Below are 143,725 nucleotides of genomic sequence, written 5' to 3'. Positions count from 1 at the left end.
AGTCAGTTTTTTGAGTTGAAGAAACGCTGTTTTGTTATCGCTTTTTAACTTAAATTTATTGATAGCAAAACAATGTTTCTTTAACTCAAGAAACTCAAGTTTGTCGACAAGAAATGACGCTAATCATAGTATTATCTAACGTTAACATATAAAATTAATGCAGTTTGTTAAGTTTTAGTTTTAAGCCACGTAGATAGATACAAGAAACACTTGTAGTAGTTACGATATATTTAAATAAAATTTCTTTTTAAAAAAAAAAAAAAAAAAAAAATGACGCTTTAAATTAAAACAATATTTCGAGAATTTTTTTTTCTTTCAGTGAGTGCTTTAAAGGGACATGTATATATATTTATATGTTGAAGGCAAATAGTCAAATCATGCATTTTGTCAAATGCCTGCGCAAATAGTCAAATATTCTTACTCAGATTGGAATTTTTATTTTGTACCCTAATTTTAGACAAAATAATTCGTTTTTTCCTGTAAAAAAGAATTCTCTGTAAATATATGCAGCATACAATACTATTTTAAACGATTTTAAGATCATGAATGCACATTCCTCATAAAATTTTTAGCACGTCATAAATATAATGTTTGAAATTTCAACATTTAAATGTATTAAAGGCATGTAGAATGGAAGGAAGAAGGAGAGTTCGCGGATTTGAAGAGTTATCCTTCCCAAAATATTGAAATCCCATGAACTCCTCGCCATAAATTTACAGAATCCCGTAAACTGTCAAAATTCGCCCACCGACCTTAGCATTTAACAAAATGCCTGATTTGACAAAATGCCTGATTTGACTAATGGCCTTCGACATGTGAAAAGACTACAAAAAACTTTAAAAGGATCGGTTTTCTTTGACACGGTACATAACATTTTTCTCGATGTGAAAGAGGGGTTCTCTTTTTTTCTTCCTTTTTTTTCACACAGAGGCTTCAAAGGCCCCTTTTTAAAAGTCCAAACTCGACAACGCGGTAGGAATGAATAACAGGGCCTCACCCTTGTCGACACCATTCTGTGTGCCAGGTACCGTATTTCAGGGATAAACATTGAGTGCAGAGGCAGATTAGCTCTGGTCCAGATTTTGCGTCCACCTGTCTACCCCTCCCCTTTCCCGATCATCGCGGCAAACCCTCCTCGCTCGCTAGAACGCAAAAATAATAGGGATAACGGGGTAAGGTAGAAAATTCTGTGACGATTCTTGTATGGAGCTCAGTCGAACAATCTCAAGATGTAATTTGCAACTCTAATGCTTCACCTCAACGCTCAAAATCAGACCTCAATTTGGGTTGATTTATCTGAATTCTCACAAAGTGATTGGCCAGATTTGCACCGCGTTTAGCGGAAACAAACCAAGCCACATGAGCTAGGGCTAAAAACTTTGCAATTTAATATTTTACAGGAGAACTCTTGTGAGGATTTCTTTGAAAATTTCAGGGAATTTGCTTTGTGCTGTCCAGAAAATTCTGTGAAATTTGCACAAAAATCCGCACAACTGATTCCATGTAAAACATTAATTTTCCTAATTAAAGTTTGCAATAGCTGATGTGGCTTGGTTCCTTTCTGCTCAATGCGGTCCATTTGGTTTGCTCTTAGATTTGATCACAAAAGCGAGGACCTTTTGTTACACTCTAGCACTAAAATTAATATCCAACAACGAGCTGAGGCTGGATGCATTGCATGGCGTGAATTGCGATGTATCGATTGTTATGCCATTTAAACCTATGGAAAAATATCGATTATCAGGGTGTTCGCAGCGAACACCTTAGCAATCGATTCTTTACCATAGCTTCAAATGGCGAGATATCGATAATCGATTATTCACGCCACGCTACTGCAGCAGATTCAAAACCTTTACGGACTTTAATGCGGCCGTTGTGACTATAAACCCGAGTGTACACATATGTAAGTACGCTCGTTTTGCGAGACAAAATTAGGTCCAATAATTAAAAAGCCTTCCAATATTTTAACAGCACTAAACATTTAAGAAGCTTGAACAGAATTGGATACTTTATTATTTAAAAGAAAATTAAGGTGCTAGTAGATGTTATCGATGGATGGAGACTTTCAGGTGGCACAAATCACCAAATGTATACTGCAATAAAGGAGTATTTTTCTTAGCCATTAAATTTCAATATTTTCAAATAATTGGTCATTAAATGCCGATTTAAAAAAAAAAAAAAAAAAAAAATGAATCCCGCATATCAGAAAAATTGGCAATCTCCAAATCCGACACGAATTTTGGCCCATTTCAATGTTACTGAAATAAATTGCAACAACAAAAGCGCCTTCAATTAGTAGACATGCAACATACACATCATTCCGATGGAGTAGGAATTTTACATGGACGATTCAATCAAAAGGAACTGTATCCATTCTGAGTTGAACTCCCATGGATCATCTCTCAAGGCTTATGTCAAAATGGGTATAGTTCCTTTTGATTTGGATACGTCCACTTTGTATCGTAATCGCAAGTAGATGCAACCTGTGATAATTGGGCTGAGGTCTCTGTTCTAGGGACGGTCACTTTTCGTCGCCTCTTGGCATAAAGGCGTATCTCAATTTTCACGTGAGCCCTGTTTTGCTATGCTTCCTGGGGCTCATTTTGAAATCATTGGCCGATCTAGCAAATTGGCAACGTTGATTTTCTCCATTTAAACATATGAAAATGTATCGAATCTTAAAGGGGTCAGGTGCTCCGACAAGAAATGACAACAAGGTTAAACAAAGGTTTAAATGGAGGGAATCCGTTGTTGCCAAATTGCAAAATCCACCTCTGTTTGAAATCGAGTTACGCCCGTCCGCCAGTGGAGCGACGTTATAAGGAAGGTCAAAGAAGTTGAAAATTCTGGAGCTTTCGTGCGATATTTCAGGCTATGAGCCTGCTTAAGTGTACAAGAGGGATAGAATACAGCCAGTGAGCCCACTTATATGAGCGAGGAAAACAGAAAACAGCCAGGAAGCCTGCTTGAGTCGGCGAGAGAGATAGAAAACCGCCTGGCGGGACGCCTATGAGTGTGCGAGAGAGCTAGAAAAAAGCCTGTGAGCCCGCTTATGTGTGCGAGAGAGACAGAAAATCGCCTGGCGGGACGCCTAAGAGTGTGCAAGAGAGATACAAAACAGAAGGGGACCCCGCTAATGTGTGCGAGAGAGATAGAAAACAGCCAGGAAGCCCGCTATGTGTGAGAGAGAGACAGAAAATCGCCTGGCGGGACGCCTATGATTGCGAGTAAGTGTGTGTCCCTTTGACGAGCCGCGGGTTGCCGCATCTGATCAATGAGTGGGAGAGAGATAGACGATAAAGCAGCGGCTTGTCAAAGCCGATGGTGCTCCTTTGACGTGTCGCATCTGAGGAATGAGTGCGAGAGAGAGAACGGACAAAACAGCGTATGGACCAATCCAAGTTGAGCCTTAGTCCCCGTTTACGGCCGTTCTTTCCAGGGCTCATGGTCGGAAAGCACTCCGGTGTTTTTTCGGGGCAACCGGATTCGGGATCGGCACTACCACCGCGGACCAAATTACGAGGCCCAGCCTGTATTCTTGCGAGTGTGTGTGTGTCCCTTCGACGAGCCGCGGGTTGCCGCATCTGATCAATGAGTGGGAGAGAGGTAGACGATAAAGCAGCGGCTTGTCAAAGCCAAGGGTGCTCCTTTGACGTGCCGCATCTGAGGAATGAGTGCGAGAAAGAGAACGGACAAAACAGCGTATGGACCAATCCAAGTTGAGCCTTGATCCCCGTATACGGCCGTTCTTTCCAGGGCTCATGGTCGGAAAGCACTCCGGTGTTTTTTCGGGGCAACCGGATTCGGGATCGGCACCACCACCGCGGACCAAATTACGAGGCCCAGCCTGAATTTTTTCGAGTGTGTGTGTGTGTGTCCCTTTGAGGAGCCGCGGGTTGCCACATCTGATCAATGAGTGGGAGAGAGATAGACGACAATCGGGGCGGCTTGTCAAAGCCGAGGGTGCTCCTTTGACGTGCCGCATCTGAGCAATGAGTGCGAGAGAGAGAACGGACAAAACAGCGTATGGACCAATCCAAATTGAGCCTTAGTCCCCGTTTACGTCCGTTCATTCCAGGGCTCATGGTCGGAAAGCACTCCGGTGTTTTTTTGGGGCAACCGGATTCGGGATCGGCACTACCACCGCGGACCAAATTACGAGGCCCAGCCTGTATTCTTGCGAGTGTGTGTGTGTGTGTCCCTTTGACGAGCCGCGGGTTGCCGCATCTGATCTATGAGTGGGAGAGAGATAGACGACAATCGGGGCGGCTTGTCAAAGCGAAGGGTGCTCCTTTGACGTGCCGCATCTGAGCAATGAGTGCGAGAGAGAGAACGGACAAAACAGCGTATGGACCAATCCAATTTGAGCCTTAGTCCCCGTTTACGGCCGTTCTTTCCAGGGCTCATGGTCGGAAAGCACTCCGGTGTTTTTGCGGGGCAACCGGATTCGGGATCTGCACTACCACCACGGACCAAATTACGAGGCCGAGCCTGTATTTTTGTGCGAGAGGGATAAAAAACAGCCTTGGACCCCGCTAATGTGTGCGAGAGAGATAGAAGCACCCAGGGAGCCCGCTTATGTGCGCGAGAGAGAGAAAATCGCCTGGCGGGACTTATAAGAGTGTGCGAGACTGATTGAAAACAGCCAGGGACCCCGAAAAAGTATGCGATAGAGACGGAAAATCGCCTGGCGGGACGCAAATGAGTGTGCGGGAGCGACAAAAAATCGCCCAGGAACCAAGCGTATGAGTGCGAGAGAGATAGAAAATCGCTTTGCACGACGCGATTGTGTGCGAGAGAGACAGAAAATAGCCAGGCGGCTCGCATGGTACCTGGGCGATTTTCTGTCTCTCTCGCACTGGAAACGGGGCAACCGAGGGTGCAACCACTCTCGGAGGGTCGCGGGGGAACGCGATGCTGCTTTGACGGAAAAACCACCCAAGTCCCGCCTGGCTATTTGCTGTCTCTCTCGCACTCATACGCTTCCTACCCGGGCGATTTTCTGTCTCTCTCGCACTGGAAACGGGGCAACCGAGGGTGCAACCACTCTCGGAGGGTCGCGGGGGAACGCGATGCTGCTTTGACGGAAAAACCACCCAAGTCCCGCCTGGCTATTTGCTGTCTCTCTCGCACTCATACGCTTCCTACCCGGGCGATTTTCTGTCTCTCTCGCACACTTTAGCGAGCCGCCTGGCTATTTTCTGTCTCTCTCGCACACAATCGCGTCGTGCAAGGCGATTTTCTATCTCTCTCGCACTCATACGCTTGGTACCTGGGCGATTTTCTGTCTCTCTCGCACTGGAAACGGGGCAACCGAGGGTGCAACCACTCTCGGAGGGTCGCGGGGGAACGCGATGCTGCTTTGACGGAAAAACCACCCAAGTCCCGCCTGGCTATTTGCTGTCTCTCTCGCACTCATACGCTTCCTACCCGGGCGATTTTCTGTCTCTCTCGCACACTTTAGCGAGCCGCCTGGCTATTTTCTGTCTCTCTCGCACACAATCGCGTCGTGCAAGGCGATTTTCTATCTCTCTCGCACTCATACGCTTGGTACCTGGGCGATTTTCTGTCTCTCTCGCACTGGAAACGGGGCAACCGAGGGTGCAACCACTCTCGGAGGGTCGCGGGGGAACGCGATGCTGCTTTGACGGAAAAACCACCCAAGTCCCGCCTGGCTATTTGCTGTCTCTCTCGCACTCATACGCTTCCTACCCGGGCGATTTTCTGTCTCTCTCGCACACTTTTAGCGAGCCGCCTGGCTATTTTCTGTCTCTCTCGCACACAATCGCGTCGTGCAAGGCGATTTTCTATCTCTCTCGCACTCATACGCTTGGTACCTGGGCGATTTTCTGTCTCTCTCGCACTGGAAACGGGGCAACCGAGGGTGCAACCACTCTCGGAGGGTCGCGGGGGAACGCGATGCTGCTTTGACGGAAAAACCACCCAAGTCCCGCCTGGCTATTTGCTGTCTCTCTCGCACTCATACGCTTCCTACCCGGGCGATTTTCTGTCTCTCTCGCACACTTTAGCGAGCCGCCTGGCTATTTTCTGTCTCTCTCGCACACAATCGCGTCGTGCAAGGCGATTTTCTATCTCTCTCGCACTCATACGCTTGGTACCTGGGCGATTTTCTGTCTCTCTCGCACTGGAAACGGGGCAACCGAGGGTGCAACCACTCTCGGAGGGTCGCGGGGGAACGCGATGCTGCTTTGACGGAAAAACCACCCAAGTCCCGCCTGGCTATTTGCTGTCTCTCTCGCACTCATACGCTTCCTACCCGGGCGATTTTCTGTCTCTCTCGCACACTTTAGCGAGCCGCCTGGCTATTTTCTGTCTCTCTCGCACACAATCGCGTCGTGCAAGGCGATTTTCTATCTCTCTCGCACTCATACGCTTGGTACCTGGGCGATTTTCTGTCTCTCTCGCACTGGAAACGGGGCAACCGAGGGTGCAACCACTCTCGGAGGGTCGCGGGGGAACGCGATGCTGCTTTGACGGAAAAACCACCCAAGTCCCGCCTGGCTATTTGCTGTCTCTCTCGCACTCATACGCTTCCTACCCGGGCGATTTTCTGTCTCTCTCGCACCTTTAGCGAGCCGCCTGGCTATTTTCTGTCTCTCTCGCACACAATCGCGTCGTGCAAGGCGATTTTCTATCTCTCTCGCACTCATACGCTTGGTACCTGGGCGATTTTCTGTCTCTCTCGCACTGGAAACGGGGCAACCGAGGGTGCAACCACTCTCGGAGGGTCGCGGGGGAACGCGATGCTGCTTTGACGGAAAAACCACCCAAGTCCCGCCTGGCTATTTGCTGTCTCTCTCGCACTCATACGCTTCCTACCCGGGCGATTTTCTGTCTCTCTCGCACACTTTAGCGAGCCGCCTGGCTATTTTCTGTCTCTCTCGCACACAATCGCGTCGTGCAAGGCGATTTTCTATCTCTCTCGCACTCATACGCTTGGTACCTGGGCGATTTTCTGTCTCTCTCGCACTGGAAACGGGGCAACCGAGGGTGCAACCACTCTCGGAGGGTCGCGGGGGAACGCGATGCTGCTTTGACGGAAAAACCACCCAAGTCCCGCCTGGCTATTTGCTGTCTCTCTCGCACTCATACGCTTCCTACCCGGGCGATTTTCTGTCTCTCTCGCACACTTTAGCGAGCCGCCTGGCTATTTTCTGTCTCTCTCGCACACAATCGCGTCGTGCAAGGCGATTTTCTATCTCTCTCGCACTCATACGCTTGGTACCTGGGCGATTTTCTGTCTCTCTCGCACTGGAAACGGGGCAACCGAGGGTGCAACCACTCTCGGAGGGTCGCGGGGGAACGCGATGCTGCTTTGACGGAAAAACCACCCAAGTCCCGCCTGGCTATTTGCTGTCTCTCTCGCACTCATACGCTTCCTACCCGGGCGATTTTCTGTCTCTCTCGCACACTTTAGCGAGCCGCCTGGCTATTTTCTGTCTCTCTCGCACACAATCGCGTCGTGCAAGGCGATTTTCTATCTCTCTCGCACTCATACGCTTGGTACCTGGGCGATTTTCTGTCTCTCTCGCACTGGAAACGGGGCAACCGAGGGTGCAACCACTCTCGGAGGGTCGCGGGGGAACGCGATGCTGCTTTGACGGAAAAACCACCCAAGTCCCGCCTGGCTATTTGCTGTCTCTCTCGCACTCATACGCTTCCTACCCGGGCGATTTTCTGTCTCTCTCGCACACTTTAGCGAGCCGCCTGGCTATTTTCTGTCTCTCTCGCACACAATCGCGTCGTGCAAGGCGATTTTCTATCTCTCTCGCACTCATACGCTTGGTACCTGGGCGATTTTCTGTCTCTCTCGCACTGGAAACGGGGCAACCGAGGGTGCAACCACTCTCGGAGGGTCGCGGGGGAACGCGATGCTGCTTTGACGGAAAAACCACCCAAGTCCCGCCTGGCTATTTGCTGTCTCTCTCGCACTCATACGCTTCCTACCCGGGCGATTTTCTGTCTCTCTCGCACACTTTAGCGAGCCGCCTGGCTATTTTCTGTCTCTCTCGCACACAATCGCGTCGTGCAAGGCGATTTTCTATCTCTCTCGCACTCATACGCTTGGTACCTGGGCGATTTTCTGTCTCTCTCGCACTGGAAACGGGGCAACCGAGGGTGCAACCACTCTCGGAGGGTCGCGGGGGAACGCGATGCTGCTTTGACGGAAAAACCACCCAAGTCCCGCCTGGCTATTTGCTGTCTCTCTCGCACTCATACGCTTCCTACCCGGGCGATTTTCTGTCTCTCTCGCACACTTTAGCGAGCCGCCTGGCTATTTTCTGTCTCTCTCGCACACAATCGCGTCGTGCAAGGCGATTTTCTATCTCTCTCGCACTCATACGCTTGGTACCTGGGCGATTTTCTGTCTCTCTCGCACTGGAAACGGGGCAACCGAGGGTGCAACCACTCTCGGAGGGTCGCGGGGGAACGCGATGCTCCTTTGACGGAAAAACCACCCAAGTCCCGCCTGGCTATTTGCTGTCTCTCTCGCACTCATACGCTTCCTACCCGGGCGATTTTCTGTCTCTCTCGCACACTTTAGCGAGCCGCCTGGCTATTTTCTGTCTCTCTCGCACACAATCGCGTCGTGCAAGGCGATTTTCTATCTCTCTCGCACTCATACGCTTGGTACCTGGGCGATTTTCTGTCTCTCTCGCACTGGAAACGGGGCAACCGAGGGTGCAACCACTCTCGGAGGGTCGCGGGGGAACGCGATGCTCCTTTGACGGAAAAACCACCCAAGTCCCGCCTGGCTATTTGCTGTCTCTCTCGCACTCATACGCTTCCTACCCGGGCGATTTTCTGTCTCTCTCGCACACTTTAGCGAGCCGCCTGGCTATTTTCTGTCTCTCTCGCACACAATCGCGTCGTGCAAGGCGATTTTCTATCTCTCTCGCACTCATACGCTTGGTACCTGGGCGATTTTCTGTCTCTCTCGCACTGGAAACGGGGCAACCGAGGGTGCAACCACTCTCGGAGGGTCGCGGGGGAACGCGATGCTCCTTTGACGGAAAAACCACCCAAGTCCCGCCTGGCTATTTGCTGTCTCTCTCGCACTCATACGCTTCCTACCCGGGCGATTTTCTGTCTCTCTCGCACACTTTAGCGAGCCGCCTGGCTATTTTCTGTCTCTCTCGCACACAATCGCGTCGTGCAAGGCGATTTTCTATCTCTCTCGCACTCATACGCTTGGTACCTGGGCGATTTTCTGTCTCTCTCGCACTGGAAACGGGGCAACCGAGGGTGCAACCACTCTCGGAGGGTCGCGGGGGAACGCGATGCTGCTTTGACGGAAAAACCACCCAAGTCCCGCCTGGCTATTTGCTGTCTCTCTCGCACTCATACGCTTCCTACCCGGGCGATTTTCTGTCTCTCTCGCACACTTTAGCGAGCCGCCTGGCTATTTTCTGTCTCTCTCGCACACAATCGCGTCGTGCAAGGCGATTTTCTATCTCTCTCGCACTCATACGCTTGGTACCTGGGCGATTTTCTGTCTCTCTCGCACTGGAAACGGGGCAACCGAGGGTGCAACCACTCTCGGAGGGTCGCGGGGGAACGCGATGCTGCTTTGACGGAAAAACCACCCAAGTCCCGCCTGGCTATTTGCTGTCTCTCTCGCACTCATACGCTTCCTACCCGGGCGATTTTCTGTCTCTCTCGCACACTTTAGCGAGCCGCCTGGCTATTTTCTGTCTCTCTCGCACACAATCGCGTCGTGCAAGGCGATTTTCTATCTCTCTCGCACTCATACGCTTGGTACCTGGGCGATTTTCTGTCTCTCTCGCACTGGAAACGGGGCAACCGAGGGTGCAACCACTCTCGGAGGGTCGCGGGGGAACGCGATGCTGCTTTGACGGAAAAACCACCCAAGTCCCGCCTGGCTATTTGCTGTCTCTCTCGCACTCATACGCTTCCTACCCGGGCGATTTTCTGTCTCTCTCGCACACTTTAGCGAGCCGCCTGGCTATTTTCTGTCTCTCTCGCACACAATCGCGTCGTGCAAGGCGATTTTCTATCTCTCTCGCACTCATACGCTTGGTACCTGGGCGATTTTCTGTCTCTCTCGCACTGGAAACGGGGCAACCGAGGGTGCAACCACTCTCGGAGGGTCGCGGGGGAACGCGATGCTGCCTTTGACGGAAAAACCACCCAAGTCCCGCCTGGCTATTTGCTGTCTCTCTCGCACTCATACGCTTCCTACCCGGGCGATTTTCTGTCTCTCTCGCACACTTTAGCGAGCCGCCTGGCTATTTTCTGTCTCTCTCGCACACAATCGCGTCGTGCAAGGCGATTTTCTATCTCTCTCGCACTCATACGCTTGGTACCTGGGCGATTTTCTGTCTCTCTCGCACTGGAAACGGGGCAACCGAGGGTGCAACCACTCTCGGAGGGTCGCGGGGGAACGCGATGCTGCTTTGACGGAAAAACCACCCAAGTCCCGCCTGGCTATTTGCTGTCTCTCTCGCACTCATACGCTTCCTACCCGGGCGATTTTCTGTCTCTCTCGCACACTTTAGCGAGCCGCCTGGCTATTTTCTGTCTCTCTCGCACACAATCGCGTCGTGCAAGGCGATTTTCTATCTCTCTCGCACTCATACGCTTGGTACCTGGGCGATTTTCTGTCTCTCTCGCACTGGAAACGGGGCAACCGAGGGTGCAACCACTCTCGGAGGGTCGCGGGGGAACGCGATGCTGCTTTGACGGAAAAACCACCCAAGTCCCGCCTGGCTATTTGCTGTCTCTCTCGCACTCATACGCTTCCTACCCGGGCGATTTTCTGTCTCTCTCGCACACTTTAGCGAGCCGCCTGGCTATTTTCTGTCTCTCTCGCACACAATCGCGTCGTGCAAGGCGATTTTCTATCTCTCTCGCACTCATACGCTTGGTACCTGGGCGATTTTCTGTCTCTCTCGCACTGGAAACGGGGCAACCGAGGGTGCAACCACTCTCGGAGGGTCGCGGGGGAACGCGATGCTGCTTTGACGGAAAAACCACCCAAGTCCCGCCTGGCTATTTGCTGTCTCTCTCGCACTCATACGCTTCCTACCCGGGCGATTTTCTGTCTCTCTCGCACACTTTAGCGAGCCGCCTGGCTATTTTCTGTCTCTCTCGCACACAATCGCGTCGTGCAAGGCGATTTTCTATCTCTCTCGCACTCATACGCTTGGTACCTGGGCGATTTTCTGTCTCTCTCGCACTGGAAACGGGGCAACCGAGGGTGCAACCACTCTCGGAGGGTCGCGGGGGAACGCGATGCTCCTTTGACGGAAAAACCACCCAAGTCCCGCCTGGCTATTTGCTGTCTCTCTCGCACTCATACGCTTCCTACCCGGGCGATTTTCTGTCTCTCTCGCACACTTTAGCGAGCCGCCTGGCTATTTTCTGTCTCTCTCGCACACAATCGCGTCGTGCAAGGCGATTTTCTATCTCTCTCGCACTCATACGCTTGGTACCTGGGCGATTTTCTGTCTCTCTCGCACTGGAAACGGGGCAACCGAGGGTGCAACCACTCTCGGAGGGTCGCGGGGGAACGCGATGCTGCTTTGACGGAAAAACCACCCAAGTCCCGCCTGGCTATTTGCTGTCTCTCTCGCACTCATACGCTTCCTACCCGGGCGATTTTCTGTCTCTCTCGCACACTTTAGCGAGCCGCCTGGCTATTTTCTGTCTCTCTCGCACACAATCGCGTCGTGCAAGGCGATTTTCTATCTCTCTCGCACTCATACGCTTGGTACCTGGGCGATTTTCTGTCTCTCTCGCACTGGAAACGGGGCAACCGAGGGTGCAACCACTCTCGGAGGGTCGCGGGGGAACGCGATGCTGCTTTGACGGAAAAACCACCCAAGTCCCGCCTGGCTATTTGCTGTCTCTCTCGCACTCATACGCTTCCTACCCGGGCGATTTTCTGTCTCTCTCGCACACTTTAGCGAGCCGCCTGGCTATTTTCTGTCTCTCTCGCACACAATCGCGTCGTGCAAGGCGATTTTCTATCTCTCTCGCACTCATACGCTTGGTACCTGGGCGATTTTCTGTCTCTCTCGCACTGGAAACGGGGCAACCGAGGGTGCAACCACTCTCGGAGGGTCGCGGGGGAACGCGATGCTCCTTTGACGGAAAAACCACCCAAGTCCCGCCTGGCTATTTGCTGTCTCTCTCGCACTCATACGCTTCCTACCCGGGCGATTTTCTGTCTCTCTCGCACACTTTAGCGAGCCGCCTGGCTATTTTCTGTCTCTCTCGCACACAATCGCGTCGTGCAAGGCGATTTTCTATCTCTCTCGCACTCATACGCTTGGTACCTGGGCGATTTTCTGTCTCTCTCGCACTGGAAACGGGGCAACCGAGGGTGCAACCACTCTCGGAGGGTCGCGGGGGAACGCGATGCTGCTTTGACGGAAAAACCACCCAAGTCCCGCCTGGCTATTTGCTGTCTCTCTCGCACTCATACGCTTCCTACCCGGGCGATTTTCTGTCTCTCTCGCACACTTTAGCGAGCCGCCTGGCTATTTTCTGTCTCTCTCGCACACAATCGCGTCGTGCAAGGCGATTTTCTATCTCTCTCGCACTCATACGCTTGGTACCTGGGCGATTTTCTGTCTCTCTCGCACTGGAAACGGGGCAACCGAGGGTGCAACCACTCTCGGAGGGTCGCGGGGGAACGCGATGCTGCTTTGACGGAAAAACCACCCAAGTCCCGCCTGGCTATTTGCTGTCTCTCTCGCACTCATACGCTTCCTACCCGGGCGATTTTCTGTCTCTCTCGCACACTTTAGCGAGCCGCCTGGCTATTTTCTGTCTCTCTCGCACACAATCGCGTCGTGCAAGGCGATTTTCTATCTCTCTCGCACTCATACGCTTGGTACCTGGGCGATTTTCTGTCTCTCTCGCACTGGAAACGGGGCAACCGAGGGTGCAACCACTCTCGGAGGGTCGCGGGGGAACGCGATGCTCCTTTGACGGAAAAACCACCCAAGTCCCGCCTGGCTATTTGCTGTCTCTCTCGCACTCATACGCTTCCTACCCGGGCGATTTTCTGTCTCTCTCGCACACTTTAGCGAGCCGCCTGGCTATTTTCTGTCTCTCTCGCACACAATCGCGTCGTGCAAGGCGATTTTCTATCTCTCTCGCACTCATACGCTTGGTACCTGGGCGATTTTCTGTCTCTCTCGCACTGGAAACGGGGCAACCGAGGGTGCAACCACTCTCGGAGGGTCGCGGGGGAACGCGATGCTCCTTTGACGGAAAAACCACCCAAGTCCCGCCTGGCTATTTGCTGTCTCTCTCGCACTCATACGCTTCCTACCCGGGCGATTTTCTGTCTCTCTCGCACACTTTAGCGAGCCGCCTGGCTATTTTCTGTCTCTCTCGCACACAATCGCGTCGTGCAAGGCGATTTTCTATCTCTCTCGCACTCATACGCTTGGTACCTGGGCGATTTTCTGTCTCTCTCGCACTGGAAACGGGGCAACCGAGGGTGCAACCACTCTCGGAGGGTCGCGGGGGAACGCGATGCTGCTTTGACGGAAAAACCACCCAAGTCCCGCCTGGCTATTTGCTGTCTCTCTCGCACTCATACGCTTCCTACCCGGGCGATTTTCTGTCTCTCTCGCACACTTTAGCGAGCCGCCTGGCTATTTTCTGTCTCTCTCGCACACAATCGCGTCGTGAAAGGCGATTTTCTATCTCTCTCGCACTCATACGCTTGGTACCTGGGCGATTTTCTTTCTCTCTCCTACTGGAAACGGGGCAACCGAGGGTGCAACCACTCTCGGAGGGTCGCGGGGGAACGCGATGCTGCCTTGACGGAAAAACCACCCAAGTCCCGCCTGGCTATTTGCTGTCTCCTCTCACGCACTACACATCCGCCTGCTTCGCCCTCGCACACACTCGGGCGATTTTCTATCTCTCTCGCACTCATACGCTTGGTACCTGGGCGATTTTCTGTCTCTCTCGCACTGGAAACGGGGCAACCGAGGGTGCAACCACTCTCGGAGGGTCGCGGGGGAACGCGATGCTGCCTTGACGGAAAAACCACCCAAGTCCCGCCTGGCTATTTGCTGTCTCTCTCGCACTCATACGCTTCCTACCCGGGCGATTTTCTGTCTCTCTCGCACACTTTAGCGAGCCGCCTGGCGATTTTCTGTCTCTCTCGCACACTTTAGCAGCGCCTGGCTATTTTCTGTCTCTCTCGCACACAATCGCGTCGTGCAAGGCGATTTTCTATCTCTCTCGCACTCATACGCTTGGTACCTGGGCGATTTTCTGTCTCTCTCGCACTGGAAACGGGGCAACCGAGGGTGCAACCACTCTCGGAGGGTCGCGGGGGAACGCGATGCTCCTTTGACGGAAAAACCACCCAAGTCCCGCCTGGCTATTTGCTGTCTCTCTCGCACTCATACGCTTCCTACCCGGGCGATTTTCTGTCTCTCTCGCACACTTTAGCGAGCCGCCTGGCTATTTTCTGTCTCTCTCGCACACAATCGCGTCGTGCAAGGCGATTTTCTATCTCTCTCGCACTCATACGCTTGGTACCTGGGCGATTTTCTGTCTCTCTCGCACTGGAAACGGGGCAACCGAGGGTGCAACCACTCTCGGAGGGTCGCGGGGGAACGCGATGCTGCTTTGACGGAAAAACCACCCAAGTCCCGCCTGGCTATTTGCTGTCTCTCTCGCACTCATACGCTTCCTACCCGGGCGATTTTCTGTCTCTCTCGCACACTTTAGCGAGCCGCCTGGCTATTTTCTGTCTCTCTCGCACACAATCGCGTCGTGCAAGGCGATTTTCTATCTCTCTCGCACTCATACGCTTGGTACCTGGGCGATTTTCTGTCTCTCTCGCACTGGAAACGGGGCAACCGAGGGTGCAACCACTCTCGGAGGGTCGCGGGGGAACGCGATGCTGCTTTGACGGAAAAACCACCCAAGTCCCGCCTGGCTATTTGCTGTCTCTCTCGCACTCATACGCTTCCTACCCGGGCGATTTTCTGTCTCTCTCGCACACTTTAGCGAGCCGCCTGGCTATTTTCTGTCTCTCTCGCACACAATCGCGTCGTGCAAGGCGATTTTCTATCTCTCTCGCACTCATACGCTTGGTACCTGGGCGATTTTCTGTCTCTCTCGCACTGGAAACGGGGCAACCGAGGGTGCAACCACTCTCGGAGGGTCGCGGGGGAACGCGATGCTGCTTTGACGGAAAAACCACCCAAGTCCCGCCTGGCTATTTGCTGTCTCTCTCGCACTCATACGCTTCCTACCCGGGCGATTTTCTGTCTCTCTCGCACACTTTAGCGAGCCGCCTGGCTATTTTCTGTCTCTCTCGCACACAATCGCGTCGTGCAAGGCGATTTTCTATCTCTCTCGCACTCATACGCTTGGTACCTGGGCGATTTTCTGTCTCTCTCGCACTGGAAACGGGGCAACCGAGGGTGCAACCACTCTCGGAGGGTCGCGGGGGAACGCGATGCTGCTTTGACGGAAAAACCACCCAAGTCCCGCCTGGCTATTTGCTGTCTCTCTCGCACTCATACGCTTCCTACCCGGGCGATTTTCTGTCTCTCTCGCACACTTTAGCGAGCCGCCTGGCTATTTTCTGTCTCTCTCGCACACAATCGCGTCGTGCAAGGCGATTTTCTATCTCTCTCGCACTCATACGCTTGGTACCTGGGCGATTTTCTGTCTCTCTCGCACTGGAAACGGGGCAACCGAGGGTGCAACCACTCTCGGAGGGTCGCGGGGGAACGCGATGCTGCTTTGACGGAAAAACCACCCAAGTCCCGCCTGGCTATTTGCTGTCTCTCTCGCACTCATACGCTTCCTACCCGGGCGATTTTCTGTCTCTCTCGCACACTTTAGCGAGCCGCCTGGCTATTTTCTGTCTCTCTCGCACACAATCGCGTCGTGCAAGGCGATTTTCTATCTCTCTCGCACTCATACGCTTGGTACCTGGGCGATTTTCTGTCTCTCTCGCACTGGAAACGGGGCAACCGAGGGTGCAACCACTCTCGGAGGGTCGCGGGGGAACGCGATGCTCCTTTGACGGAAAAACCAACCAGCCGCACAGCGTCCCTCGCCCTGCGGCTGATTTTCTGTCTCTCTCGCACACAATCGCGTCGTGCAAGGCGATTTTCTATCTCTCTCGCACTCATACGCTTGGTACCTGGGCGATTTTCTGTCTCTCTCGCACTGGAAACGGGGCAACCGAGGGTGCAACCACTCTCGGAGGGTCGCGGGGGAACGCGATGCTCCTTTGACGGAAAAACCACCCAAGTCCCGCCTGGCTATTTGCTGTCTCTCTCGCACTCATACGCTTCCTACCCGGGCGATTTTCTGTCTCTCTCGCACACTTTAGCGAGCCGCCTGGCTATTTTCTGTCTCTCTCGCACACAATCGCGTCGTGCAAGGCGATTTTCTATCTCTCTCGCACTCATACGCTTGGTACCTGGGCGATTTTCTGTCTCTCTCGCACTGGAAACGGGGCAACCGAGGGTGCAACCACTCTCGGAGGGTCGCGGGGGAACGCGATGCTGCTTTGACGGAAAAACCACCCAAGTCCCGCCTGGCTATTTGCTGTCTCTCTCGCACTCATACGCTTCCTACCCGGGCGATTTTCTGTCTCTCTCGCACACTTTAGCGAGCCGCCTGGCTATTTTCTGTCTCTCTCGCACACAATCGCGTCGTGCAAGGCGATTTTCTATCTCTCTCGCACTCATACGCTTGGTACCTGGGCGATTTTCTGTCTCTCTCGCACTGGAAACGGGGCAACCGAGGGTGCAACCACTCTCGGAGGGTCGCGGGGGAACGCGATGCTGCTTTGACGGAAAAACCACCCAAGTCCCGCCTGGCTATTTGCTGTCTCTCTCGCACTCATACGCTTCCTACCCGGGCGATTTTCTGTCTCTCTCGCACACTTTAGCGAGCCGCCTGGCTATTTTCTGTCTCTCTCGCACACAATCGCGTCGTGCAAGGCGATTTTCTATCTCTCTCGCACTCATACGCTTGGTACCTGGGCGATTTTCTGTCTCTCTCGCACTGGAAACGGGGCAACCGAGGGTGCAACCACTCTCGGAGGGTCGCGGGGAACGCGATGCTGCTTTGACGGAAAAACCACCCAAGTCCCGCCTGGCTATTTGCTGTCTCTCTCGCACTCATACGCTTCCTACCCGGGCGATTTTCTGTCTCTCTCGCACACTTTAGCGAGCCGCCTGGCTATTTTCTGTCTCTCTCGCACACAATCGCGTCGTGCAAGGCGATTTTCTATCTCTCTCGCACTCATACGCTTGGTACCTGGGCGATTTTCTGTCTCCCTCGCACTGGAAACGGGGCAACCGAGGGTGCAACCACTCTCGGAGGGTCGCGGGGGAACGCGATGCTCCTTTGACGGAAAAACCACCCAAGTCCCGCCTGGCTATTTTCTGTCTCTCTCGCACACAATCGCGTCGTGCAAGGCGATTTTCTATCTCTCTCGCACTCATACGCTTGGTACCTGGGCGATTTTCTGTCTCTCTCGCACTGGAAACGGGGCAACCGAGGGTGCAACCACTCTCGGAGGGTCGCGGGGGAACGCGATGCTCCTTTGACGGAAAAACCACCCAAGTCCCGCCTGGCTATTTGCTGTCTCTCTCGCACTCATACGCTTCCTACCCGGGCGATTTTCTGTCTCTCTCGCACACTTTAGCGAGCCGCCTGGCTATTTTCTGTCTCTCTCGCACACAATCGCGTCGTGCAAGGCGATTTTCTATCTCTCTCGCACTCATACGCTTGGTACCTGGGCGATTTTCTGTCTCTCTCGCACTGGAAACGGGGCAACCGAGGGTGCAACCACTCTCGGAGGGTCGCGGGGGAACGCGATGCTGCTTTGACGGAAAAACCACCCAAGTCCCGCCTGGCTATTTGCTGTCTCTCTCGCACTCATACGCTTCCTACCCGGGCGATTTTCTGTCTCTCTCGCACACTTTAGCGAGCCGCCTGGCTATTTTCTGTCTCTCTCGCACACAATCGCGTCGTGCAAGGCGATTTTCTATCTCTCTCGCACTCATACGCTTGGTACCTGGGCGATTTTCTGTCTCTCTCGCACTGGAAACGGGGCAACCGAGGGTGCAACCACTCTCGGAGGGTCGCGGGGGAACGCGATGCTGCTTTGACGGAAAAACCACCCAAGTCCCGCCTGGCTATTTGCTGTCTCTCTCGCACTCATACGCTTCCTACCCGGGCGATTTTCTGTCTCTCTCGCACACTTTAGCGAGCCGCCTGGCTATTTTCTGTCTCTCTCGCACACAATCGCGTCGTGCAAGGCGATTTTCTATCTCTCTCGCACTCATACGCTTGGTACCTGGGCGATTTTCTGTCTCTCTCGCACTGGAAACGGGGCAACCGAGGGTGCAACCACTCTCGGAGGGTCGCGGGGGAACGCTATGCTGCTTTGACGGAAAAACCACCCAAGTCCCGCCTGGCTATTTGCTGTCTCTCTCGCACTCATACGCTTCCTACCCGGGCAATTTTCAGAGTGGTTGCACCCTCGGTTGCCCCGTTTCCAGTGCTAGAGAGACAGAGAATTGCCCAGGTACCAAGCGTATGAGTGCGAGAGAGATAGAAAATCGCCTTGCACGACGCGATTGTGTGCGAGAGAGACAGAAAATAGCCAGGCGGCTCGCTAAAGTGTGCGAGAGAGACAGAAAATCGCCCGGGTAGGAAGCGTATGAGTGCGAGAGAGACAGCAAATAGCCAGGCGGGACTTGGGTGGTTTTTCCGTCAAAGCAGCATCGCGTTCCCCCGCGACCCTCCGAGAGTGGTTGCACCCTCGGTTGCCCCGTTTCCAGTGCGAGAGAGACAGAAAATCGCCCAGGTACCAAGCGTATGAGTGCGAGAGAGATAGAAAATCGCCTTGCACGACGCGATTGTGTGCGAGAGAGACAGAAAATAGCCAGGCGGCTCGCTAAAGTGTGCGAGAGAGACAGAAAATCGCCCGGGTAGGAAGCGTATGAGTGCGAGAGAGACAGCAAATAGCCAGGCGGGACTTGGGTGGTTTTTCCGTCAAAGCAGCATCGCGTTCCCCCGCGACCCTCCGAGAGTGGTTGCACCCTCGGTTGCCCCGTTTCCAGTGCGAGAGAGACAGAAAATCGCCCAGGTACCAAGCGTATGAGTGCGAGAGAGATAGAAAATCGCCTTGCACGACGCGATTGTGTGCGAGAGAGACAGAAAATAGCCAGGCGGCTCGCTAAAGTGTGCGAGAGAGACAGAAAATCGCCCGGGTAGGAAGCGTATGAGTGCGAGAGAGACAGCAAATAGCCAGGCGGGACTTGGGTGGTTTTTCCGTCAAAGCAGCATCGCGTTCCCCCGCGACCCTCCGAGAGTGGTTGCACCCTCGGTTGCCCCGTTTCCAGTGCGAGAGAGACAGAAAATCGCCCAGGTACCAAGCGTATGAGTGCGAGAGAGATAGAAAATCGCCTTGCACGACGCGATTGTGTGCGAGAGAGACAGAAAATAGCCAGGCGGCTCGCTAAAGTGTGCGAGAGAGACAGAAAATCGCCCGGGTAGGAAGCGTATGAGTGCGAGAGAGACAGCAAATAGCCAGGCGGGACTTGGGTGGTTTTTCCGTCAAAGCAGCATCGCGTTCCCCCGCGACCCTCCGAGAGTGGTTGCACCCTCGGTTGCCCCGTTTCCAGTGCGAGAGAGACAGAAAATCGCCCAGGTACCAAGCGTATGAGTGCGAGAGAGATAGAAAATCGCCTTGCACGACGCGATTGTGTGCGAGAGAGACAGAAAATAGCCAGGCGGCTCGCTAAAGTGTGCGAGAGAGACAGAAAATCGCCCGGGTAGGAAGCGTATGAGTGCGAGAGAGACAGCAAATAGCCAGGCGGGACTTGGGTGGTTTTTCCGTCAAAGCAGCATCGCGTTCCCCCGCGACCCTCCGAGAGTGGTTGCACCCTCGGTTGCCCCGTTTCCAGTGCGAGAGAGACAGAAAATCGCCCAGGTACCAAGCGTATGAGTGCGAGAGAGATAGAAAATCGCCTTGCACGACGCGATTGTGTGCGAGAGAGACAGAAAATAGCCAGGCGGCTCGCTAAAGTGTGCGAGAGAGACAGAAAATCGCCCGGGTAGGAAGCGTATGAGTGCGAGAGAGACAGCAAATAGCCAGGCGGGACTTGGGTGGTTTTTCCGTCAAAGCAGCATCGCGTTCCCCCGCGACCCTCCGAGAGTGGTTGCACCCTCGGTTGCCCCGTTTCCAGTGCGAGAGAGACAGAAAATCGCCCAGGTACCAAGCGTATGAGTGCGAGAGAGATAGAAAATCGCCTTGCACGACGCGATTGTGTGCGAGAGAGACAGAAAATAGCCAGGCGGCTCGCTAAAGTGTGCGAGAGAGACAGAAAATCGCCCGGGTAGGAAGCGTATGAGTGCGAGAGAGACAGCAAATAGCCAGGCGGGACTTGGGTGGTTTTTCCGTCAAAGCAGCATCGCGTTCCCCCGCGACCCTCCGAGAGTGGTTGCACCCTCGGTTGCCCCGTTTCCAGTGCGAGAGAGACAGAAAATCGCCCAGGTACCAAGCGTATGAGTGCGAGAGAGATAGAAAATCGCCTTGCACGACGCGATTGTGTGCGAGAGAGACAGAAAATAGCCAGGCGGCTCGCTAAAGTGTGCGAGAGAGACAGAAAATCGCCCGGGTAGGAAGCGTATGAGTGCGAGAGAGACAGCAAATAGCCAGGCGGGACTTGGGTGGTTTTTCCGTCAAAGCAGCATCGCGTTCCCCCGCGACCCTCCGAGAGTGGTTGCACCCTCGGTTGCCCCGTTTCCAGTGCGAGAGAGACAGAAAATCGCCCAGGTACCAAGCGTATGAGTGCGAGAGAGATAGAAAATCGCCTTGCACGACGCGATTGTGTGCGAGAGAGACAGAAAATAGCCAGGCGGCTCGCTAAAGTGTGCGAGAGAGACAGAAAATCGCCCGGGTAGGAAGCGTATGAGTGCGAGAGAGACAGCAAATAGCCAGGCGGGACTTGGGTGGTTTTTCCGTCAAAGCAGCATCGCGTTCCCCCGCGACCCTCCGAGAGTGGTTGCACCCTCGGTTGCCCCGTTTCCAGTGCGAGAGAGACAGAAAATCGCCCAGGTACCAAGCGTATGAGTGCGAGAGAGATAGAAAATCGCCTTGCACGACGCGATTGTGTGCGAGAGAGACAGAAAATAGCCAGGCGGCTCGCTAAAGTGTGCGAGAGAGACAGAAAATCGCCCGGGTAGGAAGCGTATGAGTGCGAGAGAGACAGCAAATAGCCAGGCGGGACTTGGGTGGTTTTTCCGTCAAAGCAGCATCGCGTTCCCCCGCGACCCTCCGAGAGTGGTTGCACCCTCGGTTGCCCCGTTTCCAGTGCGAGAGAGACAGAAAATCGCCCAGGTACCAAGCGTATGAGTGCGAGAGAGATAGAAAATCGCCTTGCACGACGCGATTGTGTGCGAGAGAGACAGAAAATAGCCAGGCGGCTCGCTAAAGTGTGCGAGAGAGACAGAAAATCGCCCGGGTAGGAAGCGTATGAGTGCGAGAGAGACAGCAAATAGCCAGGCGGGACTTGGGTGGTTTTTCCGTCAAAGGAGCATCGCGTTCCCCCGCGACCCTCCGAGAGTGGTTGCACCCTCGGTTGCCCCGTTTCCAGTGCGAGAGAGACAGAAAATCGCCCAGGTACCAAGCGTATGAGTGCGAGAGAGATAGAAAATCGCCTTGCACGACGCGATTGTGTGCGAGAGAGACAGAAAATAGCCAGGCGGCTCGCTAAAGTGTGCGAGAGGGACAGAAAATCGCCTGGCGGGACGCCTATTAGTGTGCGAGAGAGACAAGAAACAGCCAGGGACCCCTCTAATGTGTGCGAGAGAGATAGAAACCAACCAGGGAGCCCGCTTTTGTGTTCGAGAGAGACAGAAAATAGTGTGGCGGGACGCTTATGAATGTGCGAGAGAGACAGAAAACAGGCAGGGACCCCGCTAATGTGTGCGAGAGAGATAGAATATAGCCAGGGAGCCCGTTTATATGTGCGAGAGAGACAGAAAATCGCCTAGCGGGACGACTATGAGTGTGCGAGAGAGACAGAAAACCGGTAGGGAGCCCGCTAATGTTTGCGAGAGAGATAGGAAATGCCTGGCGTTCTTGACATCGGCCCCTTCGTCGCCCCTTGACATAAAGTAGAATCTTAATTTCCATGTGACCTTTTTTTTCCCCTAGAACTCCATGCTTTCTGAGGCTCAAGTGGAAATAGAGATACGCCCTGAAACTAGAGTTGCGACTTTATAAGAAAGGTCAAAGGAGGTGAACTTTCTGGATCTTTCATACAATATTTACACTGAAAAAAGAAAAATTCAAGATGATAATTCCCAGAAAAAGATTCTTACCGAGTTAAAAATTTTTTTAAGTGACAGAGGGTATCTTTGAATAATTAAAGTCGTTTCTTTTAATAAATCTTTATTAAAGAAAATTCAGCAACTCTGGAATGTTCATACGGCGTTTTTCCTCAGCAAGGCAGCATCATTTTCTTAAGGTGATTTGATGGACGCCATATTTAGTGTCAGAAAGGCATGCGATATATGGCATCCATTGGTACCATTTTTTCAGCTACTCGTCATTTTTCTCCAATTTTGAGATCGCAGTTCTGTTGTCAGGAGACTAAAGCACTCACTTACCAATTTTAAGGAAGAAATTCAACGTAATAAAGGCGTGGTTTTTTTAGAGAGAAAATATCGCATTCGATACTAATATCGAAACTGCACTCGAATGCGATATTTTCTCTCTAAAAAAACCACGCCTTTATTACGTTGAATTTCATTGTTAAAATTGGTAAGTGAGTGCTTTAGTCTCCTGACAACAGAATTGCGATCTCAAAATTGGAGAAAAATGACGAGTAGCTGAAAAAATGAACCAATTGATGCGATATATCGCATGCCGTTCTGACACAAAATATGGCGTCCATCGAATTACCTTAAATAATAGAGGAAATCTGTAACGTCACAAACCAAGATACGTGCTCCCATGGTTTCAAACTCGATTCGGAGAAGAATCTTCGTAAATCTGCAACGCTACCGGTTGCTCACAGTGGCCTGCCCCAATGGACTTGTGCCATGGGGGGGGGGGGGTGTTAGTTTGGCACGTGTTCGTCAAAAGAGCGAAAGGGCTAAAAGGGTCGAGGGGTAGTCAAGTGGTTGGAGGCTGCGGTTTAGCTCCCATCCCGTTTCACTCGCCGCTCCCTCGGGATGATGCTCCCCTCTCCTCCCCTCCCCCCAACCTCCCCAGTCGACCCTTTTTGTGCATCCTGCGATTTGACGGTGCGTCCATGGACCCAAAAATGTAAGAAGAATTAGATTTGTTTACTCGTTCTCCCGCTATTTCGTCCTTGAATTCGTCCCCAGGATGCTGATTTTTCGTGAATTTGACAAGAAGGCTACTTGGCAAAAGGCTCTCCCTTTTTTAAGAGAATTGCATTAATGTGTGGCTGAAATGCAATCTCATGGAAAAACAAATTCTGGTAAAAGTTGTAGCTTCAAGTCAAATATGATTTTAATGATACAACATTGCAAATTGGTGACATAAGTCCAAAATTGGAAGTCCTATTGCAACATTGCTAATGTCCACAAAAGTTTTTCTTAGAAGAGGAGGACGAGAATAAATATTTTGCAACGTTTAATGGAGATACGCATTTTTCGACTATAGTTGTCAAACTTATGTTTACGTCGTTTAGCGTCACAGTGTGCCGGTGCCGGTCGGTATGCTAAAATTGGGTTGCATCGCTACATTGCTAAATTAGGTTTTGAACTCAAGCTATAAAAATTATGATGGAAGCTTTTCTCATGAAGAACGCAAAGACTTCTTTTTTTTCAAACTAAATGAAAATAAAACAAAAATTGAACAAAATATGACAAATATTTTTTTTTTATTTATTTTTTTTTTTATTAAGGGGCAAATACAATGTAACAAAAAAGGAGTAAGCAATGGTTGTAAAAATAAGTTGACAAATGCTGCAAAGTCAGCATTCCGGAGAAGTTTGCATTAGGTAGCAGTAAAATAAAATGAAAAGTTTACAATATGTCCTCGTAATGAAAAAATTTAGATTAGTATAGGACTTTAAAGAGAAAATTGCTAGAAATGCGGCTGAGGGTGGCATATTATGCCTTTGCATGATTTGTGATGACTCGTGCTTCTGAGCAAAAACTTGTAAAAATAGGTAACACGCGATACGCTAATTTTTTCCAATTCTAATTTAACTGTGTGGATTGTGATCGATAAATGATTTTTGATTAATCCTTTGATTAATCAAAACTCATTTATCGATCACAATCCACACAGTAAAATTAGAATTGGAAAAAATTCTTAAGTTTTGAGATATTACCATTGAGAAACTCACAGTTCAATATCGACGGTAAAACTATCAAATCTGATCAGCAGTGTTTAAAAATCTCTGCTCCCATTTTATTTTTTTTGAAAGAGAAAAAATCAATATAAATTCTTGAAATTTTCTCAGATTTTTCTTCGCACAGAGAAGAAAAAAACTTGAGAAAAAAATTTACATAGAGTAGTTTTCATTTGAGACATGAAGTATGACCGGAATTCTGTAACATCTCAAACCGAGATACGTGGTCTGGTAGTATGGTTATTACTTTCAAGATGTTGTTGAAATAAAATGGTTCCTGATGCCACGTTTGCTACGTTATGCCAACTCTATATTTCTCCTGAAAAACCCACTAAAACGATCCTACCGTTCTGCCGTGGTAAGGAAGAACGCCGTAGGAACATTCGAGAGTTGCCAAATTTCCTTCGATAAAATGATCATTTTTCAGGAAAGTTTTGAATATTTTTCCTTGAAAAATTCAAGAACTTTAGGTGCAGTTGAGAGCAATAGGATCTAAAAAATTGAGAGAAAAAACATTCATAAGTTTACCAGCAAATTCGGTTTTTTATCAAGGAGAAATTTGGCAACGCCTGAAAATGCATACGGCGTTTTTCTTTAGCACGGCAGCGTTGTGGGTGTATCCTGGATTATGCAATGCTGAAATAAAAATTCGGTCTTACGAACACATACGGTTACGTTGACCGATAAGCGAAAAATATATTTTTAAACTGCCCTGAAATGCGGAAGGAGTCTGGTGGCATGGATCGAATTTTGAAAGAAGTTCGGCTCCATATACTGAGCTGGTAAAGAAGTTAGATTATATGAACCGAAGGACCGATTTTATGAACCAAATAGTGACATACACTGGTGCAGTATTGTGCACTTAGTGCGAAATAGTGCCACCAAACTACAGTTCATGTGACCGAAATTTTTTTCTCAGTGTGGTGATAATATCAGAAAAATAAGTTTAATGTTCAATTCTCTGATTTAAGTGGGTTTGATGATATGCTTATGACTTTTTAGGCGCTTTTTCCATCTTATCCATATCGATTTTGAATTGTGTTGCGAGTGGAGCCAGTTCCTGTTCACTTCGGCTAATGATGTCGATCACTGGCCTCAGTTTCTTCAACTCCTCATTGGACAGGAGGCGCATCTGTTCCTCCAAAAGTGAATACATTGCGGCTAGCCTTTGCATTTGATTATTGAAATAATTCTCTTCTCGTAAGAGTTTTGTTTTCTGGAACTAAATTTTAATTAAAGTATTAAGAATAATGTACGAATAATGTAGAATTAATGTTAGGATTAATGTAATATCTGCGCATTGGTCAAACTTTAGTTGATGATTTCGCTCTATTGATTTTTAACCATACGAAAGAAAATAAGGGAAAAAAGGAGGGGTATACATAAGGGAGAAACCTAAAGGAAAAAATGAGAAGAGGAATTTGGAGGATGAATGAGACATTTAAAAAGAAGAAAAATATACGGAAGGAAAGTAAAAAAATAATGAATAAATAAAAAGGAGGATCGTGAAAGATAGAAATTATAAGAAAAAAGAAAAAATTAAAAAAAATGAAAAATAAAAAAGTAAATATTAAAAAATTAATTTAAAATGAAAAAAAAAGTTAGAGAAAGAAGAGAAAATATTAAAAAAGGAAGAAATATAAAGCGAGAAATATGATACAGGGAGGACATGGAAAAGAGGAAATACGAAAGAAGGAAGAAATAAAACAAGGGGTTGGTTCCAACGTATGCACGTTGGAGAGCGTTCACTGTACGAACGTTTTCGTTTTTACTATGAATTAATTGAATTACATTCAACGTTCATAAATATATATTTCCTCCCAACTTTAGCAAAAAGTACCGATTGAAGCGTGAAAGAGTGATCTCAGATAATGAGCTGAAAATATCTAGTTACTCAGAAAAATTTATAAATTTGTAAATAAAATTTTAAACATTACAGCAAAGACTCGTTCTCTTTGGTTAAGATTAAATTAATTCATGTAAAAAAAATTGGACCTCCGCCGGGACTCGAACCCACACCCTTGGATTCTGACTCGCGCTTGGCGGTTCGTCGTCGCTCCGCAACAATAAAACGGATCTGAATGAAATGGGATGAACTTTCAGCATTGAACAGCGCGTGTGACGCACGAGTGTGGAGACGTTCTACCTTTAACCCACTAAAATATGGACTGCATTTTGCAATTTGGAACTATAAATTCTGGCCCTGTTTAAAAACAACGTATGTGCCATTAGTTTCCCTATGCACATAAGTGTTTTTCCAGAAGAGCCAGAATTTATAGGTCCAAATTGCAAAATGCAGTCCATATGATAAACATCAACATATTGAGAAACGAGAAAACACACAGAATTAAAGAAATATAATTAAGGAGCCAAAATATGAGGAAAATTAAACATGAAAAATCCACAAAAAATTAAAATTGACATTAACCACAGCAGAATCAAAACCCTAGTTCCACTTTCACAAATGAAAATAAATTTTAAGCTCGGTAAGGTTTTTTTTTGTTTTGTTTTTTTTTTTTTTAAAACGTTGTTACAATTTTATTTTTATTGTTATTTTGTTGTTTTTTTTTCAAAAATTAAACTTGGTTTTAAAATGATACGAACGAAACAAACATTTTTACACCGAGAATATTCAGAAGGTCATGACTAATTTTCATTTTTTTTTTTTTTTTTTTTTTTTTTTTGTTTTTTTTTTTTAAATGAATAATCAAAGCTGCTTCTAGACCGAGACAGGGTGAACAAAGATTTTGATACCAAATTTGAGCAAAAGGTAACTGTCCGATTCTATTGGCTGGGCTGACTGACAGACCCTACTCCCAAGCGCCATCCCACTACTGCTCACCACGGGGACTTTTGGCTGCTGGGTTTCCCCCCTGGCCCGATTCGCCCCTCCTTAGCCAACCTGGTTACCCCGGACTCCTCCAGGGTTACCATATTGATGACAAGCTTAGTGCGGACGCTCGGTCGACGCAGAGAACTGCCAACCAGGACTCCCAGCCTCAAACCATCCATATTACCCGACCTCCAGGTAGCTGGATTACAGGAGCACGCCACAACTCCCAGTCGAGAAAGTGCTGAAATACAGCGGTATATAAGCAAGCGGCTGGGGCTATTGACAGATCGACGTAGACCGCCGCCGCACCGATGCGTTGAATGGTGTCGTGTCGGGAGAGGTTAGGTTAGGTTGACACAGCCGTGTTGCCGATTTATGCCCAAAAATTCGGATTACACTTACCGTTGGATTCCGTCGTGAATAACTCGCGAGAGATGGTTCTGATTGTCCCCGTTTTTTCTGCTTTTTTAAAAGGATTTTTTTATTTTCATACATTAATTTTTTCCTTATTCCATTTTTTCTGATTCTTCCCTCCTTTTTTACTCTTTATTGTTTCCATAATTTATTTTCTCATTTTTTTTACATTTTTAAATCCTTTTTTATTTCATACCAAAAATATTTTTTTTCTTTTCGTACTCTTTTCCCTTTCTCATATTTCTCTTTTCCATAATTTTTTACTCTCTTCCTTCGTCTATTCCCTTTTTTATTTTAGCTTTTATATTTCATCCCCATTCCCATTTTTTCTCTTTTCCCTTTTCCAATATTATTACTTCTCTTTTCATTTTTATCTTCTTCATTTTCCTTCGAGCGTTCACCACGCCAGTGGTGTGCGCGTCGGAATTTCTATTTTTGCGTCAATTTGTTCAGCACAAAAAAAAAAAAAAAAAAAAAAAAAAAAAAAAAAAAAAAATAGCACTAATTGTAAGTAGAATCAGAAACGCATTATTCTTACCGCTTCTTCATCTTGTTCCCCAGACGTCAATCGGCGTTTGTAGGCGTCGAACATGACCTTTCCAGCATCGAAGAAGCGCCGCAAGTTCACCAATATTTCATCTGTCTCCCCGACAATCCCTAGGAATTTTTCCGTGTCGTAGTTTTTATGATTTGAGACTGCCTCCTTTGCCTCCTTCATGGTGGTTTTGCGGTTGGTCTCCACGCTCTTGAATATATTCAGTAATTTGTCGAACCTTTTGTTTTGCTGATTGGAAGTTGGAGTTGGAGCTGGAGCTGAAGCTGGCTATAATAAACCAAAGAAACAATTAAAACGCATGCTCAAAGTTCGTTCAAAATTATCTGGAGACTGTTCGTTAAATTTACAATTTCTTCCTCCCTCTTTATTGTTTTGTTCAAATGTGTAAAAGGAAGCAAACACGTTAATTTTCAATCTCTTTTATAAAATAACAGTTTTTTATCACAGCGTTAGCTGGTTAATGTCTCGTTAATCCTATGAAAATTTTAGTAGCTCTCCTTTGGAGAAAATATGTATGAAGCCAATAATAGTTATAAAAAAACTAGATGTAGCTCACATTCTCGGAGGAGGAGAGCAGAACAGCGGAACAGAATATAATTTTCACCAATTTATTTACCAAACTTCACGTCGTTACACCTTAGAAATTGTATACGTACATTTCCAAAAAATTCACGTTTTTAAAATTGCAGCTTCGGACAGGACCACTGAGCGGCCGGTCGGCGCTCAGTGGGCCTCTAAAATAGCGCTGCGGAGCTATAATTTTAAAAACGTGAATTTTTTGGAAGTATCGGTAATTTCTGAACTCAGCGACCCTCGAGAGTCCCTAATAAAGCATTTTACTCAGTTTGAACATTCAATCTGATCTAATAACAGTCAAATCCGACTTTTTTGCGAGCGAAAATCGGTCGGCGCGCGTTGAGCGGAAACTTCAATCGATCATAACTCCGGAACCGTTTGGCTCCCCAGCTTAATGGACCACTCGTTGGATGCGGAATAAGACGAACAATTTAAAAAACTGGTTTTGGTTCAAATAAAAAATTGAGATCTTTGTAAATTATTCGTTTAAAATAAATTTTCTAGACCTAAAAACTGGAAAAAAGCACATATGTTGACTTAAAAATGTGATATCGGGATTTCGACCTTTAGAATCTTAAAGTATGCAATTTTAGACGATTCTTCGTCTAAACCGGACCTCGATACCTTTCGTCGTTCAAGAGATATCGAGGTTCACAGGTTTTGACTTCCACTCCCCCTAGCTCCCCCCCAAAATTTTTTGGGGGTCTGAAAATTTGGGAAAAGAAGCGCTCAAGTATGAGTAATCAATAGACAAAGTCTGAAGAACTTCCAGAGGGGGGCGAAAAAAGCCGTTTTTGCATCAAGCTCTTTCTTTCAAGGAGCATCCCTTACAATTTATAATGCGAAGAAATTAACACGCAAATTTGCAATTTTATTCGCAAATTTCACGTTCTGCCCCTTGAAAAGTCTCGTTCCACTGTACGGCGGGCTGTATTGTGAGGATCCGAAATGACAGAGCACCCTCAAATCTTCATTTGTCCTTCGAGGACATCTCTGAGACACGAATACTTGCTCTAAAAATCATGTTCAGCAGCAACACATCATGATATAAAACGGAAGCACGAAAAATATATTCATATCCTCCGCCTGTATGCAACTTTTCGTGCCTAGGTGATATATACTTACTTGTTGCATACGCGAAGTCGAAGAATTGAATGGTATCTATGCCATTTTGGATCCTCGCAGTAAAGCCGCCATTGGAATCGCAAACCACGGGTGAAGTGGTGAGTACCTGGATAGTCAAAACGCCTTCAATCCGTGCGTATGCAACACGGACATCCATGGAGCTCAAATAGTTGCATCCAGGCATTCCAGGCGTTATGATGAAATTCGTTTTACAGTTTTAGTTAAAAATGTGAGTCAGAATTTAACTTCTTGCACTTACGGTTATTTCCTGTTGCAGCTCTTCCACAACCGCATTGAATGTTTTCATTAACGGATGCAATTCCTGTTCACTTTGTTCAAGAGAATTGATTACAGATGCTACTACAATCAACTCAGCCTGAGATACCTCCCGCATTTGACTATCCATAGTTTTATGGATCGCAGCCAGTCTATCCAACTGATCATTCAAATAATTATGCCTATGCAGAAGCTGGGTTTTCTGGAACAAAAATGAATTTTAAAATTATGCGGTAGCCAGTGGCGCTTTTGCAAGTTGGCAACACGGCTCCATTTAAATCAATTCAAAAAACATTGATTTTCGGCGAGATTAGCTGTCTCACAAGGAATCGATTCTTTTACACACATTTTAATGGAGAAGAAACGGTATTCCCAACTTTCGAGACTCGCCATACTGGCGATACGTAGCGATTCTCGCAACTCAGGAAAGCTGTTTTCCTTCCATTGGAATCTATATGACAAACAATCGATTTTAGGCGAAACAGGCAACTTCCATGTATTGATGCTAAAGTCGTAAAATTTGTATCTCCGCCATTGCGGAGATACAAAATGCGAGACGGTTACATTTTCCCCTTAAGTTTTATTATTATTTATTTTTATTTTTTTTTTTTTTCAAGGAAAACTGACCGAAAATTTTCCTATGTTTTATCGAAAGTGTCAACGAGTGCGGTCTCAAACGACTTTTGGCTGAATCGACGAGGATAACTTTAGTATAGTCATCGAAAATTATTTCCAATAACTACCGGTAACCAGTACATTTTTGAAACGTGTTGTTTTACGTCGAAATAAATCGGTTCAACCGTGGTTGATCCAAATTTTACTTATTTCAAAGACGTGAATCAATATTTTTCTTACCGCAGTTATCTCTGATTCCGGAATCGTTGCTGTGCCCCTTTTATAATTTAACAGAACCCTACCGGCATCAAAAAACTCCCGGATTTTCACCAGTATCTCATTCGCTTCTCCGACGATCCCCAAAAATTTCACCGTCATATTTTGGTTGCGGTCCTCGGCTAGCTTTATCGCTCTCTGTATGCCGGCTGCGCGGTTGGTTTCTGTCACCTTGAAAGCATCTAGTAATTCATCGAAACTTTTGCCCCCCGGAGTGGGCTGCAACAAAAAAGTAAGACGTAAATGATAATTAAACTCTACCATTAAGCGCAATTCACCTTTTGAGTATCCGATAATTATCTACTTGGATCGCATTTAGCAAAAAGGAACCAGCGCGCGATTGCAATGTTGTAAAAATTTTGCGTCTTCACACTTATCTAAAAAATCTCCCAGAATAGCAAATAGTTTTTGCTTCCCACAAAAAAAATTGTTAATTTTAAAGGCAAAAATTGGGTAAATTTTAATACTGTTCATATATTAAGTATTTTTAAAAGTAGGTAAAGAAAAAGTTGCGCAATTTTGAAAACACTGTTATTACGCTGGTTCTTTCTTGCTAAATGCGATCCACATCATGGATCTGCAGTTTTCTGACCGATAATTTTGAGAAAGCGTTGACTCGAGCAGGTATGAAGTTTCGGCGCTTTCTTATTTTGCCTTCAATTTTTGAGGTAGGCAAGACAACGACCTCCGTGCAGTAACAAAGCCAATGTGACAAGAGGTTGTTCCATCTACCATTGAAACTGGGCCCCGAATGAAATCTCCTCATCTTTTCAGGTATCAAAGGGCATGGTCAGGGACACCCAAAAATGGTTGAATTTTTTCCAAATTCCCCCCTGGGGAGGGGGGGGCGGGGGGTTATATGAAAAACGGTTTTTTGGCTATAACTTTTGAACGGTTTGAGATATCGATTTGAACTTTTTTTTAAATGAAAGGTCGTTTAAAGAGCTTTCTTTTGGTATATTATGTTTAATAGTTAGGTCAAGTTTTGACCAATTTATGGCCTGTCAAAAATTTTCCATGAGTCCAAAAATCAGATTTCTGTAGTTTAGAGCAGCGACGATCGCATGCAGATGAACAAAAAACTGTTCAACTTATAGCCCTCTCTCTGACGGTTAAAATGAGCCCAAGATCATCTTGGGGAAACGATTTGTCTCCGAGTTATGCTTCTTCAAAGTTGGCGCGGCGGGGTCCGCTTCCGCGGGGCAGCGCTCCGGAGTACGATAGTTCACTCCCACCCCCCTCCCGTCATGCCACGCGACGCAAACCGAGGAAGACTACCTTTAATTATCATTTGAACAGATAAATGCACACAATATACGCTATTATGGTGTACAAGTATTATTAAAATTATATTAATATACTAAATAGAAGAGTGGAATCTCACCGAATTTATCATCACCGCAATCCATAGGATCATCGGCAGTGTGATCCGCATTTTCATCCTCATCTTCGTCGTCTGAAAAGCCAAAATCGACTTTTCTGAGAGGGAAGCACTCGTTCAAAAAGGCTGAAGGCGCTGGTTTTTTGTGATAGCGCCCGTAAAACAAATACGAGCACAAGGATTGATGGTACGCGCACCGTTCTTACATGTGCAGTAACTTGCTTTAATGGCCTCGCTGGATTTTTGACTGGTGTCGATTAATATAAATATATGATATTCTTTTTTTGATTTATGCCTCGATAGGATCCGCGATCGAAGAAAAAGAGGCGAATTTACGGAAATATCATATTTTTGAAAATCTGGCAAAAAGTTATCCTTCGTCACTTGAAAGCAATATTTTCCATCAGCAAAATGGTCTGCAATATGACTTGCTGCAAGTCCAATTTGATAACTTCCCGAGTAGTGGGGCCGATAAGTGGAAAATATCATAAGAATCGTGCACTTCTGGAAGAAAGCATGAAAATTTCAGGGATTCATCTCTACCCTATAGACATTCGATTCAGACATAGACCCCAAAAATCTGAGCCCCCTGGGGGGGCAGGGGGGCCCCCAAATTTTGAATTTTGAATAACTACTGAACGGCTAGTGTTAGCGTAATTTTTTTTAAGCAGGACGATAGGAAATTTTATCAGGAACAAAAATGGTTCTTATAAATTTTTCTGTGGGATCGATATTAAAGGCGTGAAACGGGAAAAAACCATCGGGGGACGGGGAGCCGGCCGTTCTGAGGCAGATCCGCGCGCTGCGCTATTTGCCCGGGACGCGCGCGGCGGCGCAGTACGGTGTTACCGACGAAACAGCCGCTTGTCTTGGTTTAATCTCAACGATGCGCAGTTTTAAAAATAATAATGAATTTACCGTACTGCCTAAATACTTTTCCTCAGTAATATAAGCTCTTCTTTTTATTAGTAATAAATAAAAACAAGCAAAAGCGAAATACTCCAATGTGAGAGCGCCTAGTCAATAGGAGGGATCGGTCATCGCGCATCACGCATCTTGTTTTCTCTGAATGCAGAGCTTTTCTGACCTCATTACAGAGTAAATTACCCTTTCCTCACGTAAGTTTTGTATAGGATTACATTTTTTTAAGATATTAGAGCGAAATAACAAGTTTTAATGCGATTTTGACCCACTTTTTCATGACTATTGGAAATGGCGGATCCTTCGTAACTTATTTTTAGCTTATTTTTCATGTTACTTTCGGCGAATGAGACAATTAGCTGCTTACAGAACCATGAATTTTGCAAAACTTGGTAGAGACATTAATTGAGGAGTGAGGAGTGAGGAGGGAGGGGAGGGGGGCTCCACAGTCCCTTCGCCACTATAAGGTTACCAGATTTCCTTCAAAATGAAGGAAATATCGTTTTTCGTTCATGTTCATTGGTTTCTCGCAATTGCATAGGTACTGATTCATACGGAACATTCCGACAATGGTCTTTTCTCCTCTTTTTCCCTCCAGCCAGTCAATAAAAGTTTTCATTTTCATGAACTCCCCATTTTTTCAGTTATTCAACAAATATGCATATTTCAAAAAAAATAGAACAATACTTTAAATAAATGATAAAAAAGAAGATATCTGAATACTATCGCTTTTTTTTATCGAGTCATCCTTGAAGATATTATTGGTACTTACCACGACACATAGAAAATGGAATGAGCAGTAAAAAAAATCCATGTATATTATCTTACATTTTGTTGTATGGAATTTAGAGTGGAGTTGGTAACATTTGTATTGAAAAAAATATTAATATAGGAGGAAAGAGGGTTATTCAAAATCGGCGATTTTACCCTACGCTTGGATTTTGCCCGGAGTTGGATATGTTGTTCCCTATCACAAGACACGCCTTTTTCCGGCATTGGCAAGTTCACCCGAAATTTTTCCCGCGCGCTACAGCGTTGCCAAGTTGAAAACAGGCAAATTCCGTAAGTGGCATCAAAATTGAGCTATGAAGTTGCGGTTTTAACGAAAATTCTCTAAAAATTACGCACTTTTAGGAAATGACCATGTTTTTAATGTCGCATTAATTTTAACATGCATTATTGCCAAATTTCCGATTTTTAAATTCGACAAATGTTACATATCCGCAAATACCCAAAAAGGCCATCTTCAAATTTGAATAAAAAGTTGTCTAATCGATAGTTCGTTCGATTTCACATCCATCGATATATTATAGCTCGCTAGGAAACTTTTGGTTCGCGAGATATCATCATTTTTGTGAACAGCTTTATGGAGCGACGACGCTTTTTGAGTCCGGGCGGATAGAAATTTTAGCCTCCAAAAACACCGGGTAGCATTAATTCCATGGTTTCCTATGTAATTTTTGGCGCTGAATCCGAATTTGACCATTTCATAAAAAAATTGTCACCAAGATGTTGCCAAATTTGGCAAAAATTGCTTAAAATCGGCCTTTTTGGCGGATTATAGCCTGTGACTTGCCAGGAGTTGATCCCACGACAAAATTGGTTATTTCCACAGTTAAAACTCGTTAAACTATCTACAAGCTGAGTCAAATTCTTTCTGCTCACGGTAAAATTAAACGCGCGACAAGCAGCAAACTGAAAAAAGACACCAAAATTGGCGCTTTTTGCGGTTTTTGTCGTAAGTTTCTTGTTTTCTGATTAAGAGAATGTTTCTTAGGAAAATCTGAATTCCACCGAGTGTAACGACAAACTATTGTATTGTTACATAATATATAGATAAAGAGCCGCTTTAACAGCGGTCTCTCGGGCCCCGCGACGCCTAACCGCCATAGTCCCTTGTCCACCCACAGGTCCTCAGTAATTTGGAGCGCACTTTATAAGCCCCTTATTGTCCTTTCCTTGGCGTCTTCTTCAGTTTGGTGTCGTTACTTTTTTCTATTAAACTCCATTATCTCAGAATTATAAAATAAAATTGTATACTAAATATAGGCTAATGAATAATAACGGTCAAATACCGACAAAATTCAACGATTTGTACGTAATTTTGGCAATATTGCAATGCGTCTTGTCTTGTTTTAATGAAGTCAGTCTGAGGAGTACATTTTATTCATTAATTTTTAGCAGAAAATTTTCCATTATTGTTTCAAAATGTGGTTTATTGACACGATTCGATAAAACTCACTATTTTATGAATTTTTCCTCTCTGAACTAAATACCCTAATTATTAGTATATATCTAAGTTGAAAATTAAATTATTCTACAGAGGTGTATTATTTTGCAAGAGAGATACATTTATAAAATTTAAAAATAAGAGGTGAACAAAGAATATAGGACAATTATCGAAAAAACCAGCGAAAATTAAAGTATTTTGTTTAAGCTTGGCAACATTAGAATATGTTCGATCTTATTTTATTGTTCAATTTTATTAAATTCTGCTCATGTTGTTCATTAGTATAGTCAAGAAACATTCTCTTAATCGGAAAACAAGAAACTTACGACAAAAACCGCAAAAAGCGCCAATTTTGGTGTCTTTTTTTCAGTTTGCTGCTTGTCGCGCGTTTAATTTTACCGTGAGCAGAAAGAATTTGACTCAGCTCGTAGATAGTTTAACGAGTTTTAACTGTGGAAATAACCAATTTTGTCGTGGGATCAACTCCTGGCAAGTCACAGGCTATAATCCGCCAAAAAGGCTGATTTTAAGCAATTTTTGCCAAATTTGGCAACATCTTGGTGACAATTTTTTTATGAAATGGTCAAACTCGGATTCAGCGCCAAAAATTACATAAGAAACCATGGAATTAATGCTACCCGGTGTTTTTGGAGGCTAAAATTTCTATCCGCCCGGACTCAAAAAGCGTCGTCGCTCCATAAAGCTGTTCACAAAAATGATGATATCTCGCGAACCAAAAGTTTCCCAGCGAGCTATAATATATCGATGGATGTGAAATCGAACGAACTATCGATTAGACAACTTTTTATTCAAATTTGAAGATGGCCTTTTTGGGTATTTGCGGATATGTAACATTTGTCGAATTTAAAAATCGGAAATTTGGCAATAATGCATGTTAAAATTAATGCGACATTAAAAACATGGTCATTTCCTAAAAGTGCGTAATTTTTAGAGAATTTTCGTTAAAACCGCAACTTCATAGCTCAATTTTGATGCCACTTACGGAATTTGCCTGTTTTCAACTTGGCAACGCTGTAGCGCGCGGGAAAAATTTCGGGTGAACTTGCCAATGCCGGAAAAAGGCGTGTCTTGTGATAGGGAACAACATATCCAACTCCGGGCAAAATCCAAGCGTAGGGTAAAATCGCCGATTTTGAATAACCCTCTTTATTTATCATGCAGGTTCTGATTCTTTAAAGAACCTCTGAGAAGGACCAGGCCTCAGGAAGAAATGCATTGCATTTCTTCTTTTTCAACCCGCAAATCTCGTACCGATTTTTGATTTGTATGGAGCTCATGGAAGAGTTCTAGGTAAGTATGTCGGAGAAAATTTTCAAGAAACGGGACTTGCAAAATATGCAATGCACAAAACGTACACCTTAAACTTTATCGTACATTATAACACTGATCGAATTAGCTTTAGAGATTATCAAAAGGTTAATTTATCGTCAAAATATCAAATAATCAGTCAAAATCAGGAATCAGTAATCAGTTGCAAAATTACCGAGATTGCGGAATATCGTACCTATGATACGCTGACATAAGAGCAGGATAGGTTCCCAGTACTTAGGCGCGACTTCCTATCACTCAAATGGACCGTTTTGACAGATTAGCGGATACGGCGGCTAGTTATGACTTAATAATATTCTTTGTACTGTACAAGAAGCAGTCCAACAAAGGTTTTTTTGGGGGTCATTAATCCCTATCAAGCTTTCTCAAGATTCTTTTGCCGTTTTTTTTGGAGCAAGTTTTGAAGGTGGTTTTGGTCCTCTTAAAAAAATGCCTCTACGTAGCAATGATGTACCAAAATGTTCCTGAAAGAGAGGAGAATAAGCATGTTTTTATGCATGCTCATTGTTTACAAAATTAGGCTCCCTGTCTTAAGTAAGCATATTTAGATACCATCCATTTTTCAGGTCATCGTGGTACACAAATAAGATTTGTGACTTTTAGCCCCCCCCCCCCCCTTCCCGAGACAACTGTGCCTCAGATTTTATTCCGTTCAACTGATGTCTGATGCAGTTATCTCGGATGCTGTAATAAAACTTGACAAACCCATACAACAAAACAATTCGGAACTCCAGCACCTAACCCCTTCTCTTTCTGTTGCCGTGCGCTCGCTTGTATACATATATTACATGCATAAGTTAAGCCCTATTTTAAGGCTTTATAGGTAGTACGTACGATATATTCACAATACTTTTAAAACTGCGCATCGTTGAGATTAAACCAAGACAAGCGGCTGTTTCGTCGGTAACACCGTACTGCGCCGCCGCGCGCGTCCCGGGCAAATAGCGCAGCGCGCGGATCTGCCTCAGAACGGCCGGCTCCCCGTCCCCCGATGGTTTTTCCCGTTTCACGCCTTTAATATCGATCCCACAGAAAAATTTATAAGAACCATTTTTGTTCCTGATAAAATTTCCTATCGTCCTGCTTAAAAAAAATTACGCTAACACTAGCCGTTCAGTAGTTATTCAAAATTCAAAATTTGGGGGCCCCCCTGCCCCCCCAGGGGGCTCAGATTTTTGGGGTCTATGTCTGAATCGAATGTCTATAGGGTAGAGATGAATCCCTGAAATTTTCATGCTTTCTTCCAGAAGTGCACGATTGTTATGCTTATCGGCCCCACTAGAGAGGGTGTCAAGATCTTCGCGCCTCCACTGTTCTAATTGTTCAAAATGATCTGTCGTCAGGTTTTCAAAAACTACTTTTTTTCGGAGCCATTTCTCGTCCTCAGCAATTTGTTGCACAATATTCGGCTCATTTAATTTTTGGAGCATTTGAATGGCAATTTTTGCGTCGTCACCATCACTTTGCAGGCGTTGAAAATATAAATTATGTATCGCGGACACTATGCGATAGTCGTCAAACAAATTGCCGGATCCAGGTATATTGCTTCTCATTTTATAGAGCGTTTTCAATATAATTTTAATAATACTTGTACACCATAATAGCGTATATTGTGTGCATTTATCTGTTCAAATGATAATTAAAGGTAGTCTTCCTCGGTTTGCGTCGCGTGGCATGACGGGAGGGGGGTGGGAGTGAACTATCGTACTCCGGAGCGCTGCCCCGCGGAAGCGGACCCCGCCGCGCCAACTTTGAAGAAGCATAACTCGGAGACAAATCGTTTCCCCAAGATGATCTTGGGCTCATTTTAACCGTCAGAGAGAGGGCTATAAGTTGAACAGTTTTTTGTTCATCTGCATGCGATCGTCGCTGCTCTAAACTACAGAAATCTGATTTTTGGACTCATGGAAAATTTTTGACAGGCCATAAATTGGTCAAAACTTGACCTAACTATTAAACATAATATACCAAAAGAAAGCTCTTTAAACGACCTTTCATTTAAAAAAAAGTTCAAATCGATATCTCAAACCGTTCAAAAGTTATAGCCAAAAAACCGTTTTTCATATAACCCCCCGCCCCCCCTCCCCAGGGGGGAATTTGGAAAAAATTCAACCATTTTTGGGTGTCCCTGACCATGCCCTTTGATACCTGAAAAGATGAGGAGATTTCATTCGGGGCCCAGTTTCAATGGTAGATGGAACAACCTCTTTGTTCCTCGTGTTGTCTGAAAATCTTACCTCGTCGTAAACTATGTGGAATTCTGTGAGACAATTTTGACGCCTCTGTTTTAATATTCATATCTCAATGATTAATATTAAATATTGTATGAAGTAACAATAATTAATGAAACCGTTGTTCCACTGAGTGCATATCACAGATTTGGGTTTTATTGCACTGGTGCTAGTTTTATTTTGAGTGAAAACTAGATGGACATTTTGCGTATTTACAACACTTTTACCCGTTCATACATTCATCGAATGATTAAGCTATAAAAGTTGAGGGACATTTTTATACTGACTTCATTTTCTAGTTTTTAATTTTTTTTTTTTTTTTTTTTTTTTTTTTTTTTTTTTTTTTTAATATGAGTCACTGCGTCTAGGTAAGATACGCGATACGCTCAAACAATGTGAAATCAGTATAAAGAAGTATTTAAAAAGGTTGTATGATTGAAACTCTCATATAAGGATTTTTCTGAATGTATAATGGTCTCTATACTTTAAATTTTAAGAAACTTTAAGACTTGTAAATTTCTGCGTGCCGCAGTAAATTTTTACGATTTGCAAACCAGTCACATACAGTCACGTTATCGTATCAAATTTAGGTACACTCACAGTGGCTTTAATAAAAGTTAGGACTAACGGAAAGGACCACAACAAGGCCAGAATCATATTTAGGTTAACAATCATTTGAGAATGCACAACATCGAAATATGAGTGTGGCCCAATCTTATCAAACACAGTCTGATACGAGACTGTACAGTTATAAACAGGACACAGAGGAACCACATTATTTAATTTTTCATTAAGGCTGGAGAAAAATAAAACAATTCGTTGTCCCTCAGACGTAAGATCTTATCTCAATTTTCATGTATGAGCCATTTTTATCACGTAAATTCTTGCTTTCTGGAACCCATGCGGGAATCCACATACGCCCTCAAGGCGCACAGTGGATCGAGTCAATCAGAGAAGTTGGACATGAAAGTTTCGACTAAGACTGCAAATTTTGATGTTTAATTCGACACATTTTAAATTTTAAGGGGTGCCTCTAAAAGAAAATTTCACGAGAAAACAAATGAAACCTTTTTGGGACTTCAAAGTGTGTATAAAAGGAGTTATAAGTGATTAAAGTTTCCAAATTTTGTCCGACTTCTCCTATTGACTCGATCCTTTGTGCGGCGTGGAAACGGCGAATTGACGACTCATTTGTTTGGAGTATATAGGTACCGATGAATTCCCATAGTATTTGAAAATGTTCTATTCACTATTAGTAAACATGTTTCTGGACCTGTTTAGGGTTTTTACTAAACATGCGGTATGCATGATCGGAAAGAATAATCACATTAGAACATGTTTATTGTTTATGCAAGTTTATCAGCAGTGAAATGTCGTGAACATGTGAAGGAAAACATTTTCCGCTTCTCATTTTTTAAAAAAAGTCACCAACAAGTTTTAAAAGCTATGAAAAAGAGAGGAATTTGCATTTCAATTTTTTTTCTTTTTTTTTTTTACTTTGTCTGGATGTGTTTGTAAACTCCAACTATTTTTTAATTTCTCAAGAAACATCTCGAGGATTATGACTGCACCAGACAATTCTCACTAGATTGTTTACATTTAAAAAAAATTATGGAGCAACGAAATCAGTTCTGTCAAATAAACTTTTCGTTCGACCTTACAATTAAATTAGCTACTGATGTTGGAAAAACCTTATTTTTTCTTCGACCCCACGTCTTTTTTTGAATTTTGGATCGATGTTGACCATAAGTGATTAACGCCCCTGCAGCTTTTCAATGCATCGCGCTCACTCTCTCGAAAGGTAACGTCGTGTGCGTTTTTAACGTCACAGATGCGCCTCGCACGGATGTTCCTCATGAAAAATGATATATGTTATCATCTCATTCGGCAAGTAGAAGCCCTGGTGCGGTGCTGCGACACGAAACATTCACTGGTTGAGTGAAATCCCAGAAGGCCAATCCCATCAATGTCCCAAAACCCAACCTGGGAAGTCCCACCATTCCCGTCCGCCTGACCAATGCAGGGTTGCAAAATTGACTCAAAATTGCATTTCCCTACGTGACGTGATTTCTTGCTCTTCGAACATTAAACCTGTGGTGGATCCTCAGTTTTGGCGCAGTGCAACTCTGAGGACACCCTGAAAAAAAATTCTCGGTGTTTTTACCAAGGTCCGTTGGTACCTTTACCATCTTTCTTTTTTACCATTTATTGGTAATTTTACCAAGACAGACTGGTAAGCTTACCTAAAAACCGGTATTTTTACTGTTTTTTCCAGGTAAGAATACCACTTTTATTGGTAACCAATTCCCGGTAACTTTGCCATTTTATCTCGGTAATTCTACCACAGTCGATAAAAAATATTGGCGTTTTTACCAAGGTCCAGTAAAATCACCGAGAAAGTTCGATAATTTTACCGAGATTTCTCGGTAAAATTACCAATTCCATAAATGGTAATTTTACCAAGAAAAAGCTGGGATCAAATTGAACCCTGAATTCTTGGTAATTTTACCCTTTTCTTAGTAAATACTCCGAGATTTTTTTTTCAGTGCAATGAAATATTTCGACGGTGTTATTCGCAATCACATATCGCGGTGTATCGCGGTGTGTATCGCGGTATCACATTTGCGGTGTCTGGAAATCTCCGCCTCTACGTCATTTTTTTAAAGGAGAACAAATCGACATGATTCCTTGAAGTTTCTCCAGAATTTTCTTCGCGCAGAGAAGAAAAATCAAGGCAGTTCTAAAGAATTGCCGTTGAGTAGTTTGTCATTTAGAAAATAAAGTATGGCAGGAAGTCTGCGACGTCGCAAACCGAGTTATGTCATTGCCGACTTACTCCGTTGATTTCAAATTTTAACCGATGGATTGATTAATTTGGAAAAATAGAGAGGTTTTGGTCTTCGAGTTATTCATTAAAGAATGCTCTTCTCAAAAATCACCTTCGAAAATCTTGAGATAAAATCAAAATTGCTGTTTCCAATCATCAAGTAACTATCGGTAGGATACATTGAAATCGATTGCAATTCGGAAACAGTGATTTTGACTTCGTTTTATGATTTTTAAGGCTGATTTTCTGCACGAATATTCATTGATAATTGATTTAAACACTGAATTTTCGAAGTGTTCAAAATAGTCTACTAAATGGTTAAAATTTGAAGTTTATAAATCGTACCCAGAAATCAGAATGCATTGCGCCGAAGCTACGGATCCACCATAAGGATGTCTGAAAGAGCTATTCCGAGAGAAAGGTCAGCCGAAATAAACGGTGTAAAGTTTGGAGGAAGCAACTCTTAAAAAGTAATAACGATAAAGTGAGGATTGAAAAACTAAGGATGCAATCGATGAGGTGTCTTCTTTAAGAAAGGATTTTAACTCGTGTTAGACCCAAGACCGCTCGGTCAGTTTGTTTTTCGACTCTTATTTTACAGTACAGTTACAAAAATTCATAGCATCTAAAACGCCTTCATTTTGATTGCTATGCAATCAACGTCACGTAGGAGTTGATATTATTGTATCAAGTCTTTCGTCGCTGATGCGCTAGTTCTTCGCTACTGAAGATTATACTTGGGTCTCATTCAGAGAAATAATTCATAAATTGATCTCTTATGTTCAAATCGTGGTAATCAAGCGCGGCTAGTATTAAAGGAAATTTCCTAATACAAAGTTTAACAAATGAATGAATTTAGATCCTTTTACATTGAATAACTCCACGCGCAATCTTAGCAACAACGTATGATGCTAACCAGGTTTTCAATTTTCGGTCTACAACTCGTCGTTTTCTCACAAAGAAACATAACTACATTTCAATGCTGCCAAATTTCCCAGCGCAAATGTCATTTTTACCTGGAGAATTTTCGGAATTTGCAGCTGAAAATTTCACCAAATTTTTTCTGGTCTCATGAAAATCAGGGGAACTTTCAACAGAAATTGCGGAGATATACTTTCATGTAAAATATCAAATTTTCTGATTCAATTTTGCAACCCTGAAACGGAGTTAAGTTCCTTCGTCCGAGAAACGATGCACTATGTACATTCAGGATTTCTCGAGATCGCCCACCTCGATAACCAGCTAATGACAAATGGTCTCCGGTTCCCTCTCCCAAGCGGAATTTGTAGCTGAGAATTTCACCAAATTTTCTGGTGATCTCGTACAAGAATCAGAAAAAGTATTAAATAAAATTGCGGAGGTGCATCCATGTAAAGATGGAATTATCTGAATCAATGTTGCAAACTTTGAATAGATTTAAGTTCTTTCGCCCGAGAAACGACGAACTGGACTGCATTTAGCAATTTGGACCTATAAATTCTGGCTCATCTGAAAAAACACTTACGTGCATAGGGAAACTAATGGCACATACGGTGTTTTTAAACCGGGCCGGAATGTATAGGTCCAAATTGCAAAATGCAGTCCAACTATGCTGCCGTGCCAAGGAAGAAGGTCGTACGAACATTCGAGAATTGCCAAATTTCCCTCGATAAAACGTGTATTTTTGACGCAATTTAAGCATATTTTTTCTTGAGATTTCCAGATAATTTAAATTAATTTGCGTACAAATTTGTCTGAAAATTTTGTAGGGAAATATTTACGATTTTCTCAGTATTTTCGAGTTTTATCGAAGGAAATTAGGCAGCGTTGGAGGGCGCATACGGCGTTCCTCCTCCCTCAGCACGGTAGTATCCAGGATTTCCCGAGATCGTCCATCTCGACGGCCAGCTAATGATCTCCGGGTTCCTCCCTCAAGCTGGCAACGGCGCAACCACCCTCTCAAGTACTGTTATTCCACACGTTTCCCGTTCTTCCCCCATTGTCCCGCTCAGTGTGTCACCATCCCCCGTCAAACATAGTGGTTTCTGCCAGCCTTCCGCAGATTTCGGGGTCCATTTCCGTGTCAGTGTGCTCTCCCCTAGATGGACCGTTCCAGTCCTGACCAGCCCCAGAAAATCGATATTTTCGGCAAGCGTTGTGGACCACTCTCAGCCCGCAATCATCAGTGAGGTTTCAGTGCTAAAAACCACCAATAGTCGCGCAATAAAGAAATAAAATCTACATCTAATGTGCAAAACTGGTGTTTTATCGATTCTTGTTTCCCCTATTTTCTGTGCTGATATTATGTCGGTGTAAATTAATCGAACTCAAGTGCCGAATTGCCCTCAATTCCTTGACCGTGGTCAATTTTTTCTGCGTCTTTTCCCCCCGAATATTGTTTATTATTGGAATAAAGTTCGTAAATACAACCGTAAACTCCACGTTTCAGACTTTGTTTCTATCGCTGGCTTTTTGAAACTCTGAATATTTACAAACTTTGTTTTCACTGTGTATTATCTGTGATGTATCTACTCGGTATGTCACTCGGGATCAAGAAGCTGTATTATCGCGAAGATTTCCTGATATGATAAGGGCTGATTATAACCGATCCTTGATTACTTATTCGCGTGTGTGATATAACTAAAACTCATCTTGTCTCCTAATGAATGTGCCATTCGCCAATGATACAAACGTTTCCGCATTGTAACTCTATTCCATAAATTCCAGCGGTTTTTTCAGAACTTTGTGGCGGTGAATTTCCATCCAAATCTGCTCATTTTTTTTTTAGTCGGCGGCAGAAATTTCGTGTGCTGCAAAATGTGTGTAGTTTGTGATTGTAATAATCTTGTGTGATTTTGCATACTTTTCATTCATTCGCCAAAAAAAGCAACTTACTTCAACCGTGGTTTATTGTGCATCGCTTTCTAACATTGCAGTGTTGTCGATTGTAATGTTTTCTCTGTAGACAAACCTCACCGTGAAGGATCATCCCACGCAAATGAACTTTTCGCAATCGTTCGACAACGTAAACACAAGGAACGTAATTCCGTAACGTAGCGTAACGTTTCCGGAACGTAATGTGGTGACATTGACGAGGCTTCGCATAAGACTCGAGTATTGATCTATGATGCTCCATCATAACTGTGCTACGAAGACTGTCTATCTACCGACCCAGTTGTTCCTGAGAAATAATCATCGTTAGGTATGAAATAATAATGTAGTTTATTTGATTTTTGTATACATATAAGGGGCTTGGAGGACAAGGCGCATAAGTACAGTTTTCGCTATTTCGAGAAATGCGTGTTTGAAATATCAAAATTACATGGATCCTTATGGCGGAATAAAGAAAGTTCAAACTGACCTTTTGATGCTTCAAATTTAAAATAGGGAGCGAATTTCTCACAGAATATGCATTAATACTAGTCTACTTGAAATCATATAATATAATATCTAATATAATAATCATATAATATCTCAATTTTTTCAGAAACTGTAATAATGCGCCAGGTTGTCTTTCAAGCCCCTCATCTATTATTTATTGATTTTTATTGTAGGTACAGAGTATCCCAAAAGTCCGTACCCCCGTAACTTTTGAACGGATAGAGATAGAAAAACGAAACTTTGGGAATGTTTCTATCTCAAAGGGAACCATCTTCTAGGGAGGTCAACATTTTGGCCCTCCCTCTGGGGGGGGGGGCGGGGGGCTCTCAACTTTTTTTCAAATGGTAACCCCTATCCTGTGATACATTGTTGGAAAGAGCATTAAAAACTAAGAATTTTGGCCGAAACTGCACAACAATATCTCAATTTTTGACCGAGTTACGATGGGTCAAAGGTCAAATATGACCTATTTTCAAAAAATCATGACTCTGGTAAATTATCGTAGTGAAAGAATAAAACGGGAAAATTTAGCAAATTGTAAGCACTTTTAAGTAAAAATCACAGAAATCTCCTCAAACTAATTTTAAGGGGGAGTTCGGACCCCCAAATACACCAGTTCAAAGGTCATACGATTTTCCCGCTAAATGAGCCAATTTTCCCTAACTTTGCCTCAACTTATCTCGAAAAGTTTTAAATTTGTTCAACATTGTGTTTTCAAGTCTCCAAATTTTGAGCAGAAATTAAAAAGACGATAATTGAGGTGATTAAATTTGACCGTCTAATTTTCCTTTTTTTAGCGAATTAGAAGCGGATCCAGAAATTAGGCAACACCTGGTTTCGTCCATTTAAACCTATGTTAAGTAATCGATTCTTGCCGGAGCCTGCCTCCTGCAGGAATCGATACATTTCCATAGGTTTGAAAGAAGAAAAATAATGTTGCCAATTTTCTGGATCCGCCAATGTGAAAAATTCCGGCATGACTTTCAGATGATCGTTTATCTGTGAATGATGTAACGAGAGGAGAATTGAGAAGTTTACAGTACATGGTGCATACAATTTTTCTTGTTCTCCCTCTTAACTGATGAAGAGTTCAGTAATTGCTAATTAGTGCACTACAAAGTCTCAAAATGTTTGTTCCGGCAACGAGTAGAATCATAATTCTGTAGAGTAACCTCGGAGACTTAAACGACAGGTCAGAAAAGTTGCGTCGTGAAAAAAGATTGCCGTATGTAGAAAGAGCAGGAAACCAATACAAATGTTGCCGTTTTGCTAGGAGAGTGTGAAAATTTTCCATAAAAAAAAAACAGCGTATATAGCTTCTCTTAAAACTGGCAATCCTGCACACAGCACCAATTAGTGGCGCTCTTATATTCCGCAAAAAAATGCGCTCTTGTGGGTAGGAACAACCTGCTCTTCCTCCTTTTTTTGCATGTCCTTTATCTTTATTTGTCCCTTTCATTGGAAAGATGACAAAAGGTACCGCAAGGGATCAACCTTTTTTAGGTGCACGGCCATTGCCCTGAGTTTTTTTTCCGTCGCACGGGCTCGAATTGCGTGGTTGCCTGATTGCGCAAGTTTCCCATATAAAAAAATAAAAAAATAACACGAGTCCTCTCTACTGCCGTGCCAGGGAAGAACGCCGTATAAACCTTCTGACGTTGCCATATTTCCTTCAATGGAAAATGAATAACCTGGGAAATCGTCAACATTTTACTCTAAATTTTTCAGACAATTTTGTTCGCAATCTATACTACAAGCTCCAAGAACTTCTAATTTTGCGTTTAACTGGTAACGCTTAGTTCCAGCGTTCTACCGGGCCGACTTTCATGATTTTTGCGGCCATCGACGGGCAATTGTCTCTAGATGATCTCGCTTTATTTAGATTTTGAAAATATGACCCAAGTTTTTTTATATTACGTGGTAAAGTTGCGAATTCTCCCATTTAAACCATTCCGCCACTCTCCGTCGTTTTTTTTACTAAGACTTGGCATACTACCGAACTAGGCTGAAAATTTCTCAAAAACAGTCATTGGATTCTGAAACTTTACAATAAATCGAATTAGAAAAGTCTGCTAAGCTTCCTTTCGGTTGCGAACACCAGAAAACGAGTAATTTCTGCGTAAGTTTGGCAGGGTTGGGAATCCCATTCCGCGGAAGTGAGCCGTCCCGTTACTGAGTGCGAAAAACGGAGAGGGATGCAAAAATAGTTCCCGTAAACACAAAACCGTTAGTTTGTTTTCGCTAACTCCACGCGCGCCATACAATAATTGGCAACTAATTGACTTAGAGTGACCGTGAAGATGGTATTGTCGAGGGTTCGATTGTTCGTCTTGTTGGAAAAGCCGCTCGGGGTTTTTTCGTCCAGTTTTTTGACGGAGAACCTTTTTTTATCGGCTGAACTGCCGTGCACTACCACTACCACCTCATTCTGCCGCACTACCGTGCTAAGGAAGTACGCCGTATGAGCCTTCAGGCGTTGCCCAATTTCTTTCGACAAACCACGCGTTTTCAGGAAAATTTGTGAATAATTTTTCTCCAATTTTTAAGAGGATTTTGTTGGAGATTTTTTCGAAAAAGTCTGAAAATGTCTAGGAGAAATATGCATAACTTTCTTCAAAAATACATGCTTTATCCGGGGAAATTTGGCAACTCTCGAATGTTCATACGGCGTTCTTCCTTAGCACGGCAGCGCACGAAGGAAGAATGCCGTATGAGCCTCCAAACGTTGCCAAGTTTCTATAAAAATCGAAGTTACTTCGAAAATTGCGAATATTGTTCTCCAAAATTTTCAGACAATTTTGTACGCAATTTAATCTAAAATATCTGAAAATTTCGAGGAAAAATATGCATGAATGTTGTCGTAAATACATGTTTTATCAAGGGAGATTTGGCAACCCTCGCATGTGCATACGGCGTTCTTCCTTAGCACGGCAGCATTGTTTTAACACTTTCGCATTGAATTATTAGGCGGCATTTCGTCAAAGAGTACCTATTCTTACTCATGATTTTCAGAACGGGGGATGGGTGGCTATTCTCACCTATTCACTGAAAAAAAATTCTCGGCGTTCTTACTACGGTCCGTTGGTACCTATACCATCTCACTTTTTTTTACCAATTATTGGTAATTTTACCAAGACAGACTGGTAAGCTTACCTAAAAACCGGTATTTTTACTGTTTTTTTTTCAGGTAAGAATACCACTTTTATTGGTAATCAATTCCCGGTAACTTTGCCATTTTATCTCGGTAATTCTACCACAGTCGATAAAAAATATTGGCGTTTTTACCAAGGTCCAGTAAAATTACCGAGTAAGTTCAATAATTTTACCGAGATTTCTCGGTAAAATTACCAATTCCATAAACGGTAATTTTACCAAGAAAAAACTGGGATCAAATAGAACCCTGAATTCTTAATAGTTTTACCCTTTTCTTAGTAAATACACTGAGATTTTTTTTTCAGTGAGCTAATGAAATAAAACAGAAGCAGAGATTTTGAAACATCGCGCGTGAGATACGCATGTTTGCAGTTTTACCGTCGAAATGCAGCTAAATGCACGCATTCCGCATTTCACCTTGCATTTATCCTTACAAATTGGAGCTTAATTTTTGTTTTCCACACTCATCAAGGAGTCGAATAGGTAACTAACCAGGTTTGGGAGTGATGTGTGTTGCATACAATAATAATTGCAGGCGTTTCATAATCATGCGTCATGCGGTAATAGAGCGTCTCCCAATCGCGCTCTTCAAGGCGCAGAACAGATAACTTATCGAGCATATAGGTAGCGCTCGATGCATACCCAAGTTAATGCAGGCGTTTTATATCTCGTGAATGATGTGGTTCGTGTCACTTGTGTTCAGTGGTATAAGTGTTGAGAGATTTCCGTCATAATGAGTGTAGTTGTAGCGAGAGAATACTGTATTTCCTTTTTTGTACTTCTTGAAATTGTATCACATGCAGTTTTTAATTTAATTTATTAAATTGATTTTGTTTCAGCTGATTGCGACGGCGTCCAAAGGATCATCTCACTGTGACTTTTGCCCTTCGAAATGACTGAATACGGCCTTAGCATGACAAGCCTGACGTCACCACTGGATTTTTCGCGTCACCGGCGTCAGCCCCAGAGGGAATCGAACCCAGAACCTCGAGAAGCACACCTTCCGTCCGCCTCAGTGCTTGATCTGCGGGTCAGGAAAGTTGGAGAGGCAACCGACCAAGATTGCAGGTAAATTTGAGCTCCATAATCATGTTAAATGCGGTAGAAAAAATGCAAAAATAACTGGATTACATTTTGCAATAAGGGACCACCATTTTCTAGCTCATTTTAGAAACAACACACATGCCATTTGTTTCTCTATGCAGATACGTGATTTTATGGAAGAGCCAGAGATAGTGGTTCCTTGCAAAATGTAATCCAACTGATCGCCTTCGCTTTCCTTCATCAAGTATCATCTGAAGCTGAAAGTAAAAACTACACACTGGAAAAAAAAAAACACATTGGATCTAGAGTCCAGACTCTTGAAAACATTGACAAGAAAAAATACTCTTGATTCAATCAGATTTAAGCTTAAATCAAAAGGAAATCCGCTCATATTAAGAGGCTTGGTTCTTGATTAAAGTTTAAATCTGATTGAATCGAGAGTACTTTTTTCTTGTCGATATTTTTAAGAGTATGGACTCTAGATCCAATGTGGTTTTTTTTCCAGTGCAACAAATTATTCGTTCAATAATCCATTGATAATTTAAAAACCAGGATAAATTATTGCATTGCAACAATGCAAAGTCTCGTTTAACAATTTAAACATTTGACTATTCTGCTGTCTGCAGCAAAAAGGCCGTAACTCCACTCAAAATGTTTCCCTTTCTTCCAGCACGTACTGCTCTCTCACAAGAAAATTCAATTGCCACAAGGCTTCATTCATTCATTTTTAGTTCTTGATGCTGTGACGGAGTTTTATTGAAAAAATGAAGGAGGGATATTCGGTTGGGGTTTTTTGTAAAACAGCATTTTTTCAGAAAAAAATTGGAAAAGTGTTGGGTGGAGCTACGGTGTTTTTACTTTGGACGGCGGCAGTGGCGTGGCGTAATTTGCGATATATCGATTGTTATGCCATTTAAACCTATGGGGAAGGATCGATAAACACGTTGTTTGCAGCGAACACCGTAATAATCGATTCTTTACCATAGGTTTAAATGGCACAACAATCGATACATCGCAATTCACGCCACGCCACTGGACGGCGGTATTCATACACGGTTGCAGCTTTTCTTTCGGATTTTCGTCATGATTTGATGAAAGTTTCTGAAAGTTATCCATGTAACGGCCCTTCTTCACGCAAGAACTAAACTGGCGCTCTCAAACTTGCGCGAATTTCTTAATTTTTTGGCCGGGCTTGCACAAAATTATTTGGAAAATCTCGAGAATTGATCCGGGTATGTAGTGTCCCGGTTACATTTTTAACCGATCGCCGCTTTGTTTGTTGCATATGCAGCAAAATTGAAGGCGCACCTTAAGTTGAGGATAACGGACAATCAGTTTACGCATTATCTATTGGCAATTGGCACTATAGAATTTCACCGAGCGATTTATAAGTGTTTTTCGAACAGATAACTATTCTTTTTTCGTCCCGAACGCCCTGCACTTTGACGTAACGCGACGGTAAAACTACCAGACGTATCTCGGTTTGCGACGTCGCGTCGCAGACGTCCTGTGTCCTGCCACCCTTTATTTCTTAAATGGGAAACTACTCAACGTCAACTATTGAAAACCTCCATGATTTTTCTTCTCTCTGCGAAGAAAACTCTGAGGAAACTTCAAGGAATGATATTGATTTTTCTCTCCCTCAAAAAAATTAAATAACAGCCCAAGTAGCATTACTGGACAGAAAAATCGCTTTACATATATTGCGATTTTATCAGATGAAATCGCCAAGACCATCAACATCTGAGCGCTTATCCTTGCTCTTATCACGGTAAAATATCGCGCTATTATCACCCGACAATTTATCTTGATATTTTCGAAATAAAAATCGCGATAAATGGCGATTTAATCTCGGTGTTATCGCCGAAAATTGATCGCGATCTAATCGAACCAAAAATTACGATGTGTGCCGATTTAATAATCGCGCATCGCAATTTTTAATGCGATAGTATCTCGATATATTTCGATCGATTTAATCGCGATAACGAACCGATAAGATCGCTATTTATCGCGATTACTGCTACTTGGGTTTAAACTCCGCAAACGAGATACATGGTCCGGTAGTTTCAACGTCGTCGACCTGCTATTATCACACGTTTCAAGCATTTATGTGCCCAGGCTCAAGATCAAGACATCTTAATGGACCACTGGGCAAGGTACGAATTTAAGCATTCTAATACATGTTTCTTTACCAGAACTTCACGTAGAACACGATTTGCGCAACGAAAATAACTGGAACCAACTCCTAACCGAGATATTAACATTTTTATTTCACATTGGTTACAAGGACTTTGAACTGCCCGCCCACAAGAAACTCAAAGCTCTACTTGAGTCAACGCGTTTACGCGCACTATACATCGCGTTTCAGCAAGCTTCTCGATCGAGCAATGTTCATTTCCCACCATGTGTTTTTCAAACTATAAGCAATGTGCTATAGCTGATCCAAAGCGTCAAGATTGAGGTTGCCAGATTTATTTACCGCAGACGTTCATGATAACGTTTAGCGCGCGATGTGAATCACTTAGAGCATTGAGTTTTAATGAGCGGGTGGTTTCAATTCACGCACCAAGAATCATTAAATATCTTCGGAAGGAGTTGAAGTCGGTAATTGTCGTTGTGCGCATCGTGTTTTAACGTGCAATTTTGGTGGAGAATAAACATGTAGGTATCAGAATGCTGAAATTCGTACCTTGTCTAGTGGTCCATTTTGAATCTAATCCGGTCTCGCTTATTTGCACCGTATACACTTTGGACTACATTTTGCAATTTGGAACTATGAATTCTAGCCCGGTTTAAAAACAACGTATGTGCGATTAGTTTCCCTATGTACATAACGACGGTAAAACTACCAAACCACGTATCTCGGTTTGCACCGTCGCAGACCTCCTATCATACTTTATTTTTTAAATGAAAAACTACTTAACATACAGTCTTGAAAATTTCTGTGATTTTTCCTCTTTGTGCGGAGAAAATTCTGTGAAAATTTCAAGGAATGATATTGATTTGGTCTTCTTCACAAAAATAAAATGCGAGCGTAGATTTTTAGACACCGCAAATGAGATACGTGGTTTGGTAGTTTCACCGTCGATAAGTGTTTTTCCAGAAGAGCCAGAATTTATAGTTCCAAATTGCAAAAGGTAGTCCACTTGATCCATCCTCATTCTTAGTGCCTAATCCCGTGTGTGAGTTTGCAGGAGTATGTTCGAGGCCTACGTGGCGAACGCAGGGACCCCCCCTTCACCGGCCACCCCTACGAGGGCTTCGCGCTCGACGAGCGAGTCCACAGACGACTCGGGTCCCCGCTCACCATCGCCCCCGCATTTTCAAAATTCCCGCCAAAACCCGGCACCCGCGAACACCCCGAGGCATGGGCTCGGACTAAACGCCCCTCTCTACGTGAACACAGCCACTGATGGTCCCCAAAGGCCCTCTGTTCCAGATCCAAGGGCTCCTTTGTCGCCTGCCGCCCAACATTCGCCCACGCTACAGGTAAATATGTTTTAAAAATTAAATCAGTAAAGTTCGAAAACACACCAACTCGGGGGAAAAATGGACGTATTTCTACCAAACAGACCTATGTGGAGGTGAGAAATATGGGGTGTGCTCTAGGAAGCTGCATAAGAAGCAATGTAAAAGTGGGCGTGATTCCTTTTGAAGAATTGGATAAGCGGGATTTTACATTCTATCAAAGAGACCTATGTGCCAACTGAGTGCGGGATTCATGAGCCGCGAGGATGGGACGAGAGCGTTGTGAACAGGGCTCATGAGTTAAAGACGAAGCGGAGGCGGGACGACGGCGAACGGCGGCTCTTCCATCTCCGTTGACGTCACTGGCGCTTTATTATTCTCACTCACTCTTACGGCCAGAGAACTAACGAGCACAACCTATATTTCTCACTTGCACATAGGTCTGTTTGATAGAAATAAGTCCAAATATTGTTCAGGAAACACCAAAAACTGCGCAGCGGGCGAAGAAGTTAGTTTAAGAAAAACCTTTTCGGTGCCAAAGGACAAGTACTTAGAGACTTTGTAAAGCATCAAGTTGAAATCGATACACCATGTTTGATGACAGAGAATTAAGCGTTTAAAAATTTCCGAGTTGGTGTGTTTTCGCTCTCACCGACTTTCAGATACTGATTTTTCATGGTCTGCCCAGAAAAATTTATATTCTTCGACCTGAATAACGCTTGAATATTTATATAACTTGTTGGTAAGGTATACTGAACCGAAAAAAGAAAACCGCAAAATCGGATGGTCACCCGTTTCCCTTGAAATGGCCAAAAATTGGTATTTCCAATGAAATACTTCGATTTTTCCTTTTTCCCGACGCTGTTTCAAGCACTTTTGATAGCAATTTCGAAAGTTCCTTTTGCGTGCAGATGTGTCTATCCATAAGTGTTACTAAACCGTACAAAAGTGAAAATCGAAAAAAACCCGAGACGATGTGTTTTCGAATTCACTGATTCAATTCAGCCTTTAAAAATTCCACGACGAAGGGACGCCCAGTGAAAAGGTGGCGACAAGGGGTTTTTAATCATTGCAAAATATTCAGAGAAATATTTTTGAAGATATTTAAATTTGTTTTACTTGATGAAAATTCTACATAGATTATCAAACATATTTTAATGCTACGATAAAAAATGCGCATTTTTCAATTTTGGAAATACCTATTGAAAACCTTTGCAAAATATTTTGAGTGTATTTTATTAAGTATACTTTAAAAGCTGTTCATAATTCATATTATTTCTCGAATGTATGCAGTATCGATCAGAACTAGTGATTTTGTACTTTACGCTGCGCACGTAGCGCACTTACGGGTTAAAAAGACGCTGATGCGCCTGCATTATTTTGCTTATGCAACACAAACAGCCAAGGCCGGATTTACATTTTTAGCGCCCTAGGCTAAACTTAGGGTGACGCCCTTAAAAGTAGGCGCTCTCGTGGGGGTGGGGGGTCCTCCAGGAACCCATCCCTTCCAGATCAGAAGGAGGATGTTAATTGTCAGGAAAATGCTCAAATTCACCTTTAAAAAAACATGATTTTAAACAGTTTTGAGGTACGTTCACGTTTGCAAGTTGGTTTTGGAAAATGAAAAGTAATAAAAGAATCGTTCGATTAAAAAAAAAAAAAAAAAAAAAAAAAAAAAATTCTCAAAGATTTTGCGCCCTTCAGAATATTGCAAACCGCGTTACGATATGTTAAATGTTACAATATCGCGACGAAATTTCCCGTGATTTCAATTAAAATCGTTCGTAAAAGTATTGTAAATTTTTCCGTGAATCCGTGCGTGTCTTTTAATAAATATTGATAGAAATTCAAACATTAACTGTGGGTTGCAACGTTGCAATTAAGCGAGGTCAATAAGCTCTTTTTCGCTTGGGACCATCGATATTCGAGTTCGTTTACGGCAGGCGTGACATACAACTATTTGACCACGGGTGTAAGCATGTTGCAGCTCCGCCGGATTGAAGGCGCGTCAAACTGCGAAGATGTCTTGACCGCCCTGCCGACCCTCGCAGTGGCGGGACGAATGCTAAAATCGCTGCGACACTTAGACGATGCGTCATTATTTATGACTCCCCTCATATCTTCAGCATAAAAAACAACAATAAATATCCTAACCGCTACGATTTAGAATCAGGGACCACGTTTTTTTTCGATAAAAACAAAAAAAGAAAAAACGGACTAAATATAATGTCGTGACGAAATTTCCCGTGATTTCAATTAAAATCGTTCGTAAAAGTATTGTAAATTTTTTCAGAGAATCTGTGCGTGTTTTTGAATAAATATTGATAGAAATTCCAACATTAACTATGGTTTGCAACGTTACAATCGAGTTCATTAAGCTCCTTTTCGCGTAGAACCATCAACATTCAAGTTCGTTTACGGCAGGCGTGACATAAAACTACTAGGGGGCTACGCCCCCTGGCCGCTACGCGGCCCAACCCCCAGAAGGCGCTCCGCGCCATCAATGGGCCGCTTCGCGGCCCTATTTTTACCCTCCTATCAGTGTTAGTTTTATTTTTCCCCTAAAAAATTACGACATGAGGTATACTTTAATTTTAAACTTTACTCAAAATTACTTTAAAATTAAAAGGACGAGTTTTGGAATGACTGCTTGATGAAATATTGTAGTAAAACAATGAACAATGATAGGCAGGTAATATTTAAAATTACATGTGTCGGGGATCGAACCCATACTGAGTTCATGGTAGACGCACTCGACGGCTTAGACGACTCGGCCACCGCTCGACATGAGGGCGTCGGCGCGCATCTTGTGTAGATAAGTGTAGAGCTGATGCGCAGGCTACACAGCTACTGCGCATACCTCCTCGACCACTGCGCATCCTCCCGCGCATAGCGGTAGCAGTACCGGAGCATTCTGTAAACTCACTCACTTTTATAACGTGATTTTAAAAAAACCTGGGTCCTTTTTCCAAAATCTGATTACAGCGGGCTCATCTAAGGCCTATTACCTGTCGATTTGCGCAAAAATCATGGAAATCGGCCCAGTAGAATGCTCAAACGAACTATGACAAAAAGTATAAATTTACATTGTTTAAATGGGAGAATTCGCAACTTTACCACGTAATATAAAAAAACCTGGGCCATATTTTGAAAATCTGAAAGGAGTTGGCTTATCTAGAGACAATTGCCCGTCGATAGCCGCAAAAATCATGAAAATCGGCCCGATAGAACGCTGGAACTAAGCGTTACCAGTTTCGCAAAATTAGGAGGTCTCGGAGCTTATAGTATAGATTTGACCACGGGTGTAAGCATGTTGCAGCTCCGCTGGATTGAAGGCGCGTCAAACTGCGAAGATGTCTTGACCGCCCTGCCGACCCTCGCTGGCGGGACGAACGCTAAAATCGCTGCGACACTTAGACGATGTGTCATTATTTACGACTCCCCTCATATGTTCAGCATAAAAAACAAAAATAACTACCCGAATACCTACGATTAAGAATCAGGGACCATGGAAAGTTATCGGTAAAAACAAAAACAAAAAATGGAAAATAGGACTAAATATAATAGGACCGCGATGGTCCATGATTCTAAATCGTAGCTGTAAGATAGTTATTTTGATGATTTTATGCTGAAAATATGAGGGGAGTCATAAATAATGACGCATCGTCTAAGTGTCGCAGCGATTGTAGCGTTCGTCCCGCCAGGGAGGGTCGGCAGGGCGGTCAAGACATCTTCGCAGTTTGTCGCGCCTTCAATCCGGCGGAGCTGCAACATGCTTACACTCGTGGTCAAATAGTTGTATGTCACGCCTGCCGTAAACGAACTCGAATATCGATGGTCCCACGCGAAAAAGAGCTTATTGACCTCGCTTGCAACGTTGCAACCCACAGTTAATGTTTGAATTTCTATTAATATTCATTAAAAGACACGCACAGATTCTCTGAAAAAATTTACAATACAAAATATACAATCGGCCCTGCGTTTCAATGTGAGGCACCTCTCTAAATTCTCAATAAATCTTATTTTTTTCAGAGGATGTCAGACTCCACAGAGTCCATTTCCGGTTCAGCATTCACCGCAACCGGAAACAGATCCTTCGACGCGTCTCAGTACTACGCAGCTCTCCGATCCCTCTCGAGCGGAAACCCACAAAACTGGATCCAACAAGCGCGAGCTTCCGGTTACCACCGGCTCCCGCCTTTTTCGGAGATCTCACTCGACCAATCGTCCCGCCAACCCGAGCTTCCGGGCCAGACCGGAAACTACAAAGAACAGCGGAAATCGGCGGACTTCCTCCCGATCTCAGTGCTCGCCCACGACCGGATATCCGGGCCGCGTCCGCAGACCGGAAGTGCGGAGGAGTTGGACGGGAGCGGAAGCGGAAGTGACTGCGAGCAGGGGCAACTTCCGGTCTCGACCGGATGTGAGAACGGGAAGGACGAGGCGTACTGGGAGCGGCGGCGCAAGAACAACGAGGCGGCCAAGAAATCGCGGGACGCAAGGCGCGCCAAGGAGGACGAGATCGCTGTCAAAGCCGCCGTTTTGGAGAAGGAGAACATCTGCCTCAAGTTGAATCTCGCCGCCTTGAAAAAAGAACACCAAAGGCTCATGCATATTTTGAAATAGTTTCCTTAATTGGCTTTCATATGTACATTGAAAAAAAAAAAAAAAATGAAGATGTTGCATGTGTGAGGAATTTGCGATTTGACTGTTGATTCTTATGCAAAAGTTCGCGAGGAACACGATGGTGCCACTGGTTTTCTCTAAAATCAACTCCCAAGCTCAAAAAAAGCTCTCGAGTTGGGGCAAAAATGGAGGGATATCCCACGCTATCCTGAGAGTCCGCCTCTACACCAAGACAAACTCTCCATGCAAAGATAAAGAGCAAATACATTGACAGGGCTGCCACTTTATTTGGGGACTCCAAAACTGAAAACACGGCAACCCTGCTAATGTATTTGCTCCCTATCTTTGCATGGAGAGTTTGTCTTGGTGTAGAGGCGGACTTTTAGGATAGCGTAGGATATCTCCTTCATTTTGGCCTCAACTTGAGAGCTTTTTTTGAGCTTGGGAGATGATTTCAGAGAAAACCAGTGGCACCATCGTGTTTCTCGCGAACTTTTACATACCTAGGAATCAGCAGTCAAATCGCAAATTCCTCACACATGCAACATCTCCATTGGCTTTCATGTGTACATAGAAAAAAAAAATCTTGGAATATCGTCACCTTCCAGTCAAAGTATCATGAGCGCCATGCGACGTTTCAAAATTTTTGCCGCCGTTTCATTTTTCTACAGAGAAATTTTTGGTCGAATCTGTTTGAAAATTTCGCTACATTTTATCGCAGCACAAAGAAAATTCAATGAAATTTTGAAACAAATTCAACCGACAGTTTCTCTGTGAACAGATAAAATGGCGGCGGAAATTTTTAAACGTCGCATGGCGCTTGTAATACATTGGCCGGAAAGTAATATGTACGCTGAAAAAAAAATTTCTTGAGACATCGCCACATTTTGGCCAAAATATCACAAGCGCCATACGACGTTTCAAAACTTCCGCCGCCATTTTATTTTTTGACATGGAAATTGTTCAACGAAGCTGTACGAAAATGTTACCGAATTTTCTCTGTGCTGCCGATAACATTCGGTGAAATTTTCGAACAGATTATTCAACCAACCATTTCTCTGTGAAAAATAAAATGGCAGAGGAAATTTTGGAATGTCGCATGGCGCTTGGGATACTTTCGCCGGAAGGTGACTATTTATTAATTTCACTTAAAGCATCGGTTTTTGTCGACAAAAGTTGGTATTTTTGAGTTAAAGGAAAGTTGTTTTGCTAACATTTTTTAAACTGGAACTTAACCATGACAAAACGACGCTTTTTTAACTAAAAAAAAAAACCAAATTTTGTCAATACGAAATGACAAATCGATAAAGTTGACAAGTCGATAACTCAAGAAAAATTTTTTTTCAGTGTGTTTCAAAGTTGACGTGAGGGATACTGTCCATCAAACGATGAAGACATCCATTAAGCTGGATCTCACTGATCATGATTGATGAAAGTTCGCAAAACGAGGCTTTGTAATATACGCAACAGGATTGGCTAAATTCTAAGAGATTTTGAGCTTAAATTTTATTTTTTTTTTGTGCTCAGTGACTCCTTAAGATTGGATCACTGCTCAGTTTTTCGTATATAGGAAAATTGGAAGCATATTTGTAATTAATTAGTCTTTTCTTTTACACTTGTGTATTAAATTTGTGAGAATAGTGTGTGTTTTTCATGCAAATGTAAATTTTTTACGGCAAAATTTTATTTTTTTTGCAAAATTATACTTTATATATTGAAAACAAATTGAATTCTGTCTTTTAAATTGCATACTTGATCTGGGTACTTTAATATAAAAAAGCCTCCTCCTGATTTTAAATCACTTAAGCAAATGTGTACCTACAGCCTTACATACAAAAACGCATGTAATAATTGGCTAGGTCATTTTGGTGTGGGTTGTGCTTTACCTTCGAGCTGATAACAATAACGTTTTTTCCTTCGATGAATTTACATTTACTTATAAAAGAAAGTAATAATTTTAATATTTGATTGTAAATTTAAGAAGCTCTGTGACAAACAATTTGCTTTTCAAAGAGTTTTCATTTTAAGGAAAATTAGCACCATCTTTGAAGATTTTCAATCAATAAGTTATGAATATAAATACTGGAAATACTGACTGTGTGATAATAATTAATAGCTACTACATTGCAATACTTAAAGCCTACAATTATTTTGTATTAAGCGCTTATTAATTTATTTGACGCTTGGATGAGATAAAAAGTAACTTATTTGGTTTCATGGAAAACTTAAATGAGAGAGCTAAAAGAAAAAAGAAAAACTTAAAAAAGTAACCACCCTATTATTTTATAAGTAACACTTTGGGATGAACAGTATGAGAACAATTCAGAGAGCGAAACTTCTGTAATCAAAATTAAAAAAATTACTATAAAATACAGAGCTACGGACCCCATAATAACCAAAACATTCAGTTCAAAATATGAGAACTGGAAATATATTTGATATATAACAGAAACAAAAAGGCACATCGAATTTTAAACAAAATGAAAAATGCCGCAAATTATTGTTTTATACAATATAAAAAGGAAATAAACGTTGAAGACAGCCCTTCCTCATTTGTTAGCTTTTATTTAGGCTGCACCTAATGGGAGAAGTTTCTTATACCGGGAAAATATGATGCCTGGAAAAATTACATGTTTACTCGTGTTAGGTCTCCAAGGGGCCTGCACAATTTTTTGAAAACTCACTTTTCTTCATAATTGAAAAAAATAAATAGATAAAAATATTAGGTGCTTCATTTGGGATCAGTAGAAAATGTTAGGTAACAGAGTTGTTATAAAACGGTGTAATGGATAATTAGTAATAGCTTGTGCCTATTTCCTCCATTGCTTGAACAATGAACCAATCCTCCTTACTGACTCGGCATTTCACTTGTCTTTTTCCAGATTGCTTATATAATATTAAATCCATGAGATCATGCTCTCATGGGCTAAACCAATACCTGAAGCAATTGATTCTTTGATCACAATACTTTTCCTTGACTTATATCCATGTAGTCTAATTAAAAAAAAAAAAAAAACTATGATCACATTGGCAAATTTTGACCATTTATTTAAATTCTGGCTTAATAACTTCTGATTTTCTGAGAGGAAACAAAATGGACTGCGTCTCTGAAGAAGAAGATACTAGCACAGGGTTCTAATTATCCATTATCCCGCATAAATTTATTAATATTGCTGAATACTGGTAAGCATATCATCATGAGATCACCTTAAAAAAAAGAAAAAGAAAAAGAAAACAGTACTTAACAGAGAGAATGTACTTTAAAAACAAAAAGTGACCTTGCCCTGCCTTGGAAACTTTTCATTTCTTGTCTGTGGGAAGACTATTCTGAGAAAATTCCAAGCAATAGACTTTCTCCTTGAACGAAATAAAATGGTAGCAGAGATTTTGAAACACTGCAAACAAACAAGATGCACTCTTCTGCAATTCCACTATCAATATACACTTGGCTAGCCTCCAGAGTATTTTAAATCCTTGCAATAATAATTCTAATCACAAAGAAAAGAGAAGGTCACTTTTTGAATGAGTGAATGCGTAAGTAGTACCTACAAAAGTATCAGTAGATGATAAAAATGATTTAAAAATAAAAAAGGAAATTATGTCTTAAAAGAACGATGATTCTTGCAAAAAATTGACTTGCTCAAAATGATTAATGGTCCTATCACCCGAATTGACAAGTTTTTAGGAAGACTTTTAGACCCGATCAAAAGTTGATAGAAGGAAGAGTCTATCAAGTTTCTGTAGTTGGTGAGTCAGCCAGCATTTCATCCAAACCATCATTTGGGGAATCTAGCTCTATTTCTTCAAGTGAAAGTTCCGATTTAGAGCCCGGAGCTGGAAACAAAAAGACGATACTTGAGATGAATAGTGCATATAAAAAAAAAACTTGTGAAACAACAAATGGTTGAAATAAGGGGAAAATTTAATTACCAAAATAAGATTGGTAAGCAAAAATTTTACAAATCAACGGTTTACGTCGGCAATCACATATCTCGTTTGCGGTGTCTGAAAATCTCCGCCTCTATGTTGTTTTTTTTTAAAGGAGAGCAAATTGACATCATTCCTTGAAATTTTAGCAGAATTTTCTTCGCACTGGGAAGAAAAATCACGACAGTTTTAAAGAATTGCTGTTGAGTAGTTTTCCGTTTAAAAAATAAAAGATGACAGGAAGTCTGCGATGTCGCACACCGAGTTATGTGATTCCCGACAGTGTCGAAATGCTCCAAGGTTTGTATGCTTCATACATTTTATTTTATTTTGCACCAATATAATTATACAATTTCCCAAATTAAGACAAAATTTCGACTTCAGGAAATGTTACTTTTAAAAACAAAATTGCGTAAAATTTAAGTTTTGATACGATGGATCCTAAAGAAGGGGCTCCTAATTTGTAATTTTTGACGAGCGGTTTTCATTCTCTCTGTCTTTAATTTTTATTTTTTCCTCTATGAAACAGTTAATGTTATCTATACTGGAGAGGATTGCAAGAAAGTAAAGGTTTTTTTTCTTTTCTTTTCTTTTTGTAAAAATAAAAGGAAAACAACTTGAAACAGGAGCCATATATGGTTACAAGCTGAGGAAACCCCAAGTACTTACAGGGTGCTGGTAAGGTTCCAGACTGCTTGTACTCCTGGATATCTTTTTGGAATGCTTCTTGACATACTTCCTGCCTTTCCTTCAACTTACTGCTTTGGGTCTGTTCATAGTGAGTCAGTTTCAAACTATAGTCTTGAGCCAGTTTTACTAGAAACAAAATTTAAAACTACATTAGGTATTTTTTACAATTAGGTGAGCACGTATATGAATAAAGACTTACAATAAGAATTGAATATTTTATCAATCGAGCTACTTCAGGCGTACAATCTTACATTGACAGTGAGACTGCAGAAACATGTGCTTATCCCGATTTGAGAAGTTGCAGACCTCCTGTCGTCCTTAATTTATTTTTTTTCGGGGAGAATATTTTCTAAAAATTCCAAGCAATAGTGCTGGTTTGTCCTCCTTGGATAAAATAAATTGGTAGCGCAGATACCGCTTGTAAGATACGCATTTTACCATCACTGCCGACATTTCGAAATAGCCCGCGGTTGATGGATATGCAAGTTTGCCAACTTTACACAGCTACTGGTGAGTAAATGTCAAATCAATTTATCGTTTAATTACTTTAATACATAAAACTTTTGAACAATTATCCTCAAATTTTCTCCCCAAACTCAAAACATGGATCAGAATTTTTTTGAGCCCACCTTGAACCTAGGATCCGTAAAGTGAAAGGGATCCTAATTGGACTCTCTCGCGTTGTACAGTTGGCACAACAACATCTTGAAAAGTTCCCGCCTTTTTGAAATTCTAACCTCTGTGTGTAAACAATCCAAAATCCAAACCAGAACAATTGCTTTCACATTCCGTACCCTCATTCCTTCAAATTCTTCGTTAATTTAAGCATACATTCGTCAGTATCAATAGCAGTATTTCTCGATAAAACAAAATTTTTCTTCTCGTGTTACCAAATTGATCAAAACCAAGAAGTGTCATGAAAGGTGTTGTGATTCCTGGGACCAAAATAATTATAGATTCTGATGAACCAGACCCTGAAGATGTAAGATTCCTCCTCTTTTTACTTTCCTTTTCGCTCAAACTTTTTGTATCATTCCTTAGTTACCTCTTTCTCATCCTGCTGTCATGACTATGACATCACATTGAGTTGTAACTTTCAACCAAACAAGCTCTGCAGATTTTTATCCGAGCGTTGAAGAAAAAATGTATTGTATAATCTACAACGTAATGGCGGAAGCAGCACCTTTAAATGCTCGAGAATTCTCTCGAGAGACTTCTTTATGTGTCAAAGAAAGATTGTCTGTATGGTCTTTTACCTATCATACTATGCTGAACAAATCTTCTCCCAAAATTGAGGCACTGGATAAGGGCACTTCTCGGTTGCAGTGTTTCTGAGTTTCCTATAATATTTCATTCAATGTGAGGAATGTGAATGCATCCATTTCACTAAAATTTTTACTGAATATTCCTTATGATTCTACAATTTTCTATGGAAAGAATTCTGGAAAAATCACCCATTAAAGTCTTCTCCGAGGGATTAATTAGCAACAGAGATTCTAAAACACCGCAATCGAGAAGTTCCCTTTTCGCATCCAGTGCCTTAGTTCTGGATGCACCTCTCATCTCAAAACAAATTTTGGTGACCAGTTTTTGTTTCCTCCTGCTTGTGATACTAAGTAACGAAGACATTTGACATATTTCCTTACTGAGATAGCGCAAAATAGAGATTCTTAAAGTAATTGTCATGTGTTGCAACAAAAACAAAGTGGTTAAGTACTGGTGTGTTAATTTTGACTGATGTTTATTCCTCTGATGTTAATTATTTTTCTTTTTCCCAGGAATATCTTCATTTTTTGTCTTGCGTTAACCTTGAATCCCCGTATGATTTTGCAGTCATGAAAGATTTTAAAAGGATCTACACATCTGCGTTCAACAAGTGGTTTCTCATCAAATTTCACAAAGTAAGTACCCAGGTAGTAGATGAGACCTGATTAAAAATAAGTCAAATCTCCTCAGACTCAGCTGCAGGACTACCGTAACAAAATATACTAAGGTACTTAAAAAGGTACCTTATTTCTTAGCCAATATTCCAGTTTGATGGCTAAAGTGCAAAACCACACATCTCCATAGCGGTGTTTCAACATTTTTAGGTACTCTCATTTTATTTTTCAAAAAAAAACAAGCCAAACTTTCAGTTTGAACTTTAAACAGAATATTGATGGTGAAACTACTAGTTTATGTATCTCGGTTTGCGACGTTGCAGACTTTCTGCCAGACTTTACTTTTTCAATGGAAAACTACTCAATATCAATTCTTGAAAACTTCTGCGAGTTTCCTTCTCGGTGCTAAGAAAGTTCTATGATAACCTCAAGGAAGAATGTTGATTTGTTCTCCCTCTAAAAAATAAAATGGGAGAAGAGATTTTTGGACACTGCAAACAAGTTACGATACCAGGTCTGGTAGTTTCACTGTCAATATTCTGCTCATAGAGAAGAAAAATCAAGGAAGCTTAAAAAATTATGTTGACAAGTTTAACGAAAAGAAAATTAAGTATGAAACGAAGTCTGCAGCGATACGAACAGAGATATGTGGTTTTGCTCTTTGGCCATAGAGTTGAATGTCTGTAACTCTTTAGTTTCCTTTTTAACCGCTGAGGAAGACTGTGAAATCTCTGCAATGAGAGGGAAGAAAGTCTGTTTTTGACAGAACTAGATTTATGAATTTTCTGCATGGGTTAATCACAATTTGCAGCCTTAAAAGAGATAAGTTGTTTTTCCTCCCCATCAGCCATGTGTGATTTTGGAAAAACGGAGCCGTGAGGACTCCAGCCCTGGCTCTTTTTAAGAGCATTGATTTAAGTCACAGCATTCTTCGTTAGTATTTGTTTTTTCTGGGTTTATCAAGATAGTTGTAACAATAGAAACATGTTTGTGATTTCTGGGAAGGTCAGAGGTGCTGAACAAAGTATCTGCTTTACCAATCCCAGACCTACAAAGACAGCCCTCCTAACTTATAACTCTCTCTTGGAAGAGCACAGCATGGCTAAAATACATATTTCCTGGGGATCAGCACCTAAATAAAGCTGTGCTTCAACATTCTTTAAAGATATCAAGTATACATCTGTGCAGAAGTTGCAAACTGAGCTTGGAAATGCAATCAAAGTTCTCTACTCGTCAAAATAGATTATCCAATAGATAGCACTATATAGAATTATCCATCAAGTAAATTATCCAAAACCATTCAGGAAGTTGATAGTGTTAAGGAAATGTTGGTTAACCATGGAGGAAAACAATATTATGCTTTCTCCCGGAAATTTTAGGAGCTACCTTGGCCAAAAAGCCCAATTTTCAGGACTAAAATCAACTTTTTGCTTTCACATCATGGTGCATGTAATTGCGAGTTCAGAAACACCGGCAGGGTGTGTCAACTTTTTTAGGCACAACGATGGCGGTGCCCTCCAATTTTCAGCTGTCAAAGTTCGATTTATAGGAGCGAGGCGCAATGAATAAAAGTTCTTTCTAATCCATCTATCTAACTTTTTTCAAATTGTTAAATCTTTTTGTTGCAATCTCTGCCATCATCAAGCAATCTACGATAGTAATTTTTTTAAAGAGAAAAGTTTCAGTGTCACCCGGTCTTCTTCCACACTTATGCCAATGCTTTTCATTCAATTTTTTTTCAGTTCAAACCCGAGAGAATACATTGTTGGGATGAAGAGACACCTAAGGATATTCCAGAAAATGCTACTGATGTCTTTATGAAAGTGCAGGTTATTGACTCGAACTATTGTGTTGGTTCAGTAATGTTCCTATTTGAAGGTAATTCATTCCTGTCTCATTGTTTTATTTTTCTTTTAGGGTAAAAATCGTTGTTACTAACTCTTAAGTCCAACAGAGAATGGTACGCTTTACTAGAATTGAATGGATGGACATAATTGAATCAGCCAAACTCTCTGATAAAAATGACTAGCAGAATAGTGTCAAAATCTTTTTATGGATTGCCTGTAGACCCAATGGGGAGAAAATTTTCAGACCAAAATAATCAAAATTACCTGAATTTTCACATTGGCAATTTTACATGCGTAGAATTGAGAATGAAAATTTTTTGGAAATGATTTTGCTACGTATGATGGACACATGTGAACCTTTTTTCTTCAAGCGTTAATCATTTAATCAACAGAGTCTGCAATACCATATGGAAAAATATTCTTCTCCAAAGCATTGAGCACTGAACCAGATGGGAACTCAGTTTGATTGTGTGGACAGCGCTGATGTTCTTCCTTGTAATAAAGTTCCTATATTTTTCAACTTTACAATCTTTTTTGTCAAATTCCCTGACTTCTCTCTGATTTTGTGCCAATTCCTGGTTTTCCAAACTTGTAGACATACTGGAACATGGCAGTTGAATTTTCTACTGATAGATGACCTTTTTACGTATGATCAAACCATGAATAATTTCAAGCCATCCCTTGTAACAAATCAAACTTAAAGGCAGTAGAAAAAAGTTGTAAGAGCTATTTTTGCATCTAGTGCGATCATTTGACATTTTTTTCCTTTCTCATTCATTGCTTTTATTAAATTTATTCCGAAACAGGAACAGCTGGTAATTACTTGTACGCAGGCAATTTTCGGTATTATGAGAAACTTTTAGATGAGCCATGCCTACAAAAGTATCGCTATAAAGCTAGTGTAAGTAAAAATCTCAGATAAATTATTTTTGACTAAAAAGATATGTTCTTTAAGTTTTCCCAAAGTCTTGTTAAAATTATTTTATTCGGCTTTTTACTAAAATTAAAGATTAAAGGAAAAATGTAATTAATCAAATTAGATTCTTTTTGTGAAAGATATGTTTTTGAGTTCTTATTGTTAGTTCAAAAGTTTAGTTACTTTGTCCAGTTTTTTGCTTTTCCACCAACGACCATCCGTTCAAACTACCGCTCCTAGGTAACCATGCAAGTGTTCTACATAAAAAAATGTTAACATTTTATGGGCGATAAATTACTGGGTATTCCGTATGTAGCCCTTTGAAGATGTTCATTCAATTGTAACAAAGATAACTGGAATGCACAGTATACTTAATTGCTGCTAGCCCTCGAAAACTTTTCCCTTGTTTATATACATCTCACACTCAAGTAAAGAGTTAAAATCTGATTAGTTCATTAGAATGATGGACTTTGATTTTTACCATAATGTTGTTTTTTTTGTCTTTCCAGGATTTGTTCGTCCTGTACCTTCATTCCCCATATCCTGTCGACAGATGTCCGTCATTTGAATCAAAAAACACTGTGATGTTTAAGATCATAGAATTTGCCTTGTAAGTGTTACTAATTAACTTTACAAATAGTACTGAGTAAGTTTGCATGAGGTCTCAAGATTCAATTACATTTAAGAAACTATCCAATTTGACTTTCTGATCAAGTGAGACAGCACGAGTAATTCAATCTGTTCTACATGATGCAGCCCAGGGCCGAATTTTGGTGGTCCTCCCTCCGTACTTAGTACTTAAATATACTTAGGGTGAGTCTCGACTCTCAACTGCACTTAAATCTGGCTTAGCACTTCTGATTGGCCGGTGGTGCGGTTTGGACTCATCAATGGATGTTGCGTCTCCATGTGAAAGAGGTGACTAAATGTGGCCCCAGCTTGTGCATATGAATGAGCGATTTCGTCGTGATTTCCATTTTTCATCCTATGCAAGGAATCGGAGTGCTTACATAATAGGTAGGAGGATTATTTTTTCCTCCTACGTATTAACATTGATAAAATAAATTAATTATTTTACCTTGTATTTATTCAATGCCAATTCGTATCTATTCAATAAGGAATTTTTGCAGGTTTTTAGCATAATTTTTTTGTAAAATTTAATAAAAAACCAAAAAGTTATGTAAAAAGTTTACAAAATCATTTCTAAGAGGAGAAAAAGCTAATCCAAATCCGATCAATCAAAAGCCAAAAGTTGATTTGACGTAGTAAGGCAATGCCGGAGGCTGAGTTAAGCCAATCAGCAAGTGCTATTTCCCCGGCCTGGCTACGTCATCAGAGCCCACCGAAAATATCGTCTCAAGCAGGTCCCATTTTTCAAAATGCGGTTTTTTTTGGCATTTATGTTTTAAAATCTGAAAAAATTTCTTGAAACTTACTTAGCTCACTCGGAACTCTCAGAAAATGAAGTTTAAAAAATGAATGCCATTGACCCATGCAGATGTTTACGGAAGAATTGGACCGTGTTTAGCAGAGAGGGACCAAGCCTCATAAGCTTTCGCTAAATTTAATTGGGCAATTTAATTTTTTACAAGAGAACGTTTGTGCGGATTCTTTTAAAAATTTGAGGAATTTGCTTCGTACTATGCAAAAATGTACAAGAAAACGGTTGTGCAGATTTTTGGGAATAACTGAAATATTCCCAAAAATCTGCACAACCGTTTTCTTGTAAAGTCTTCAATTCCCCAATTAAAATTGGCAATGGCTAATGTGGTTCCTTTCTGCATAACGCAGTTAAATTACAGTTAGACAGAGTCAGCTTTTAACTATCCTCAATGCATGTGGCAACAGTTAAACAACACGGAGTCCAGTATTTTACCAAGCTTTCGACTTTACTTTTACTGTCTTTTTGTATTTTTAAACAGGTGCTATCCACTTGATCATTTCATTTTTGTTTCTCCGCATATTGGAAATGAAGAATTGTATGTGGCTCTCTCGCAGGAGTTAGGGGTAAGTAAATAATGAGAATGAAAATCTACCCAGTGCAATTAATTATTGATCATCTGTTCTCATCTTTTACTTCTAGTATATTCCTTTTTTCAAACAAACTACCTACAAATGCATTTCACACATTTCTCGTGTCTGGTTCCCAAGTCCCAGTTGGGTTGTGCTTTGAGAAAAGAGGGCTGGTGAAAATTAGAAGAAAAAAGTATTGCGTAGCTTATAGATGGCCTTAAAAGTTTGCATGTCTACCAAAGATCTATTTCTGAGAAGCATTTCGTATTTTAAGAGCAAAGTAAAAAAACCCCAGGAGTTTGCACTGATTTTGTTGAATCTCTGAGATTAAGCATACACCTCCTTCAACCTGTCATTTCTTCTACTGTCTCTGGAGAATGGTAATTTTCGCTGCTCTATCACTCTCATAATGTTGATAATTTCAGGTGAGAATTTATGTGAATTCTAAACAATTGAAAATATTGAAGCATCTGAAGTTGGATCAATACTTTACAGATGATGATGAAGAAGCACGAATCTGGGTCGTAAATGTGTCTGAACTCAAAGAGATTCAAAAGTAAGTATCCCTTAGCATTTAGAGAGTGCAGTTCAGAATCCAACATGGGAATTGTGTTTTTAATCAACCTTCAGTATGTTGATGATTTTCAATGAAGCGGTGACTCGAAAAAATGTCCTTGCCATTTGGTCTTGGGGATTTTTTATCTTTAGATGACTTAATGACTTGATGACTTAAAAAATTTGGCATACCTTTGACACTTGGTTAATCAAACATGGTTACATCAATTTTATAGGTATCTTTATCCATGCCAATCGACTTATCTGTACTTAGAAATTTTTTGCCTTTTGAGCTTATAGTTTGCAAAATTTTCCTCATCATCACTCGATTTTCTAAATTATGTTAAATGATATGGTTTTCGTGAAAAATTGTGAATTATGTTCTTTTACCATGAAAATGTGTGCAAGGGGCAGAAAATCAAAACTTGCTGCAAAAATGAAAGAAATGGCACAACCTATGTGCAAAAAACTCAAGTTACTTTTTGAGTTTTTGCAAAAAGGGCGTACAAGACAATTACAAGAGGTAAACATTTGTTTGGTAACTAGGCACAATGTATCCGATTCAATTGCAAAATGGGCATAATTAAAAACTGCACCTAAAATAAATGCTTACTAGTCCCATTTAAATTGACATCAAAATACAATTACAGAAGACTCAAGATGCAAAAAATTACCACGGCGGAAATGAAGCTAAGGAATCAAATGAATAAATGCATCATTTAGGCCATGCGTCAAAACTTTATGTTTGAATGATCATTAATATGGTTTTATAATTTATTTATTTTTCAAGATTTGGAAACAAATCAATCCTAACTCGCAAGTTGGGATAGGGCCAATAGCGGTAAAAATGTGCATCATTCATATAGAGTAGTATTTTAAACGGTTTTCAGCTCCTATACGGATATTTATCTTAAAATTTGCAGCAGGTCATAAAACACATTTTTAACATTTAAATATATAAAGAGCATTTAAGGTAGAAGGAACAAGGAGAGCCTGTAGATTTAATTATTACATAATTCCTTTCAAAATCTTTAGAACTCAAGAGCTCTCAGTCTTTTTCAAAAATATTGTAAACCATAAAAATTTGACCATTTGCCCAGGCATTTGATAAAATGCTCGATTTGGCTATTTGCCCGCAAACATATAAACATTTTAGCCTCAACTTCCAGACATATTGACAGCTTTTACCGCCTCACTAAAAAAGTAATTTTTTCTTTTCTTTTTTTCAGCCGCAGCTTGACATTTAATGGTTCATATCAAATTGTGTCTCTATTTATGGAGCAAGACCTCAGTTTTCTCCAAGAAGAGATAATGCACTTCCCGTATCAGCCATATTCATCAAGGGAGGAACTAGCCCACATGATCAGTGCTTTCCATCCATTTTCTGTCCAGAGGATAGAATCATTACATCAGGAAACCACATCATCCAAACTTACGGAAGGATCTCTCCGTTCTGGCCCCATTCAGCCAGTCCAAAAATCAGAAACCAAATCATCTCACCAAATCAAAAGTAGCAAGGATGCTGTGAAGACAAGGACCCTTGACAATCCAGGCTCACAGAAAGCTTTGAAGAGAATGAGCAGTAAAGAGTGCATTGATCGATTACCACACCATAGAAAACATGCAAAAGTTCATGAAAATTCAGACCGAAGACTTCAACGAACGTTTACGAAAGTATACGCGGCTGATCGGACCGCGTTGAGCCCCATTGTGCCGCCTGACAATAAGAGGTTGAAGCAATGTGACGAGAGTGGAAAAAAAGCAAGTAAAAAAACTGTTCAGGAATATTCGCACAAGTCCATTGTCGACTGGATTAATACGAGCCCTGTGGCGCCTGAAGATATGAAGTTGGGCAAAGATCCGGAGGATGATATTTTTGCCAGTTTAGAAACTTTTGACGGAAGAAAAGAGACCGTTTGTAAGGACACACCTGAGTCACAAGACAAAACCTGTGCAGAATCAAAGTCGGCAAAATATTCAACCAATGTCTCGAAAAATCAAGAGGCCATAAGAAAGCCTGAGTATTTCTGGGAGTCATTGAGAGGTTTGGACTTGTATGAAGACAGGAGCCCTGTGGCGCCTGAAGATGTGGAGTTGGGCAAGGATTCGGAGGATGATATTTTTGCCAGTTTAGAAACTTCTGATGGAAGAAGAGAAACCGTGTGTAAGGACACACCGGAGTCACAAGACAAAACTTGTGCAGAATCAAAGTCGGCAGAGTATTCAACTAATGTCTCGAAAAAGCAAGAGGCCATAAGAAAGGTTCAGTCGTTCTGGGAGCCAATGAGAAGTTCGGACTTGGGCTTTTATGACCTGGTGTAAGGATACGTTAAGTTTCCAAGAATCATTGTTTGGTGCAATATATTCTCACACCACCTGCAATCACCTGAACCTGCACTATTCTACATCACACATCAAGCTCTTTCTTCAGAATAGTGTGAATATTATTTACTTCTTTAGTCATAGTTTCTAACGATCGATCAATTTGTTTTGTTATGCTGTGGTTTATTTTTTGTTGAATTTCTGTCCCAGCTCCTCTGTTATTTTTATTTTCAATTAACTTATTGTCTCCAGGTTTTTTTTTTTCAATACTAATTTAACTTATATCCAGGTTTCTATTATTTTTATTTTCATTTTACTTGGTGTCATGCAGCTTAAGAATTAACAAGCCTTTACCAATACAAATATGGTAATGACATACGGTTAATGACATATGGTAATGACATACGGTAATGACATATGGTTTCATACAGTAAGCATCCCACCTCTTATGGAGAAACTAAGCAGGAGGCAAACATTAAGCTATCGAAAAAAAGTTGCTAAAATCTGGTTTCACTTCAAATATTTGTCAAAGAACAGATCGATTACACATACAGGTACAATTTAGCTATTTCCTCCAAAATAATCCTTTTTGTAAACCCTACAATGAAGATGAAAGTATGCGAACTTGAAAATTAACTATTCAAACGAATCAAATCTGGCACTAGTCAGATCAGAGATTTCTCTGATGACTAATTTTATCGAATAATCTTGTTGTTCCAATGACCAATCGAATACAATATTTCGCGCTTGCATACTTTCAGCTTCATTTTAGGGTTTTTAAAATATGTAGACCCATTGAAAAAAAAAACGGTTTTAAATGTGCCTTTACGCATAATCCATCCGTTTTTTTTTTTTTTTTTTTTTTTTTGCTAATAGTTTAAAATGGAACTATTTATCAAGTAAGATTAGCTCAATGTCTCAATGTTTTTTTTTTTTATTTTGGAATAGGTCCAATGCGAATTTCATTATGTTTCATCTAACATGTACCATAGAAAATGAATGCATTTACAGTTTTTATTTTGTTCCTATTTTTAGCTCTCTTTAAAAAAATAAATAAATACAAATACATACCTTTTTTTCTTTTATAGGCTATCATTCTATTTATTTTGCATTCAGGGTGAAAATTGAAATTCCTAGGATTTAGAAGAGGAATGCCTATGCCCACTCAGTACTCTCAAAATATCAAAATTTTAAATCTTTTCGCTGATTGCGAGCCGAGAATATGACCTGTAGCATTTTTGTACATTTTTTAACAATTTAAGTGCACATGAGGGGCTTGGAAGACACGACACACAAGTGCAGTTTTTGAAAAATTGAGATATTAATGATTCTAAGTAAAACTAGTCTTAACGTATTCTCTGTGAAAAAGCTCACAAATTTCAATTTTTAAGCATCAAAAAGTCAATTTGAGCTTTCTTTCCGCCGTAAGGATCTATGTGATTTCGAAACTTCAAATACGTATTCCTTGAAATAGCAAAAACTGCACTTGTGGGCCCTGTCCTCCAAGCCCCTCACATGTTGTAATTTACAGTAATGATGGTATGATTGATTTTTATTATTTTCCTCTTAAAAAATCTTATAGATCTTGGAGATGATCGTGAATTTTGATGCGAAGAAAATTTGAGGCTTTCTTACAGTTCATAGAACTCGATTAAATCCTCATTGCAGATAGTAGATGGAAATATTTCATGTTAATAATTTTTAATGCATTTGCAAATCATAAAAAAAGAAACTGGGAAATCTGTTGAAGCATAGCGTTTATTCACAGCAAGAAAAAATTTTAAAGGAATAAAAAGTGAGGAACTTTACAGTGTACATTGTCTGCCACAGTATTACAACTCCCCCCCCCCCCTCCTTCGGAAAAAAAAGGTTCAGGGGTGTAATTTCCGGCTGGGGTCATGCCGGTTGTGAGCTATAACCACATTTATGGCTCCCACAACCTTTGTTTTCACAGAGGCATTCATCACAAGCGACCGCACCCTATCCAAAAAGACTGGCATGGCAGGCAAGGTCTAAAGCAGATTATGAGAGGCAAAAAAACTGTAAATAAGTAAATTAAACAAATTAACGAACCTCTAAGAGTTTCAAGCTCGGCTAATTTCTTTCCTTCGTAGTTGGCCAATTCAATTTTTTCATTAAGCATTTTTCCATGCATTGAAAGTGCGTTCTTAGCATCGTCTAATTTGATCAGATCGTTCTCCACATCTTCCACCAATCGGTTTAGATTCTCTGGAAAATTATGAAATGGATGATTCTCGCGCTAGGTTTCAGACTGTTCAGTCGAAAACAAGCATCAGGGTGAATTAAATGGTGTTTGATTCAACCAGCTATCAGTTGTCCTCTTTTTGAATCTTGTTCCAAAGCAAAGCTCGGGTTCCATGCTCCGTCAACAGCTTCAACTTGACACACAAGTATCAACTCAAAACAACCTAAATTAATGTTCACTTGCACGTAAATTATTATATTTAAATATGCAGAAGTGAGAACGAATTTATGTTGTTTTGAACTTAATCTTATGAGTAGTTTTTTATTGGAGTATCGACTGATTAAATTCATTTTTAAACTTAGACATGTGCCTTCACGAATGAAGTATAGCAAAGGATCTGAAATTAAATTTAACAATACCTTCACTGCTAATGGAGAATTTGCATGTAAATTTTTTATTGCTTCATCTGAAAGTGCTGAAAGAGCTCATTTCACAGTATTTTTCATAATTTTTTTCTGATATGGTAAATAGTATAAAAATAGATTTAAAAGTGAGAAGATGCACTACCTAATGACATCATCTGGCTACAGTTCCCATTTAAACACACATATTTTAGCAGATTAGATCATTTTGTCATATCTTCTCCAACAATTGTTCAATTCATGAACCAGAGGTATCCTCGTGTTCAGTTCACTCGTTAGTTTCCACTTAAGCACGAAATTCATGAAATTTCAGACACCTGCAAATTCTCTATTGTTTGAAACAACTAGAAAAAAGTATTTTTGCACAGTTTTTTGGTCTTAATATAACTCTCTGACTCTTACCAAGTGTTTGATGCATTGTGTGGATATCCTCAATCAAAACAGGAAGGGTGGCTAGACAGGTGTTCAGCCTTTCTAAATCGTTGTGTTGCTTCTTTACAGTTAAACACATTTTAGCGATGCTTCGTGCTACAATCTGGAAATATTCAATATTTTAATTTTAGCAAAGCTGGACTAATCAATAGGCTAGGTGACAAAATGTAGAAATCAGAAAAACCAAATGTAGATAGAAAGTTGAAAACAAACTTCGTCAAGACACAGCTGACTTTTAGTAATGCCAGAGAAATTAGCAGGTTTCATTCAGTAAATACATTTTCTATGATTATTTTATGTTTAGCAATAATGCACAAATTATACCACCCAAAAGTATGAACACAATAGAATGAAAAATGATAAAAAGGGGGTAAAACTAAGATTAGATATTATGACACGAAAAAGGCAGATGTTACAGTTACAAGCTCTCACAGGCTCATTCTCAGCAGCAAGAAAAATTAAAATTAATAAAAATTGATTTGATATAATATGGTTGTACGATAACAACTGGGATCAGGTTGCCTCTCAATTTTATATTATTTTAATTACTTTTGCTGCTGGAGACGAGCCTGTGATGGCTCAAAACGTCCTGCCTTTCATACATGTTAATACTTTAGCTTTGTTTTACCAATTTTTCAATTTTTACTCTGTCGTTTTTTGTTCTTCAGTGCTTCAAACCTTTTCCGAAGAAAATATGACAGGAACTTTGGAGTATTGTAGGAACGTATCTCGAGGAATTTTTAACATTTCTAGGATTTCGAGGAAAAAATTTTGAAATGCAAATGGATGAAATGCCTTACAAAGTACTTCTGTCAATTTTGAGAGTTCCAATTTTCGGAGCTGACCATAAAACATGAGATGAGTTGGTTTTTTTTTGCATAAAAAAAACTATATTTCCTCCTCTTGTTAGAAAGTTAAGGGACTTCCGAAGCTCCTAATGAGTCAAACAGAACAAGCCTTTCAAACAACAGACTGGCAAGAACAAATTTAATGAAAATCCTATGAAAACTTTGTAAGAATTAATGAAAAAAAGGACAAAATTTTTAAACGAATGAATTTCGTTCAGTATCCACTTAGATAGTTGCACAGTTTTTAGGAAATGTTCATTTCTTTCAAGGCCAGATTTCAGAGAGGGTCACAAGAGCATGACTGCTTTATAGGCGCGGAAAACTTCTAAATTGCAATGGCAGATTACATAAGCCATTGTATTTTTTTCTATTTTTCGCCTCGTCATAACTTTTATGTAATCTTAGAATTTTGTAATAACACTGCAGATATAATGTCAACTTGTCTCTTTAATAATAATATAATAATAATAATTAAAAAAAAAAAAAAAGTAGGGATACCTCCGCCTGAAATGCATTGTCTTTTGCGTTGTTGTGGAGTTCATTCCATTCTGTCTGATACTTATGAAGTAACTCTGCTCCAGCATCAAAGTTTGGTTTTTCAGGAGCAACATACTGGGCTTTGGTACTGTTGATGGTTATACTCTGGAGACTATAAGAAAAGAAAAAAGTTACTTTACTAAGATAACAGAATTAACAAAAAAGAGAGAAAATTATAAATTCATAGTAATCCTCAGCAAAAAGCTATGTACTAAGCAGGTCAGTGCCTCCTGCCTTCATATTTTTCCCCTTTCCAGATGCCTTCACATTTTTTTACTCCTTGACAGGTCCCTTCACGTTTGTTCCGCTATCAGTTTGTAATAAGCCGATCGAGCACTTTCTACACCCCTGTACTTATTTTTTACTAGCAGAAAACTTGACCTCGAGAAGGGAAAATTTCTTAATCTTCCTTGGTCAAAAGGAAAATTAAGAAATTGCCCTTCTCTCGTCATTGACGGCCAGCTAATCGATGGTGAAACTGCAGAAATGCGTATCTCAATTTTCGGCAGTGCAGACTTCCTGTCACGTTTTATTTTCTACAAGAAAAACTTTTGAGCGTCATTTTTTTAAAATTTCAGTGATTATTTCTCCTTAATGGAAATCATTATGCAAAATCTTTGAGCCATGATGTTGGTTTGGTCTCCTTTTGAAAAGCAAAACGGGAGCGGAGGTTTCGAAACAACGCAACCGAGTTTCAATGTCGTAATGCGGTATCTTGCGATGCAGTTTCTTACGACCGCACACCCTTTTCTCATACATCAGAGTAAAATGAATAATCCACCTACTGATAAGCAACTGATAAGCATCGTGAAATGAAAAATTAGTGAGAAGATGAGACTTTCAAGAAATATCGAGCCTCGAGTACTTGAAATTCGAACAATGAAATCTGGAGAAGGGGCATACCTAGATGTCACACTTTCCTGAACACTTTGGAGTTTACTTTTCAAATTGGTAAACATTGGGGATATTAATTAAACACACACACAAACAGGTCAATAATTATAAACTTAAGACTTCCACTCTTTATTTCGTAAAATAATTGAAATGATAAGCCACTGAGCAACCGAGCGGGGAATCAGTGATAAGACACGAGTAGGGATCAAAACAATAACAAAGCATTGCAATATCTACGATCATTTTTTTTTATTTTGTTTCCTTCAACGATGATTTTTTTATCCCTTCGCCTTGCTGTAAAAATAAACTTAATTATATTTTAAAAATTTCAATCATTTGAAAGGAGACAATTCGTGACTTTTTCCGATTACAATATTTTTATCCATGACGCTTGGCAACGTTTCATTGCTGCGAGCGCCATCTCTGATCCATGCGACGCAGCTTGTAACGTAAACATTGAAATGGAGGCTGGATTTTCCCTTTTGTGATTTGGTTTTTCCGAGATTTAATTCCTTTCAACCGCACAGACTTTCATTCGCGTAATTTGTCTAGTGTCTTCGACTTTTCGGTAATTACTGCTCGCCGACAGCGAGGCATTTCTTTCCTTATTTACGTTTCTTCGTTTCACCCTGGATCACGTTCGCTACTTGTCCTCAGACGATTTTAACTTTTTGCAAAATGTTATGTCCGATATTGAAAATTTTTTGTGCAATCCAGGCCAGTCCCAAGGGTAAGTATCCCAGTGACCTTTATTCAACCAATCTGGCTTACGTTTTACCCCTGTTCGGTCCTACAATAACCCCCAATTTACCATGAAATTCTTAGTCCAAAACTCTTATCTCCCATTTAATTTGAACTGCAAACACTACTCGATCAGTTTTCTTGTTGAGGGATTAACGCAATATCCAGCATCGTTACTGATCTTTTTTTTCACATTCTCTCTCTTCAAAACCAGGGGCAAATACCCCCCACTATTTTAATTCCAGAAGTAAGGTCAAATGAGTTCTTGGTAGTGGTCAGAACTTACTATAACCTTACAGCAAATGACCCATTTTGGTTGTGATATATTTGGAATAAGTATTTGTTGACTTGTCAAACAGCCTTGAAAATATTTTTCTGGGTTCGTGCTTCAGAATTTGAGGTTTACTTCTCTAAATCCTGCATCCACTTAATTTCTACCACTGAACTTGTAAGTAGAGATTTGGTAACTTGTATTGCATTATGTCCCTTGCCTGTTGCACCAAAGGGTTTTACAAATACCCATATGGAGATATCGTATCATTCCTGATAACTTGTTTTTACCATCTCATTAAATTGATGACTAGTCTCCCTTTTATCTCATGATGCAACAAACCTGATTTTCAAAAGTTGCGTTTTACATATTTGATAAATATTTTACTTATTCAGACGGAAATCCAGAGAGCTGCCTGATTTTCCCCCCACATCTTCATGCCTAGATTTTCCTAAATTAACTTTCATTAATTTTTCTGCAGAATGTCAATTAAAATGAGATGGTCTTTATGTTCTATTAAGATCGTCAGTATATCAAGCAAGATAAAGATATACTTAGTCCCATGGAATAATTTACGATCTTGGAGGAGATACGTCTCCTCCAAGATAATGTACTCTCCCTTACACTTGAAACTCTCATTTTCTAGATCCTCTGTCAAAATCTTGCATTTTTCATCTTAATTGGCATCTCAAGGCACTCTCAAAAAGCACTATATCATGAAATCGCATCAATTTTATAACAAAATCATTGAAGACGTAGGTATGTAGGAATCTCCTAAAAGATATGCCTTAGTATTGCACAACTTGGCTTACTAATTTGGTATTCAAGAAAGGAAAGAATAAACTTTGAAAAATTTTCTGCGCCTAAAATAATGATGTGTAGCAGTTCTTCTGAAGGATATCCGAGGTGGCTCCCGTACCTACTGGCTCCTTTTTCCATTTTTCACAATTCAGTAATCCCACTTACACTACTCACAAACATATTTTGCCATTATTTTAAAATGGCCAAAGCTTTTCGAGACTTTAGTAAACGTTTGTCAAAATGTTTTTATCGCCATGCTATCGATGTACATCTAATCAGCTTTCTCTTTCTTTTTTCACAGCATTTTATTATTTCCCCCGGTCAGTAAATATAGACGTTTTCTCATCCACAAATTAATCGAGGAGTCCTTTTCACGCCGCAACTTGCAGACTTTGTCAGTAGGCAAAGACTCTGGTCGAAGAACTGCTGTCTTCCTTCGCTCGCTTTTAAGGTAAGCATATCCTTTGAATTTATTTTGGCTGTTTATATTGTTACAGAATTTAAAGTAGACTGGATGTTTATGTCAACAGTAATAAGAGTTGCCGATAAAGAGAGAATGTTAGAAGGAAGGTTCAAGAGTCTGCAGCTAACAATCAGTCAGTGATCAGTGGGCAGTATAAGAAAGAGAATGAAGCTATGTCTACAGGAGGGTTTTTTTTTTTCAATATTCCGGAGTGTGGAACAATGTGCAAGCCCTAAGCTGGCCTTTGCCTTACATCCATCTTGGCCCAAATCTGGCAACAATGCTACCCTGTGCAGAACATTCATTACACAGCATGAAATACTGAAATATCATGGGAATTATTGACTGAACCATATGAATGGCAAACTTTGGAAATAGCGTTTCTCAATTGCTTCACTTAATTATGTTTGAATTTTTTTCTTTTTAAAATTTTTAAAGTTGCATAGCGAGTGAAGTAGGTAGTCGAGGAAAGTTATCATAGAGTACAGATCAGATCAGACTTTTGATTAAGTTGTTGCTCAAAGCAAGAATCATTAAGATAAAGACTAAAATGGAAGAACCTCTGATATTGCTTTTAGTATCAACTCTGACATAAGTGGTTTTTTTCTGGATATGGAACTTTATCAACCACTAATTTTTCGTTTTGATTTCATTCTTGTTCTTAACTAGACAGATTGATGGGAATTGGCCTAACTGCATTCTCTGTTGCCTAATTCACTCAGTTATTGAGTTACAGAGCTCTGTTTTCTTACAGAAACATTTTGCAGTGTGTACGTTTCCCCTGGTTTACCTGTAGAGAATATATTTTCAAAACTTCAAGCCAGAATGTTAAAAAATTATAGTGGAAGCAAAGTAGGCAACGTTTCATGTGTTAAGACTGAGTTCAGTTTAATCTATCCGATTATAAAGAATATCGATGGCCAAAGTCAGAAACCATGCATCTCCATTGTCATGTTTCAAAATTTCCGTTCCTACTTTATTTTTTTGACTAGAAATAAGCTACCTTTAAAGCACGAAATTGATACCAAATATCCTGCCAACACAGAAGAAAAATCAAGGAACTTTCCAAAAAATTCCATTGACTGGTTTTTGATAGAAAAAATCAAGTTCAACTGGAAGTCTGTAACGTTGCAAATGGAGGTACGTGGTTTTGCACTTTGGCCACCAATGCTCTCCTTTTATTCTTTTCTCATTTTTTTTTTTTGCCATTTTATAGAGCCGATTTTAAACCTCCAGAGAACTCACCTGTGCAGCAGCCTTGGCGGCAAAAAACCAAGCCGCTAACGGCACCAATGGTGAATAAAAATAATGACAAGAACAAAGCAAGAACTCCCTACGGCGGGATTTACAGGCCGCCCGCAGTACGGAGACTTCTTGACACAAGATCTGACCCAAAAAGTGAACCACAAGACGCAGACGCAGCTTGTGAGCCTCAGCAGCAAGAAAGAGCCTCATCGCAGCAAGAAATATGCACTGGAGATGTTGTAACTTCTAACAAAACTCAAACGCAACAACTTGCCGCAACACCACCAGTATTATGTTCCTCAGAAAAAAAGTGAGTTGATTTGACTATTCTGCATGAACTTTAATTTTCACAAGTATGTAAACAATTCTCACAAAGAGGTGCATAAAGTTTTTAGCCTTCTTGTTTTTTGAACCGGTTCTCCCATTTTAGAGACTCCTTTTTCCCCATAATTTATTCCAAACTATAACCTTTTTTTGGTCCCTAATTTACAAATTGCTGTAGTTTGGAAAACAACATGCAAATTTCATTGCATTCATATGAGAAATGTATGAATTTTACTGTTATTTTAACAATCTTGTGTGATGGCCGTCCAATTTTCACAGTCTTCCCATATTCTCACACGAGCAGCCACATGATCAGAATTGTGTGATCAGGAAGTTTCTGCACCGCTGTATGTATACATGCATAAACAAATTTACTTTAAACTGGAGTATCCGGATAATGTGTGAAAGATTCGTTTTTTGGAGAATGTAATGATTGTCAATGTGAGAGATGTTTTATTTGTGTGCAAGTTACTCAAGTGGGTTTTAAAACTTTTTGAAATGTATCATAGATGCTTATTAATTGAGTTCTAAAAGGTGAATTACTTTAAAATGTCTTCCAAAGTATAAAGTAAAGAATAAAATGCAAAATTAATTAAAGTTCTGCTTAGCTTTTTTCGTATGAATGTCCGCTCGTTGAAAAGTTGTTTTTTCGTAAGAATTTTCCCTTCAGTGTATTTTTGTTAGTGGTTTTAGACTTTTCTAAACCACTGAAGTCTTGCTAAATGTATTTTATTTTATTTTATTTTAAAATTCTCGTACGTAAAAGCTGCAATTACAGCCATTATACAGGTCAATAACAAATGAAAATATTACATATACAAGAACAACAATACAACAAATTAGCATGAAGCATAATCTTTTCGAAGCAGCTCATCAATACTATAAAACGCTTCTCGAAGTAGGTGCTGTTTTTGCTCCAACATGAAATGTACAGTATGTTGTTGAGCAAAGAGTAGTCCATTTTATTGGATCATGCAAACCCACTTGTATGTAAGTTCTTCAACCAAAATTAATGATGTTTATCTTTGTTCATATTTTTCCAGATCTGCACGCATCAAGCGGCCTGATCAGCAAGTATATGTTCCTCGAGCGAAAAGACTGTCCACTAAAGATGAGAGTTTGCCCATCACAGAACGGACAGACAAGAGTAATTCACAACCTCATACCAAAGTCTTCATCAGTGAAAAGCGCAGCTGTGTCAAAGTGCGGAAAAAGTCAGATCCTGACTCAGGAGGCACTGAAAACTCCCTAGAACCTCTAAACCAGGTTGAAAGTCCCGTGGAAGAGATTACTACTAATCTCAACTCAGAAACGTCCCTTTTAGATCTATCTTCAGAAATTTCGTCCGTAGAACCTTCATTCGTTTCACTCGATAGCTCTGTTTTCGAAACTAGTCATATATTAAGCGAGAGCTCAGAACTATTTGATGGCTCGTTCCAAACATGTCCTGAGGATAGTTATTCCGAAGCTGAAAAACGTTGCGAAGAAAATAGTCCTGCAATAATAATCGATCTGAGTGATGAATCACTTTCAGACACTCAGCAATGCAACGACCATGTAGATAAATTATCAGACTTCAGCAGTTCGCCAAGCTTAGAACCTATGCGTTCATCCCCTGAGGCTAGGGAAGTAGATAATATGGATGAAAGTTGTGAAAGCACTGATGTAAAAAGTAGTGAAATTAGTAGATTAATTGTTGAAGATACGGACACGCCTAATTCTAGTTTAGTGAGTTTCTCCTCTGACTCTGGGAGTCTAGCAATTTTAAATGAAAGTCTAGATTCGTCGAGTGCCCGAGTAATGGGTGTTTTGGATATCAGTGCGGAAAGCGAAGATAAGGACTCACCGATGAAGCGTATAATTCGAGAGAAAGCTTTGGCGAAATCTCCGGAGGCGGTGGCTGATGACTGGGAACTCTTGCTTAATGAGAGTGGGCAATTTTTGGATTCTTCCTTATTGAAGGAGGTGAGTAGAGATTTGTGACTTTTATTCTGCAACCCTTTGAGTTTTACTCAACGACTTACTCTTAGGATGACAGTTTCAAAAATACATGAAATAGTGAGGACTTACAAAAAAATATAATCATCGCAGAAAAGATCATTTTTTCAAGGGAAACGTCTTCATCTAAAAAACTTGTCAACTATGGGACTGGTGGATTGTGTGCAATAATAGGACAATAGACATTGCCTTGCTACATCAATTCAACTGTTGGAAATAAAGAAAGTCGAAACAAAAAATCTCAAACTCACAAAAACTAAATTAAAATTGCCTAATTTTTTAATTAAAATGGGCATTTTTAATTTAGTTTTGTGAGTTTGAGTTTTTTAGTTTTTACTTTCTTTATTTTCATTATTTAGCTCACAGTTTGTTACCTCGATTTCCTGTTTGTTTTGTTTCGTTTCGTTACTTTCGGTTTATTACTTTTTAGCTGTCGGATTCTGAGTAACTTTTTCCCCCCTTTGATATGATTTTTAGAACTAATCAATATGAACTTATTAATTTTTTCACAAAATTTAACATCAGGATAATAAAATTACAACCCTACAAAAAAGTTTTGCCTTTACCTCATTATCTTAAGGATCTCTTTAAAGTAATCAAAACAAACCAGCATTCACAATTAGTTTAAAAAGGAAGCCATTTCTTCCGCTATAGTTTCAAGGATCAGCAATCCTTTTCTTAGGGCCAAGAAACATGACATTATATTTTTCTTTCTTATTACTGATTAACTTTGTTTCTTCTTGTCTCAGTTGGAGGAAGCAGTCGGAAAAGTGAATATCTCACGGCCGTCATGCGACTACAAGGAGTTCCAGACAGTCGAGGAGCGAACAAGTGATGGGGAGTGTATCATAGAAATCTACGGGTTTTCATCAGAACTCAGGACCCACGATCTGATGAATATCTTCTCACCTCTTTGTGGAAAAAATTTTCAAATTGCCTGGGTGGATGACACACATGCTCTGGGCGTCTTCCCTAGCCCTCTAATGGGTTAGTCTACAATTTTCCTTTTCACTATTTTTCTGTCAAATAAAAGACTTAAGTTCTACCAGCAATTCATTCCAACATTCAGCAACTTTTGCAGTATAATTTGTTAAAACACAAGAGACACGCCTGAAAAATATTTTTAAAAATTGATACGTTTTGACTTAATGACAGTTATTTTTCATCGAATAATCTGACCGTGTAAAACAGAAAGGAACCAAGTTACATCAGCTATTGCCAAATTTAATTGGCTACTTTAATTTTTTACATGAAAACAGTTGTGCGGATTTTAGTGAATTTTCTCCATAGTATGAAGTAAATTCGTTAACATTTTTTAAGGGATCCGCACAAACGTTTTCTCGTAAAAAATTAAATTGCCCAGTTAAAATTGGCGTTACCTGATGTGGCCTTGGTTCCTTTCTGTTAAACGCGATCCAATTAGGAACAGCTAGACTAAATATAGACTGACCAATAGAAACGTCTATGATCCTAAAAATAGACATCGTTTTCTTTTTGAAACAATCTTGGACCAAATCTATCAATAAGTGTAGGGTGTTACAAGTGTCGTAAATATTTGTACCTAGTGTACTTTTTGGTTTATCCAAAACCTGAATTTTTCTCTGTTTACGTCTTGCATGGAGAAATCTTTGCTGTGCATATCATATTTCTCATGCAGTATATTTTTCATGGGGATGGAAAATAATTTTTTTCTTTCGGGAAAATAGTGTTTGAAACTAAATAATTATCAGTACACTTAACTTGTAAACCCTGCTACAAGTGTCAATTTCAGTGGCGTGGCATGAAGGATCGATTATCGATATCTCGCCATTTGAAGCTATGGTAAAGAATCGATTACTAAGGTGTTCGCTGCGAACACCCTCATAATCGATCATTTTTCATAGGTTTGAGTGGCGATTAAATCGATACATCGCAATTCACGCCACGCCACTGGTCAATTTTTAGGCAAATCTGAAGAATTTCAGTCGTAGATATGTAGAATCTGGATAATTAGAGTATGTTTTACCTTCTACTTTAAAGTAGTGTATACTTTAGTAGTAGTGAGCCAGTTGTCACTCAACCAAGTTTTCTCCCATTTTTTCAGCTGATGAATTACTGAGCACCGAGTTACCATTCGTTCGAACGAGACCTTTGAGTGAAGGGATCCCAGAGTCGAGGTTCAAGGCACGCAAACTTGTTCTTCCGCCAATGACAAGGCCAAAAACATGTCCAGCTCTTGCCCGCAGGCTCGTAACTGGCGCCCTTGGCTTGAGGCTTCCTACCTCAAAGCTGGAGAGAGAGGCTGAAAGAAAAGTTCTGAAGGAGGCTAGAGGTACTTTCCAACTATATAAATCGCTTATTTATAATTTTAGGAGCCAATCAGCTACTAAAATTTATCAATTTTTGGAGTTGATTGTGTTAACTATGTTCTGTTCATCTGAAATCTTCCGGCTAATACAAATAAGCCTAGATATTGATCTGGAAGCCAATTGAAGGGAGCAGAAAGATTAATCGACACAGTCTTTGATTCAAAGAAACAGATAGAGAGCATCTTGTCAAGAGCATTGCTCTTTCACTCCCCTTCAATGCATTTTATACTATCAAATGGACCGCATGTAACAGAAAGGAACCAAGCCACATCAGCTATTGCCAAATTTAACTGGCAATTTAATTTTTTACAAGAGAATCTTTGTGCAGATTCTTTTGAAAATGTCAAGGAATTTGGGCATTTTGGAGGAAATTCACTGAAATTTGCACGAAAATCTGCACAACCGTTTTCATATGAAAATTTTAATCGCCCAATTGAATTTGGCAATAGCTGATGTGGCTTAGTTCCTTTCTGTTTAACGCGATCCAGATATACCTTTTCTAGTTCTTCTACGCTTTTGAGCGGTTCGTCACTTTCTAAGGCTGAACTTCACTGAAATTTGTCAAGCCAAAAAAATTTTAAGCGTTTAATATCATACATCCATAGGTAGTCTCAAACGAAAACAGGCTGATGCTGAAATTTGAAAAGTAATAAAGCTACTCTAGGTTTCCAACTGAATCCAAAATCATGTCATGAAAAGTCAAAATCAAAGTCGACTCAGTAATGATTATTTCCACCAAGGATTAAAGGTTTCTTGCTGCAAATTTTGAAAAGATGTTTTTCGAATCATGAAACCAGTCCAAGAAGACATTTTTTCCCCCTTCGTCCAGCAAAACCTCAGGCCTCCTTACTTCTTACATTATAGGTACATGGTATTTTTCTTAATGTATATTGATCCTTATTAGACGATTGAATGAATTTGAATGTTCTTTGTTTGTTTATTTTCAGATAAAAAACGGCAAGAAGCAAAAATCCGAAAGGACATATGGGAAGGCAATTGATAACAGATATTAGCTACTTTTAAATATTTTGACAAGTTTATTTTTTTACTAAATTAATTAAATTTCTATATTTCTCAATGTTGTTTTTATATCATAGTTTGATTGATTCATGTTTTTATAAAGTGAAATAAATTTTTTGTTAGTTATGTGTCCAATTGTACCTCTGTTTTCAAAATTCACATAAAAATTATCGCAATAAAAAGTCGAGCATTAGTAGAAACCAGCACACCCGGTTTAAGCAACAACAACTGTCATTGCTTTTGCAATAATTTTTGTTCTTAATTTCAATTTAATTGTTTAATTTATATTTAGTACTGGTAAGTTCCTCCAAGTCAAACGCTCTTTAATTTAAGTGGAATTTTTAAGTCAACCTTTTTTAAGGGCCCGTCGAATTTTTCCCAAGAATAAAAAGCCTTCTAAGTGGAACTAACAATTTGGTCCCCATGCATTTTGACTTAGAGGAAGTTATCTGTACCTTCACTGATGGAAAGATTAGTCTGGAAAAAAAAATTGCATCCATAGAAGGATTATTTCTTATCTAAAAATAGCAAGTTCTCCTATAGAACCTTATCTCATTTTTCTTTTGATTATTATAGTCAATATTTTTTAGATTTCTGCCGTGCTGAGGGAGAACGCTGTATGAGCATTCGAGAGTTGCCAAATTTCCTTCGATAAATTGTTCAGTTTTGAGGAAAGTTAAGAATATTTTTCCTTGAAATTTTCAGGAACTTAAGGTGAAATTGCGAACAAGAGTATCTGAAAAATTAGAAAGAAAATAATTAGAAATAAGTAATTGAAAGAAATTAAATGTTGATTTAGCATTTATGCTGTCAAAAAGATGTCCGACAAGTTTCAAATGCTGATTTTACAGTTTAACGAATGCTAACATAACTACGCCCACTGCAACACGTACAAATTAAAATGTTATGTTAGCATTTTTGTATTGTAAAATCAGCATTTGAAACTTGTCGGACATTTTTTCAACAGTGTAAATGCTAAATCAACATTTAATTTTTTTCCGTCTGCGAGAAGCAAACCTAACGCTATGTTTCCAGAAACTTTATACCTGGTTGAGTTGTTGGGGATGAAGAGACGTCTGCTGTTACAGTTGTAGGTGGGCAATAAATCGGTAGGCGTTATTCTCTCGCTTTCATTACAGACACGCATTTGAAAAATCGCGGGTTTAATTTTTTCCGATTTTTAATCGCTTTTTTAAAAAATCAATGTTCCATTGATTTTGTAAAAAATCGTTTTTCCTTGATCGACTTCAATCGAATCTATCGATTTTTTTAAAAGATCGAATCGATTCGATAGATCGATTATTTGGGATATAACCTCAAAGTTATTACACGCGTTATTCGCTAAAGCTTGTCAGTGTTTGTAATTTTTGGCTTTATCATTCCCTTCGTCTGGATTTTTACAACCCATTTTTTTAACATGTAAATAGTTTCTTCGAATGCTTCATCATCATGAGTTTTAAAACTATTGGTGTCAAATTGGATGGTGTACCGACTGATATTGTAATTGGAAACTTTACGTAAGTTTACTTTGCTAGTTTGGTTGACTTAATTTTTGTCGATTTTCTTTGTGTCTCTCGACTCTTATCAATTTTATGATGGTAGACGAATATGCTTCTGTGTAGGTATCATCTGTAAATTAATAAGCTCCATTCCAAACAATGAGAATTAATATAACAGTCATGGTCTGTTGTTAAATGTTGAGATGATTGTTTTATTATGATATTCTCCTTGGTATATGAAGCAGAACAATGGTCAGAATTGCAAAGTGCACATCTCAACAAGGTCGATAGACCAAAGTCAGTCCGGTAGGAGAGTTGAGCGTGATAATCTCTGCAAATCGGGGGGTGAGAGCTGTCCGCGTTGTCAACAAATTTCCATGATTTGCTTGTCCCACTCTGCTGTTCCCCTGATTCGATTACATTGGTCTCATGCAAATCAGGAAAGAATTATGCAACAGGGAAGCATAAACGCAAATTAGGGAAACGGAGTGAAACAGCAAATCGCGGGAATCCGTCGCCAGATCGGAAAATTCCAAAGAATATTTTGCTAACGGTCCGATCTAGGTCTATCGACGTTGCATCTTACTTTGCATTGATTCAGGAATTATGGGCCGAAAGGAACAGACGCTGGTCTGACATTAAATTGCCTGTGCTCTGTATGTACAATACCTCCTTAATATCCTGATTCTTTCATGAATCAAGCTTCCTGGGGTTCCCTAGGTCTCCCTGATTTCATTCTTTCTCCCGTGAATCTTACTTAAGCATATTTCTGTTTCCTTCCGACTGATCTTACCATTATTTCACTGTTTCTTTTCGCTTTTCAATCATAAGCAGCATTAACATTATTGGTCCGCAACATAACGCAAGGTTAGAATCTTTCAGTATCAGATGCGAATCCTTTCCATGACCCTCATTATAGTTGAGTTTCTTCACGCTCCTAGCACTGTAAGAGATTGATTTATTCTTTCAGAAATAACATTTTCATTGTGCTAACACAAGTGAAAAAATTTGGATCCATCATCAGTGTAAAGCCAGAGGCATTTAAAACAGCAGAAGGACAGCAACAAGTGTACGACGTCAGGTATCTCACCTTTCATATTAACACTTTTTAGTTTCATTTTCTCTGACAAGGGGTTGCACGTGAAAAACGTAATGCTCTAGGAAAAGGGAAGGGTTGAGGAGAGCGCTATAGTCACCACTCATCGATTACTTACACCAAAAAAATCTGGCAGTAGAGTTCACACATTAAATCCTAAATTCTCGCCATTGGAGCTGTTGTTACTTACAGACCTTCAATCAGCAATCGATAGACATGCTTCATTTCAAGGGTGCCAGAAGAACCTGCTCCTAAGACCTGCAACTAGCAGCTAATTTAAGGCGAATTTTGGGCGCCAGAGATTTCATGAAGTTATTGCTGCATTCCCTCCCCCCTTCATTACATTAAAAAAAGAGGCAACTCAGACATTTTGTCATGAGGCACCCCAGAAATTCAGCTGTGAAAAAAAAATGCTGGATGGCAAGAAATTGTCAGCGCTTTTTTTATTTATACTATAAATAGAAGAAGAAAAAAAGTCGACTCTTTGAACACTCATGTGAAACCTAAACTTGTTTTATTGAATAAAGAACTATCTATCTACTCAGCTTTCCAGCAAAATTAACTCATTCTAAGTATAAAATGTAATAGGTACGCTGAAGAAGCTATGAGCGAAATCAATTTAAAGTATGAAAAGTTTACTTTCAACACTCTTGTGCTTACAAAATTGCATTTAGATGGCTGGATGCGTATTTCAATTGCAGTAAAAGTCTCCTAATACGTTTTATTTTATTCATGGAAAACTGATTTTTTACCTTGCAATTTTGTGTTTTTTTTTTCTTCTTTTTTATTCCTTTTTCGAGAACAAGTGAAGGAAATTTCAATAAAAACTGTTGGTTAGCTTTCCTCACAGAAAATAAACCATAAGCAGAGACTTATAGCATTGCAACATGATATATGTATCTGTCGACTTTAGCTATTGACTTGTGGTATGTCCTCATCAGACTCATGATTTTATTTCACGCAAAATGTTCCAGGAACCTATTAGGCCTTGAAAAAGAAAGTTCGCTAGTAGCAGCAAGATTTCTTGCGGAGCAGTTAGAAGTCCCCAAGCCAATTATCTTTTCAATCAGTCTCAAAGATGATAGTCCACGAGTACTGAAGAGCATTAAAAAAGTTCTGCTGGACAATAAATGTTGGTGATTTACTTCTGAAGGTAAGTTCTTGATGTTTGCATCAATTTTGTTGCCTAAAAACCTCTCCTGTAAATTACTGTTATGATTAATCTGCATTAGTCGTGGTTTAATAAATCCTAGTCCTAATTTTCTCAGGAAGGTATTACAGGTAGTGAGCAGGAGTTGCGCTAAAAATTGTCTTATTTGAACTTATTCCTCCTTCTTCCATTCTTTTTCCATTCCATTTTTAGTGTATTTTCCAAAGAAAATACATTGTTTTATAAAAAAAATCTCTAACTTAATATTAAGTGGAAACTTCGTTTGGAGGTCTGGGACGTAGACAATTTTGCAGTCAGGGAAAAAAAGGCAATTGAAAAGAGTAAAAACTTAAAGAAATTAGGTCTTAATTTAATGCATAATTAGAAACAAAAGACCCTCCACTGGCCTCTTGGCGACAGGTGGAAGCTTTTACTTTCGGCGATTCATCAATTCCTAATGGAAAATTATAAGGGAGCAACAGTCATCACCCTAATTTCGGCTTTTGACTTACCTACATGGTTGATGATGAGCTTTGGATGACGTCATGAGCCAAACAAGTTTCCCAAACTTCGGCCATTTTCGGCTTGTTTGCAAAACGAAACTGCCAAAACGTTGAAATTCAACCATGCAGGCAAGTCAACAGTTGAATGCTGAAGTCCTGAAAGTAAAAGCTTCCACCATGGCCAAGATACTAGTGGAGGATCTCTTGTCTCTGTTCATGATATATATATTCCATTGAATTCACAGAAATTGTTGAATTGTTGTCAAAAAATTTCCAGGGTGGGAATGTTAGGTGATCAGATTACAATTTTTTGAAGAGTTCATCTTTCAGTCGGAGAATTTTACCATGGGTGTCAAGGAAGGATTAAATGTGTGCCATATTATCGAAATACAGCCCTCGATTAGTTCAAAAATAAATCATAAGCTCATTTATTTGTTTCGGACCAAGACGATGAAAATCTCATTCGGTCACTTTGTAATTGCTCCCTACTTTTTGAAAATCAAACGTCATGTGTGCTTCCTCCTTTCAGAACCAAATAATGAAGGTCTCATTCGGGCAGCTTGTGATGGGTCCACCCGGAAGTGGCAAGACCACATATTGCGAGGCAATGTCTAAGCTGTTGCTGGATATCGGGAGGAAAGTAGCTGTTGTCAACTTAGGTAGGTACAGGATTGGAGAGAATTTTTTCAGTTTGGTTAGTTTCGTTTTTTTTTTTTTTTTTTTTTTTTGGAAGTCAAATGGATCGATCCAAGTTTTGGATTGGGTACCACCTGGGGAGAGGCGACGGGGACGTCCCGTAAAGGGTTGGCGGCAGGGCGTTGACGACGAGATGTTGCGGTGTCAGTTGCCCGAGAACCTCTGGGAAGACAGGCATATGTGGCGTTTGGGTGTCGTAGAACGCCAGAGTGCGTTGTAAAGCGACTTCATATATATATATAAATGGATCGATCCACCTACCCTCTAACTTTTAATTTTCTTTGTTTTTTGGTTTTCTCTTACATCTCTGCCTCCCGAAAAGCTCTTTTAAGCTCTAGTTGTGCATTCTTATAGGAGTTTTAGCATCTCAAGAATCCTTTTTTTTCGTTTTTATTCAAACACCGAGTTCTCAATTTTAAAATGTAGAAACTCTTAAGATGTAGTAAGTAGGTAAAAAGTAAAAATGACAAAAGTTTTGTCAGAATTAATGCTGTTTTGGATTGCATATTTGACTTGTATTTCTCATCACTCTAGATCCAGCCAATGATAACATGAATTACAAAGCAAGTATAGATATTGCTGAGCTGGTAACCGTGGAAGATACAATGCAGTATTTGAATCTCGGGCCGAATGGAGGCCTTGTTTACTGTATAGAGTATTTAGAAAAAAATTTGAAGTGGCTCTTGGATAGTTTGAAGAAATTTGAAGGCTACTATTTCATTTTTGATTGTCCTGGTCAGGTGAGTTGTGCATTTTCTTTGAACGTTTATCTTTGTAAAGTAAGTAATATCATCGATTGATGAAATACTTTAGTAAACATAAATTTTTTTTCATAAACAAAATTGGTAGTTCAATAAAAAATAACGGATAAAATTAGTCTGTTGGGTAGTCACAGAACTGCCGAATATGTATCTCAGTTGTAGTGTTTGAAAATCTGTAAGTACAGAAATGGCCCTATCATCTGACTACCAATTACCCGACACTTTGGTAATCCAACATAGTCAGAATTGTTTTTGGTCTCAGAGAACACAATGAAAACTGGTTTTTTGGGCAAAATTAAATGAATCTATGGTTTATTTTAACATCAAATGCCAATGCTCTACAAATACGATAGAAAATTAGCCAAGCTTTTGCTTTGTAGTCACAAACAAAGCCTTAAACAGCATTTTTTTTTCTGTATTTTTTCCGAGGTTTTGATCATCCAAATTTTTCGAAATTTAATAAGGCCCTTGCCCCAAATTTTCAAATAATCGGGACATCGCTGCATATGTTTTATTTTCTTCCAGGAAAAATGATCAAACTTATTCATTGCAACTGTGTGTGCAGAATGGGTGTAAAAAATTCGCAGAAGATTTCAACAAAAACGTTTGGTTAGTTTTCCTTTATAAAAGTAAAACATGAACTAGGACTTACAGCTTTGCAATTTGAGGTATACATTTTTCGACTTCAGCCATCAATATACTTACTAGCTGTCAACTTATTTTCTACCATTTAAAAATTATATCTTTAAGTTAGCTTAGTAGCTTTTCTTGTATAAATTAGTTTTTTGCAACTTTTTCTACTCCAATTTTTCAGGTAGAGCTTTATACACATCATGATTCTATGAAGAAAATAATGCAGTCATTATCAGAACAGAATTTCCGGCTCTGTGCTGTCCATTTAGTCGATTCGCATTACTGCAGTGATCCAGGTACATGATTTATCTTCAAATTGACCAGAAAAAAATGAAAGCACAATAAATTTTGACAGTGTAATTGCAGGAACATGTATTTTGTTTGCAGTGTCTCACAGTCTCGGCTTAAATTTTATTTTCTTGAAGGAGGACAAATTAACACAATTGTTTCAAATTTTCATTAATTATTCTTTTTGAAGATAAGAAAAAACTGGGAAGTATTCAAATTATAATGCCGAGTATTTTTCCATTTAAAAAATCTAGTAGGTATAAGAGGAAGACTGCAGCATTGCAAACTGAGATATGCATTGTTCAGTTTCACAGTCGATGTATGCCGCAAGGCAAATGCAATCATTTCTTCACTAACTGAACCTGATTGCAAACAAAGTAAGATATTGGAAACAAAGTGCCACCATGCTTGTTAAGAAAAAAAACTAAAATTGAATGAAGCAAAAAAAAAAGTCACAAGGTCACAAACAAAAACAAGGAAGGTCATCCAATGATGAAGTGTATGTAGTTCATATCTCAGAAACTAAAAATGGGAGTTATAAATCTGTGGAAATTACAGGATTTCCTATACTTTGAGCTCTTGTTTGAAGAGATTAAATTTATTTAACTTGGATCTGCGGTTTACAAGAAAAGCGATGATGATGAAAATTTCTATTTTATAAAAAGATATTTGGCAAAGTCTAAAAGCTCACACACAGCATTTTTCCTCAGGACCTTAGTAAAAACAATCATAGGTGCATAATTTTTTTTTATTTTTTTTTATTTTTTATTTTTTTTTGTTTGGAATTATGAATAAGAAGCTCCTTTTAACTGCTTCCAGGCAAATTCATATCGGGACTCCTCATGTCGCTATCAGCCATGCTACAAATGGAGCTTCCGCATGTGAATATTTTGTCAAAAATTGATATGATATCTAAGCATGAAAAGAAACTGGCTTTTGGCGTGGACTATTACATGGAAGTCCTCGATCTTTCCTACCTTTTAGATGCGCTGCAAGATGATCCCTTCACCAAAAAGTAAGTGAAAATACTGAGCTATTACTGGCTTAAATCAATGGGTCGCTACACAATGTCTGAATCAAAAACCATGTTTTCTCTTCCAAATGTTGAGTAGGAAATGATTCACACAACAACAAATTCGGAAATCAAGTCCTGAACGAGATGTCAGAACTGATAGTAACAAGTCTTTTGAACACAGATCAAATGGTAATTGATTATAGAAATGATACCATTTGTACTTTTGCCATTTGATCAGTGTTATTGGTAAATTCATATATCTTGTTTAGTAGTTTATTTCCGCTCTTCCTATTGCATCTTTTCCTTTTGAAATTTTCAAAAGAGAAAATGTTACACAGTGCTTTGATTCGTACCCTGTCTAGAGGTCAATTACAATAGTTCAGAAAGTTTTGGCACTAGTTGTATTATTTCGTTGGTTTTGTCCAACTCAGAAATATGTCCCTCAGTTATCCAAAGAAGTAATTACTTTTCTATTTCAGTTCAAAAATAAATTCCGACAGTTTTCAAAGAGAGACATTAATAAAGTTGCTTATTACTCCTTTATTTTTTCTTATGGGTGTAAAATTATTGATTCAGTTTATTCATTACACTGAATGCCCAATAGTACAATAGGCCGAAGCCAATGAAAGCTTTCTTTTTTTCCTCTTTTACTTTTTTACTGAGCCAGCTATTTGTAAAAAGTTTACCCTATAGTTGCCATCGTACATTGGAAAAGTTTCAGTCAGCAATTTTTCCTAGTTATTTTTTCAATTTTTTTAGTATGTTTGAAAATAATTTAATTTAATGAAGATGGATAATTTTTTTTAAATTTTCTAGGTACAAGAAACTAAACGAAGCATTTGTCTCGATAGTTGAAGACTTCAGTCTGGTTTCATTTGTCCCTCTGAATATCAAAGACAAAAGCACAGTAGTACGAGTGAAAAACAGCATCGACAAGGCAAATGGCTATGTTTATGGGCACGGTGAGGAAAGGAACGTCCAAACGTTGCTTGCATGTGCAGTCGGAGCAGAAACAGAGCAAGATCGGATTGGAACTTTTGTTGATCGTTACAATGATGAATCAGAAATGGTACTTGATAAGTCTTGAGGAATTATCAAGTGTTGAAGGTTTTCAGAATTGAGTATTGATGACCATTTTGTGAATTCTAATTCTAATCAATTCTGAAACTTTTCGCCCAGATTACTATGAGTCATTAAAGTCAGTCCCAGAAGTTGGTACATTGGGAAGTGTTGTCAAAAGATAAACTTTTTGATTGAGGGGTGTTGCAAATGAAACATTAAAGCAACAATAATGACATAAATCAATTTCTTGTTTAGCTGACTTATTTCAGACCAAGCTATGTAAGAGAATTTATATCGGAACCGAAGTATGATCCTAATTGCCTCTTTGTCTCATTACTTGTTCATTCTTCAAAAACTTTTTTGAATTCTCGTAACTGATTTTTTTTTTTTTTTTAGAAGACATATTTATAAATTACCTCCTCTATTTTTTTCCTCAAGAATTAAAACTTTTTATGCAACTCAAAAAATGTAACAGTGGAGTCATTGACTGTACTGTGTCACTCGGGTAGTTTTACTTAGGCAACACTTTGCGGCTCTTTCTGTTATTCTAATAGATTAGAATAAATATTTATAAGCCCTCCTAAAATGATTGAATACATTTTTTTAACAAGATAATTATTGATGCCTCAGGTGTAAGAATACCTGTTTGCAAATGTTTTTCTCCATTTTCTGTACTGTTGGAGAATTTTATCAATACCTTCATTCTTAAAAATTTGTTTTGACCTCCTTTACGTACCTCCCTGAGTTAACTCCTTGAAAGCATGGAACAGTCTTAGAAGCGTCAGAGAATTACCCTTGAAAAAAAAGAATTCAGACAGAATCATCAAAATATAGAAATGCAGGTGAAAATATGGTACCTACTTTCAGCTGTTATCAATCGTTCATAATATAAAACCTGCAGAAAAAATTAACTTCTGAATCAAGCATCAGCGTACAGGGGAAAAAATTGAAGCTGTGATCTATCATGTTAACTTTTCTCAAAATTAACGTTAAGAAATTTTCTTTTGTACCTTGAACTCTATACCTTGTCAGTACTTACTGAATTAACTAATAAATTTTTATTTTATCAATAACGCTGTTTAGTTCTCTCTGCCATATTCGATCATAGAAACACTTAATTTATTATCCCTCCTACAAAATCTGTACCAACCTTTCTTTTTAGGATAGACTTGTGGGCCCACTCGCCTCTTCCTATATCACTGAACTCATCAATTGAAAAAAAGTATCGGTTATAACAGCTTATTCTTTTTTTTATTGAGTCGAAAATCCCTTGACCTTATGGATCAATCCAAGAATATATTTGCAAATTCAACAACAAACCGAAGCTTAATCCATTGTTGAAAATTTGTTTTTCAACAGCATAAATTCTGAAACCAAATTTTATTGTCTCATTAAAGTTGCATGCAATTATTCATTCAGTTGGTGTCACTGGTCGGTGGTGTTTGCGAAAACTTAAATTTGATGACATATCAAAGTTTTCACCCAACTTTCGTACTATTTTTTAATCTTGTATCCTTGTGTGCGTGCCACACAACCAAATAAAATTGATTCAGTTTTGACTTTTGACTGAAATATTGTAATTCGATTGTGTAAATTCTACTCAGGGCTTCGGATACACTAGCGAAGGAATAGCTGTTTATTTAAAGTTAGAGCCTTGTCCTGAAAAAGAAGAGGAATTTACTTTTCCGATGACCAATCATACTCTTCTTTGTTTTACATTTACTTTGCATATAATTCTATTTTTCTAGAACTCCTCATACTAACTAAGCGAATCTACCTATTTCTTGAAATTTATTTTGAAAACTATTTTAATAGTTGCCTTTATCTTTGAATTTCTTCGCATATCAAGACATAGGTGGGAAAGTTGAAAGAACAGATCTTTTGGTTTCAAGGTCTCCAGTAAATACCAATATTTATTACAGGAACAAAAAAATAAAAACCCAGATAAATTTCAGTAGCACATTTCAGCGAGACACAAAGCTTGTCTATTTGAATTTACCCGCCTATTTTTCGCAACAGGTTACCATTCAAGTCATGAAATTTCCCTCCTTCAATTCACTCGGAATAATTTAAGTCGTCATATTCAATTTTTGAATTAGTCCATGTAACAACTATAATTTCTCTTCACTAAATTCTTATTTATTTAAAGTTAGTGTAAATACATAAATTTGTCATGAATTTTATCAAAGTATCAACAAAAAATTCCGAACATTGTGGCTGCTAGGTTGCCGTATTGGGGATGTTTTTGTGCGATTTTCCGTGAAAGAATTTGGCAAGTGACGATGGCAGCTGATGCTGATAGTTTTATCATCAAGATTGGTACATTTGCAACCTTTCCTGTATTTCTTTTCGATTGTATGTTAACAAATTAGTAGTTCCACAGTTTTTTTCACCTATATTCGGCTGTTAGTTTCTTATCGCGATGTGTGTCGTGTTATCTTCAAACGATGGTTGCTGAAACGGATTGTTGACGAAAATGTGTGACCGTGGATAAAATGGCGCTTGTTATTCCAAATTTGCTGAAGGCCTAGGCCTCTTTCGTAAATACAATGTGAAATTTTCGCGTGTGAATCAGTGAAACTTTGTGAATAAATATCTGTGTGTTTTTTTCGTGTTTTCGTTTTATTTTCTAGTGCATCATCATGGCTAATAACCCGCGAAAGTTCATCGAAAAAATTGCTCTCCACAATCAGAAACAATTAGAAGAAACTGCAGAATTTGAGAAAATTATGCGGGAAGTCTCAGCTGCGACTCGAAGCGAGGTAATAATCTTCACTCTTTTATATTAATCCTACCTTTTCGCTGTGCACAATGTGTGAAAGTATGGATAGTGGGGACAAGTTCATAATTCTTCCCGATACCTGCAAGATGTAGGCTATGAACTTTTGTCATTAATTTAATGTATTTTTGGCTCGAGCCATGAATGTTGATTCAATTTATGGCTTGAGTTTCCTCCAGCTTAGATGTCTAAGCTCTTCCGTCAGAAGTATAGCTGAGGATCCTCACCTTCTAATCAATACGTTTACGTCCGATATGCAGTTGTAAATCGGTTTATTTACAATATGTCTTTTTGTAGGTTAGAAAACTTACGTCTGTTAACATCTGATTGCTGAAAGCAATCAATTATTTTTCTTCCAGCCATTATGTGACATTCTTACCCTTGTTGTTCATCCCGAAATATCCCCAATATTAGGCCCTTCTTCCACCAAGAGACCGTGTTAATCTTCCTTGCGGTAATCCCATTAGTCTAACGAGTCTCTGGGAGCCTTCCATTCCAGGTCTGTTAAAATTATTGATTTTCCAATTTTGAGACAATACTTACCAGTAAATTCTGTCCGCATATTTGTATTCCGTGAACAAGTAATCTGTATGGTTTCCACGGAGTAAGGAATAATTTCTGAACAGAGTCTTGTAAACTAATTTTTATTTAGGATGAAAGACCTAATTTTGAAAAGACTCAGAGGAAAATAGATTTTATCCCCACTCTATTTTTACCCAGAAATTTAACTTTTTCATCATGAAATTCTTGACTGATCAGATCCAGAAGTAACTTCAGCTCCTTGATACGAAGAGTTTTAGGGTGAATGTATTTGAACAGCCCTATCTGCCGAAAAGTGGGTTGATTAGTTTTAATTATTTTATTCTGAAGTCTAAAAGAAAAGAATGACTTAGAAATATTGCTTAGCGCTTATAGTATACTTAGATGAAATCAAAAGATTTTTTTTTTCACCTCAATCAAGTTATTTAGTATCATTTTTTTTGAATGATTTTTCTAAGGAAAACTCTAGTAATGTAAAGAAAAAGTCAGGGAAAGTCTCTGATTTTTATACTAAAAACAGTTACTAAGGGTATTTCATATGACTAATAGAGTTGCTAGATTTTAAATGACTAGTAGTATTAGTCAGTTGAATTGCCGGAAGTGAGAAATGAGTAAAATATAGGAGCTTCATCAGGCTGTATGCTTTTGTTCGGAACGTAGAAATCAGTTTTTGAGGAACAGCTAATTAAATGCTCAAAACGTTTTATCAGTACCAATTATTGGTGAGAACTAGTGTTGGTCAGTGCGCTTATCTCTAGTATGAAGAAGAGCTAGTGATAAGTTATTGCATAATTCAACCAATATCACCCATTTCTTTAATTTTACGGTCGGATTTTAACATGCGGTCCTCTCCTCCCTCGTTCAAGCGTTTTTTCTACAGGTAGACATGCACTGTTGTGTGAGTCAGTTCAAGGATAATAATCAGACCTATGATTTGTAAAATCATGGCCCTCCTCTCCTTTTTTGCTCTTTTCTTCATGTCTGGGTTGTCAAATTTTTCAACTATTGTCCACGTTTCAATCATAGATTTTACACATACCTAAGTACTCTGTTCTGTATCTTGATGGTGAAATCATAAAAACGTGTTTCTCTGTAAGCAGTGTGGGAAATTACTTATCACATTTTATTTATACTTACCTTAAGTATGCACGTTTTGTGAAAAACAGTGTTGCCATGCTATTGAGTCACACAACTTTTCATAGTCATACACACTTGCTTGAATTTTAGTTTTTGGTGAATCAACTTCAAAACTCAATCATACACTTTCAGGCATTGATCTAATTCCTGTCAATCAAATTTTTTTGAAACTAACTCAAATTGATCTCATAAGTAACAGGGTTTCCACTGTCAGGGGAAACCGGGAAATGTCAGGGAATTTTAAAAAGTCAGGGAAAACCAGGAAATGTCAGAAAAAATGACGAAAATGTCAGGGAAAATTCGTTTAATCTCCTTCATTTGATTTCTAGTATGGGTTTGATGTTTCGAACAACAAATTTTCCCTAAAAACTATTTTCAATTATGCCCTCTTAACCATCCGTCACATCTTCAATTGTCAGGAAATTTTACCAAAATGTGTCATGGAAATCAGGGAATTTCATTCTGTAAATTCTGTGGCATCCCTGAATTAAGTCGTCATTTATTAATGTGGTACATAAGTACTTAGATATATAGGACTACTTACCTTATATTCACTTTAAACACCAGAAACTTGAAAACAGCTGGTTGAGCACAGTCAGTGATTTGAAATTTAGAAATTTATATCCCTAAATCAATGAATTTTTTGGCATATTTAGAAATGGAGGAATTTTTCGAAAAATTCAAGGGACTTTTTTCGTCAAGAAAAAGCAGACATTGAATGGCTCTGTTTTCAATTTCCATTGCTGCTTGAAAGAAAATGTGTCGATATCAGTTAGTAATTTTTTTGCAAACGTTTGGAACACATCATTTTCCGTTGAAAAATAGAACGATTACCTACATCATTTGACACACCTATTTAATTTTCTGAGTACAGGTAGGTATAAAAAACAAAGGCATACCTAATTTTAATTCAAAGCCTTTTAAGCGTGCCAGTAGGGCTTGCTTTTTTTTTTTCATTGGAAATGGCTCATTGGCATTTTGTCCTTCAAAAAAGCGGTACAATTTTAACAAGTCGCAATGTGATTTTAATTTTATAAATTTGAATGCAAAGCCAATCAGAGCTTTTTCTCGGTGTTCTGTGCAAATCGTCAGATTTTGAAGACCCACCAGGTTTTGGAAGGGATAGAGAAAGAGCATCTTTAAAAAGATGCCTGAATTTTTCAGCATTTTCCGGAAAACTGATAAAAATATTAATTTCATACTTAAATTGCACCGCCTCATATTTTCTCATTCTCTTTGTTAAAATTTTCCAACGCACACGTGAATTTGTGAAAGCATTTCGTGAAAAATCAATCAGATTAGAGTTGGCTATTCACTAATTAAGAGTTAAAAACTCTACAGAGCATCATGAAATACACGAACATTAACCACATGAACTTTATCGACTATTTTGATACTTCTCAGTCGAAAAACCCGAAAAGAACTCAGTATTGTAAATACTCCTAGGTAGAACAATCGGACCACGTTGTGCATTAAGGAACCACTCTGGCTTATCTATAAAAGTACCCATCTGCACAGGAAAACTAATGTCGCATGTATTATTGTTTCTAGGCAAGCTAAGTACGAATAGTAGTTCATTGTTGCAAAACGTGGTTTAATTGACCATCTGCCTGGTCATTTGGCGAAATTGCCGATTCGACTTTTGTTCTGCGATGGATACGTCGAATACCGGTGTACTCAATCCCACGATAAAATGTCAATTTTCTGACCACATTTTGCCATCAGGAACTACAATTTTTAGCCCATCCGTAGAAAGACTCATGTGCATAGAGAAACCAATGGTACATACGTCGTTTCTTAACTGAGCCAGATATTGTAGTTCCACAGTACCAAACGCAGTTCAGTTACTGACTATCTGCCTGGACGTTGGGCAGAATGGCTGATCTGGCTGATATTTTGTGATGAATACGACGCGTCATAAGACTGCGTGATCACGTGATTTAAGTATCTGTTTCTTTTTTGCAAAATCTTGGGATTTTTGAGGGAGGCATTCGAGCTGATTTCGGGACATTTGGGGGATAGATACTTAATCAAATCCAGGAGTTCACGGATTTTCGTATTTGGTGATTTTTATTTATATCACCAGCGGAGAGTGTCCCCTAGCAACTTCTATAGGTCGAGGAATCGAGAGTATTTCAAATTGCAAAATATGGTTCAATGAGACTAGTTTTGCAATCAGAAGCTGCTATTTCTACATCATCAGTAACAACACTTTTGTGCGTAGGGAAAGTAATGGCACATAATTCCTTTCTGAACTGAGCCAGAAATTGTAGTTCTTAATTGCAAAATGTAATCCAATTGACGAGCTGTTGGCTGTTATTTCGCAGCAAGTCCTATAGGCAGAGAAAGAGAAAGTGTTTCAAACTGTAAAATATAGTTCAATTGGACTACGTTTTGCAATCAGAAACTACAATTTCTACATCATCGGCAAAAACACTTCTGTGCGTAGGGAAACTAATAGTACATACTTTCTTTCTGAACTGAGCCAGAAATTGTAGTTCTTAATTGCAAAATACTGTCCAATTGACTATAAGTGTGACTGTTATTTCGCAGCAACTCCTATAAGCAGAGAAAGAGAGAGTATTTGAAACTGCAAAATATAGTTCAACTGGACTACATTTTGCGATTAGGAACTACAAATAATACATCATCCATAGAAACACTTGTGTCCAGGGAAACTAATAGCATATACGTTCTTTCTGAAGTGAGCCAGAAATTGTAAAGTTCAAAATTGCTTAATGTAAGTAGTCCAATTGACTATTTGTTCGGTTGATTTGGCTGTTATATCGGTGCGGATGCGCGGAATGGCGATGTGATCCCGCGGTTTAAATGTCAATTCCTAATTTGCAAGATCCTGGGATTTTTGGGGGGACACTCAAGTAAGTAAGTAATGGAGATGTTGCATGTGTGAGGAATTTGCGATTTGACTGATGATTCTTCTGTAAAAGTTGGCGAGAAACACGATGGTGCCACTGGTTTTCTCTGAAATCATCTCCCAAGCTCAAAAAAAGCTCTCTAAGTGAGGCCAAAATGGAGGGGATATCCCACCCTACCCTGAGAGTCCACCTCTACATCTAGACAAACTCTCCATGCAAAGATAGGGAGCAAATACATTGACAGGGCTGCCACTTTATTTGGGGACTCCAAAACTGAAAACACGGCAACCCTGCTAATGTATTTACTCCCTATCTTTGCATGGACAGTTTGTTTTGATGTAGAGGTGGACTCTCAGGGTAGGGTGGGATATCCCCTCCATTTTGGCCTCACTTTGAGAGCTTTTTTTGAGCTTGGGAGATGATTTCAGAGAGAACCAGCGGCACCATCGTGTTTATCGCAAACTTTTACACAAGAATCATTGGTCAAATCGCAAATCCCTCGCACATGCAACATCTCTATTTAAGGAATTTCTGGATTTTCGCGAAATTTAGCGATTGAGAATGCCCTCCCAGCAACTCCTTGAGGAAGCGGAAGGAGGTCCCGGAGATCCGGGAACCGTGGAGAAATCTCCAGGCCGTCTGGGGACGGCATCGACAACCGGGGGGGAGGGGGGCTCCCTTTTAACCGGGAGTCGCGCGAGGCGGGGGGAGGGGGGGGAGCGAAGAAAATTTAATGTTTTTTTAGTGTGTGCACTAAAGGTTATCTGAGCGTAAATGTTTTTAAGCGTTTTCATCTCGGGTTTTTTAATGCCTCCGCGTAGTCGTGGCTCCTCCGACGTGAGAGCGTATCTCGGTCCCCGAATGAGCCCCAGAAAGCACGGATTGGTATGTGAGATAGGGCTCAGGCGGAAATAGAGTTACGCCTTTTCGTCGGAGGAGCGACGAATTGAGTCGGGTCCGTACTCGCATTTTAACGAGTGCCGCGTGCGCTGCCGGATCGCACGCCCGAGTCGTAGTTCTCGCTTCCCCGCGGAAGAACGCAGTGCTGCCATTTTATTTGGATGTGTTTCTATCAATGGAACTAAGCGCCAATTTGAGTTCCTTTTGAGGAATTTAGAATCCCGGATAGCGCGTTCTGTCAAACGGACCTAAGCGCCATGGAAAAGCATTGCGAGTATAGGACGGAATAAGCCGGACGCCCGATTCCGCCAAGTCCCCCTCTATCTTCCTCACCCTATGGCGCTTAGGTCCGTTTGATAGAAATACGTCCATTTTATCGAAAGATTCCGAAATAATTCAGATTTCCGGAAACATATTCCGAGTCGCCAAAGTTCCAAGAAAAATTCCGGGGAAGAAATTTTTCGAAAGATTCCGAAATAATTCCGATATCCGGAAACATATTCCGATTTGTCTAAGTTCCGAGAAAAATTTAGATTACTTAGAAAATTCCGGGGGAAAAATTCCGAGATACGCCCGGATTTAGTTCCGAAAATCGTCAAATTTGATCAAGAAGTTCTTGAATTTTTCCGAACAAATGGTCAAACCGGCGAAAAACAGCAAATTTCGAGAACATTCCGAAAATAGCTGAAAATTCCGGGAGAAGTTTGATTATTTCAAAAGTTCCGAATTTCGGAATTAGTTCCGGGAAATGGAAGCACTGAAGAAGCGTAACTCCTTATCAATGTTTCCGAATTTCCCCGCGCAATTCGCGCTTTGACCGGGAGAATTTTAAGGATTTCCAATTGAAAATTCTCGGATTTTAATTAAATTTTCGAATCCATTTTGCAACCTCGGGATAGAGTTACGTTTCTTCGTCCAGGAAACGACGAAATGTCCGTGTTCCCAACTTGAGTAGAGTGAGTGTTGCCATTTGTATGCCGCTTTTTGATTGGTCGCGCGGAATAAGCCCTGTTGCTCTTACGGTCTCGGGTAAACAAACATGATGACCTCTTTGCACTTCTGCTGAACTCCTTTCGGAAAGAACTTACAGGGTGTCAATAGCTCCGGAAAACCTGAAAATCAGGGGAATAATAGGGAGATCCACGAAAAAGACAGGAAATTGGTAAAATATTGAAACTTGAAATCTTGAAAGAACATTAGTGTTGTCCACACAATCTAATTGAACCTCTGTCTCGCTTGGGGCTCAAGTATTCTCTGTGCTGAAACTTGTCGATGCAACACGGAACGATTTGCCGTTTCCGTAATCGCAATTTTCCCCGCCTTTTGGGATTTTAAGCTTTTTCTCCCTGACTTTTCCTAGATTTTCCAGGTTTCCCTCGAGTGTGGCCTCTCGGCACGGCTGCGGTAAGGGCAAAATTCATTGTTTTTAGGTAAGGATAAAATTTATTGTTTTTGTCCCCACCGCAGGTCGTACCCAAAGTGCTAAAGCTAAGGGAAACGAAACTTGTAACAGCTATGTTCTTTAAAATTAATCATGATATACACAAACCGATCATGATATAAATTCGTCAAGTGAGTTTTGAAAGTAAACAATGGTTATGAACATATAAAACTTTATTTTCCTCGAATTTCCTTTTCCTCCGATTTCCTTGAAATCCTAGTTCTCGTTCAAGGCCTAAGCCAGGGGCAAAAAGTTTTAAATAAGTGAAAAGCCATTTGAACCAACCCGATATCCTCACCTTCCGGCCAAAGTATCACAAGCGGCATGCGACGTTTCAAAATTTCCGCCGCCAAGACATATTTATTGTTCAACGAAGCTGTCAGAAAATTTCACTGAAATATCTTTGTGCTGGCTGTAAAATTCAGTGAAATTTTCAAACAGATTCAACCAACACTTTCTCTGTAAAAAAAGAAAATGGCGGCAGAAATTTTGAAACGTTACTTCGGCCGGAAGGTGACGTTACTCGATCTCGAAAATGGACCTTTTGCCGTCGGAAAATGCCCCCCGCGACCTACCCGATCGAGCCGCTGTGAACTAAAAGTGAGTAATAAACGAAAAAAGAAGGATGAATAACGGAAAAACGAAAAAAAAGCAGCCGTTTCGTCCGACACGAATCCCATCGCATCGGCGAGACTCTAGTGCCGGTGAAAATACATCGAGCACACGCAAACCGCGCTGCAATGATCGCGAAGTGTGAGCGATTTGCATTGTTCAATGCCCACCGCGGCGCACAGTGGATCGAGTCAATAGGAGAGGTCGGACAAAATTTGGGAAGTTCAAGCGCTTATAAGTACAAGGTTGCCACAGAATTTAGAAAATGAAATTCCCTGATTTCCCTGACTCATTTTTGTGAATTTCCCTGACAATTGAAGATTGTGACGGATGGTTAAGAAGGCATAATTGGACTGAGTTAAGCAGAAAGGAACCAACCCACATTTTGGAAAAAATGGAGCCGTGAGTGGTTTTGAACTCAACCACTGCTCTACTATCTATCGCCAAAAATTCAAAGTTTTTGTTGGAGCAAATTTTGCAGAAATTGAACTTGAAGTTTATCTTTTACATTGAGTCTTATGCAGGAGCTAAACTTTAAGCCTCTTTTTCTCGGTTCGATCCCGATGTGGCTTGGTTCCTTTCTGTTTAACTCGGTCCAATTAAAAATAGTTTTCAGGAAAAATTTCATGTTCAAAATCTCAAACCCATTCTAGAAAGCAAATGGAGGTGTTTTAACAAATTTTCCCCGAAATTTCCCGGTTTTCCCATGACTTTTAGAAATTCCCTGACATTTCCCGGTTTTCCCTGATAGTGGCAACCCTGTTACTTAAGAGATCAATTTGAGTAAGTTTCAAAAAAATTTGATTGACAGGAATTAGATCAATGCCCTAAAGTGTATGATTTGAGTTTTGAAGTTGATTCACCAAAAACTAAAATCCAAAGCAAGTGGGTATGACCACAAAAAGTTGTGTGACTCAATAGCATGGCAACACTGTTTTTTACAAAACGTGCATACTTACACTGGGAAAAAAAGAATCTTAAATTTGCCGCCAAGAAGTATTTCTTCTTAAATCAAGACTTTTTCTGGTTAATATAAGCTACTTTTTGGCTTAACCCAAGCATTATTTTGCTTGTATCAAGAGAAAGTCAGCTTAAAGCAAGAAAAAAAATTCTTGGCGGCAAATTCAAGAATCATCATGCTTGATCCAAGCTACTTTTTTTTCAGTGTAAGGTATAAACAAAACGTTATAAGTAATTTCCCACATTACTTACAGAGAAACACGTTTTCATGATTTCACCATCAAGATGCAGAACAGAGTATGTAAAAAATCTGTGATTGAAACGTGGGCAATAGTTGAAAAATTTGACAACCCAGACATTCCCGGTTTTCCCTGATTGTGGCAACCCTGGAGTAACTCCGTTTATACAAAATTTTAAGGTTCTATGGTTTTCTCGTAAGATTTCTTGCTGTACTGCCGTGATAGCGAAGAGAGCCGTAAGTGCAAAAATGAAGTTTTGAGAAAACGGGCTCAGAAGCTTCTGACAAGATCATTTTATTGAAAGAAGCCTCCGTTCTTTGTCAAATTGCCACTAATCGTCCTGAAGACTCCTAAAAATCGTATGGATGATTCAAAATCGACTGATTTTATTTCTATTACATAAAAAGGGTATTTTTCATTTTCATGCTAGGTTATTGTTAGGCAAGACAGCCGTAAGTGCTATCTTCTGCATGCTTTCGTGGTTGCGTTTTGGACGCACAACAAACACATTTGCAGGTTAGAAATTGGCAGAGGAGGGTGGCACTTTACTGGAAAGCACTGTTTTTATTGGCTCTCATGCATCTACGGCTGTCTTGAAAAAAAACTGTGTCATTTTTTGTGCGCTCTTACGGCTTTTACATACGTCTCGTTTTCATTAAATTAGGATGAATTTTGCTGTTTTAGCTGTGTCAGTAATTTCATCTAAAAGAGTTTAGACGAATTTTGAAGAAAACTCGATTTCGAAAATTTTGCACTTTCGGTTCTCTTCGCTATCACGGCAGTGTAGGCACTCCTTAAAGTTTAAAGCGTGACGAAATTAACATCAAAATTTGCAGTTTTAGTCCAAAATTTCTTGTCCGACATCTCTCATTGACTCGATCCATTGTGCGGCGCGGGCCTCCGCTAATTGCGAGACGAGCGTCTGACAGACGCGTCTCGTCTGCGAAATTTTTCCGCCTGGAGTCGCCACCTCCGCTCGTTTTGCAACTTGGAAAGTTGCGAAAAGCGCACCATCATCGAGAAAATCGCAAAATAAGCTCACATCAACACAGTGGAACAATGCCGGCTCGCGCACCCCCCGCCGGATGTATGAGCAAAATTGCGGAGGGGGGGGGGGGGCAGGGTTGGTTCAAATAACTTTTCATTTTTTTTTTAGACTTACCGTAGACCCTGAACGAGAACTCAAATTTAAGGGAAATAAAGTTTTTAAGGTTCATAACCGCTGTTTACTTTCAAAATTCACTAGATTACCGTGCTAAGTAAGAACGCCATAAATCCATCAAGATTTTTCCTCGTTTTTTGGAACTTAACACTTTACAAACATAAAACTTGTTGTACCCATGCACCTCAAATTTTCACGTTACGTTCTTGATAGTATTTGCGAAAGAATTATTTGAACGAGTTATTATATTGAAAAGTTATTTGAACCAACCCGGTAGGGTACAATTTTATATGACAGAGATGCAAAATTCCACGAATCTTTATACAATTAAATTTCGTGCATTTTTTTAAAAAAAATTGCAATGGATTCGATGGTGATGCCATGAAATAAATACACCCTAAAAAAAGGTTCAGACATCTAATATAAAAAAGAGAGAGTAAAATCGAGTGTTAACACAGCCGAAGATAGGAGAGACGTATTCCGGCCTCGTTTAAATTTTTCCCCCGAATCTGATTGTGAGCGATTCCTCATTGGCAGTATAGAGCGGAGCATTGCAAGTTCACGCTTTCCGCCGAAGCGCCTTCAATTTTGCAGACTGCAACACGGACATCCATCAAGTACGAATAGTTGTATCTCTGCGCCGTCATCAAAGCGCGCCCATTCCCTCGCTCTATTTCCATGTCGTGTTGGTTCCGTTTGTCTTGATATTTTGTAGTGGCTCTTGCAGGGCTACGTGAGCGAAGTGATGTAATGGGGCCTCGTTTTTTGACTTTTCTCCCGAATTTGAGTGACATCTCATCTGATTGGCAGCACAGAGCGCTAGAGCGCAGTGGAGCATTGCGAGCTCACGCTTTCCGCCGAAGCGCCTTCAATTTTGCAGACTGCAACACGGACATCCATCAAGTACGAATAGTTGTATCTCTGCGCCGTTATCAACGCCTTCTATTCCCATGTTATGTTGGTCCCGTCGCGTCGCCGTCGCGGTCTTGTTTGTAGTGATGTCTCAAGGGTTGAAAAAAAATGAAAAAAGTAAGTTTGCAGGCGAATCTTTCCAACGTTTCAAATAATTGAGCCTCATTGGCTCTCTTATTTTCTTCCGAAGAAGCTCCTGGATGGATTTTTTTTTTTTTTATAGAGTCAACGTAATACCCTCGTCGGATTTGCAACAATATTTTGAGCATTATTCGAGCTCGGTACAGTCAATGCGATTCAGTGACCTCAAATCAAATTTATTTCAAACGTGCTTTTTGCGATTTTTCGGCCTTTTTCTGATATTTTTCAAGCCGAGGCTTTCTGCAAAATGGGAGGGGGGGGGAGGTGACACGTTGCCGCGATTTCACCGAAATTAGCTTTGGGCGCCATTAGAATTTTTCTTGAAAACTTAGAAACTTTCACGATATAACACGCTCCGAACTTTTTAAGGTTTTCATGACTTCGAAATATTTTTACGATCGACAGCAAGTTTGCAACAACCAGGGAAAATGAGGAAAGTGTCAGGGAAAAATTGTTCATTCACCTCTATTTGCTTTTTAGAATGGGTTTGACGTTTTACACAACAAAGTTTGTCTGAAAGCTGTTGCATGCATATTATGCATTTTTAATCATTTGACATATGTTCAATTGTCCGGGAATTTTACTCAAATGTGTCAGGAAAATCAGGGAAATGCCAGGCAACTTCATTTGCTAAATTTTGTGGCAATCCTAGATCGGGCAAAACCAAAAGCTTTCCATTTTTTTCCGTGTCGTCAGTTGCGGAAAAAAGGAGCGAAAATGTGAAAGTAGGTAACTAGAACCGCAATCGATTTTTCCACCGACTCGAAAATTCACTTCCACAATGCGTGCTACCTTATTAAAATTCGAATTTCTCGTTGCTCACTATCAACAAATTGAAAATTTCAATTCAATGCGTAAGTGAGTTAGTTGCCTTTTTCCTTGTTCGTCAATGGATACGTTTCATACGTCGAATACCCTCCTGCCTGAGACAAGTAGCGTGCGAAAATAAATAATTAAGAGTGCTTTCCGATGCAAGATTTTTCTCCGTGTGCTTCAGTGTCGTGGCGTGCTTTGCGATATATCGATTGATTAGTCATTTAAACCTATGGAAAAAGATCGATAAACAGGGTGTCCGCAACGAACCCCTTAATAATCGATTCTTTACCATAGCTTCAAATGGGGAAATATCGATAATCTATCATTCGCGCCACGCCACTGGTGTGCTAAGTTCCTCTTGGAAAGTCAAGAAGCACCGGATAAGACCTAGTCGGAAGCTCAACCAAGCAGAAACCAGATGCCATCACCTGATTCAGAAGTCTTCTTATTGGTCGAGGTTCTCTCAGATTATTCTGTTCCAAATCTGTTAGGATTGTTCCTTATCCAGTGTAATTTCTGCCCAATAAGTGGATCGCGTTAGGCAGAAAGGAACCAAGCCACTTTAGCCATCGCCAAAAGCTGGGCAATTCAAAAATTCAAAAATTCGCCTGCAATTTTACTTTTTTCATTTTTTTCCAACCCTTGAGACATCACTACAAACAAGACCGCGACGGGACCAACATAACATGGAAAAAGAGGGCTTTGATAACGGCGCAGACATACAACTATTCGTACTTGATGGATGTCCGTGTTGCAGTCTGCAAAATTGAAGGCGCTTCGGCGGAAAGCGTGAACTCGCAATGCTCCACTGCGCTCTAGCGCTCTATGCTGCCAATGATATGAGATGTCACTCAAATTCGGGAGAAAAGTTGAAAAACGAGGCCCCATTACATCTCCCTTTGCTCATGTAGCCCTTCAAGAGCCATTTCAAAATATCAAGACAAACGAAACCAACACGACATGGAAATAGAGCGAGGAAATGGGCGCGCTTTGATGACGGCGCAGAGATACAACTATTCGTACTTGATGGATGTCCGTGTTGCATTCTTCAAAATTGAAGGCGCTACAGCCGAAAGCGTGAACTCGCAATGCTCCACTGCGCTCTAGCGCTCTACGCTGTCCATCTCGGACTTTTCCGACGCACTCATAGTGATTTTTGAGCCATTTTCATTCACGAGATTCAACTTTCATTTCGCTGCGGCTCAAGTTTGCAACAGGCCCATCGCAAAATGGACGTATTTCTATCAAACGGAACTATGTGCATTATGACGTGAGCCCTGTCATGCACATATTCTTGTGTGCTGATTACACGCTCAAATTTCCATCAATTTCCGATCAAATGGTGACTGGTGCGCACCATCTACAATCAAATTTCTGCGGCCTGCAAAAATTTGATGGTAGATGATGGAGCTGTGGGGCTCATCCTTCATCTGATATCCACACAACCGTGCTTATTTCACGCTAATTTCAATCAACCCGCTGTTTTAATTAATTTTACTCATCAATCTAGATAACTCTCGACCGCCATCTTGGTCATCATTTTGATCGGAATTTGACGGAAATTTGAGCGTGTAACCAGGCCATTGTGGGTCTCAGGGCTCATGTCTCGATGCACATAGTTCCGTTCGACAAAAACACGTCCAAATGTAGTTCAATTTATTTGCGTTGGACGCGCTCAATTTTGATGGTATGGCCCTTTTGAGGATGCGGTGCGGAGGCGCGGAAGGCGTATGTGCGTATTCCTTGGGTTAAAACAAAGGGTAGAAAGGGGGTGTAACGGTCAGCGTGCGGGCCCCGGAGAGCGAGGAACGGGGCACGGGGATGTGTTGGAGCGCGGTGCGGGAGAGGTGAATGTGAGTCATTCCTCATTCGTCGGCCGCGGTCGCGGCGAGGTGCGTTTGTTTACACTGTTGATTGAGCCGGCCCGCCGGCCTCGACCCTCAAGTCCCGCCAAGTTGCCAATCCTCGCATAAATGTCGCCTTCGTCTAGAGTCCCTTTATACTGAGAGTCAAGACGATTCGGCTCATGGATGTCACAAACGGGAATAAAGATCACACAAATTGAACGTTTTTCGTAATCTTTGATCGGCCCATTCTCAAATGCCTTTCTCCGTTCCTCCTCTCATTCCGTTTGTTCCTTGCCGAACCCGTAATTCCCTGGTCCATTCCAGATTATAATTTTTGCCATCGGTGAAAATGTAATCTTTATTACCGTTTGTGACACTGTGGAGGCCTAAAATACGGGAACCAATCAGAAATGGATTCAAATTGTCTTGACTCTCAGTATAAAGGGACTCTACTCTAGACTAGAGTCCCTTTATACTGAGAGTCTGGACAATGCGAATCCATTTCCGATTGGCTAACCGGATTTTAGGCCTTCGCAGTGTCACAAACGGGAATAAAGATTACATTTTCACCAATTGCAAAGATTATAATCCGGAATGGACCGAGGAATTTCGGGTTCGACAAGGAACAAACGGAATGAGAGAAGGAACGGAGAAAGGAATTTGAGAATGGGTCGATCAAAGATTACGAAAAACGTTCAATTTGTGTGATCTTTATTCCCGTTTGTGACATCCATGAGCCGAATTGTCTTGACTCTCAGTATAAAAGGACTCTACTCTAGACAAGGTACGAATTCCCCGTAACCAATGTGAAATAAGAACGTTAATATCTTCGTTAAGAGTTGGTTTCAATAATTTTCGTTGTGTGAATCGTGCTCTACGTGAAATTCTGCATAAGAAACATGTAGGTATCAGATTGCTTAAGGTGATTCGATGGACGCCATATTTTGTGTCAGAACGGCATGCGATTTATCGCATCAATTGGTTCCATTTTTTCAGCTACTCGTCATTTTTCTCCAATTTTGAGATCGCAATTCTGTTGTCAGGAGACTATAGCACTCACTTACCAATTTTAACAAAGAAATTCAACGTAATAATGGCGTGGATTTTTTAGAGAGAAAATATCGCATTTGAGTGCAGTTTCGATATCAGTATCGAATGCAATGTTTTCTCTCCAAAAAAACCGCGCCTTTATTACGTTGAATTTCTTTGTTAACATTGGTAAGTGAGTGCTTTAGTCTCCTGACAACAGAATTGCGATCTCAAAATTGGAGAAAAATGACGAGTAGCTGAAAAAAGGAACCAATTGATGCGATATATGCCGTTCTGACAAAAAATATGGCGTCCATTGAATCACCTTAAGTGATACTCTCTTCGTAGTCCAACTTAAAAGAAGCAGTTCAGATGTTAATCTATCTAATGTCAGTTCAATCCACATGTAGCGAGCATTAGTGGCTTTATGCACGAATGTTTCGCCTTCAGTTGACGAGGTATACCACACGCGCTCTTACGAGTTCGAACAGTGGTATCACTTCACCTTTGATGCATTTGGCGCAATGCGAGAAGTATTCATGCAGTCTTGTAGGCGCTTATTTGGGCTCTACGCCGACTACACTATTCCATCGAATCACCTTAAGCAATCTGATACCTACATGTTCCTTATGTAGAATTTCACGTAGAGCACGATTCACACAACGAAAATTACTGAAACCAACTCCTAACTTAGATATTAACGTTCTTATTTCACATTGGCTCCGGGGAATTCGAAGTACTCGCTCACAAGAAACTCAAAGCTCTACGTGAGTCAAATCGCGCACTACAACGGTTGCAGCAAGCTTCTCAATGGAGCAATATACATTTCCCACCATGGGTTGTTCAAACTATGAGCAATTTACCATAGCTGAGCGAAAGCGTCAAGATTGCGGTTGCTAGATTTTTGTTTTATCGCGGAGACATTCATGATAACGTTTAGCGCACGATGTGAATCACGTAGAGCATTGAGTTTTTATCAGCGGGTGGTTTGATTTCACGCACCAAGAATCATTAAATATCTTCGGAAGGAGTTATTTCGGTAATTTTCGTTGTGCGCATCGTGTTTTACGTGAAATTTCGGCGAAGACACATGTATCAGAACGCTGAAATTCGTAGCTTGTCTAGTGGTCCATTTGAAGTACTCGCTCACAAGAAACTCAAACCTCTACGTTGGTCAAATCGCGCACTAAAACGGTTTCAGCAAGGTTCTCAATCGAGCAATGTTCATTTCCCACCATGTGTTGTTCAAACTATGAGCAATTTGCCATAGCTGAGCAAAAGCGTCAAGATTGAGGTTGCCACATTTTTTTATATCGCAGATACTATCATAATAATGTTTAGCGCGCGATGTGAATCACGTAGAGCATTGAGTTTTTCATGAGCGGGTGGGTTGAGTTCACGCTGCAAGAATCATTGAATATCTTCCTAAGGAGTTTAGTTCGGTAATTTTTGTTGCGCAAATCGTGTTTTGCGTGAAATTTTGATTATGAAACATGTATCAGAAATCTGAAATTCATACTTTGTTCAGTGGTCCATTACTGGCTCAACCATAAAAACACGTATCTAGTAGATAGAAAGTAACGCATGGTGTCCAGGACCGGGATCAACCAAGAAAAAGAGGGATTCATCAGGGGCGAATGCCAAATTGCAGGGAAAATCAGTGAATTTGTTCCAGAAACCGAGAATCTCTCCTCTATTTTCCAGTTCATAATTGATGCGACTTAGTTCGTTTCTGATAAACCCGGTCCCAGTCTTCTTTCTCAAATCAATCGGATTTTCAGGGTTGCCATAGTCAGGGTATACCGGGGAAGGTCAGGGAATTTTAAAAAGTCAGGAAAAATGACGGAAATGTCAGGGAAAAATCGCCAGATCACCTTTATATGCTCTTTCGAGTGGATTTTACGTTTCGAACAACAAATTTTGCCTGAATACTATTCCTAACTATGTCATTTTAACAATCTGCCATTTGCTCAATCATCAGGGAAATTCACCAAACTGTATCAGGGAAATCAGGGAAATGTCAGGGAATTTCATTATCCAAATTCCGTGGCAACCTTGGTTAATCTCTTCTTTTACCGCTGAGAGACCATTTTTGTTTTCAAAATTTGCGAAAATTCTAAGTACTGATTATTATTAAGATTTATGTCATTGCACCTGAGCTGCCATTATTGACATCTTTAATGACGTAGTTGAATCTTCAAATCACCGTAATAATATTGAAGCTTTCATTGACCAGATAATGTAAATATCAAGAACATTTTTGGAATTAAATTAGAGGTATTTTTTAGTTAAAGGGGGTAAAAGTAAGACCTCCACTGCTGCCAAGATAGTGCAACGTAATTCTCTAGTTGCAAGTAACTTATCCGACAGCTCGGCTATGAATCTTTCCCTGAATCATGCTACTTCCTAGGAAAGCATGTCACTGGATGTTCTACACGTCAGGAAAACGGGGAATTGTCAGGAATTTTATCAGGTTAAGGAAGCGGGGCATTTTATTAAAAAGGTTAAACGTTTGGAAAATCCTGAAATTTAAAAACTTGAAAACATCCTCGCTGTCCATGCAATCGAGCTAAGTCACATTTTAGCTCTAGTTCAATGCGCAGAGTTACACTCTGATGTAAAGTCGCATCAATATCCGGCAGTTTCGTGCCCTTAACGTAACAGATTACAAGTTCAGAGTGCCTTTAACTTGATTACGTCATAACTTCGTCAATAACTTAATTTTGAGTTTTCGTGGTCGCAAGTTCCTCTTCCCCTGGCCGATCACAATGGGCCACTTGACAAGATACGAACCAAAGCTTCACGTTACAAGTTCCCTCTTCAAAATTTTACGTAGAAGGCGCTTCACGCAGCAGGAAGCGCGGAAATTCACTCACGAGCTAGATAGCAACACGGATACTTAAAAAAAAATCAATTAGAAAAATAAAAATCCTTCCCGACGTCATTTTCATCTACCGTATCATCAAACTGATGTTGATAATAAATCTTATATCTTATGTAGGGATTGTTTACCAAACATCCGTTTGCGTGAATCATATCATTGAATGTGCGTGAATCATATGATCATCGAAATAAGTGCGTGACATTCTGTTATCCGTGAAATAATTGTATTTCAATCAATTTTACGCTGATGACAACTTGAAATTCCTCCCGAGCTTTCTCAAAATTTTCCGTGACGATCTCATTCAAGGCTAGGGTGGAGTACCTATCCACATAGGAAGAGAACAATTGGAATATGGATCTCTTGGGGCCCAAAAGAGCAGAACTTCAAAATCACTGATGTCTTAGGACTTGGCATGTTAAATTAGGATTTTTTATATATCTCATGTATTAAATACAAAGGTTGAAAGATGTAAAAGCTTAAAAAAACTAAAGTAATCAGTGGTAAAATTATCCGAGCAGACTCCACGACTTGATTTTCTATCCCTCTTAAATCCTCATTAACATTTTAAAAAAAACTCACTTGCACGTAAAATATTAATTTGCTGACGCGTTTCGCCGGCTCGCAACTCCGGCATCCTCAGCCCGACTCCAAATTAATATTCCACGTGCCAGTGATTTTTTTTAAAATTTCACCGATCATTTGTCTTGTGCGGGTCTCAAACATATCATTGACTCTTGAATCCTGTTTGAAATCCCTCACGTCGAATCTTTCAGTTTTCATAGACTCGCACTGGAAAAAAAAAAAAAAAAAACACATTGGATCTAGAGTCCAGACTCTTGAAAACATCGACAAGAAAAAACACTCTTGATTTTACTCATTGTCAGAATCTAGCTTAAATCAAGAACCAAGCCTCTTAATTTAAGCTGATTTCGTTTTGATTCAAGCAAAAATCCGATTGAATCAAGAGTATTTTTTCTTGTCGATGTTTCAAGAGTCTGGACTCCAGATCCAATATGGTTTTTTTTTTTCCAGTGCGAGTCTCCAATCGCTTGGATCTGATTCGGCATGAATAACGGAGACTTCCAATAGTGACGTCACTGGAGCGATCGGACTCGCACTGGAAAAACGAACACATTGGATCTAGAGTCCAGACTCTTGAAAAAATTGACAAGAAAAAATACGCTAGATTCAATCGGATTTTTGCTTGAATCAAAACGAAATCCGCTTAAATTAAGAGGCTTGGTTCTTGATTTAAGCTAGATTCTGATTGAATCAAGAGTGCTTTTTCTTGTCGATTTTTTCAAGAGTCTGGACTCTAGATCCGATGGGTTTGTTTTTTCCAGTGCGAGTCTCCGATCGCTCGGATCTGATTTGACATGAATAACGGAGACTTCCAATAGTGACGTCACTGGAGCGATCGGACTCGCACTGGAAAACAAAACTCATTGGATCTAGAGTCCAGACTCTTGAAAACATCGACAAGAAAAAATACTCTTGATTCGATCGGATTTTTGCTTGAATCAAAACGAAATCCGCCTAAATTAAGAGGCTTGGTTCTTGATTTAAGCTAGATTCTGATTGAATCAAGAGTCCTTTTTCTTGTCGATGTTTTTAAGAGTCTGGACTCTAGATCCAATGTGTTTTTTTCCAGTGAAAATTTCTTTCGTTTAAATGTTTATTTTTAAAGAAAAGTTTGGATATTTTTCCCTGAAATTTTCAGGAATTTAAGGTAAAATTGCGGACAATGTTTTCTGAAAAATCGGAAGAAAATCCTATGTGTGTTTTTCCCCAGCGCGAGTCTGTCATCGGATCTGATTCGGCATGAATAACGGAGAATCCCGATAGTGACGTCACCGGAGCGATCGCGATCGGAACGAACGGGAGGTAGGCGAATTTTCCACGCGAGAGGCGGTGTTGCCGGACTTGGCCGGGAAATCCGGGGGCTTTTCTCGGATTCCGGGAGGGCACGTGCAGGACGGGCCGGACGGGGACGCCCGCCCGCCCGCCCGCGCGGGAAACGCCGCGCCGCGACGCCCGAGAGTTCACGTGAACGCGCACCTGTTCCGCCTGCTCGTTTCAATGCCGCCGCGACGCCGCGCCGAGCCGGGAGACCCAGGTTGATTGACCTGCGTGCCCAGAGTGACTTTTAGAAGCTTCTCCCGCGGAGGAGAAATGTCGATGGATCAGCGGGCTGATTATTGGCATTGATAGATAAAGCGCAGGGTTGCCACTGTCAGGAAAACCGGGATTTTTAAAAAGTCAGGGAAAATGACGAAACTGTCGGAAATGTCTGGGAAAAGTTGGCAAGTCACCTTTATTTGCTTTCTAGACCAGATTTGACATTTCAAACAATTCAGTGAAAACTATTTGAAATTATGTATTTTTAACCATCTAGTACACTGGAAAAAAAAAAAAAAAAAAAAAAAAAAAAAAAAAAAAAACATTGGATCTAGAATCCAGACTCTTGAAAACATTGATAAGACAAAGGACTATTGATTCAAGCAGATTTAAGCTTAGATCAAAAGGAAATCCGCTCAAATTAAGAGGCTTGGCTCTTGATTTAAGCTTAAATCTGATTGAATCAAGAGTACTTTTTCTTGTCGATGTTTTTAATAGTCTGGACTCTAGATCCAATGTATTTTTTTTCCAGTATTTATTTTCAATTTTCAGGGAATTTTACCAAAATGTGACTGGGAAATGTAAGGGAATCTCATTTTTTAACTTCAGTGGCAACCCTAAAAGCGATGGACAAGAAAGACATAGGGAGTATGGAGCGATCCTATTGATTTGAAATGGGTGATTCCCGTAGACTATAAGGGAGAAAATGATGGGCTAACTATAGGTAGGGTTGCCACAGTCAGGAAAAACCGGAAAATGTCAGGGAATTTTAAAAAGGCAGAGCAAACCTGGAAATGTCAGAGAAAATGACGAAAGTGTCTGGAGAAAATTGTCAAATCACCTTCGTTTGCTTTCTCTAGAGGGTTTGACGTTACGAACAACAACCAACAATGTCTTTTTAAAAATCTGGCATTTGTTCAATTGACAGGGAATCTCCCCAAAATGTGTCAGGGAATTTAATTTCCCAAATTCTTTTGTCAACCCTGTCAGAACTGCATTCTGGATTTCGCTCCGAGACTTCTTACGGCGGACTTTCAGTTAGATCGACAGGGGTTGCGATTAGGTGTCGCTGAGTACCTTTAAGCGCTACGAAAGTGACTCGCATGTACGTATTTGCATGATTCTCTCAAATTCGCGCGGATACGGTGCATGACCGATGTTGCGAACATGCGAGCTCGTTTGCGGGATGTTTTGTCGTGTCGATGGCGTACTTATTTTCTTACATTTCACGAGTTAATGTAATTTTTTTTTTTTTTTTTTTTTCGGATGTGTCAGCGACACATCTTGTGCTCTGTTTTAATAGAAATGCCCTTGGTAAATGGTAATGAGGGATTGTTTTGAAGACCTCACTGCGCGTAGTTGCATACAAAAAAGTTAAAAGAAAAAATCACTCGAAATCGTAAATTGCGGTAGATAATCGCGTTGAGCAGTTGTGTCATGTCTACATCGGTCCTGTTTAGTTATTTCATATCTACATTGGCCCTGTTTAGTCAAGTCATATCTCAGGGTGTCTAGCATCAGGAAAAACCGGAAAATATCAGGAATTTTGGCCGATCAGGAAAATCGTACAAATCGGACGTTTTGTCAGGAATTTTTCTTACGCGAATCTCCTCAGCGGAGAAAGTCTTGTTGCTTTTTGCCTACCGTGCCAGGAGTCGAGGAAAATCAGGGAAATATCAGGAATTTTCGAAATTAAAAAATCAGGAATTTTTTACAAAATATCAGGAAAAATTAGGAAAATATCAGGATTTTTCAAAATTAAAAAATACTAGACACCCTGTATCTACATTGACCCTGTTTCGTCAAGTCATATCTACATTGGCCCTGTTTAGAAAAAAAGGAACAAATATGTTACGCATTTGAATATAAATCAAAGGAGGAGTTGCGTTTTGGGCCTTTTCCGGCCCCACCTGGATTTTGCTAAATGTTTCATATTTTCAAAGTACTAGTCTTAGGTAGACTCTGTGCCAAATATTAGACCGATCGGAGCCCATGCAAGGGCGCAGCAGCGCCTCAAACCCAAAATCCTGGAATCGAAAAACAATTATTTTCGTCGACTTTTTCGACTGTTATCACTCTTCCAGCACATGATTCTTACGTATTTTTTTGCGTACTTTTCGTTTCTGGCCTTTTTAAAGGCCTCCGATAAATTTTAAGGGGCCTTATGGCCCATTGTTGCCATTTTTGGCCCATTTTTAGGGGTTTTTTCCATTTAACACATTCAAAACTCAATTTAATCCAAAAACTGTGTACATTTTTGAAAAGTACGTAAAAAAATGAATAAAAAATGTTCAGTAAAATTTTTTCCTATGTTGCCAAATTTCCGAGAAAATTGGCCCCAAAGTGTCAAAAACGGCAAAAAATCGATAAATCGCCGCGTCTAAGGTTCAAGAAAGTGGAGTACATTTTTCATACTGTACCAGATAACAGCTCTTATCCATCCATACAACATACTAAAATATCATAGTTGTACCTGGATTCCCACGATGTGAAAATTGACCGAGATGTCGATTTTAGCGGCCTTTTTATACTTGAAGGCAGCTCTTTTGAATGTTTTTCGACCTTAGTCACCCTCTATGGGTGTGCACTATATGTATTTTTCTACGTACTTTTCATATCTGGCCATAAAAATGGCTTCCTGTGAATTTTAAAAGGCCTAACGGTCCATTGTTGCCAATTTTCACCAATTTTTAGGGGTTTTTTCAAGTTTACGTGTGTGAAACTTAATTTAATCTAGAAACCGTGTACAATTTCGGAAAGAACGTAAAAAAATACATAGGAATGTGATTTGTACCTTTTCCCTACGTTGCCAAATTTTCGAGAAAAATCGTCCTGAAGCGTCAAAAATGCAAAAAATTGGATTAATCATCACGTCGGAGGTTCCAGGAAGTGAATTTCAAGTTTTTTTTCACTACAAATAACGTATCGAAAATGGAAAATTGCAATGCATCTCAAGAAACATGTAATGGCGTAGATGAACGTGACAAAACGGGCCCTCAAGGTGCTTTTACTTTATCCTTCACTCCAGTTCACCTGTTTATTCCTGTAACCTCGAGATAATCCTTGGTTCTCAAGATGCTTGCTACAGGCCAAATATACCGAAGAACAGAAAATGCTTGGAGAGAGTGTCCCACGATCCACATGAATGTCATAATTCACTTCCTGGAACCTCCGACGTGATGATTAATCCAATTTTTGGCATTTTTGACGCTTCAGGACGATTTTTCTCGAAAATTTGGCAACGTAGGGAAAAGGTACAAATCACATTCCTATGTATTTTTTTACGTTCTTTCCGAAATTGTACACGGTTTCTAGATTAAATTAAGTTTCACACACGTAAACTTGAAAAAAACCCCTAAAAATTGGTGAAAATTGGCAACAATGGACCGTTAGGCCTTTTAAAATTCACAGGAAGCCATTTTTATGGCCAGATATGAAAAGTACGTAGAAAAATACATATAGTGCACACCCATAGAGGGTGACTAAGGTCGAAAAACATTCAAAAGAGCTGCCTTCAAGTATAAAAAGGCCGCTAAAATCGACATCTCGGTCAATTTTCACATCGTGGGAATCCAGGTACAACTATGATATTTTAGTATGTTGTATGGATGGATAAGAGCTGTTATCTGGTACAGTATGAAAAATGTACTCCACTTTCTTGAACCTTAGACGCGGCGATTTATCGATTTTTTGCCGTTTTTGACACTTTGGGGCCAATTTTCTCGGAAATTTGGCAACATAGGAAAAAATTTTACTGAACATTTTTTATTCATTTTTTTACGTACTTTTCAAAAATGTACACAGTTTTTGGATTAAATTGAGTTTTGAATGTGTTAAATGGAAAAAACCCCTAAAAATGGGCCAAAAATGGCAACAATGGGCCATAAGGCCCCTTAAAATTTATCGGAGGCCTTTAAAAAGGCCAGAAACGAAAAGTACGCAAAAAAATACGTAAGAATCATGTGCTGGAAGAGTGATAACAGTCGAAAAAGTCGACGAAAATAATTGTTTTTCGATTCCAGGATTTTGGGTTTGAGGCGCTGCTGCGCCCTTGCATGGGCTCCGATCGGTCTAATATTTGGCACAGAGTCTACCTAAGACTAGTACTTTGAAAATATGAAACATTTAGCAAAATCCAGGTGGGGCCGGAAAAGGCCCAAAACGCAACTCCTCCTTTAGTCGTTTGGTGGCTATGTTTGAGGTATACACACAATTAGCTCTGCGCTGAGTAAATACAACATTAGAATGGCCTCCACGATGACTGAGCAGATAAGACTTTTTTACCTCGCATTTTTGCAGGCATGACCGAATTTTAAACTGCGAGTATGAGCGGGAATAGTGTTTAAAAATCTGGTTGTACACTTACCGTCACTCGCCGGCCTAAGTAGCACAAGCGCCAGGCGACGTTTCAAGATTTCCGCCAATATTTTATTTTGTACAAGTATGAAAGGATATCTGCGACGTAGCAATCGGAGATACGTGGTTTCGCACTTTGGCCATAGATTTGTTTTATTTTTTTTCAAGCACAGGAAATGTGTGCTGCTATCTTCTTGATCTCCTCGAAAGCTTTTTGACCAGTTGCAAGGCGTGAATGATCGATTATCGATATTTCCTTGTTTGAAACTATGGTAGGACATCACTGGAAAAAAACACACATTGGATCTAGAGTCCAGACTCTTAAAAACATAGACAGATTAAATCAAGAACCAAGTCTCGTCATTTAAGCGGATTTCGTTTTGATTCAAGCAAAAATCCGATTGAATCAAGAGTATTTTTTCTTGTCAATGTTTTCAAGAGTCTGGACTCTAGATCCAATGTTTTTTTTTTTTTTTTTTTTTTTTTTTTTTTTTTTTTTCTTTCCAGTGATCGATTATTAAGGTTTTTGTTGCGAACACCATGTCCATCGATCCATCGATCGAAATGGCAGATCAATGGATTTATCGCAAAGCACGCCACGCCACTGCTTTTGATCTGGTACGAGGCTTTCATGGAGCTTTTACGTTTCTTGTCATCCCAATTTTTTATGCACCCACATCATGTATGATCCGCGTTTAGTAGAAAGGAACCGAGCCACATCAGCTAGTGCCAAATCTAACTAGGCATTTTAATATTTTTACAAGAGAACGCTTGTGCGGATTCCTTTGAAAATTCAATGGAATTCGCTTCGTACTATGTACAAAAATTCACTGAAATGTGCTCTAAAATCCGCAAGACCGTTTTCACATGAAGAATTATATCGTCCAATTTGTTTCTGTTTAACGCGTTCCATATATTAATGGTGTCATACTTTATGGTATCCTTTGACAGATCTACGTACGTGGGTCTATTTTCGTAACTCTCAATGGTGATCCGACCGAATTACTTTACACCATCCAAATTATTCTCGACCACTCCAGAATTTCGGTTTCAGGAGCCTGCACGAAGCGCACCTTCACCGACGTCAAATCGAATTCGTAGAACTCGGAATGAGTCGTTTATATTCAAAAGCCGCGCGTGAAAATTACGAACATTCATCGCGTGCGATACGATGCGAATAGTGGCGTGGCGTGCTTTGCGATATATCGATTGTTATGCCATTTAAGCCTATGGTAAAGAATCGATTTTTAAGGTGTTTGCTGCGAACACCCTGTCTATCGATCCTTATCCATAGTTTTAAACGGCATAACAATCGATACATCGCAATGGACCACTAGACAAGGTACGAATTTCAGCATTCTGATACATGTTTCTCTACCAAAATTTCACGTAAAACACAATGCGCACAACGAAATTAACCGAAATCAACTCCTTACAAAGATAATTAATGATTCTTGATGCGTGAATTCAAACCACCCGCTCATGAAAACTCAATGCTCTGCGTGATTCACATCGCGCGCTAAACGTTATCATGACAGTCTCTGCGATATAAAAATCTGGCAACCTCAATCTTGACGCTTTGGCTCAGCTATAGCAAATTGCTAATAGTCTGAACAACACATGGGGGAAATAGACATTGCTCGATTGAGAAGCTTGCTGAAACCGTTGTAGTGCGAGATTTGACTCACGTAGAGCTTTGAGTTTCTTGTGAGCGGGCAGTTCAAATTCCTCGTAACCAATGTGAAATAAAAACGTTAATATCTCCGTTATGAGTTGATTTTAGTAATTTTCGTTGCACGAATCGTGTTCTACGTGAAATTCTGGTTAAGAAACATGTATTAGAATACTTAAATTCGTACCTTGTCTAGTGGTCCATTGACGCCACGCCACTGATGCGAACGCGGGGTCAAAATACAGGTCGTCTTCGAACCGTCTGCGGTTTAAACCTCACTATAAATTAAGTGTTTACGGGACAAGGGCCGGACGGCGGGGGTGGGGGGGGGGCTGTGTCTTTACGGAAGTCATGTTCGGGGAGACTCACGATGGATCTTATTACTCGGGAGTCCCCAACATGTCCTCGAAATTACTCATGGTGTTGTCATGTCGGTCTATCGTCGGTCGAAATTCTCGTGAATCTTACGCATTACCACTCAGGGCTGTGTTTAAAGCCGCGTTCCACAAACAGTTCTTTCCTTTCAGGGTTGCCACAGTCAGGGAATACCGTGAATACCCGGAAATTTCAGGGAATTTTTAAAAGTGCACCGGAAAAAAAACACCTTGGATCTAGAGGATCTCGCTCCGCGATTCAAGTTAAAATCGGATTGAATCAAGAGTATTTTTCCTTTTCAATGTTGTTAAGAGTCTGGACTCTACATCCAAGCGACTTTTTTTCCAGTGTGGCCAAAAGTCAGTAATTTTTCAGAAATGAACCAGTGAGAACGAAAACACACCAACTCGGAAAAATTAAAGTAATCAAGACATTCACAAAACGGCACAGTACACTGGAAAAAAAATAAAAAAACACATTGGATTTAGAGTCCAGACTCTGGAAAACATTGACAAGAAAAAGGACTCTTGATTCGATCAGATTTAAGCTTAAATCAAAAGGAAATCCACTCAAATTAAGAGGCTTGGTTCTTGATTTAAGCTTGATTGAACCAAGAGTATTTTTTCTTGTCGATGTTATTAAGAGTCTGAACTCTAGATCCAATATGTTTTATTTTCCAGTGTTAGGGAAAACTTGGAAATGTCAGGGGAAGTGGCGAAAGTGCCGGGGAAAAGTCGTCAAGTCTTATTTATTTGCTTTCAAGGATGCGGGATTGATATTTCGAATAACAAATTGTGCCTGGAAACTTTTTCAAATTATGTCTTTGTAACGATCCGGCGTATCTCTAATTGTCAGAGAATTTTATCAAAATGTGTCCGGGAAAAATCAAGGAATTTCAATTTATAAATTCTGTGGCAATCCTGGTATATATGGTCACTCCATCGTCCACAGCGCATTCCCTCATACAGGAAGCCCCAAATGATTTAGGACGTAAGCCTTGAACGTAGCATCAATTCTGACAATTTTTGCGAACCTCAAGTAAAATTCATTGGTTTAACTTTGGAAATAGTTGTTTGAAAGAGATAATAGTAATTTTCTACCGCTAAAAGTTCAAAATACGAAAGAAAATGTATCGCGAGTTTTGTAAATTTAAGATAGGTTTACTCTTACCTTACAGTCTGTCGAAAGCATAGACTTTTTTCCTCCGTATTTTGTCATTTTTCCAGGAACATATCATTGTAATCCCTTACAAAGATCCACCTCCAGATTTATAACACTATGAATTTCAGTCAAAGTTGATATAAATTGTCCTTTTTATGATGCGATGTTCAAAGTTTCCTCTTACCTTCCTTAATTACAGTGTAAAACATATTGGGCCTTCAGAGGAAATGAGCTGATCAAGGAACGTCTATGAAAATGGCCCCAAAGTAGGTTTGAGGAGATCCTTGACATAACATCATTAAAAAGACAGTTATTTTTGAGAACCTTTGAGTAAAATTATTCAGGAGTATAAGTTTGGAAATGGGTTCTTGAAAAGGATTAAAATGATTTACCACAACTAAAAATACAAAATACGTAAGAAAATATCTTGCCACCGCAAAAAGTACAATATACGAAAGAAAATGTATCGTGAATTTTGTAAATTTTGATGTAGGTAGATTCGCATAATCCCTCCGTTTGTCAAAATCATAGAATTATTTTTTCCGTGAAAAATCCCATCGTGAAAGGGGAGGCATGCAGCGTCGGTTTCCGAGCTGCATGTGTTCATACCCTGGCGTTCAAGTCCCTGGAGGGACCCAGCGGCTCACATGCCGGAAAGCAGTGATGCCGCAGTTTAATCGAAAACCAGCGTATTCGAGGAAGGTTCCAGAAACTTGTGCTAGTTTCGGTGTCTAGCTTCGACTACATTAAAAAACTCCCTGGAATACTGGGGAAAAACTGGAACTTTTTCCTGTAGGGAGGAAGTAAAAAGCTCTCATGCTGAACAGTCTTCTCTACCGCGCTAAGGGAGAACGCCGTATGAACATTCGAGAGTTGCCAAATTTCCTTCGATGATATATTTATTTTGGAAAAAAATTACGGATATTTTTTATTGAAATTTTCAGAAGTCTTAGATCAAATTACAAACAAAATTATCTGAGAAATCGGTAGACAAATACTCAAAATTTTCCGGAAAATTAGTGATTTGCAAGGGGAAATTCGGCAACGTCTGAAATCTTATAAGGCGTTTTTCCTTAGGAAGGCAGTTCTGCTGTGGCACTAGGCGTGAACTCTGGTGTCAAACCGGAGATCTTGGTACTTAGAACCTGTAACATATTCTTTTTATCGATGTGCCTTGGGTTGAAAATTAGGAGCGTAGTGCTAATTTATAACCGAACAGAATTATTTTAAGGTGAAATGGACTCCATTATTGGTCCCGTCTTTTTTCACTGCATCGCAAATCAGTGGCGAGGCGTGAATATCGATTATTGATTTTTCCCCATTTGAAGCTATGGTAAAGAATCGATTATTAAGGTGTTCGCTGCGAACACCCTGTTTATCGATCCTTTTCCATAGGTTTAAATGGCAGATCGATCGATTTATCGCAAAGCACGCCACGCCACTGTCGCGAATGAGCCTTGTGACAGGACAAGAATCAAAGTCTCACTAGACATTTCTCTCATCAAAATTTCACGCTGATCTCATCAAGGACGCCAAAAATGTTAAAAATTTGCCTATATGAATGACAGGGTTGCCACAGTCAGGGAATAGCGAGGAATGTCAGGGAATTTTAAAAAGTCAGAGAAAACCGGAAAATGTCAGGGGAAATGTCGAAATTGTCAGGGAAAATTTGGTAAATCTCCTTTATTTGTGCTCTTAAATGCGGGTTCGAGGTTTCGAACTACAAATTTTGCCTAAATTTATTTTCAATTATGTCTTCTTAACCATTTGCCATATCTGCAATGGAGAATTTTCATGCACATGTTTTGTTGCTTCATCTGCAAGTGCTTAAAGAGCTGATTTCACAGTATTTTTTATAATTTTTTTTCTGATATGGGAAATAGTATAAAAATAGTTTTAAAAGTGAGAAAATGCACCGCCTAGTGACGTCATCCGGCGGCATTTCCCATTTAAACACACGTATTTCAGCAGATTAGATCATTTTGTCATATCTCCTCCAATAGTTGTTCAATTCACGAACGAAGGGTGTCCTCGTGTTCAGTTCACTCAGTAGTTTCCCTTTAAACACGAAATTCATCAAATTCCAGACACCTGCAAATTCTCTATTATCAGGGAATTTCAACAAGATATGTCAAGGAATTTCATTTTCCAAATTCTGTAGCAACCCTGGAATGAGAAATGAGCGTTTAAAGTTTACATCAGAATCAGCAGCTAATTCAAACTTTTCGCTCTTGGAAAACGAAAACAAGTCGGAACCAAATTTTTTTTTTTTTATAATCTTGATCTAAAATAAGCTTTTTTTCGGGTGGAAATTTGACAACGTTCGATTAGTCCTACGGCGTCTTCCCGAAGAGCACGGTAGAGTAACCCATTAGTACCTTTTTCCAGTTTCTTCCGGATTTCGTCGGTTCATCCATCAACACTACCATTTCGAAAAGCGAGAAGCGTACCGAATTCGATCGATAAACTTAGTCCTTTCCGCGTGTTTAAATTTTAAGCACTTAAAATTGTCTCAAAATATTTCCTGGAATCTGGATATGTGTTTTCCACGAATCTGTCCTAGGTAAGCAATATAAACCGTTCCAGTTGAGCCTCTGTGACCGTTAACATAGCCAGGCCTTCAAATAACCATTTTGAAAAAAAAAACAAGCAGAAAAATCCAACATGAATATGTTGGAAAAGCGTGCCGAATAACTAAAATGTTGGACACATACCTACTATTTTCACGTCTTTGTTATTTGCATCAATTGGTACTTTTTGCTAAATTTGGGAGAAAATATTGATTCATGAACGTTGAATGTAAATTGATTTTAAAGATTCCGTCCAATTATCTTGATTTTAAGCTGATATGCGGCATTTCGCACGACCTTCAAGATAAATCAAGATATGTGGGCGAACTGCCGTGCATCGAAATCGCGTTGAGTTAATCTCTTTGGATTTCGAACTGTAACTTCTCTCCTATTCGGCCGATTTTTACAAATAAGGTCTCTTTTTATTTGTACTTTAACGGAAAGTAAGGAAAAACTCGCTAAATAGACGGAAAACAATTTTTGTGAAAATTTGGTGGATCCTGGCGTCACGGTGAATGGTTAATCGGGCGTGGAAGATAATAGGTTCGACGAGGCGACCCTCTCCTCGCCGTCTTTTATTGCCTTGCTCGAAACCTGACACCCAAAGCTATATCGGGAGATAACTGCAGTGGTTTGAGTGGATTTCTGCAGGGGCCACGGTTAGTACATGGTATAAAGAGTCACGAGGCTCATCACAGATTGCACTTGCAGTGCAAGACGCTCATTGGCTAAACAGTTTTGGCGGGAAAGAAGGTTCTAGAGTTGAGTCCTCCGAGCGTAAGAAAGCTTCTATGAGGTTTTTGTCAAATGAAATAATACGGTTTTGACAGGAAAATGTTCTCAAGGGTTCCCAATTAGCAGTTCAGTCGGTTTTTTGGTAAGAGACCATCAGGGCTTGACAGTATAATGGTTCAAAGACAAGAAAACGGGTCCGAGGAAAAAAATATTTGGACGGCCCGTTGAATAGCATTGGTTGATCGGTGTGCTGTACTATGGTACATCCGAGTGATTTCAAAAAGCGAGCCCTACTGGCACGCTTAAAGAAGAAAGAAACTTAGAATTGCCACCCTGTGCGAGAATTTGCCAGCGTGCTCGGAGCGCGGGAGTTTTGGCGCGGGGAAAAAGTGGGCAACAGGTGGCTATGACGTCACTCGTCGAGCTAGTCCCGGTCTCATCTCTACCCACGTGGCGGCGGCGGCGGCGCGGCGCGGCGTCGCGGCGGGACCCAAAACAGCGACGCTAAATTTCCGAAAATTCTATCAAGCTAAGGGGGGAAAAAGCAAGCCAATGCTTGCTTTAAATGCGAGGAGGGAATGTTTTTTTTTTCATTTTTCAATTAATAATTCCAATTTGTCTCAACTCCCAAAGCAGTCAAATTGCGTTGTCTAATTTTTCAGCCAGAATGATAATGAAACAGGGTTGCCACAGTCAGGGAATCGCGGGAAATGTCAGGAAAAACCGGTAAATGTCAGGGAAAATTTGTCAAATCACGCGTATTTGCTTTCTAGAATGAATAACCTGTGTTATCTTCAATTGTCGGGGAATTTCACCAAAATGCCAGGTAAATCAGGGAAATGGCAGGAAATTTCACCAAAATGTCAGAGGAAACCGGTAAATGTCAGGGAAAATTTGTCAAATCACACGTATTTGCTTTCTAGAATGAGTTTGAGGTTTTGAACTAAAAAGTTTGCCTGAAAACTGGTTTCAATTATGTCCTTTTAACCACCTGTGTTATCTTCAATTGTCGGGGAATTTCACCAAAATGCCAGGTAAATCAGGGAAATGGCAGGAAATTTCACCAAAATGTCAGAGGAAACCGGTAAATGTCAGGGAAAATTTGTCAAATCACACGTATTTGCTTTCTAGAATGAGTTTGACGTTTTGAACTAAAAAGTTTGCCTGAAAACTGGTTTCAATTATGTCCTTTTAACCACCTGTGTTATCTTCAATTGTCGGGGAATTTCACCAAAATGCCAGGTAAATCAGGGAAATGGCAGGAAATTTCACCAAAATGTCAGAGGAAACCGGTAAATGTCAGGGAAAATTTGTCAAATCACACGTATTTGCTTTCTAGAATGAGTTTGACGTTTTGAACTAAAAAGTTTGCCTGAAAACTGGTTTCAATTATGTCCTTTTAACCACCTGTGTTATCTTCAATTGTCGGGGAATTTCACCAAAATGCCAGGTAAATCAGGGAAATGGCAGGAAATTTCACCAAAATGTCAGAAGAAACCGGTAAATGTCAGGGAAAGCGGCGAAAATGTCAGGGAAAATTTTTCAAATCACACGTATTTGCTTTCTAGAATGAGTTTGAGGTTTTGAACTAAAAAGTTTCCTGAAAACTGTTTTCAATTATGTCCACCTGTGTTATCTTCAATTGTCAGGGAATTGCACCAAAATGTCAGGTAAATCAGAGAAATGTCGGGGAATTTCATTTTCTAAATTCTGTGGCAATCCGGAATTGAAAGAATAATTGGATCGAGTTTATCAGAAAGGAACCAGCCAACATTAAGTTGAAACTGAGAAAAAAAGGTTTGCAGTTTCATTCCTGCATAAGGCTCAACGTAGAAAATAAACCTCAAACCCTATTTTCAAAAACTAATTTCTGTTTCTCGACCTTAAGCTTTTGGTAGGAGAAAATATACGGCTAGCGGAACTCGAAAACATTCTCGACTCTATTTTTTCGAAAAGGTGTGTTGGTTCCTTTCTGATAAACTCAGTCCAATTTTACCAGGCTTTGATGATTATTTTTTTTCTTTTACGACCGTTTTGAAGGTGGGTGTTTTTCTCCTTTGCCGTGGAAATTTCCAAAACGTCGAACAGCGTCACACGTAAATACGCCATACATTTGCCCCTCTTCGTACAGGTAGCAGAAAAGGAAGGGCAAGGGCTAGGAATCTTCCATCCATAAGGCATCCTATTATAAGCCTTTATTTTTTGGTTTTTGTATACTCTTGAAATTAATAGATAATTTTACACTGGAAAAAAACCACATTGGATGAAGAGTCCAGACTCTTATTATAAACATCTAAAAAAAAAATACTCTTGATCCAATCATATTTAAGCTTACATCAAGAACCAAGCCTCTTAATTTGAGCGGATTTCCTTTTGATTTAAGCTTAAATCTGCTTGAATCAAGAGTCCTTTTTCTTGTCAATGCTTTCAAGAGTCTGGACTCTAGATCCAATGTGTTTTTTTTCCATTGTACCCTCAAAAATCTTGGGAAGTATGTTTTCTAATCATCGTTTTATCTAACGTTACCCTGTAAATTTAATGCATAGTTCGTTTGGTTTTAGTTTTAGACCATGTAGATAGATACAATGAAATACGTTACGTTATATTTAAATAAAATTCCTTCAAAAAAAAGAGAAAAAGTTTCGATTCTCCGGAAAGGTCCTTGATTTTGGTCTTACTTCGTCGTCTCTGCATACCTGTTCATGCGGATAGCATTGAGTCCAGCAGTGCTTTTATTTACTAAAAAAAAAAATTATCTTTTTAAATTTTACACAGAGTAGACTAAAATCGAAAAGCGCTTCCGCGCGAGGAGTCAAGCAGTGCTTTTATTTACTAAAAAATAATTATCTTTTTAAATTTTTCGTAGAGTAGACTAAAATTGAAAAGCGCTTCCGCGCGAGGGAAAAGGACTCAGTAAGGCCTGTTGGTGTGGAGTTTATTCATTTTGCCTCTTATTTTCTCGTAACCCGGTGAACTGAACAGTGAACATTCATTCATGTGCGTTGTATTTTTTTCATTTGGATTTTTAAAATCACGAAAAAAGGTTTGAAAAATATCACACTACGCAACTCAACCTGCTTTCTTCGATGTAAAAAATTGTCTCTCGTATCCTTCCAAGTTTTTCATTCGTTTCCGATAGTCTGAACTTTTTGCTGCGGGATCACATTCTACTCAAATGCCGTTTACCACTATAAAAAATCCGACAGTGTTTTCGGCAGGTATATTTTTTACAAATGAAAATAATGTTACATTATTAGATTTTATTGACAGGGAATACATAAATTCTGATGCAAGCAGCAAATTATCAATTTATTATCTAAGTCCCATCATTCATTTACTTGAACTAATGTTTAGCTCTGGCAAATTATCTAGCGCGTATTGATTTTTCTGCACATTTCACCATTGAACCCATTATAAAAGCCTCATAGTTGCCTCATTCGCGATTTTTCTCCGATAGATAAACTTTTACCATCCAAAAAAAATTTAATTTTCCGTCTCCAATAATAAAAACTTCGACGATTGAATCTTTACCGGCATCAAATCAACCGCGCTCAACATCACGAAATAATTCATTCCATTTTAAAGTTATAAAATTCAGTCATTTTAACGCAACGCGCCGTGGTCATATGCTTGAAAGTGCTTGAGATGTGTCCAGGTAGACGACATTTTTTCAAACGAACTGATCATTTGCTGCGGTGATATTGACAGCCAAGTGGCGTGATGTGCGATATATTGATTGATCTGCCATTTAGACCTATGGGAAAGGATCGATAAATAGCTTGTTCTCAACGACCGCCTTAATAATCGATTCTTCAAATGGGGAAATATCGATAATCGATCATTCAGGTCTCGCCACTGAAACTTAGATCTGATGACCTAAGAACCATCGGCGTTCGATACTTGAAAACACGTATTGGACCGACTATTTGGAAAAATGACTAACGTCCTTCTGTTGTGGCAAAGACTTTTCTCAAGTTCAGCCGAAAAATGAAATTTTGAGATTTTGAAACACAGTATTTTGTTGTTTCTTTGACGAACTAGTAAATGTAACCAATGTTCAATGTTGCAAAATTTTCTCTTGCTAATCATGTTTGAACCGAGTTGAACAAGAAACGCACTTACCTCGTCGCATTTTGGAAAAAAATAACTGAGGAATATAGTTTTGAATTCAACTTGTCGTAAATTTCCGTCAAAAATTCAAAATCGAGGAAAAATCACGAAAGGAATTTCATTCGATCTATGTTGAATATTTACTGAAATTTGCGCGAAAATCCGCCTAACCGGTTTCATGTATAAAATTAAATTGCCCAGTTAAATTTGGCAATAGATGATTTGGCTTGGTTCCTTTTTGCTTAACGCGGTCCAATGCGACTCCCGGTAAGATTATTTGACTATTCTGCCGTGCTAAGGAAAAGCGCCGTATGAACATTCGAGAGTTGCCAACTTTCCCTTGATATTCCCCCCTTGATATTTTCCCTTGTATTTTTTGACGACATTCGTGCATATTTTTTCTTGAAATTTTCAGATATTTTCGATTAAATTGCGTACAAAAGTGTCTGACAATTTTGGGACAAAATAATCAAAATTTTACTTGTAAATTCGGTTTTTCGTGAAGGAAATCTGGCGCTCTCTACAGGCTCGTACGGCGTTTTTCCATAGCTTGGCTGTATTCTTCCGGGCATTTGACAAAATGCCTGATTCGACAGTTTGCCCTAGAGTACCTATAAAGAGAGAGTATGGACAACTCGAATTGTGTAGCTCTTAGGGCCCAAAAGGGTAGGTAACCTTTGAAAACGAAAAATGTCACTGTCAATCTTTAGACTCTTATATCAAACGAAAATGGACAAGAAAATTCATAATTAAGTATTCTTCCGCAAAAATGAGTAAGTTTATGCATAAACCAAGTCAAATACGTGCCTTACCAACGACAGTTCCCAACAATGGACCACTAGACAAGGTACGAATTTCAGCATTCTGATACATGTTTCCTAACCAAAATTTCACGTAGAACACGATACGCACAACGGAAATTACCGAAATTAACTCCTTACGAAGATATTTAATGATTCTTGATGCGTGAATTGAAACCACCCGTTCATGAAAACTCAATGCTCTACGTGATTCACATCGCACGCTAAACGTTATCATAAACATCTCAGCGATGTAAAAATCTGGCAACCTTAATCTTGACGCTTTGGCTCAGTTATAGCAAATTGCTAATAGTTTGAACAACACAAGGTGGGAAATGAACATTGCTCGATTGAGAAGCTTGCTGAAACCGTTGTAGTGCGCGATTTGACTCACGTAGAGCTTTGAGTTTCTTGTGAGCGGCCAGTTCAAATTCCTCGTAACCAGTGTAAAATAAAAACGTTAATATCCCCGTTAGGAATTGGTTTCAGTAATTTTCGTTGTGTGAATCGTGTTCTTCGTGAAATTCTGGTTAAGAAACATGTATCAGATCGCTTAAATTCGTACCCTGTCTAGTGGTCCATTGTGATTATAAATCACTCTGGATAATTTGAACTCATAGATTGCCTACCTTTTTGGGGTCTAAGAGCTCCATCACCTAACCTCAAAATTTTCGACATGTCCATACTCTCCGCATATAGGCACTCTAGTTCGCCCGCGAGATAAAAATCGAGCGATTCGAGTCAATTTCGCAACCTCGGATTGGAATGACGTACCCCCGTCTGGAGAGCGACGATTCGATCTGATTTGAATAATTCCTCAAATTTTATTTTTCCAAATCCGAATCTGCCTTTCGGCAAAATCATTTTCGCGCGAATCCTCTCGGTTCATAAAGCGGCAACATGACGAGCCCGCCGTTTGCCATCCGTTGCTCTTATTCATTTGACGTCATTCATGTGCAGAACTTTTTTTTTTCGCGAAGATTCGAGAGCCGTTGACGCCGCTGCCCCTGATTTTTCCAGCCGTCTCCTCGTCCTGCCGCACAGTGGATCAAGTCGACAGAGGAGGTCGGACAAAATTTGGAAACTTTGAACGCTTATAAATCCGTTCATACAAAACTTTGAGGTTCTAATAGTGATTCCATTGGTTTCCTCTTGAAATTGTCTTCAATTAGCACTCCTTAAAGTTTAAAATATGAGGAAATAAACATCGAATTTTGCATTTTTAGTAAAAAATTTCATGTTCTAATTGACTCGAGCCACTGTGCGCCTGTCCGGGCGCGACGTAACCCGCCTGGCTGAAGAAGAAACGCCATATGTGCCAATCCACATCAGCTATTGCCAAATCAGGGTCTCTTTCAGTCCGGAATTTCCGGAAAGTTCGAAAATAGTACTGATTTTTTAAGGGCGGTCTGGAAGTACTGAAAAAGTGCGGAAATTCCGCAGAAAGGTCCGGAATTTTTTAAATGTTTTGTCTATTTTGTCGCAATTTTAAATTTTTGAAATATTTCGAATTTCGTCAAATAATGGAGGTACTGCAAAATTACGGAATTTCTGTTGGAGGAGGTACTGAATTTCTTAAGAATGTACTGAAAAAGCACTGTAAAAGTACTTATTTTTGACCAGCCTGCTTTAGTAGACACCTTGCAAATTTAATTTGGCAATTTAACTTTTTACATGGAACCGGTCGTGCGGAAATTTGTGTAAATCTCAGTGAGTTTTCTGCACAGTATGAAGTAACCTCCTTAAAATTTTCAAAGGAATCCGCACAAACGTTTCCTTGTAAACAATTAAATTGTCCAGTTTATAATTTGGCAATAGCTGATGTGGCTTGGTTCCTTTCTGATATACGCGGTCCAACTGACCTCGGTGAAATACGAATTTTCGGGAAAATTTGTCCTGTCTCTTTCGATTTTCAGAGGATTTTGCTCGCAATTTCACCTAAAGCTCTTAGCAGCATCGACTGTTAAACACTGAAGAAGAAGTCTCTTGGATCCAGCGTCAATACCCTTGAAAAAATAACAGAAAAATACTCTCGATTCAATCGAATTTTTTTTTTTTTTTTAATTACAAAGAAATCTGCTAAAATGATGACGCTTTGCTCTCGATTCAAGCGAAAATCCGATTGAGTCGAGAGTATTTTTTCTTGTCGATTTTTCTTATGAGTCTGGACTCGGGATCCAAGAGACTTTCTTTTCCAGTGAAGCAGACTGAAGCAGCTTTGAATGAGGGCTTTAAAAACGTGATAAAATCGTTTAAGTGCACGAGCCAGGAAACCCTCTCTGTTTTCCCTCCCTTAAGTCTAATTTATGTAAAATTAAGGTCTAAAAGACTTCGGGGAAAAGTGCCGTCAAAATTATGTCAAATCCAAAAAATCACTTATATTGATGCTTAAATAATACAAAATAAACTGCCACATATCGCAACTTTTATGGAAAATTTTAATTTTTTGCAATATTGATTTAAAATGTTTCTTAAAATTTACTGCAGTACAGTAATAATTATTTTGTAAAGGTGAAATGACGCATATTTACTTACATGAGAACAAACAGGGGTTCCTGACTGGAATATTTCAACAGTTTTTCAATACTTTTTCTCTTTGAAACTTCCTCGATTTTTTAAGCTTTTTAAGTAGGCAGTGCTACCAGGGTTACGGGAAATTATAAGGAGAGAAATTCAGAATTTTCCCGAAAATGTAATATTTTATCGGGAGAATGTGGCAATATTGTAATGTCCATACGTCGTTTTTCCTCAGTACAACGTAATGTAATGAATATTGCTTCTTGATTTTTTTTCATACCCCCCCCCCCCCCACTCCCGTGTCTCGTCACCCTTTTGGGGGAATGACTCGTTGGAGCAGTTCACCAGGGCTATTTTTAGAATTGCGGCGAGAGTATAAGGTTCATCTTTTTTTCGATGTCGATCTTAATGGGGCAGTTGTAGTTTAACTATCATCAAACTTGACTCATTTATTTTTTTCATAAAGCAATTTTGTTTTTCATTTAAAAACGTATGATTTGTGTGATTTTCAATATTTCTCTTCCCCTCTTCCACCTCCATCGCACTTTATATATTAGTTTTAGTCATACAAATTGAGTATCAACGTTTTCCCCTAGGTTTTAGGGAGCTCTCTAAATTGGTTTTTGATTTGAAAAGTCTCCTAAAAACTCTTTCCAAGTCTTGTTCATTAACCGCTGTTGCTTTTCTTGCGTATTTTTCTATTAAGTCAAGGTAAAATAGAAAAGCTTGCTTCCAGAGGAAGAGGGAGGGAGCAATTTACTTTTCTTTGGCGACGAAGCTCAGTTTCAATGATTGTGATTGACATTTAGGACGTTTTAAACTCTTCCTGCGCTGTATGTTTTTACTTTACGAATGAAGTATCCAGGAAAAAGTCGTGATATTTTCACTCATTGTCAGTTTTGGGATCAAAATAAGTTTTGTTCAAAAATATATGCAATTTTTGCTCTTCAATAGAGCAATTTTCCGTCTTTTCAAACTGCGTGAACTTGAATTAGGGACGTTCCACTTCTTCAAAGAACGAATATGTTAGACAAAATAGAAGATACCGCCGTGCTAAGGAAGAACGCCGTATGAACCTTCAGCCGTTGCCAAATTTCCTTCAATAAATACCGAACTTACTCGACAACTGTGAAAATCTTTTTCCCCAAAAATTCCAGACAATTTTATACGCAATTTAATCTAAAATATCTGAAAATGTCAAGGAATAACAAGCATGAGCGTCGTCAAAAATACATGTTTTATCAGGGGAAATTTGGCAACTCTCGAATGCTCACGAGGCGCTCTTCTTTTGCACGGCGGCGGTAAACACTTCTAGTCTTTCCCCAGGCGGCCATTCTTACTTTTCACGTGTTTGATCTTTGACATTTACACGGTTTTATTTGCAAAACATACTTCCAAGAACCGGAGAATTATATTTTTTACGGAGAAAATACTCAACTTTACGATCAACAGGAATCTAGTAATCACCAACGTTATTTTTTTCGCATGTACGACGTCCATTGTACGTGAAGTGGTGACAAACTATGTCTTAGGCATGATGCTTTGATATTCATTTTTTATCACATTTATTAGTGGTCCATTCATCGACTGAAAACGCCGAAATGAAGTTTCTTGTTTAGACTTTTAATCCCCTCGCCTTAAAATTACACTTTTTTGTACGATTTTTAATGGTTTTGTGTTTTTTTTTTTTTTGTTCAGGTGAGTCATCCCTATTCGTGTTCAAATCCGAAGCTCGTAAGTAAAAATTTCGAATTTTCATATTCATACGGCACCCTTCATTATCCAGTAACATGGCTTTAATGGATGAGCCAGGAATGATTCGTTGTCGCAAAATGAATTTAAATGTCATACTTTGGCTCTCCGAGTCAAATGTACTTAGTATCTAATGGACGTATAGGGCGGAAGTTTCCGTTTTCGAGGCATTTTTTAAGCCTTCCAAATGTTTTTGTTAAGTATTGAACATTCTCGATTCCCCTAGTTGAAAGGTTTCCCATTAACTAGACTTCATTTTGCGATCAGGACACCACAATTTCCGGCTCATTTGTAAAAAAAAGAAAAGTACGTGCATACGAACAGGGACAACAGGGTTGCTACAATCCGGGAAACCCGGAAAATGGCAGGGAATTTTAAAAAGTCAGGGACAACCTGAAAATGTCAGGGAAAATGACGAAAATATCGGGGAAAAATTTCAAATTACCTTAATTTGCTTTCTCGAGCGAGTTTGACGTTTCGAACAACAAATTTGGCCTGAATGCGATATCTAACTACATAAGTCGTTTTAACAATGTGGCATCTGTTCAATTGTCAGAGAATGTCACGAAAGTGTGTCAGAGAAATCAGGGAAATGTCAGGGAATGTAATTTTCCCAATTCTGTGGTAACCCTGGCTGGAGAGTTTAGTTCCTATTTGCAAAATGAAGTCCAACTGGACGGCGTTTAATAGAAAGGAACCAAGCCACATCAGCATTGCCAAATTTAACCGGGCTATTTAATTTTTCACAATAGAACGTTTGTGCGGATTCCTTTGAAATTTTAAGGAATTTGCCTCGCACCATACAGAAAATTCACTGGAATGCACAGACAACCCGCACAACCGTTTTCATGTAAAAAATAAACTGCCCAATCAAATTTAGCAATAGCTGATGTGACTTGGTTCCTTTCTGCTTAACGCGGTCCAACCGTCGCGGACAACCGAAATGAAACACATCGTGGAAATCTCCGTTTATTCTCTTTCTTTGCGCAGCGTTCAAATCTCCAGAAACTTTCCTCTAGTTTCATTCTTCACAATCGGACAATTTTCAATCCTGACCAGAACAAGTTATCTATCCTATGGTATTGCAATCACGAGTCATGTCATAATCATAACGTACTTCCTTAGTACCTAGTAATGCTCTTTCAAATGAACTGCATTTTGCAATTTGGAACCATGAATTCTGGCTCCTCTGGAAAAACACTTATGTGCATAGGGAAACTAATGACACATACATTGTTTTTAAACCGGGCTAGTATTTATAGTTCCAAATTGCAGAATGTAGTCCAAATCGATGTACACGATTCAATCACGTTATCAATCCCTCTGTGGGCTGATCGTTGGGATTGATAGACAAAGCGATCGACAAAGAAGACATGAGGAGTAAAGAGCAATCCTACTGGTTGAAATGGTGGGTTCCTATAGACTAAGGGAGAAATATGGACTAACTAAAGGGTCTCTTGTGAGTTGCCGTTAGTTAGTCTATTACTTACGTCCTTTGTTCATTGCAACCGCCCGTTCCACCAATAGGATCCCTCCATATCCTTTTTGTCTGTTTTGTCCATGACTTTGTCTATCAATCTCATCAATCAACCCGCTCGATGAAAAGGAAATTGACATTTTTTCGACCGCCTGAATGATTTCATTGCTGAATCCAGCCTTTCCTTTGTCCCTACGCAACCAGGAAACACAAAGGGATTCGGAACTTTGAAAATTCTATGAACCCAGGTACCCGTAGTTGAGAAAATTTTGACGAGCTCGGTATCGAATTAAACATTTGAATGAGGCGTGTCTCTTGGAGCAAGTTTAACTATTTTATAATTTTTTGAAACCCAGAGGAGATGAAAGACAATTTATTCTTGATATTCTTAACAGTAATTTTTAGTAAGGAGACACCAACCAGAATTGCGTGATCGATAATAATGCCACGATGCAACTATTCGTGTTCTAAGGATGTCCATGATGCATTCACTAGAATTGAAGGCGTTTTAGTTTTTTTTTTTTGCGCCCTCACAATAGCGCGTAATCGGTGGTCGTGTTTTGATGCAACTATTCGTGTTCCAAGGATGTCCATGGTGCAAATCCACGAAAATTGAAGGCGTTTTTTGATTCCACAATTTTAGAGCACTTCCAACATTGGGTTCACTGTTGCTTGTTTACTGCAGACTGCAGATACACTGGGAAAAAAAACACATTGGATCCAGAGTCCAGACTCTTAAAACATCGACAAGAAAAAATACTCTTGATTCAACCAGATTTTTGCTTAAATCAAAAGGAAATCCGCTCAAATTAAGAGGCTTTGTTCTTGATTTAAGCAAAAATCCGATTGAATCAAGAGTATTTTTTCTTGTCGATGTTTTTAAGAGTCTGGACTCTAGATCCAATGTTTTTTTTTTCCAGTGTAACACGAATGAGATTCGATTCGATTCTTTGATCTGAAGATATAGTTTCGACTTTCTATTGTCTTCATCTACGAGGAGTAGACAGACATTTGACGGAAGTCGTAGACCCCGTACTCGCTTCTGATTCTGAAAAATTCCTGATTTTTGGCCACACTGGAAAAAAAGTCGCTTAGATGTAGAGTCCAGACTCTTAACAACATCGACAAGGATTAATACTCTCGAATCAATCCGATTTTTCCTTGAATCGAAGAGCCGAGCCTCTTGATCTAGGCGGATCTCCTTTTGATTCAAGCAAAAATCCGATTTAATCAAGAGTATTTTTCTTGTCAATATTTTTAAGAGTTTGGAACTCCAGATCCAAACGACTTTTTTTCCTGTGCAGCCTGTTTTAGTAGACACCCTGGCATGGTTTGGTGACCCATTTGAACCCTTGCATACCTGTCCGTGGATATTCCAGAGCACATTAAGAAGTTCACACCTCGGTGGCCTTGGAAAATCCAGCTTCGTCACTCACGGGCCCAAGTCGGGAGCCGGCCGGTTCGGCAACAGGCCAAACGAAGACGATGCTCGACCACCGACAAAGAATAATGGATGCTTTAATTACTTGCCGGCCACGTCTACCGTCTTCCGGGCCCCCGCCCCCCCCCCCCCCCCAGCTGGTCTGAGGGAGCCCAGTGCCCACTGCCCCAATGATCGATGGAACCGTGGAGGTCGATCGCCGATCCCAGTTGATTGCCAATCGAAAAGTTGAGGGTGCGCTTACATAGAGCTCGCGCGACGGGATATCGGTCGCGCCAAGTCTATAGACTTTTCGCAATGGCCTACTAGACACGGTACAAATTTAAGAATGGACCACTAGACAAGGTACGAATTTCAGTATTCTGATACATGTTTCGTAACGAAAATTTCACGTAGAACACGATGCGCACGATCAAAATTACCGAAATTAACTCCATACGAAGATATTTAATGATTCTTGATGCGTGAATTGAAACCACCCGCTCATGAAAACTCAATGCTCTACGTGATTCACATCGCGCGCTGAACGTTATCATGACAGTCTCTGCGATATAAAAATCTGGCTACCTCAATCTTGACGCTTTGGCTCAGCTATAGCAAATTGCTATAGTTTGAACAACACATGGTGAGAAATGAACATTGCTCGATTGAGAAGCTTGCTGAAACCGTTGTAGTGCGCGATTTGACTCACGTAGAGCTTTGAGTTTCTTGTGAGCGGGCAGTTCAAATTCCTCGTAACCAATGTAAATAAAAACGTTAATATCTTCGTTAGGAGTTGGTTTCAGTCATTTTCGTTGTGCGAATCGTGTTCGACGTGCAATTCTGGTTAAGAAACATGTATCAGATTGCATAAATTCGTACCTAGTCTAGTGGTCCATTTCGTCATTTTCCCTGACTTGATAAAATTCCCGGACAGTTCCCAGACAGAAGAAGCAATGTAAAAGTGGGCGTGATTCCTTTTGAAGAATTGGAAAAGCGGGATTTTACATTCTATCAAACAGACCTATGTGCCAACTGAATGCGGAACTCATGAGCCGCGGGCATGGCAAGAGAGCGTTGTGGTCAGGGCTCATGAGTTAAAGCGCCCCGACGACGATCTCCCCCTCGCGCGTGCGCACTATCATTGCCGCTGACGTCACTGGCGCTTTATTATTCCCACTCACTCATACGGCCAGAGAACTAACGAGCACACCCCATATTTCTCACCTCCACATAGGTCTGTTTGGTAGAAATACGTCCAATTGAGAAGCCTGCCAAAACTGTTGTGAGGTGCGATTCGACTCTCGTAGAAAATAGCGTTTCTTGTAACCGGGCAATTCAAAATTCCCGGAGCCAACGTAAAATTGAAATGCTAATATCTCAGTGAGGAATCGATTTTTTTTTAATGTTTGTTGCAAGAATCGTGTTTTACGTGAAATTCTGGTTAAGAAAGCTGTATCAGAATGCTTAACTTCGTCCCTTGTCTAGTGGTTCATCGGGTGCGATGATTTCGAACGTTGGCTCGTACATAAAAACACGTACCTGCGTTGGGGAACTAAAGGCAAGTATCCTGTTTCCAAAATGAGCCGAAGATAGTTGTTCCGAATCGCAAAATGTAGTCCAATTATGCGAATCGCTTTTTCAGCAACAACGGAGACGTTGCATGTGTGAGGAATTTGCGATTTGACTGTTGATTCAAATGTAAAAGTTGGCGAGAAATACGATGGTGCCACTGGTTTTCTCTGAAATCATCTTTCAAGCCCAAAAAAGCTCTCGAGTTGACGCCAAAATAGAGGGGATATCCCACGCTATCCTGAGAGCCCACCTCTACATCAAAACAAACTCTCAATGCAAAGATAGGGGGCAAATACATTGACAGGGCTGCCACTTTATTTGGGGACTCCAAAACTGAAAACACGGCAACACTGCTAATGTATTTGCTCCCTATCTTTGCATTTTGGCCTCAACTTGAGAGTTTTGTTTGAGCTTGGGAGTTGGAGAGAAAACCAGTGGCACCATCGTGTTTCTCGCGAACTTTTACAAAAGAATTAACAGTCAAATCGCAAATTCCTCACACATGCAACATCTCCATTGATTGACAAAGAAGACATAGAGAGTATAGAGCGATCCTATTGGTTGAAATGGGTGATTCTTATAGACTAAAGGAGAAAATGATGGACTAACTATCGGGTCTCTCGTGGGTTGCCGTTAGTTAGTCTATTACCTACGTCCTTTGCCCATTGCAACCGCCCGCCTCCACCAATAGGATCCCTCCATATCTCTTTTGTCTCCTTTCTCCATTGCTTTGTCGATCGATTTCAATAATCACCCCGCAGTTTAAAATGATTGCAATCGCTCCCGCCGTTAGATTTGGCGCGGCCGGCTTCGCGGCGCACGCTGTTCGTGGAAACGGGGCTTCATACGCCGAAGCCGACGACGCGTCCATCCCGAAAGAAGCCTCGTGAATATTAGTGTGCTCGGAGGATCGGTAAGCCTGTTGTGAACTACACGCATTTTAAACGGAAAGAAACTATATCCATCGTGACTGAGCCCTGTTACGCATGTGTTCTTATGGATCTCAGGGGTCATGTCGGAATGGATTTAGTTCCTTTCGATTTAAGTGCGTACGATTGCATAGGTTGTGAATCATCAACGGCTCTGCGTGCGTGGGTACCGATGGGTTCAAACTAGTCTATGGACCGCAAATTTGCCAGATTGTGCGATTATATGTAGATATTTACATGGGTTTAAATGGGGAAATTGCTAATTTTTCAGCACTATCTGGCAACTATGGTGTACCGAGTCTGAGTGAAGTGCATCAAGTCACATTTTGAAAAAAAAAATCAAAAAATTGGCAAAAATTGAAGGCGTTTTGATGATGGACGCGCACTCGCGCAGTCTCGAAAATTTAATGAGTTCGTGGCCGGTTATAATTTTGATGAAGTTTTGACGAGAAAACTAGTTTTGCAGTGAATGATGTCTTATCCTTCTATAATGGAATTTGTGTAGAATTGTGACAGTTTTTCAATACCCACCTTTGAATCTTGCACAAAAAGTCTCAAGGCGAGCCCTCAAATCCTGACCCGGTTGAGCGAAGGTTCCACATTTCGAGGGCTCTTTTACAGACTTTTTGTTAGAGATTCAAAGGTGGGCATTTAAAACTGGTAAAATTCTCCTCAAATTCCATCACAGAAGGATAAGATATCATGTACTACAAAACTAGTTTTCCAGTCAAAATTTCATCAAAATCATAACCGGCCACGAGTTCATGAAAAGTCCGAAACTGCACTTCGATTTTCATAACGCCTTCAATTTTGTGGATAC

At 40.4% G+C, this 143,725-nt stretch overlaps 6 protein-coding genes across 12 annotated transcripts; 4 read left to right on the top strand and 2 right to left on the bottom strand.

Moving 5' to 3' along the window:
- Positions 1–23,892: 23,892 nt before the first annotated feature.
- LOC109033347 (uncharacterized) lies at positions 23,893–40,048 on the bottom strand. 4 transcript variants are annotated; one of them, XM_072304149.1, is made up of 5 exons: positions 39,783–40,045; positions 31,034–31,288; positions 30,162–30,380; positions 28,184–28,468; positions 23,893–25,620 (listed from the first exon to the last, which is right to left on the bottom strand). In XM_072304149.1, the coding sequence occupies exons 1-5, from the start codon at positions 39,855–39,857 to the stop codon at positions 25,387–25,389; spliced, it is 1,068 nt and encodes a 355-aa protein (XP_072160250.1). In that variant the 5' UTR covers positions 39,858–40,045; the 3' UTR covers positions 23,893–25,386. The 4 variants fall into 4 exon arrangements, with proteins under 4 accessions (XP_072160250.1, XP_072160254.1, XP_072160255.1 ...); XM_072304153.1 differs by having other exon boundaries at positions 39,692–40,043; XM_072304154.1 differs by having other exon boundaries at positions 39,748–40,043.
- A 4,568-nt stretch (positions 40,049–44,616) lies between these two features.
- LOC109033339 (uncharacterized) lies at positions 44,617–59,385 on the top strand. 2 transcript variants are annotated; one of them, XM_019045917.2, is made up of 4 exons: positions 44,617–45,190; positions 49,362–49,590; positions 52,761–53,055; positions 57,067–59,385. In XM_019045917.2, the coding sequence occupies exons 2-4, from the start codon at positions 49,415–49,417 to the stop codon at positions 57,658–57,660; spliced, it is 1,065 nt and encodes a 354-aa protein (XP_018901462.2). In that variant the 5' UTR covers positions 44,617–45,190; positions 49,362–49,414; the 3' UTR covers positions 57,661–59,385. The 2 variants fall into 2 exon arrangements, with proteins under 2 accessions (XP_018901462.2, XP_018901463.2); XM_019045918.2 differs by lacking the exons at positions 44,617–45,190; positions 49,362–49,590 and adding an exon at positions 51,575–51,722.
- Positions 59,386–59,918: 533 nt separating this feature from the next.
- LOC109033342 (dystrobrevin binding protein dysbindin) lies at positions 59,919–77,352 on the bottom strand. The gene is made up of 6 exons (XM_019045922.2): positions 77,159–77,352; positions 76,217–76,367; positions 74,841–74,973; positions 73,884–74,039; positions 62,257–62,403; positions 59,919–61,494 (listed from the first exon to the last, which is right to left on the bottom strand). Exons 1-6 carry the CDS (start codon positions 77,212–77,214, stop codon positions 61,391–61,393), a joined length of 747 nt encoding a protein of 248 aa, XP_018901467.2. The 5' UTR covers positions 77,215–77,352; the 3' UTR covers positions 59,919–61,390.
- Positions 63,021–73,877, top strand: LOC109033341 (uncharacterized). The gene is made up of 8 exons (XM_019045921.2): positions 63,021–63,259; positions 64,056–64,178; positions 65,900–66,035; positions 66,811–66,905; positions 67,430–67,530; positions 68,843–68,927; positions 69,359–69,489; positions 70,718–73,877. The coding sequence occupies exons 1-8, from the start codon at positions 63,194–63,196 to the stop codon at positions 71,808–71,810; spliced, it is 1,830 nt and encodes a 609-aa protein (XP_018901466.2). The 5' UTR covers positions 63,021–63,193; the 3' UTR covers positions 71,811–73,877.
- Positions 77,353–77,580: 228 nt separating the features above from the next.
- On the top strand, positions 77,581–86,490 carry LOC109033340 (uncharacterized). Of its 3 annotated transcripts, none has more exons than XM_019045919.2 (7): positions 77,581–77,879; positions 79,264–79,413; positions 80,642–80,980; positions 82,038–82,959; positions 83,742–83,979; positions 85,076–85,303; positions 86,288–86,490. In XM_019045919.2, exons 1-7 carry the CDS (start codon positions 77,833–77,835, stop codon positions 86,338–86,340), a joined length of 1,977 nt encoding a protein of 658 aa, XP_018901464.2. In that variant the 5' UTR covers positions 77,581–77,832; the 3' UTR covers positions 86,341–86,490. The 3 variants fall into 3 exon arrangements, with proteins under 3 accessions (XP_018901464.2, XP_072160783.1, XP_018901465.2); XM_072304682.1 differs by lacking the exon at positions 77,581–77,879 and adding an exon at positions 78,187–78,338; XM_019045920.2 differs by lacking the exons at positions 77,581–77,879; positions 79,264–79,413 and adding an exon at positions 80,129–80,277.
- A 1,183-nt stretch (positions 86,491–87,673) lies between these two features.
- On the top strand, positions 87,674–137,810 carry LOC109033346 (GPN-loop GTPase 2). The gene is made up of 9 exons (XM_019045925.2): positions 87,674–87,877; positions 88,830–88,940; positions 89,930–90,108; positions 91,138–91,267; positions 91,839–92,044; positions 92,880–92,994; positions 93,806–94,001; positions 94,818–97,825; positions 137,451–137,810. Exons 4-8 carry the CDS (start codon positions 91,147–91,149, stop codon positions 95,086–95,088), a joined length of 909 nt encoding a protein of 302 aa, XP_018901470.1. The 5' UTR covers positions 87,674–87,877; positions 88,830–88,940; positions 89,930–90,108; positions 91,138–91,146; the 3' UTR covers positions 95,089–97,825; positions 137,451–137,810.
- Positions 137,811–143,725: the final 5,915 nt, after the last annotated feature.

Source organism: Bemisia tabaci, chromosome 9 (genome assembly GCF_918797505.1).
Source record: "Bemisia tabaci chromosome 9, PGI_BMITA_v3".
Taxonomy (NCBI): domain Eukaryota; kingdom Metazoa; phylum Arthropoda; class Insecta; order Hemiptera; family Aleyrodidae; genus Bemisia; species Bemisia tabaci.
The sequence above is the reverse complement of the archived record's forward strand: the minus strand, read 5'-3'. Positions and strand labels throughout refer to the sequence as shown.

Coding starts and splice junctions, on each gene's coding strand:
- LOC109033340 (XM_019045919.2), top strand. CDS start 77,833: ATGTCCGATATTGAAAATTTTTTGTGCAATCCAGGCCAGTCCCAAGG. Junction 79,414..80,641: donor TTCCTTCGCTCGCTTTTAAG/GTAAGCATATCC, acceptor GCCATTTTATAG/AGCCGATTTTAAACCTCCAG. Junction 82,960..83,741: donor ATTCTTCCTTATTGAAGGAG/GTGAGTAGAGAT, acceptor TTCTTGTCTCAG/TTGGAGGAAGCAGTCGGAAA.
- LOC109033346 (XM_019045925.2), top strand. CDS start 91,147: ATGAAGGTCTCATTCGGGCAGCTTGTGATGGGTCCACCCGGAAGTGGC. Junction 91,268..91,838: donor AGTAGCTGTTGTCAACTTAG/GTAGGTACAGGA, acceptor TCATCACTCTAG/ATCCAGCCAATGATAACATG. Junction 92,045..92,879: donor TTTTTGATTGTCCTGGTCAG/GTGAGTTGTGCA, acceptor CCAATTTTTCAG/GTAGAGCTTTATACACATCA.
- LOC109033341 (XM_019045921.2), top strand. CDS start 63,194: ATGAAAGGTGTTGTGATTCCTGGGACCAAAATAATTATAGATTCTGAT. Junction 64,179..65,899: donor TTCTCATCAAATTTCACAAA/GTAAGTACCCAG, acceptor ATTTTTTTTCAG/TTCAAACCCGAGAGAATACA. Junction 66,036..66,810: donor AGTAATGTTCCTATTTGAAG/GTAATTCATTCC, acceptor ATTCCGAAACAG/GAACAGCTGGTAATTACTTG.
- LOC109033339 (XM_019045917.2), top strand. CDS start 49,415: ATGACTGAATACGGCCTTAGCATGACAAGCCTGACGTCACCACTGGAT. Junction 49,591..52,760: donor GCAACCGACCAAGATTGCAG/GTAAATTTGAGC, acceptor GTGAGTTTGCAG/GAGTATGTTCGAGGCCTACG. Junction 53,056..57,066: donor AACATTCGCCCACGCTACAG/GTAAATATGTTT, acceptor TATTTTTTTCAG/AGGATGTCAGACTCCACAGA.
- LOC109033342 (XM_019045922.2), bottom strand. CDS start 77,214: ATGTTTACCAATTTGAAAAGTAAACTCCAAAGTGTTCAGGAAAGTGTG. Junction 62,404..73,883: donor CGAGCTTGAAACTCTTAGAG/GTTCGTTAATTT, acceptor TTTTGTTTCTAG/TAAAACTGGCTCAAGACTAT. Junction 61,495..62,256: donor TGGAACCTTACCAGCACCCT/GTAAGTACTTGG, acceptor TTTTGTTTCCAG/CTCCGGGCTCTAAATCGGAA.
- LOC109033347 (XM_072304149.1), bottom strand. CDS start 39,857: ATGATTGTTAACCTAAATATGATTCTGGCCTTGTTGTGGTCCTTTCCG. Junction 31,289..39,782: donor TAACTTTTATTAAAGCCACT/GTGAGTGTACCT, acceptor TTTTTGTTGCAG/CCCACTCCGGGGGGCAAAAG. Junction 30,381..31,033: donor CGGAATCAGAGATAACTGCG/GTAAGAAAAATA, acceptor TTTTTGTTCCAG/AAAACCCAGCTTCTGCATAG.